Source organism: Cololabis saira, chromosome 4 (genome assembly GCF_033807715.1).
Source record: "Cololabis saira isolate AMF1-May2022 chromosome 4, fColSai1.1, whole genome shotgun sequence".
Lineage (NCBI taxonomy): Eukaryota > Metazoa > Chordata > Actinopteri > Beloniformes > Belonidae > Cololabis > Cololabis saira.
The window spans coordinates 16,735,765-16,879,943 of record NC_084590.1 but is presented as its reverse complement, the minus strand read 5'-3'; the positions used below and the strand labels follow the sequence as shown (position 1 = coordinate 16,879,943).

The window sequence follows — 144,179 nt, the reverse complement described above, 5'->3', positions numbered from 1 at the left end:
GTGTGAATTGTAGCCTCAGTTTCCTGTTCTTGGCTGACAGGAGTGGCACCCAGTGTGGTATTCTGCTACTGAGGCCCATCCGCCTCAAGGTTCGACATGTTGTGCGTTCAGAGATGCTCTTCTGTATACGTCGGTTGTAACGAGTGGTTATTTGAGTATTTAGCATCAACAAGGCATTTGCACCCACAGAACTGCCGCTCACTGGATATTTTCTCTTTTTCGGACCATTCTCTGTAAACCCTAGAGTCACATAGAAACACCCATCAGGTGTAGACAAGTAAGGAGCCCTGAAGTGGATCCTCCCTCTGCAGTTGTACTTGGTGAGTTTGCACCATTTTTATGAGCATACACCGACGTTATGTGTATTTGGTCTGTGTGTGTCTCGTTGAAGAGCAGCTGAGAGTAACAGCCATTAAGTTGACAGGGTTAGTAGTGAGTGTCACTTCACACTTCAGCTCTGAGAAAAACTCTGCTCAGACATTCTGACACCTGCTGCTTCACACACACACACACACACACAACACACACACACACACACACACACACACACACACACACACACACACACACACACACACACACACACACACACACACACACACACACGCACACGCACGCATACACACACAGACACACACACACGCACACAACTTACAAAGATCTGCAGCAGCTACTATAACAAATAGTCCCAAAATGAGAGCTGAGCACAGAAAATTATACATCTTCCAGTTTTCTTGAAGATGATCTAAACTATTGAAAATGAACCCATTTATTGCATTTTGGATCTTACATCACAACACAGAAAAACCCCTTTAGTTTATCAGTAACTTTAAGCTGTTTTGAGTCAGAAGGAAGTGAAGTTTGATTCTTTGAACCTGATTGAAATGTAGAGATAGAGAAGCCTGGGCTAAAACGGAAACACCGCTACAAGTTTATCTCAGCTGGTTACACTCGCTTTCTCTCCCCTGATCACGTGCTCACTGTGCTGATGGCTCCGTTACATGACAGGTCAACCATGAGAAACTGCAATTTGCAAACTGTACCCATGCCGTTAACCTTTTAAAGACAGATATATAAAACAATTATACAAAAAAAGCCTATTCTTGATTTGTTTATTATATAATAAAATAAAAATACCCCAAACCTGTCTTTTACGGTTTCCCAATGATAATTTAGATCACATAAAAATCTACATGGGAATAGCGGAAAAGCAAAGAGATGCAATGGTTTAAGAGCAGACTTGTCTACTAGTGGTGGGAATCTTTAACTATCTCGTGATTTTTGGGGCTGCGATTTGATTCCAAATCGATTTGCTATTCAAAACAGTTTGATTCATAATGACTTCTGCTTTGATCTATGGGTATACTTCAGTCTGCTTTGCATGAGAGAATGACAGTGTCTTTCTCTCATTTATTAGATTTTAAACATTCATCCAGAGTAAGATTTGAATTGTTGCAACTGTTGCATATTGTTTAAGTAACAACGACAAAAATGTTTTTTTATGAAAAACTTTGACATAGCTCTGATGCTGGAAGATTTCTTCATCCATTGTTTTAGTGTCTTCTTTGTTTAGATGCTTTCCACGCATGGGTATGTTCCAGAACCGGCTGCATGGTGATATCTGGGCATCGACATCCCAGGTAGTTACAAAAAGGAAGCAGATAGGAAACGGATTTGTTTTATTTTTTTAAATCAATTTTGATTCCGAATCATAGTAAATGAGAATTGTGATTCTTATGTGAATCGATTTGTTAGCACACCCCTACTGTCCACACAGCCCAACGTTGTAAAGAAGATGGATTCAGTTCTCTTAAGGTTATACAGGTTAAACAAGAAGTGAATAAAGAACATTAGTGCTGCTAACGGTGGTTCTACAAGCTGTTATGAACAACATGCTGTACTTGCTTTCTCAAGTACTGGTTCTGCAGCTTGTGTTTTGTTGTTTTTTTTTAACATTTTTTTATTTGATTTTTTGTTAAATATATATATGGTATCGTATTGTATGTATATTTTTCATGTGGGATTTAGTTCCTTGATTTTCAGATGTGGTTGGGACCAGCTGATGATCTTCATCTAGGCGGCATACCTTGTTCTTCATTTGACTGTTTACTGTTGGAGGCAGTTATTTTGGATACACACTCACTTTTATCATGAAAAGAGGATCACGACTCATCCAAACCATCATAAACAGAAAAACAGAAAAAACCTTACTATACCATAATATTTTACTAATATTATTATCATTTTAGGTTTTATGTATTTATTTATTTGCACAGAATTTGTCTTAACTGCAGAATATCTTTTAATGTGATGTTTTGTTTTATGGTTTTTTTATATATATATATATATATATATATATATATATATATATATATATATATATATATATATATATATATATATATATATATATATATATATATATATATATATTATATACACACCCCTTGTTTACACTGACCATACTTATTAAACACTTACTAAAATGAAACTAAGCAAAAGCCACAGCATCAACATCAACATCATCAAAAAGTTTCCAGATTAATGAGCAAATATCTTTTACTTCATTTTCTGTGAAACTGCACAAAGACATCTATGAGAACATGTTTTCACAGGCTTTCCTCAGTAGCCGTCACTGTCTGATAGAGAGCACAACACACTGGATTCTTTCTCAAATACCGAATAAATCCATATCTCTTACATCAGCCTCTCTTTAGATATTTTACACAGATTAAAGATGCAGATGAAGATTCAATCCAAGTGGAATACAAAGATAATGAAAGAGAGAATGATGCTGCTTTTCCTAATTATATAAAGATAATTTCGAAGCATTGTTTTGTTTTCTTCTCTTTGTTCTATATTTGTGTGGCATATATGAAGGATTTGGGTTTTTGGCAGCTAGCCCCCCCCCCCCTCCCCCTCTCCTCCTCCCCACCTCCATGCCACTACCTCCTTCCACCCAACCCGCCCTGCAGCCTCTCACGAATACCAGCATGGACAGGCTTGTCCTGTCACTGAACCCCGTCCCACCTCCCTAGTGACACACATACACAAGGACAAAAACACACAATTACATGCACCCGCCCTTATCGCCACCATCTTTGTGCAGAAGACTCTGCTTCCTGCTGCGCTCAGACACATATACCGGCCATGCACTTGCAAGCCATACAGTACATGCACACCTTCCACGGCACAGAACCTTCCCATGAACAAGCAGCTTCACAGCATCGGCCTTATCACGTTCGTTCAGATTCAATCACACATTACTCACACACACTCACACACAAACCTCTGACAGAGGCACACACTCACTTGCTCTGTGGTATTCGATGGGGGCGGCGTTTTATGTGTGGGTCCTGTCTTAGATTTGGAGGAAGATGCCTATCTGGACCCTACAGGAAGAGTAAAGCAGACGACTGATGGGGAGAGAGAAAATGAGATAGAAGAACAGTGAGGGGGGGGGGCGTTAGGGGGTGGCAGAGAAGTGTTTTATCTTCCGCTTTCCAAATTTACCTGCTTATCAAGTTGACGTTGTGGCAGTGGCAAACAGAAAACAACACTGAGACCCATAATCTTACAGTTGTATTTGCTGGTGTTGCTGCCCGGCCAACAGAAAGACATTTTTAAACACTCAAATCTGTTTAGGTTATTTTTTTTTTCTTCTTTTTTTTAAGTCCTCCCAGGGTAAAACAGTCTCTGTTTATCAAGTGCAGTTGTACTGCAACGATAACACAGACTAGCGCTTTCACCTCTCACCTCTGGATAGGGTTTCTTCAGTAATCAGATGCCAAAACAATGTGTCTTGCCCCATCTTTGGGTCTGTTCTCTCCTAGAAAACAAAAGCCTCCGTCATATTTGAAACAAACTTAAGAAATCACACATGCTTAACATGTCGCGCGTTGGCAGAGCGTTATCGTTCTGCTGCGGTACAGGTTATGCAGAAGCTCAGTGATTGAGCAATGTCGTTATGGACATGGAACATTTCTGAAACGGGGCTAAAAGGTCACTAGGATGGAGGCTGTTTCTGCCAACTAGTGTTCACGCTGAAACATGGCACAAAAGTTCCACAGAAATGTTTTAAAAGAATGATACTTTCTTTTCAAAATGGCAGCTTCATTATCTTAGCTTTGCAGAAAGAAAAAGTGGGAAAAGGAAGATTTTCTTTTCATGTTAAAAATGCGTTTAACATCAAAACCCAATGCTTTTTAATATTTGAGGGCCACATTCTTATTAATGTGGCCCATGTTCAAAAGTCGCTCAAGAGATCATTTAATTCAAAAATGTAGTCAAGAAAGCTCTTAATGTTCTTTTGCACTTCATATTCTGTGTTGCCATTTGTTCAGCTTAATACTCATATTTTCATGATCATGTGTACAGTAATTTTTTTAAATCTTTTTTTTATTATTTATTTTTTTATTTTTTTATTTTCATTCATGTTCTACATGCAATTTTTATGATTTATTTTTATTTTTATGATTTTATATCCTCATAAGGATTTTGTTAAATGTTATTAGGTGGGGGCTCCTCATAAGCCTACTGGCTTGCTCGCTCCTCCCTGCACAGTTTCTTTTAACTGAACTTACTTGTGTAATGTTCTTTTTTTTATGTTATGTGCTTAATAAACTAAACTAAACTAAAACTAAACTAAATTAAAAGAGTTAGACTGTAAGATGAATACGTCACGTATATCTCTAGCACAGATAATCAAAGCTGAGAGGGTAAAAGGCTGTTACATCACAGTTAGAAGGTGACGGCATCCACTCAAGCTCTTCAGATGTGCATTGAAGTTTATACAATTACGTGACTTAGACCCACTATGAGAAGAAAAAAGTAACTTAATTTGATGTGTTTTCAAAAGCATCATTTATGAGTTACCTCTGAGACATGTATAACGTAAAGAAGTGATATATTTTTAAAAGAAATGCTAGCATTGGTGTGGTTTGCAAATAAGTCAACATGAATTGTGACCCACTCACACACAAACACACACACTACAATTAGCAGTGGCTTTGCCTGGGGGCAGCTAGTCCTGGTAATAAGTGATTGTTGATGTTTTCCAAATTTTCCTAATAGAAAGAACAAACATGGCCTAACCTTTTAATTGAGTGATGACATGACAATGATGGAGAGATTGTTACCCTTGGTGTGGAGCCAAAGAGGAGTGTTCCCTGTTCCTGTCTTTAACTTGACTCCTTCGCCCCTCTGCTTCCATTTACCTAGTTCCTGTTTGTGCTGATTAGTGTTGGTCACAACAGCAGGATGACTCGGCAGCGTTTGTTGTTTTACTTATTCTCCAGTGTGAACAGTTGGTTCCCGCTGTGTCACCATCACCACCGGGCTCCTAGAGGGGGAGTGCATCACCTCACCCTCCTCGGCTCTTCTCTGCTCCCTTATGAAAGCAATAATCATATCTTCCTATCTTTAGCTTATACTTTGCATGATAAATATTTAACATTTTTAAAAAGTCCCATGTTCACTGTATTGCAGCCACTTCTTTTATCCCTGTCTGATATCTTTATTCTTCCCAAAACGACAATTTATAGTTATTAATGTTCGTTTTTGTTAACGTTTTGGTGGAAACATCAGTGTGTGTAATTACTTTGCTCTAATACACAGCTCTTTCACATTATAACTGTGTATGTTAATAGTTGGTTTGCTAAAATTGCTTTGATATGCTCGGTAAACCACAGCAGAGGAAGACCAAGATCTGCAACCAGTGCCGAGAAAAGGCTGAAAATGATTTTAAAGTTGACCACCGGGCACTTTTTTTTCCCCTTTTTCTGTCAGACTGACTGGGAACACAGAGTCAATAAGAAACATGCAGCGTCTCAACTCCCTTGACAAAGAGGAATGCTTTGGTAACGCAGCTGATCTGAGACTTGCTAATCACACAAGAATGGAGGAGGCAGCGCTAACTTTGTTCTCCAGCTCTGCCAGAGGGAATCACCAAACCCGTGGCAGATCTCACAGCTGAGGAACCACGCTCGTGCTCGCTCAGACAAAAACCTGGTTTTCACTTGGTATCTTATGGCACTTTTCCACTAGTACCTACTCGGCTCGACTCAACTCGGCCAAGTTTCTTTTCCATAACAATTCAGCACCTGGAGCAGAAGTAGGCGGGTTGTAGTGAAGCTGCTGTGACGCATTTGATTGTGTGATCTAAACGAAGAAGACAACACTAAAGATGTAAAACATGGAGGAGATGATAGATGTGCTGCTGGGTCTGTGACTAGGGTTGCCACCTTTCAGAAATAGAAATAAGGGACGCCCTGATTTCAGCAGCGCAGGAGCCAAAAAAAAAGCCCCAAAACTTCTAAACTGAATAAAAATGTGTTTATTTTATATGAAAAAACAAAATGCTTTGATTTAAAGTTTAAAGTGCTTTAATAGCATTGAACTTGCATGACTGTACAGACAGCCAACCATATAGCAACTGAACTAGCCTCCTATGCTACGTCCATATCAGCCCAGATGTAATATAGCCTACAGGTGAAGAATATGGTGTAAAAGTTAACTTATTTCAATAATTCAACTAGAATATGGTGTAAAAGTTAATTTATTTCAATAATTCAACTAGAATATGGTGTAAAAGTTAATTTATTTCAATAATTCAACTAGAATATGGTGTAAAAGTTCATTTATTTCAATAATTCAACTAGAATATAGTGTAAAAGTTAACTTATTTCAATAATTCAACTAGAATATGGTGTAAAAGTTAATTTATTTCAATAATTCAACTAGAATATGGTGTAAAAGTTAATTTATTTCAATAATTCAACTAGAATATGGTGTAAAAGTTAATTTATTTCAATAATTCAACTAGAATATAGTGTAAAAGTTAACTTATTTCAATAATTCAACTAGAATATGGTGTAAAAGTTAATTTATTTCAATAATTCAACTAGAATATGGTGTAAAAGTTAATTTAATTCAATAATTCAACTAGAATATGGTGTAAAAGTTAATTTATTTCAATAATTCAACTAGAATATGGTGTAAAAGTTAATGAAAATACGGTACAAATCGTGTCCCGTATTAGTTCAATACGGGATGCAACATTTTGTTCTCAAATAAAGGACAATTCCGTATTTTACGGGACGGGTGGCAACCCTATCTGTGACTTGTGTTCGACATCAAGTAAAAAAAATCAGAGTGAGAGAAATTTCAAGCTTTTTAAATTTGTTTAGCTTGTCTCGGCACTGCTGAAAAGTCAGCTGGAGCCGTGAGCAGCTATGGACTGACAGAGCTCCTGGTAGATCTTGTCGTTCCTTATCGCCCGTCTAGATCCCTTTTTAATTTTCTCCTCAGCCACCAGGTTTATGAACATCTGCACCTCAGAGTTGGATCATGAAACAGACCTTTGCGCTGCCATTGCCTGTTTGATAAAATGAACAAGAAGCCGCCGTCAGAGTTGCTCTTTCGCTGATGTCACATCCTGACTCAGATGTCTGACTCCAACCCCCCGACCAATCGGTGGCCTGTAGTGTGATGACGTCAGATACAGCCGACTCAGCTGCTTAGAACCTCGGCAGAATTGGTACAGAAAAAGTATCTACTCGGCACGTTAGACCCTTAAGGCCTGATATTGGTTTGGGTGTGTAAAAACGTGTGCAAACTTGACAGCACCCGCAAACCAAAGTGCAAGCTGATCTACTAACAGCGTGCAAAGAGGACTGCGCCTCTCAAATGCGCAAAATAGCACACGTTGTTCATTTAGTACTTTTGCCCTGATGAATAATCAATATGGGGCGTACCCGCCAGAAATCGCTAAATACTGGGAGAGGAAGATGCAAATTGGTCCATTTACCACGCGCAATGAGATTTACCAAGCCTGAAAGTTATTGCGGGGATTGTGATTGCGTCTGTATTTAATAAGTTCGAAAGGAAGGTGCTAATCTCCACATGCAAAAGGAGAAATATTTTATTTGAATGTTAAATCGAGTATTATTCAGCAAAAGGTTGCCACAGGAGGCACATTCATTTTTTTATTTGTGATAATAAATAAATCACGTGTTTTCATGGAGAAAAAAGTGTTTCTTATTGTGCGCCTGTTCTGCAGTTGTCATACCCCGGTGTTGTGCAGTATTCAGCACCCCTGCCGTGAAAAGCACCCCCTCGTCTGACAAAAATGATATTCTCATTCCGTGTCATGTTCTGTTAAGCGTCCAGTTTTGTGTTAATGATTCATGTTTAAATGCACTCATGGATTCCACAATAGTCATACTTTCCCACAATCACAGTCACAGATTATAGATGTCATTAATTAATAGCCTGCTTACTGTGTTGTCTTCCATAATATTTGGGTGCTGTTTGCACCTGTTATGAATTGCGCACGCAATCTTAGTTGATCACCCACAAAACACACAACAACAGCACGCGCAAACTTTTTCAGTGCACACGCAATTTAGTACTCTTTATTTAGGATCTTAGTAAATCGGGCCCTTAGTGGGAAAGCACCAAACCGAGGCGAGGCGAGTCGAGCCGGGCTGAGTAGGTACTAGTGGAAAAGTGCCATTAGACCCATCACAAACTTGACATAACTGAAACACCTCTACAGTCAAACTATGAGCACGATAAGTTTAAATCAAGCCAAGGAGCAAGTATTTGTAGGTCCTGCACTTCTGCAGCTGGTACTGTAATGGTAGTACCAACTGAGACTGGTACTAAAAAGTTCCACCTATCTGTATTAAAGATTTGGTTTTTAAACCACTGAATATAAAGTGAATTCAGACAACAGCAGTTAGAGGATGAAACTAATGCTAATTATGTGATTTAAATAAGTGACTATTCACAGCTCTGATGCCAACAGTTTTCTTCTGGGAATAAACACAGTAAGCTGCTTGTTTCTGATCTTCTCTTCTCCTCCTTTCTCATGTTCTCACACTTTTTTTGTCTTTTTTGTCTTTCTTTCTACTTGGCTGCTGGGTTTGGAGAAAACGCCCCCCCCCCCCCTGCCAACGTCACTTTAGTGCCTCAGTGGGTTCCAGCTCTTGGTTCTCCCGATATTCTTTGAGGCAGCTCTTGTTGCTTCTGGCACCATTGATGGAAAATGTGAAAATATGCACGCCATTTGTGAACGTTGCTCTACGACAGCAGACAGACGTGCCCCCACTCTTCTCTGCCTCTGGTGTTGCCCCCAACACATCTATAACACACACTCTTAAGTGCAGTATCCATCTGAGCGTGGGGAAGGTCCGGGCCACCTGGGGAGCCAATAGCAGGTCAGCGTTGTGTGGCCAGGGGAGGGCCGCCGGTCTATTAGAGAGCCGCAGAGGAATTCTGTGTGAAACGGAGACAGTCTAACTGACAGAGACACCACACAGCTGCACTGCTGTCGTGCTGCTGACAAGCTGCGCTCACTGCCTTGTTAAGCCCTGTTGTCTGCATCTGCATGTTCACGTTCCATTATTATCAATCCAAGACTTCTTTCTCTAATTCAGTACACTTACGTCGGTGGTCACTGAGTACGGCGAAGGAAACAACTGCTATGCTTTTGGGCCAAGATAAAAAAATAAAGAGTGAATCAAAAGGGCATAAATACATAATTTCCTGGGAATGACATAATTTGCATCACTCTCAACGCACCCCACTTACGTTGAGTAGCAGAACATCTGGGGACCTGGAATAGAGGGAGGCATTGTACGCGGGATGTAAGTGTCTCACACGCACCTCGTATTTGCCTTGGCCTCAAAGGTGCAGACACAGACCGAGCAAGAAGAGGATGGGAGTGAAGAAACATGCCCTGCAGTGTTTAGATAGTAAACTGTGCATGTGCCCAAGAAAGACTGTGTGAACGTGCGTATTTGTGCATGTGTGTATGTGTGTGGCCGATTGTGAAAGTTGGGATCTTGCAGATTCTCTTTCCAGCGACTAAATGATTTTCATTCTTTCAGCGTGTGAATTGAGACAAGACATTATCGCATGTGCTTCGGAGGCATTTCTCCTCGCTGCAGAAATGCCTCAGAGGAGCTTCTCTGCACCCAGAGGTTAGTTCTCACTTCATTAGATAGGTTTCGCTCGTTTCACCGCCCCTCTGTGACACAGCATCGATTGTTGTATCTGTTATTCTTTGCTTTGAATCACGGATAACTCCCTCCTCACATCTCCAGTGACACATGTTTCACAGGTGTGCTTTCTGTGATGCAGCGGTGGCTTGATTGGCAGGTGGTAGAAAGGAGAGGAAGTGAGCCTGACAGCATTTTCATGTGGTGTTAACTTCTGACTGAAAGGCAGGGAGAGTCAGGTAGCCCTCACTTGATCTGATTGTCTTCAGCTCCTCTAACCCACAGCTTCAATTAGGGCTGTTCGATTAATCGATTTTAAATCGGAATCGCGATTATGTAATTAGAACGATGTTAAAACGTGAAAATCGTAAAATCGATTTTTCACTTTTTCACACGGAGGGGGCGTTGTAACATGCCACCGGGCATCCCTCAAGCCAGATGCGGTAGACCGGCTCGTGTTCCTTGCAAAAAACTTGCAAATGTGAATAGCAAATGTAATGACTGACATTACACACCTCTACCTCCTTCATGGGTTGCATTATTATTTAGCATGCAAAGACCCAGTTTAGTTTAATTAGAAAATGTCTTGTTTTATTTAATTGGAAATATAACTTACTGTATGTAGCAAGTGCTGATTTTCCGGTTTTTTTTTTTTCAGAGATAAAACTTTATATTTTATTATATTTTTTAAAACTTTTTTTCAACTTATTTTACAGAGTTTTGCACTTTATTCATTCATTTTTGGTTTAATAAGAGCAAAGTTTGCACTTAAAGCCCAATGGGGCAAATGTTCAATAAAAAAACAGCATATTTGAAATAATTTCTTTTCCTTTTGTCAATTCACAAAATAATCGTAATCGTAATCGAAAATCGGATTTTGAGAGAAAAAAATCGAGATTTCATTTTTGGGCAAAATCGAACAGCCCTAGTTCGATCCAACATTTGATTTCTTAAGTACAGTAAAATATATTTGATCAACTCTGCAGATAAAGAGAAAGAAACATCAGTTTGCCTCACTGGGCCGTGCCGTGATGGGACCCATGAGCAATGATGCTGTTTCTTTATATTTTTGTAGGTTTACATGTCAATTTCACAGTTTGACATGTCGACCTTTCAGTCGTTGCTCCGCGTCTTTGTTTCAGTCTCACTTTTTTGTCCCCCTAAACTCCAGCTCCGTCTTTTGTTGAGTACTATCTTGCATCTGGTCCCTTCTGTCTTCTCCTGTTTCTCTAGAGTGTTTCTGCTGATCCCTGACTTTCCCTCAAGTTCCCCAGGGCGTGTGTGTGTGTGTGTGTGTGTGTGTGTGTGTGTGTGTGTGTGTGTGTGTGTGTGTGTGTGTGTGTGTGTGTGTGTGTGTGTGTGTGTGTGTGTGTGTGTGTCTGTGTGACTGTGTGAAAAGCCAGGTGTCTGCTCTTTGGGCTGTGTCTGTCAGTGGTGTCGGGGGTTGAAGGGGAGGGGGGTGCAGCGGATGAGGTGAGCGAGTGTGTGTGAGAGTAGGAGCTGCTAGGGCACTGTGACCAGGAGCGTCTGGGAGAAATTCCCTGCATTCCCAGGGATCGGATTGGGATAAAAGCTCTGGAGCACTGCCTTGCACCTGGCTGGGAGAGGGAGACGGAGATATAGACACGACCCAAACCCTGACACACACATGAACAGAAGCACACAAGCACAGGCCTCGTCTCTGCACCAATTAACCTTCAATGAAAATCTATACCATCAAGTACAGAGGTCAAATAGCAAAACCACCAGCAGAACCACAGAAAAAGAACCCCCCCCCCCCCCCCCCCAACGGAATAAGATGAACATTCTGTCTCTTTATTTGGACAGACCTCTGTGACTCAGGAGAACACACAAAGATTTCTATGTAGGTGAAGGATGTTATGTCTTCGCAAATAAACGTCTTTACGTTCATTTATCCAGTTTACAACTGAGGGACACGCTGGAAACGACACAGAGCTCAGCATCCTGGCCAGAGGACACTTCAGTACTTACAGCTGCCAGGGTAGTAGCTTTCACGTTTTCAAAGGTTTTTATTTCGTTTTTCAGTTTGTTTGATTATTTCAGTTTATAGTTTTAGTCAGTTCAACAAGTGCATCGGTAGTTTTAAATTAAGTTGTAAATAATTGGTTAGTATTGGTTTAGTTTTAGTTTTTTGAGGTATTGATTTACAGATATTGATGTTAAAAGAAAGCTAAGATGAAAGAATCTGGTCAACATTGCCGTAAAGTACAAAAATCATGTATTCTTTCCTTTCAGGTGAATATAATTAGGGAGAAAAAAGCCAAAATGAAGCCAAGATAAAGCTAAAATAAAGCCAAAATAAAGCCAAAATAAAGCTAAAATAAAGCCAAAATAAAGCCAAAATAAAGCTAAAATAAAGCCAAAATAAAGCCAAAATAAAGCCAAAATAAAGCCGAAAATAAAGTCAAAATTAAGCCAAAATAAAGCCAAAATAAAGCCAAGATAAAGCTAAAATAAAGCCAAAATAAAGCCAAAATAAAGCTAAAATGAAGCCAAAATAAAGCCAATAATTATTAATAAGAATAACTGACGTGCTTAACATCAGAAAAACAAGGCCCAAAACAAAAATCAAAACAAAGTGCTTAACAACTTGCCCAAACAAACTTGCTTAAATGCAAGGCATCATTTCAGTTAGTTTTGCTTTGTTAATATTAGTTTTTATGTAGTTCAGTTAAAAGGATTATTTTTTCATTGTTAGCCTCAGCTTCAGTCTTAGTTTCCGTATAATATCTGTGAGGGCATCCAATAGAAAGTCCACCAGTTTCCCTCCTGAGCTGCACCCGTCTTCTCTCCTTCAGGTGCACAGATGTGACAGATGTGTATTTAAAAGCTGAGAGCAGCAGTGAAAGTGTGCTGTGTAGCGCTTTCTGGTCTCCTAGTCTCTTGACAGCCTGTCATCCGTCAACAGCAGCCACCAAGAACGCTGAGAAAACAACCAAAGACACGGAGAGGCTCGATGTGGCGAGCGACGGCTGTCAGAGGAGACAAAACTCAATGATTTACGTATTTCATTTGAAGTATCTCCACAATTTGATACTAAATGGGGAAGCAAGGGATCAAACCAGCGACCTTCCAACTGATGGGCAGCTGCTTTACTCAAAAAGCCACCACAAAAACCAAAGTGTTGCCAAGTCTGTATCAACCACGTTACATTTCTGTTTAATTATGCATTCAACTATAAACTGAACATGCTCTTATTAAAGAATATTATTGCTGTTATTGTATAAAAGCAGTACCGTGGGTGCTGTGGTGTTTTTGTGTACCTTCAATCAATGGTGGCCTGTCTGTGTCCGTCTTCACTCGCAGCGCTGCTCTCAGTTTCATCAAACTGCTGTCTTTGAATTTAACAGACGGATGAGAAAGTGCCAATACTTTTCTTTTTCAGCCGCTGGCCAAAACAACTGAAAAGATCTGTTGTGTAAAATGTCAGCCTACTTTAGAAAACATCACAGATAGAGACAATAGTTGTAGAGCTGTAGAGATGCTTTTTTTTTAACTGAAAAAAACCCACAAAGAACAGCATCTCCCAGCTCCTCATCTTCTTCTCACAACAGTCCTTCTAATCACGGCCTCTTCTTCCTTTTATCCAAATATAATTACTGCTACAAAACTCATTCGATATAACAGATGGTTTCGATTTCACCGCAAATTGAAGTGTCTCACAGAAAGAAAAATGAACAAAAACAAGATTTAATTTGATGTAATGTGAGTAAAATCACTGAGTTTCTCTCCTTTAAATGAACACTGGAGTCCACTCATGCAACTATTGAACATTTAAAGGGTATCTCCTCACAAAAGACTCCGCCTGAACTTACTTTTAAGTCCATCCGTCTCTTTGATGGAGGACAAGTAAGTGTTTACTTGTACTTCACTCCCATCATGTTCTTTTGTTTTTCCTCCCTTCCCTTCTGCCCATCTCTCCTCATCCTACTCTCTCTTCTATGTTTGTCTTCATGTCTGTGTGCATATGTGCAGGTGTGTTTTTGTATGCGCGTGTACGCCCGTGTGTGTGTGTGTGTGTGTGTGTTTGAGCCGCTGGAATGTGGCCTATACGGAAAGAGGGTGAAAAACCTTTCAGACATCAAAGAGCAGGTAGCTGACAGGGGAAATAGGGACCGATTATTGCAGTCGGATGACAATAGCGGCCGCCGAACACCTGGACCATATGGAAACGCAGTGACATGGAGAGAACCACGGACGCACATTCACTCGTGTGGTGCACTTGCTGCTCAACGCTTTCAGAGTCAAAGTCACGTCAGTTCTTCACATGTACCAGACATACAAACGTTCCTCATTCACCCGCGACGAAGGCAGTAAAAGTGCACAGGCTCAATTATTAAAATACTAAAGTTCAAAAATGTCCCGTTCATTCCCCCTCTGGAGCTCCAAACACCTACACATCCTCTTAAAAGCCTTCAAGCACTTAGCTTGGTTACACGTAGTTCCGAAACATTCTTGTGCTCCTTTCAGCCTCCATTCAATCCCCCCATACAGACCCCTCGCCCCCACCGCACCCCCGCCCGACTTCTGCACCCACAGGTGTTGGGCCTTTGTCCTTGGACATGTGTGAGCAACCCGGTGTTGTGACAAGCCCTCAGACCCTCAACCGCCTCCTCTCCTCTTCTCTCAGGTGCAGCAAGGTCGCAGGTGAGCTTGTCATGGGGGGGCGGGTTAAAGATTAGCTTCACACCTCAGAAGGGGAAGTATTTACACTGGGCTCAAGATGTTTGTTTGTTTGTTTGTTGACTGAAATGGTTGTTTGGTTTTTTTGGTTGTTGTTGTTTTTTTTTTGATTGCTCAGCATTTTGTTTTTGCAAATGTTGAACTGGTTTCAAACGTAGTTTTTTGAGCTTTTGTCAGAAAAATGGGTGCCATCCAGAATCCACAATAATCAAAACAACAACCAAGTAAATATTATGTGAAAGAATAATAATTTCCCCCTCATTAGTCTTCACACAGTTCTCCATGTTAGCAAAGGCAGAAATTCATATTTGGTTTTATTAATATTATCATTGTTGTTATTATTATTATATGCATAACTGTAATATAATGTAAAACAATAATAATTTGCAAAATCCTTAAAAAAAAATGAGATAAAATGCAGATTACAACCAAATCAAGTTTGGATATTGTAAATGCAAATTATCAATTATTTTCTTTGATTTGATTTGATTTTGATTTGTTTATTTGCACAACATAAAAAAAACGGTACAAAAGTTTAAATGAACATAAAAAGCATGAAAATATGTGCAGGTGAGAAAGGAAGCCCTAAATGGGCTTATTCAAAGTTCTCACCAAGAAAATACATTGTATTGAAATAATAGCAAGAACAAAAAACAAAAAAACAAAAAAAAACAGCGTTCCAAAAAGATGGATATAAACAGACAATTTCTCGGTGTGCACGTGCAGAAGTGAGTCCACATTAAGTGGAAGCACTTCTAGACGCTTGATCAATAAGGCTGGTCTTCAATCTCTGTTTAAAACTATTAATAGACAGTTCTTTGCCATGTGAACCCATCCATACTTACTACATTGTGCCATTTAAGACCCGCATCACAGCCTAACAACAATAATGCAACCAGGGGGCAGTTTGCTTAATTCAAACAGTTAAAAGGGGACTGCAATAATGATTCTCTCCAAAAGTGGCATCCATGACTAATGACTAAGCCATCGGCCCATTTCACACAGGCGTTACACCATATCAGCTCAAGAGAGCTAGCACTGTTTCCCTTTGGTCCCTCACACAGACCATAGAGACAGTGCTGGTGTGTGACCACGAGCAGCTGGCACTACAGAACCATCTGAGGGACAGGAGGGTTGTGTGGGAGGATCTTGAACTTGTTAATGGATGTGACAAACAATTCACTGAAATGTTAAAGACAATATACCTCAAAGAGAGATTGGAAGTGACGTGTAATTTACCCTCCTACAGCACATACTATCATTAAAGGAGCCAAGGAATCTGGAGGAAAATGGCAAGGACAAGGGCGAGGGCGAGGCCAAGGGCAAGGGCTTAAACCTAAGCTGGACTAATATGGTCTCCAATGCTGCATCAAGAACCTTCTTCTGACTCTAAACCATCCAACTGACTGTGTTTATGGTGCATTTGGAATGATAAAGGGGTCAAAAATGTGTTTTTCCTCATCATTTTGAGAGCTGCATTTGTGATGGGGAAAATATCATATTCATCTTACAAAAAAGTCCTGAAACTGCAAATGCAGGAACAGGAAATTTGAAAGCCCCTGAAAACTTTCCATGGACACTCCGGGCCTAAATGTCAAAACACAATATCATGAATGCACAAACCAGATTGTAAGTTTTAAGGGAGGTTAGAGAGGAAGCTATGGAGAGAATAAATTACAAAAAGAGTTTTGTTTTGATTTTTTTTCTTTGTTTTTCCTTTGTTTCTTCTCTTCCAGGTTCCTTTCAGGAGGACAGTCTGGGTTACATTATTCTCAAAGACGTTGATAGGCTTCAATGTCAGAGTTGTAATAAGCATCTTTTTATGAACAATAACTAAAAGTTAATACTTGATTTAAAATAGTGGGTCAAAGCCCAGTTTGCAGAGGATTTTATTTGGACTATACAAACTTTGTAGAAAGTATTTCTCCTCTGTGTGGATGAACAGGTGTTTTGTCTGATTAAACTCCAAGGACTTAGTAGGGAGGAGGAGAGAGATAACGCAGAGAATAGAAAGAATTTGGTTAATAATGACCTTCCCCAGCCTTTCTTGCTATCACTAAATGGTATTGTGGTCTGGGTTGGGATAAAGAGAGGCAAGATGTCACTGAGTTGTGGCCAATGAACACAAGGAAATATATACATCAATAGATTTGTGTCATGACATTGAAAATCTTTTTTTTTTTAAGAAAAGGGCAATCATGTAAAATACAGCATTGCAAAATTCATATGAATTGAAGGTTTACAGTCGCCATGGTTACTGAAAGGAGCGGTCCCATTAACAGAAGAGGGGAAAGGGGCTGGGTTGCAACCAGTCTTTCTTATCTCCCTGCACGCGAACAAGGAGGGGTCCAATCAGACTTACTCCTTACCCCCACTTCCTGTTTTTACTGCCAGGATGTCCCGTCACCTTGGCGACCCAGTGCCACACGCAGATTCTTAGCATCCCCATTCTTCAAAGGAGCCTGGATGTCAGGAAATAGGTTTAAAATTTCTGAGAGGGAATCAGTTCATTTACTAATGGGCTCATTAGACCGGTGGCCGGGAGCCAAGTCCACGAGGCTTTAGCGAGGCATGAGGGTCTTTACATTGTTTGAATCCTTGCTTTTTGAATATCCTTTAACTTGTTACTCACAGAACATCCCGACCACAAAACTGCTCCTTCAGATGTTCACAAGAATGTACTCTGCCAATTTATTTTGATAAATGTATATTTTATTAAAGATAAATACATGAATATGTTGTGTTCTAAAGCAATGAACCCTTTTTGTAGGCAGAATTTTAAGGAGAAGCAGGATAGTGGAGCTATGATGCAGGTTGGAAAGACTGCTGATGCAGTTTATGTCATGAGTGGTCTCAGTTGTGAGCTATTGTGAATTTCTATCTGCAACACTTAGGGCCCGATTTACTAAGATCCTAAATAAAGAGTACTAAATTGCGTGTGCACTGAAAAAGTTTGTGCGTGCTGTTGTTGTGTGTTTTGCGGGTGATCAACTAAGAATGCGTGCGCAATTGATAACAGGTGCAAACCTCAGTATTTAAATGAGGTGTTGCGCGTCTTAAGGTTTGCGGCGCAAACTTTGCGCCATGGAGAGTGGAGGGAAAGCAGGATATAGTCGCAAGCGCAAAATGAAATTTGACGAATATTAGTGGAAGAGGCAATTTTTAAATTAAAATATTAAATACAGACGCAATCACAATCCCCGCAATTACTTTCAGGCTTGGTAAATCTCATTGCGCGTGGTAAATGGACCAATTTGCATCTTCCCCTCCCAGTATTTAGCGATTTCTGGCGGGTACGCCCCATATTGATTATTCATCAGGGCAAAAGTACTAAATGGATTGCGTGTGCTATTTTGCGCATTTGAGAGGCGCAGTCCTCTTTGCACGCTGTTAGTAGATCAGCTGGCACTTTGGTTTGCGGGTGCTATCAAGTTTGCACACGTTTTTACACACGCAAACCTTTAGTAAATCGGGCCCGAGTCAGGGCCCGAATCGAGTCAGTTAAAACGTTTTAGGCAGCTCTTGAGGAATAATTTAACATTGTTTTATATTGTGGCTTTGCATTTTCAATCACCTTTATATTAGTTTTGTTATCCATTAAACCAGAATAGGAATAAAACCTAAGCTTTTGTTAGAAGAGGACATAGCTTTTCCTGAGTACATCTACTAATGCTCACACAGAAATTATGTTTTTTTTTCTATTAGAGTTTTCAACATAACCAACATATTCAACTTTTACTCGACTAAGTACTAATATTAATTAACAAGTTCTGGGGCATAGAAAGATCTAGAAATATCAAGACATTGAAATGCCATCTGTAAATATCTAAAAACATGTTGTCGTGAAGCGCGTGAGTGCAGATTGTCAGAGCGGCGGCTTGTCATCACGTGCTGCAGCCATATGCTCTTTGTCCTGTTGTCGGTAAGAGGTAAGGTGAGATAAGACTGGCTTCTTAGTACACATCTGTCAGTGACTCGGCCCGGTGGAGATCACTGTTGATGTAGCTGCTTAAGCATTAGTCTGAATCACAACGGTCCCGAGGGTTTGTTCAGAACTATGTGGTCAGGTCTTGTGCGTGTGGTGCTTTGAGGTTTCTTCAGGTCCATCAAGTACATCGCTACACATGTGGAAAAGGCCAACGACTGAAAGCCCCAAGTAAAAGATGTAATGGGTGTGCTCACTAGTGCACTGCATGTGTTGTGCTTCGGGTTGTGCTAAAGGTCAGAGACCCATCCAGGCAGACGTTCGCCTCACACTCTTTCACAGCCCTCCACAGATTTCTCCCTTTCATTCATAATAAGGTTAATGAGATCTGTCACCACCTCGCCGGTGTTTGTTATGAATGGGCTCTTTCCTGTGTCAGGTAAAAATAATCCAGCAGTCCCACGGATGCATGCACGCCGGAGTCCTCTGGGGTCCGAGATGGCTGATTTGTTTTTATTGTGCCTCCTCCAGGGAGACTGTGGGATGGATTGTGGGACTAGAGAGGAAGTGACTTCAGATTTTAGCTTTTCTGATGGGAATATTGCTAGCTCCTCCAAATTATTCCCATTTTACCTCTTCCAGACAACTCCTGAAACACTTCTAACATGTTCATCGTTAGCAGTCACCAATCATCCACCCTTCCGCACAATGGCATGCATAATGTACTGTAGATAATGAAACTTTCCACTCTCACTGTATTGCGAAAAAAACCAAACAACAGTAGCAGCGATATGATAAATACCAAAGCTGATTATTTAATGCACCTGTCAGCAAATGTGGACACCCACAAGCATTTTCTCCCACATACACGCATTACACGGGAGCTGATATCCCTACGGGGGTAGAGATGAAGGTCCGTGTAGGCCAATGTCAGTGTTAGGAGAAGCAAAATATTTTGATTGCAAGGGTATCTGTTCGTGTCAACAATCTGATAGAGCGCCGGGTGGAGATAGGTGGTTCCCATGAGGCCTGTGTCCTCAGCCGCCATGGGGAAGCGTGGGAGGGGCATTGCGGGGTGAGGAGGGAGTTGTGGGATTGGTTGTTCCCAGATATCAGGAACACAGTGAGTGTCAACACATCTACAGGGACAGATAGCGTGAGGTCAGGATGTGACAGACAAATGATAGCTGCTGAAGCTCCTGCAAGAGGGAAAAGGGACACTTTCAAATCTCTCCACTTTCATTCCTGTGACATTTCCTTCATTTTGATGGAAGTACTTGTATAACATATCTCCTAAGACCTCTAAAGATGTTTAATTTACAAAATTAGCTGAGCTTTTACAGATAACCTCTGCTGATGCAGCATCTGGCCCCGTGGTTAGTTTTGAATGTGTTTCCCCACCACCTGAGCAGAAGCAGGTTATCAAACATCGATGAAACAAGATGAGAAGCAATTCAATAAAAGACGTTGTTTGATGCATCTGACAATTAAAGTCTTTTGTCAAGAAAAAGGGCCAGGCCTCTTGAGTTTACAGCAGGATACATGTGCAGCCATATTAGTTAGCGTGGCAACCACATGGCAGGATTTTGTTTCATAAGCGCACAAAATGTTTTATTCCTAAAATGGTTTGTGACTTTTCTCACACTTTGTTCTACTGACCTACTGACAGTAGTTACAATATCACAGATGATCTCTTCATGGTGCGTGTCCGTAAAGTTGTCACTAAATATGATGAGGGAAAGCAAGCTTTTAATTATTTTTTGGTGGGAAAAAAGTCGCGAGGGCACTGTGCACTTGAGGCTGTAGCTGGGCCCCCATCCTGCCCCTTTACAGGTTAATCTGGTGAGAAACATCCCCAATGCAGTCCATTCAGAGGAAGGGACTGTAGAATGCAAGTATGCATCAACTTCTGTTTACCTGCTGTTTTGGACAAGCGCTCTCCGTTTATCACATTGTTGGGGTTTGCTTGTCCGCACCTCCGATATGTCTCCTGTGTATTCTGCACCATCTCTCATAGTGCTTCGCTGCCGCTTGCTATTTGTTTATTGTTATTGAGAATCACTATCTTATTTTGTCCTTCACGGTTTGGTGTTTTCTTTCCTCCTCTGCACTCCGACTCCCGTAACAGAGGTGAACTCCCCGCTGCCATGTACATACATAAGAATTAACGTGAGACGTGAAGGACATCGGAGACTAAACAACTGCAAATGTATGCTTTTAAGCTGTGAACGGATTCACTCTTTTCCATCCGTATACATGCAGACATTATATTGGCCATCCCATCTGTAAAGGCTCCAGCTGTAGGGAAACTCTCACCATGCGTGTATCACAGACACATTTCTGTTGATGATGTAACAGCATTTATTTCTGCTCATCTGCCCACATCTCCTGACACACAGTAAATTGATTGGAACTCCCAATTTATCTCCCCTATTCTGTTACTGCTAAAATGTCTTTTAAACACTCAATAGTGCTGTCATAATATTGGTGTTACATCTGTCATAACATGCAGCGGCGCACTCTGCCTACGGTGTTGTTTTTCTTTTTTTTTCCTCTACTTTTTCCTTTTTTTAAAGCACAGATTAACCTAGCGATCACTCCTTCAACATTTCTACATCTGAAAAAACAACGAGCCCTGTTGCTTGCTAAGCCGGGGATTCGAGTCCGAGAAACAATTACGAGCTTTGTAGTTTTTTGTTCTTTTTACTGACTTCTGATTGTCTCTAAAAGGCACGAGATTTGCAGTTATTCTTCGTATTTGACACTTTACACACAGTGTGATGTTTTAGTTTTTTATTTTGACTTAAAGCACTCACCTCTTTTCAGTTTCTAATCATTTTCGGGCCTTTTGAATACTCGGCTCAGTCAGAGCAGACAGCCAGCGCTGCCCTTGAGGAGAATTTGGAGAACTTTCAGTTCCTCTTTGACCTGATGTCTGTGACGATCACGGTCACACCACCGCTGCACCGCCTGTCACAGGAAACACAGACAGGGCTGGAGATGGCCTTCGCCGAGGATTGTTTATCTCAGGAGCAACATCTTGTGAAAATATTTATGCTCCAAGAAATTATTCTGTTCGTCTGTACCTAACAATGGAAGGAAGCCGTGGGCCAGAATACAACATGTTATACATAAGTACGTACGTTGATGGGACTCTCACCAAGGAACTGGGATTTGAATGTTAAGGGGGAAAAAATCAGTGGTTGGATAAACAAACTTGGTGATTTTTCATTTATCCTGTAAGATGTAATATATTAAAAACAACTGTCATTTTGCAAAAATTGAAATTAACTGACTAAAGCTGCTGGAAATAAAGATGTGGATTTTAATTGTATTCACCTAGACCTCAGGCCTTTTCCTGTTCATGGTGAAAAGCTCGGCTAAAGTGATGTTCCACGCAGAGAAAGGAGCAAATCTCTTTAATGGCATCACCTAACTTGGCACCATCTGGTGTCCCCATTGTTTTCTCAGTGTAATTCCGTTTGCTAGCATCTTATATTGTTTCTGGCCGTGTCCAAAATTGGAAAAACCTTGGTCTGGTCATTTTAGTGAGCTATGTTGAGTTTCACCTTAGAACTTGACCCTCTTATCCTCTTGTGGCCTCCCAGCTGACCATGTGTGAAACATGTGAGGCTGTTCAACTCACTGACTTGTGCAGCGAGGAAGAATGTTTTGCTCTTCTGGACTAAAGAAGCTCTTTCAGTGAGAAAGTTGCAACACAATGACACAAGCGTATTCCTCCTGAACATGTCACATTCATTGTTCTGTGAAACCTAATGGACCTATTCTCTCATCTCCCATACTATTAACATTTTATACAGTGGTTGTCTGATGCTGATGTTTGAGACCCCTGAGTTGTACTGTTGTGTTTTGTATGAATACAGCTTCTTAAATTATTATTCATTGATTATTGATGTAGTACAATACAGCACACAAAGGTCTTCAGCAGCCCTTGTCTTGTTGTTTTATCAAAGTTTAATGAAACCTATATTTATTTTCCAGTCAATTTGAGAAACAACCAGGAACCAATACTCTAAATAGATAGGAAACCATAATTGATGTCATTCAAACATCTGTCTGTAACATTCTCCTTAAAAAGGATTAAATCTGTGCTTGGATCTGAGGAATGTTACATTACATACTGACTTTTACTTTTACAGTAATTTTGCTCTCAGCATTGTGTGGTTTTATTTGATGGTCATACTGTGAAACAGTCATTCAAAATAGCCAATAATCAGCCAACAAAATATTTGGTCTGTTATCTGTTATGTAAGGTTATCGCTGTGTTTTTTATTTGTATCTTTATCAAGAGAGTCTAAAATAAATATGGTTGGTAATTTAAGTTTTGACGAAACAAAAAGAGTATGGATAACTACGACTTTTTCACAGTCTTGTAAATGTGTCACAAAGTAAAAGTAAATATAATCAAGTGCTTGTTATTCTTTCATTAAAGTCAACATTGGCCCTTGTTGTTTTCATCAGCCTTGTTATCCAAGAGGAAGCATATGTGGCTCTCACTTCTCAATTAGGTGGGTCATTCAATGGATGTAGCCGCTGATGAATCATCTCAATGGAGGGCTGGACGTCAGCATGTTTAAGATGGTCCATCTCATAAACAGGGAGGATCAGCAGGCTCTTCTGGAGATGAACCTGCCAAAGTGATCCTCATAGTTATAGGAAGTCCTTGCTAGTCTTTCACAAACAACATCAATGCATTTTGTTGTATTGATATTACACTCAGTGGGGTTAGCCCAAACTTCAGACAGTTTTTTTATTTATTTATCTATATCCTTTATTTAACCAAGTGTGAGTCTCATGGATTTTAAAACCAATTTTTCAAGAGAGACGTGGCCAAGAAGGCAGCAGTTAGTTAAAACAACAACCAACAAAAAAAAAAGCAACAAACAATCAACTAAAAAAGTTACACTCATCAAGGGAACTCTTTTCTCCGTCCCGCAAAACTGACTTGAATTCACCCAGAGAAATGAGTTCTGTCAGTTTCATGTCCGTTTGAAAATTGCTCCAGGAGGATGGAGCAGCAGGGGGACTGCCAATGGAAATTAGCCTTTTGACTCCAATTGGGGGCATTTACATTTTTAAAATGTTCATTGTCCCTCTATAACAAATAAATGCAAATCAAATCAAATCAGCATATTTAAAAGCTTTCTTCCCAAGTTATGTGTGAACATTTGGGACCTGCAATTGTACAGTGCTTTGGGAGTGGAGCGCGTGTTGACTTCGCGTTTGGGTCATGTAGTTGCACAAATATGACGGGAGCAGTCCGAGTATTGATTTGTGAAGGAAGGTGAACCAGTGTGAAAGCTTGTGGGTCTGGAGAGATGGGCATCCGGCTGAGGCTATGTAGTCTAACCTTCTTTGTTTTTTGTTTATAGTCTTCGTCTTGTTGTGTTTTTGTTTTTGATTTTTTTGTAATTACTGTTTTACTTCCTAAATTGAAGGGAGGTCCGCTGCATAAGCCTGTTGGCTTTTTGACCTCTCCTGTCGCATTTGTTTTACTATTTTGATTGCAAGTGTTACTTTTATTGTGTGCAAACTAATAAAATAAATAAAAATAAATAAATACAGGGTAGATTGATGGGTGAAATGTAATGAAAAGGAGAGCACAGTGATAAACACAGTCCAACTTCTTCAGTAAATAATCTGAAGAGTTAATGTAGAGTAGATCACCATAATCCAACAATGGAAGGAAAGTTGCTGAAATTAAGTACTTACAGTATGTACCTGATGAGAGAAACAGGATTAGTTTCTAAAGAAGAAACCGAGTCTGAGTTTTAATTTAGTGACAATACTTTCAATGTGCAGATTAAAAGACAGGTTCTGTTCAACAATAACACTTAAATATTTATATGATTGGACTGTTTCAGTTTTAGTACCTTGAGTGCTTGTGATCTTTACATTACCTGTTGGTTTTTTGTTTTTTTAAACAACATAAACTTGGATTTTTCTGCATTGAGCACCAAGATGAAACAGATAGGATTGGATGATATCAAAGGCAGACCGCAGATGCTCCAAGGTTTGTACCAACGAGGGTGATGATATAAAACTGTGTCATCTGCATAAAAGTGAAAACGGCTTCGTTCAAGCTGCTTTGCTAAAGCTTTGTCTTTTCAATGGCTTTTGCTGCATTTAGATTACATTTGGTTGAGTGAGCCTACCCTGTGGAGGTTTTTGCCATGACTGGAAAGCAGAATGTGAAAAGGTTAATGAGCCAATTGTAATCGACTGACCACTCATTGCTCATCCTCATCTGTGGGTGTGTTGCTCATGAGGCCAACAGAAACACACTCACTGTATGTCATTGAAGGTGAGCTGTGGCTTCCAGCTCCTTCAGCCAGCCAGACTTTCCTAATGACTCGACATACTGTTGTTTTTCTAAAATATTGTGTGTTGCCAATGATATAATGAAAAGTCCCATGTACAAAATAAATGTGTAAAGTATCACAGTGCAAAGTATAAACCGTGCTGTGACATCATCTCATGTCTCCGGTGCGTCATGGCGCATATGTGCGACTGGAGAAACCGAGTGACTGCAGAATGGTAAAGTTGATGAGCTATTGATAAGGAAGTGATTACACTTTTGTTTGAGTTCCGAAACATCTTCTCTCTACATAAATCATTGTGTATTAATTCAGCAACTAGATCTCTGGCATCACGTTGCTATGACAACCCATGTCCTGAACGGTGCTTCAGGTGGGAGGAGACAGGTAGAAACTTAGGGTTTCTTTTTGGGGAACCTGCCAGTGAGGAGGGTCACTTCATGAGTCAGTTACCATGGTAACAGACAGGTAAGACTAACTTTGCTTTCTGGAACGGAAAACCCAGTTTCCCCCAACTCAGGCTTACTCAGAGTTCAACATAACCTGCTTTCTGGAAGAGACGAGAGTCAACATCGGACCTTCACTTTCAACAAAATCTGAACAATTCCTGGATCCACCAAATCAAAAAGGGGACCTTAAATTCCTCTCCGAGCTGCTACCTTTTCTACTTACCTCGGTCTGTGTCCCTTGTTAGCAGGTTGCAGTTGTCTCTTCAAAACTCCATTCATTCTCTTTGCCTCGCTTTCCCGCTTGTGGTTTATGTTGCACAAATATGCAGACTAGTCTGCTCTTCCCTTCTCTGCTGCATCTGCACAGCTTATATGTGTCCACTACGTGCATGCTGCACAGCACAATCTGCAGATGTTCACATAATAGCAGATCGCTTACAGCTCACTGGAGCTAGTATTTTCATCTGTCTACTTTATTTGACTTTACAGATCAGTGGAAGATAACCGTCTTCCGTCTGAGGTACTGTTAGGCTTATAACCATGTCCTTCACTGCTGGATGGTTTACTACGGTGTGAGATTGTACCGAGGCACAGATATCATTTTCCGGTGCTATGCCCCAGTAAATGAAGTCTGGCAACGTCTGTGCCTGCAGCCAGTCCAGCCGAAATACCTCCATAGCTGCTGGCAGATGTTTACAGTTGAATATCAAGTTTCACATGTTGATTTGATAGCAAACTCGTAAATTACTGCTTCATTTAGCAAACATTGGCTTAAAACAAAGTAATGATTGCATCTTTAGCCTAGGTAGCATAACAATTAAGGATGAGGAAGGGATAAAGGCTTGTCATTGGCTGAGCTGACTGTCAATCTATCATATTAGAAATAAATCAATTGCTTAATAAAAACTCTCCTGACTTTGTACAAAAGAATGTACCCCCCCCCCCCTCAGTGTTGTCATGGATGTGAAATCTAACAATTAAGACATAAATGTTTTTTGAACCAGGTTGTAAATATGTTTATTTCTGCCCTAAAGTTGGACATTTTAACACGGTCGGTGGAGATTTACTGGCTTTTGGAGCTTCCTGTGGCCAGTCCAGGAACCGAGACAAATCTTAATTCTGCAAGAAACTAAATAAGGAGGTAAGAGGGTTGGTGCTTCATAGGGGACATCAATATTATATATAGTAATACTGGCTCGGGACCAGAAGTATGTGTGGTGACATACTACATTTTTCTCTGTCTGGAACAATCTGACTCTTCTCTGAAGCATTTTGAATGCAATGTGCTGGATGGAGTACGCCTCTTTGTCGAAACCGTTCAGGGTAGAGATGCACCGACTAACCAGCAGGGACTGGAATTTTTCAGTGAGTCCGGCCTGACCAGTATCCAGCAGGATGACATCAAGTATTATGAAAGCTGCTCCGTTTTGCGTAGATGTCATATGAACGTGTTGGATACATTCTGCAGTATTCTGAGTATTTTATTATGAGGGAACCACAGACTTAAACATAATTGGACAGACAATGTCCAAAGTCACCTACAAGTTTCAGAAGAGCGGTTCTGTTCTCATAACACACAGTGGCATGGTGTAAATCTCAAACAGGTCTGGGTATCTGGCTGGAAGTGCGCCCATCTCAGGTCAATCAAAGTTAGCTGTGGCTACCAGCTCCTTCAGCCGATCTTCACTGAAAAAGCTTTTAATCACAACAAAAACATGTTAAACAATAAAAACCTTAATGTAAAAAAACATGTGCACCCTAGAGTATTAAACAAAATTGGATAATAAATTAAAATTATATCGCCAGGTCACACTGAAAAATCAGAAATCTGAATCTGCCATGAAAATTACAATCGGTGCATCTGTAGTTCAGAACTAAATCGAGTCTAGGGTTCAGAGGAGAACCACCAGCCATCCACGTACGCCTGCTGGAAATATCCCTTTGGAGCAGTTTCATGGGTGTTTTATTTAGTGGATTTAACTGTTTTAAGAGACATTGGCAAAGAACGGGTTTGAAGTGTACTTTTAACATGTCACTGATTTTATCCCTTTCAGTTACTATAGTATTGGATTGTTTTATTACCATCTATTAGCTTATTAACTATACTTTGTTGGGTCTGGTCAGTTTCCTTTTGTCACTTCCCAAGTTGAACAGTAAGTGGAAAATGCGAAGCGATAATAATTTATCAGCGCTAATATTGTAAAACTTTGTCTTTTTCTGTTTTGAAGTTGAATTTCATTTTAGACAAGCTCATTCATCTTCCTCGTGACAAAATTGCAATAATGGAACCGGATTTACACAGTGACAGTCATTGTTTTTGGCAGCACCGAGACATTTATACACTTGTAAAGCACTGCCAGCAACGAAGGAAGAAAAAAAGTTGCAGCAAAAATATACCGTTTATATTGTTCATACTGTATGTTATGTTATTGTACAAGATTAAAAAATGAAGTAACATGAGATATGTTACTTTAGAAATGGTGTGCTAAAAACTCTGGTTACAACACCCCTGGTTACTAATGTCTTTGACATTCTTCATCTTTAATGAACCTCAATGACCCAAGGTAACTGCAAAGGTAGGCTGATGCGTGAAAAGGTGCGCTGCATTTTCCCTCTACTGGTTTTCAGAGTCGGATGAATAGGAATTGAAGCAGACGTTCCGTGTCACTGAAGCTGTCGTACACCAAGAAGACCAGTCTAACTACTTCAACAGCCTTTCTCCTTTCAATGAAACCTTTGGATAAAGTTTCAGTGCTGCAGTGAACATGTGCCTCTTGTTTATAAGTGTTCATGGACATGTCTCCATGAGTATATGAATACGTTTGATTTTTAAAGGGTTTACAACTAGACAAGTGAGAGAATGCCATTACATTAGCAGCTCCTGAGCTTGGTGGTTATAAGTCTTGTCTCTTTTGTCCTACTCTACTCTCTATTTTCGTCATACCCTGAGACAGAATACAGAAAGAGGGCTGTAGAAAAAGAAAAGGAAAAAAGAACAAACTGACAAAGAGGCAAAGAAAGAAAGGGTGAAGGGGAGGTTAGCTGGAAGGCACACGAAGGACAGAGGAAGTTCATCCACCTGTACTTGATTTACAGCAGTCGGATATAATCTCCCTGACCAGTGAGAGACACAAGTTTCTTTTTACAGATCACTACATTCGAACGGAGCTACATAGAATGATGCCTGCTCTTAATATCCAACTAAATGTGAAGCAGAGTAAGTGTTGGCTTTGCGCTCTCACAAAAAAAAGTTTTATTCCACCTTTATGGGCAACAACAGTATATATAAAAAAAACAGATGGCAAAATATGAATGAATCAACACTGAAATATGGTTAGGCAGAAATATTGAAGCCACGTTGAAGCCTGACATTTAAATTATGAAAAAAGTACGTTAGTTCAACATTTATGAGTCAGTTTAGCGTGTTAATTAGATCAATTAATTACACTGCTAATTAACAGGTTATGAAAATTAACGCAGTTAATTATGAGTGGCAAAATGCGGGAGCATTTGAAATTTGGCCCATTGAGGGACCCGTAGGTCACTTTGCACTGGCAGGTCACTTCCCACCTGCGTTGCTAGTCAAACAAACAAAGTAGGGTGACAACAGACGTGGACGCGACTCAGGGGAGCGAGGCCAGCAAATCTTTGCAACGGCAAGTTTATGTATAAAAAGAAAGAAGACGGGACTATCAACAAGAACGCACTGATTTGTACATTTTGTAAAAAAGTATTGTCCTATCACCGGAGCTGCTCCAGAAATTTTGAATTTCATTTATGAAACACACTTCACCAATAAAAATGTAGATTTCAAATCTTCTCTTCTTAGTGTATTCAATTGATTAGTCATGCGCTGCAATTTTCCAATGTCCTAGAATTCAAATTCTTTATTTGGGGACCTTTAGCAGATATGTCATTAAAATGCGATTAATTAGATTAACTAATTATAAATCATGTAATTAATTAGATTAATTTTTTTAATCGCCTGACAGCACTAATATATATGTATATATTTATATTAGGGGTCTCAATTTAAATCTAAATCTATTTTTTAATCTCTCACTTTACTTTTTTTCTGAGTAGCGGAGAAGAGAGGTGAAATGAGGAGCGTGTGAAAGTTGTTGGTCCAGTGAATGGGGAATTTACATTTCTAAAACGCCCCGACGGTACCTTTGATAAAGGTAGAGTGATATGTGGTCTTTGTTGAAAGGACTTTGCTAACCACCGAAGCAGCTCAAGTTTAGCCACATAAATGCAAAGCACCCGGTCGCGAGCGCCGCCACAGCTAACGTTAGCAGCAACGATGTTGCCACAGCAACGCTCTTCCCAAAACTAAACTCGAGGAGAGCAGCACGTGCATGTGCACGTCTGCGACCAAGAGGCTAGTGAATGTTCTTGCCCCCGTGGATGTAAATGGAGAGGAATGCATCCGTTCAAGTCTCTAAAATAATAAATAAATGACTTTATAAAGCCACTTTTTTGTTGTTATATATCAATCTTTTAAAGGAAAACACCTCAAGTTGATGGCTTTTCTCAGAAATTTTTAGGTGAGATAAAAAAAAGATTAATTAGATTACAGATCTTAATTAATTAATCGCCAAAAAAATGTTATCGCTTGACAGCACTAATCTATATATATGTACGCACTGAATATGGGTTGGAAGTCTTAAAGTCAAGGTGGTGGGATATACCTCCCCAGGTGGTGGAGAGTGAAAGAGCAAAGATCCTGTGGGACTTCCAGATCCAGGCCGGTGAACTGGATTGGCTAACGAACCGCACGTAGTGGTGGTTGACAAACTCTAAAAGAGAGCGCTGGTGATTGACGGGGCATTGCCAAGCAACAGCAATATCAAGAAGAAGGAGAACCTGGCAAAGGTTGAAGGGGGACATGGAGGAGATCTGGAAGGTGAAGGCAGCAGTTTGGCTGATAGTAGTTGGAACACTGAAGCTCTGTCCTCCAGGCAGATCCCCGGAACAACATCAGAGATATCGATCCAGAGGAGCCTCGTCCTAGGAACAGCAAAGATACTGCGCAGAACCTTTAAGCTTCCAGGCCTCTGGTAGAAGACCTGAGTTTAGAGAGAGCAATCACCCACGAAGGAATGGGCGAGGGAGGAGGTGTTTATTTTAAGCTATATTTTTAATATCTTTTTTTTTTTACTTAGGGGTGAGCATGAAAAATAGTTTTGTGTTGTTTTTTCATTTTTCATTTCTATTTTTTCATTCTGTTGACACAGTTTTCTCATTTCCACATTAAGTTAAAATTGTCCCATGAAAACCCATAAACCAGTCTGTGCATTTGTGAGTGCTTGTTGGTTTGTGTTCATGCACCTTTTTTGCATTTGTGTCCCAGTGTCATGCTCATTTGCAGTACAGACCAAAAGTTTGGACACACTTGTCCAAAGTTTTGGTCTGTACTGTATACTTAGCGACTCAAATACTAGCAGAGACCGTATCTGTACAGTGAACTGGAACAGTTTGAAGAAGGACACAGAGCTACTTTTATTGGTTTCTACTTTGATTCCGAGAGCTTGTGTTTTTTGACCGATGGCTAGAATAAAAGTCAGACCACCATGTCCTATCTATACTTCTACACTGACACGTTACTCCTAAATAGTGGCTGATTCACAAAATAAAATCATATTTAAAACAAAATTTAAGAGAGAACAAATTCCACCAACAAATATTGTACCTCTGTATATTTCTCATATATATCATTTCTCATATATATTTCTATATTTAATTGCGTTAATTTTATATATATATATATATATATATATATATATATATATATATATATATATATATATATATATATATATATGTATATATATTTTTATTATATATTTTCAGTCACAGGTTATTCATTTGCACCACTAAAGTAGCTGTTCCACCAAACATAAATAAAAGGTGAGCTGACATGGATACGGGTAAAGGCTCAGGTCTGCATCTGTGAAATAGTAGTCATCCATTCATAAATTGTACACTCAAAGTCAGCTGTGTAATAAAACAAATATGAAGCAGGATGCAGGAAATGCAGTACTTGCAAATCATTTAAACGCCTGAAAAAGATTAGAGATGGACATTTGAAAGATCATCTGAGTGGGATCCATTTTATTTCTATCTTAAACAGTCCTTAAACTTTAATACATTGAAAACCCTTTTTCCATCGCATTTGCAAGGTTGTTCTACGTCAGCAGATACGCTCCATCACCAGCAGCTATCCTTACACACGGAAGAGGCGGTCAACAATTAGTGATTAGCGTTGTCGTGCCACCGTTACAACCCCGCCACAGGCCCGTTTCCTGGAGGCAGGGGCTCTGCTGACTGACCCCCTCCGGCTCTTTAAGTGTCACAGATCCCTCTGTAAGCGTCTGATGAAGCGAGCGTGTGCCTTTGTTACGTATTCCACACACTCGCAGCCGTCTCTTCCCTCACTCTGTTCTCTAATCACGGTCAAAACAGACTGCAGTCCTCAGAACAAAGGGCGGTGTTTGTTTTTCTGCAGGCCTTTTATTTCAGGCGTGTTCTGTGGTGTGCGTGTGCCGGCCTTTGATGTCGAACACGCCGGCGTTTGCCCACCGAACGATCGGGGGCCCCTGACCAAAGTACGCGGAGAGGAGGAAGACGGGATGAACACAAAGGAGAGAAGTGTTCCTCTTCCGTCTCAATCACTAATAGACTGTTTACAGTTGTATTTTTTAGCCAAGAGCCTTTTCTTTTAGTCCAATTCTGATCTCGCCGCGTAATCAGCTGACGTCACAATGAACTCTTCACCCTCAGCTGAGCGCCACTAATGTGGGCCATTTCTAACTTTAGCTTAAACTCGTTAGACCAGCGATTAGGCTTGGCAGATTTTGTTCTTCGTGTCTGCTGTTTATGGAGCTAGAACAGTCTCATAATTCACAAATGCACACGTCGATCCACAAATGCACAGGACAAAATTCACAAATGCACAGACCGATTCACAAATGCACACACAGATCCGCAAATGCACGGGACAAAATTCACAAATGCACAGGACAAGATTCACAAATGCACTGACCGATTTACACGTGCGTAGGACAAGATACACAAATGTATTTTTGATGCACACACTAATATAACCTGATTTACAAATGTTTTTTTGTCTGTGAGCTGTGCTGGATTTGCGTGTGACTTTTGAGACTCCCCTGACGTGACTCAATCCACAAATATGTTTTTTTTAACACTGAAGGATCTGCAACCAATCAGATGTCTTCCGTTGTTTCATCCAATCTCAAAAGTCACATGCAAATCCAGCGCAGCTCACAGACAAAAAACGTTTGTAAATCAGGTTATATTTGTGTGTGCATCAAAAACACATTTGTGTATATTGTCCTATACGCACGTGTGAATTGTTCTGTGCATTTGTGAATCGGTCTGTGCATTTGTGAATTTTGTCCTGTGCATTTGTGGATCGGCGTGTGTATTTGTGAATTATGAGACTGTTCTAGCCCCATAGCTGTTCGCTGTTGTTATTGACAGGTCGGGGTTACCTTGAAGTCCTTCGGCCCTCGTTTCACTCGAAATACACTTGGCTTTTTTCGTGTTGTACTCGTCTAGACGCCCTATGAATCACAGAAATATCCAGCATCTCTGTCGGAAAACAAATGTACAGCCGTGGCGAGGGGCCGGCCAACCTTGACTGCGATAGCAGGGAGTCCCACTGCAGAGATAAAGAGAGCGACAGACAACTGATGACAAAGAGACAGAAGCCGATAAGGTGCTGTCACATGATGAGTTGCCCCCAAAATGAACACACACATATACACACACTTCTCCATCGTCTGCTGAATATTACGCTTGAGCTCACGGGGAGAATGCTGGTGCCGTGTGTGTGTGTGTGTGTGTGTGTGTGTGTGTGTGTGTGTGTGTGTGTGTGTGTGTGTGTGTGTGTGTGTGTGTGTGTGTGTGTGTGTGTAAAAAAGCAGAGAAGGTGTGAAAAGTCTGACTTCTAATTCACCCCCTCCTGCATAATACGGGTTAATTCTTCCTTTCCATCCGGCTTACTGGACATTTAAGAAAGGGGGATGTCTGAAGTGGCAACAGATGCATCAATGAGCCTGTTTTCAGAGGGAAAACCTCACTCACATCATAATGTCTCTCTGAAGACCTGGCTGTCATCCACCCACAACCTAATGATTTTAGCTCACACCCTGCTTTCTCATGTAAACATAGAGAGGACAGACTTCTCTAAAATAACCCTTTCTCCTCCCAGCTTGTTAAGCTCTCCCTGTTTTTGCAGTCTCTCTGAAGAGGCAGAAGCTGTTGGGACTGAGACATCTGCAAATCAAACAAAACGCACTCTTATCGGGCTTGGGTCATCATCCAGCCTGTCAGACACACTCCATTAAAGGCGTCCAGGAACCGGGTTTTTCCTTGCAGAGGTCCACAAGGGGGCAACGTTTGTAGGCCACACATGTCAGCTGACCATGCGTCAGCCTGCACACTGATCTTAGGCAAATTTGGACCTTATTATTGAAAAGATGACTGAACTACACAGTCAGCATGCTATATGAAAAATGTTTTGGCTCTTGAGTGAATTATCAATCTTGGCGTATTACGCCGAAGAGTTGGAGCCATCTCCAACAACCTACACAAAATGTGCAGATGATGTAGTAAAAATTAAGAAAAATAATCACGGGATCACTGGTACAAGGCTGTCTTATCTACGTGTGAACTAATAACAACACACACACAAAAGAAATATTACTGTGTTGTAAAAATGTCGTAATTCATCAACCTTTCATCAGATGGGTTTGAGGCCATTTTCAGTGGGGTTTTATGCATCTTAACACTAACAAATGCAATAAAACAAACCACCCACTTGAGAATACCAAACCTGCAGGTGCAGTGTTGTTGGCCCACTCGTGTATAATTATGGGATTGAGACGTGTAATAATTCACGCAAATTTAATTCACTCAGCCACTTGCTGGCTAATTTTCTCGCATCTCAAAACCAACTCAGAACGGGCCTATTGTTTAAAGCAGTGGTCCCCAACCCCCGGGCCGCGGCCCGGTACCGGGCCGTGGGTCATTTGGTACCGGGCCGCACAGAGAATTTTTATTTTTTTTTTTTTAATTAAAAAATCATTTCTGTAGAATCCCCGACTGATGATGGATGACTCTCAAACTGATGGTTCACAATGTTTTTATTCCTTGGATGTAAATACACTGCAAACACACCGTAAGAGCTATAAAAGAATAAAATAAAATAGTTAGTCTTTCTACATTCATATAAGTTTAACTTAAATACAGACCCACGCAGCTACTCGCTCGGTTGGCAATAAAGCTACCACAATACATGAGCGACCAAACTCAAGCTGGACATAAATACGGTATAAAATTTGCACAAATCCTCATCAGCAGGTGCTTTTTGTGTCAGTTAGACACACTTTAGCATTCCTGACACTAGTTTAGTCTTTCAGACACACTTTCTACTGCCGTTAAACTTTTACTGCTAAAGTCCGAAGCGCCGGATTTTTACGAATTATTATTATTATTATTATAGCGAAAATACCACAGTTTTTAATGCCGGTCATTTTATTTAGTTTTTATCAACTACACCTTTAGATTGGGCCGTGAAAATATTGTCAGACATTAAACCGGTCCGCGGTACAGAAAAGGTTGGGGACCACTGGTTTAAAGCACTGAGCACTTGTTTCCATTAACTCCCTTTCAACCATGTGGAAGGCTGATAAATGATAAATTAGTCTGTGTAAAGACAATTACATTTAGTTCAAATCAAAATGACACGATAAGCATCAGAAAATAGCATGAAATATATGTTTTCAGATAAACTTTTACATAACTTAGGAAAATAATATATTTGCATATGAATGAATAAATTCTTGCTGATACATAAAATCCGACAGGAAGAAGAAAGGGGGAAAAAATTAATCACAGCCAAATCTTGATCCTATCAACCTTCTGGCGTACTTACAGTCTTTATCCATATTTCTAATTGATCTCTATTTCCAGCCAGATTTGACCACAGATTCCCGCCGCTGGTAGCACGTGTGGTAATACCATACATGCCCTGAGAAGGCTTGTAATTGCCAAGTCCTATTTGATGGCCAAACTGGATTATTTCTTCAAAAGAAACATTAGCTGCCTTTAGGAAGGAGTGTAAGGGATTGGGACCTGCTTCCCCCCCTCCTTAATCTGGCAGGAGGCCCCCAAAGTCACACTCCTCCACCTGGCTCCCATTACCCCCCCACCAATCCTTAATCCCTCCGTTTGTTTTCCCGGATAGAGACCAAAAAGAATGGAAGAGAGAGCAGGAGGAGGAGGAAGAGGAAGGCAGACTTGCCGTTGTGTGTGACGCCGTTGGTAATGGTGCGACAGCTCTTTGCCAGCATTCATTTTGAGTTGTAAAACACTGCGTTAATAAACGTTCCTCACTTTTACATTCAGGGGTGAGAAATATGCATCCTGCGTGTTTTTCTTTCCCTTTTGCATGTATGTGTGTGTGTTCTGGCCTCAGCGCGCTCCTTTCTTTAATAAAAGTATTGTTTGTGTTTCTTCTGATTGGGAACACATTGGGCCTGGGTCGGGCCCTGACGGAGCTGGGGTCCGGGGTCTGGAGGCAGACTAGGGGGTCCTGTTCTCCGGGGGTCTCTCCTCTGGTCCTTCCTCTCCTCTCCTCAGAAGTCCCGTCCGCTCAGGGGGCCGCAAGGGGCGGCGGGGTCGCCCCAGAGAAGTGTCCCGCCGCGGGATGACCCCTCGCTGCCTCTATACGGGGGTAACCTTAGTACCCTCCTAATGCACCCCCGCCCCTCCACCCCTCCCCGCAGGGGTGCAATATACACACACACACACACACACACACACACACACGCACACACGTACAAACCAGTCACCAGACAGCCACACAGGGTGATGAAATGCATGTGCACACACACAAAAATCAGAAACCCAGCCATTGTTCTCTACATGGCAGACTGAAACACACACATACACCCTCACAACCTTTTCCTCACCCAGCTCCTCACCTGAGCTCTCCTACACATTACCAAAGAGGCTCCTATGCTGGTCGAGCCCGGCTCTGCCTGTGTGGTACAGACGTTGTTGTCTTGGCGACGCACTGTGTTTGAGATCTCCCCTTCTGATAGCGTTAACGTGATCAAATTCAAGCTGTTACAGCCACAACTAATGGAGACACCGAGGCAAAGGGAGCAAAACAGAAGAAAAAAAAATATCAAAAATAAATGATGCGGCGGGAAAAAAGGAAATCGCTGGATGAGAATATGATACAACACTGAGATGCAGTGGAAAAAAAATGGTCCACCACACCTCCACACAGCATGAATAATGAACACATGGACTCTATATTAGATCATGGGGTTAACAGGCAGCAGCAGCGCTCTGACATGAGCTCATGTGTTTGGACAGATCTCTTGAAGGTTTAAGACCAGTGCCGGAGCCTTATCTGATCCAGAGATAAAGTCTCACACTGAGAATGAGAGGAAAACACATGTACAGAGGCAGCAAGTGTGGATGGATGGTCAGAGGAGAGCAAGAGGAGAAGGAGAAATGAGTCTTAGCAGAGGGAAAGAGAAGAACTGAGGGTCGCCCCGACTGTGGATGGAGCCTCAAAGAGCATAAGTGCATCCTGGGAGACCATCGGCCTCAGAGTCCACACTGGGTGTGTGTTAGTGATGATGTCAGAGAGAATTAGTTAAGTGTGGACAGACATAGGAACACAAGTCACAATACACTTTAGTGTGTGTGTGTGTGTGTGTGTGTATGTTGGAGCATTTGTTTTTCTTCCCAGCCCAAACCAACCACCACTGCCAAGTTCTATGATCAATTGTTATATGCGACCAAAACTGGGTGGTGCTTGCACTGCAATAAACACGTGGCCCACAGGTTGTAGTCTTTCCCGCTGCATCATCAATTCTAAACAATAACTTGAATGATTTTAATCTCTTGTTCAAATGAAATCATTATTATTGGCTGCTTGTGCGCTGGCACTTCCACTGCTTTTATCACTCGTATCTTGATGATTAACTAGTGATCCCAGACGGACTGTTTGAGCATGAGCGTGCTCCGTGTAAGGCAGCGATAAACTGATAACCTGCCTCTTGTCCAGTGGCAGCTGGATTCTGCTGCCTTTCACCGTAACACTTAATAATACCTCTGCTCTATTCAGTGCTTTCACCGACACGTGAACGTGTTTCTGAACTTCCATTTCTGCTGTCAGTTCAACTTTGTCAGTATTACATGCTATAAGATACAAATACAAGATTGTGTTCACAGGGAAATGTGTCAGATTTATATGACAAAATATAATCTGCCAGATTAAAATAAACAAAAAAAAACTAGTTTTTCCCAGTTTTTCAGATTCTCACGTCATTTGCTTTGACGTTTTGCACATCTGTCGGGATCCATTATTGTTTCATTACATGTGTGGACAGCAGGCATCAGTACCAGATCTTCATACTCAGAGCCCGCCGAGTCTTTGGTGCCCAGCATGATGTTGCTTCCTGCAGGAAGAGGGAGAGCTGAGGAAAAGCAAAACAGGACATCTTCAGATCTGTCAGGGGAGCAGCCCCTCTCCTCCTGTCTGCCCTCGGGGGAAAATGCACTAAAGGAAGCGCACTCTCCCTCCTTTTATCCCCCCTGCTCTCCCCTGGCCCTGCTTGGCTCTCTCTGGGGCATGCTCTCCGTCTCTTATCCTCCTCTTTCCCCCCATCACTCTGAATCAAGCAGTGATGGATGTCACCTTGCATGACCGGAAAATCTGACAACCACCTCATCCCTTATATGGAAAAGTTGTAATTCCAGATTAAAGACGGCTATTTACTTAAAGACTTAAATTAGTTGGTGATTTTCATTGTCAATCTATAAAATATCATTTAAAAAAAGGTGAATTTCTATAACAAATTAATTATTATAAATAAGTTTCCTTATTATTAATTTTCTCTTCTCTTCTTGAATAGAATTGAATTGAATTGAATTGAATTGAATTGAATTGAATTGAATTGAATTGAATTGAATTGAATTGAATTGAATTGAATTGAATTGAATTGAATTGAATTGAATTGAATTGAATTGAATTGAATTGAAAAAATATGTTAATTATAGATCCTCTTTTTTCCACACTGCATTTCACTTTTACTTGAAAATGTTACTTATGGTTTGTTTTATCTCTCACTCCACCTGGTAAAATTACAATTTCGTATTAGCGTTGAAATAATCATGAAATAAACATGTACTGACATTTTTTTAAATTTGCAATAAAAATGATTAAGTTAAGTTAAAGATGATTGGATTTTATTATTCTAGAAATTATATTTGCAGCTGTAATTAGCTGAGTGTGGAGGTCCAGTAGGAGCCAGAGAGAAATCTGCTGTTCTGCAGAAACAGTAACATAAAGCTACCAGCGAGCCCTCTGTTGTCAAGCTCACCACACCCACGGTACTTTTTTTTTCTTACTTTTTTGTAAATCCAAGTGATCTGGTCTCGTTGTGCCTGTGTGTCCCATCGCTTGGTTTTCCTGTTTGTTATTGTGGTCAGAACGGAGGCTGGGGAGCTGGAACTGGAGAGGTTTCTGTGGTACGCTGCATGCGAGCAAATCCTGCAGAAAGTGACGCTCAGCAGAGCTTTGTTTCTCTTTAGTGGTGCGCATGGTTTCTAGGCCTCATTTTCAGACTTTTTTTTTTCTTTTTTACTCTTTCTATGTAAAACCAGTATTGGTGGCTTTAAAGATCCGTATTTGACATATCACTAAATGTGGAGAAAATATGTCCAAACACACTTATGAGTGTTTTTTGTCTTAGAGGACTTTTGCTGTTGCATCATCAAAGCATCACGTTTAATTTGCATGAATTGTATATATACAAAAATTTTAGATCCAAAAGATATGCCCAAGATATATCTTTCTACTTGCAGTTTCTGTTCTCTTTTTCTGTGCATGTGTACATTCATCTGCTCCCGTCTCACACAACGGCATCTCTTTCACCAAACTGTCATTAGCAAAGTATCTTTGCATGGACCCCAAGCTATAGCTATATTGCAGGAATAATTGGGAGATGAGGGGATAAAGAAGAACAATGGCAACACAAAACGGTGATGAGAGCGATAGAGAAAACAGGTAGTAAGGCCTTAACTGACAGCTGGTGCTCAGTGGAGATGGCCTGGCTTCCCACTGCCTCAGGAGATTAGATAACATCTCTTATTCACTGTTACCCACATAGACTGTGCTCCACACACACAGGGAGGCTGGCATGTTGAGGAAAGCAAGAATAACCTTGCCCGGTTGCCTTGGCAACACTGCGGTTCAAATAGAGGCTTCAAGGGCAGAGAGAGGGACAGACGGAGAAGCAGCGTTGAATGATGAGGTTCCACTTTAAAAGCCATGACAACTTCTGAACAGTATTCATGAAAGACGTGTTGCATTTTGGTCAGGAATAATGTTTAAACGTAGCAGGATTCCAGACAGTGAAGCCACAGTGAGAAGAACGAGGCATCAAAGTGCCTGAAATAACAGAGAATCCCACTGACAGGTAACACATCTAGCATGTCCACCCCACTAACGCAGAGACCACCAAAGCAGAGCACCCTCCCTGCATCTGCATGTACAGCACACCTCTGCTGTTCTGCACCGTTGGCGCAGCACAATCCTCACACGCAGCGCAACTGTACAGGTCACTCCGATCACCTCTGAACCCTCGGCGGCTTTCATCTGCAGAATCAGGGTGAGGAGGATTCAAATCAACATGTTCTTGCAGCCAGTCGTTCATGTGGAGGAGAAGGCGAGGGAGCGTGTGAGTGGTTAACAAGCCCCAGTCTGAATGCTCTCGCCCCGCTGCTTGTCAGGCCCGGGCTTTGATCTGTCTGCAGGGTGTCAGCCGGCAGCCATGTTTGTTTGCCCAGTGAGGTAGGCTACCTGTGTAATTACCTCTAACGAAGTGACTTGTTTTGATTTGGGCCTGAAATCTAATCCTCGGGTTGGGATAAAGATGGGGAGAAGGGCTTGAGGTTACTCTGGGATGGTAATGTGGGAGTGTGACTGTGTTGAGCTGTGAAAGAGGTTTCACTGGTGAGTTTTTAGCTCATTTTGACTGCGAAGAGGTAAATTATGACCTATGTCCATAAAGCTACAGTTGTTGCTTGGGTTTTTTGTTGTTTGTTCGTCTTGTTTTGGGTTCTTTTAACCCAACTCATATCTGAGCTTCCATCTTCAAAGTTGCTACCCGGCTTCCAGCATTTTATCGTTGGTCTCCACCCATCTCACCTTTTTACCAGCTCCACTCCTGCGCAGGTCCAGGGATCCATACATGTTGACTCAGACGTTCTCGGCTTGAATACGCACCACTCTACAGTACGTGCACATTTCTGCTCCTGTGAATCATTTCGCCGCTGGCAGCAGTTCAAGAAAATCTCAAAGAGAACCTTGTTGGCGGGAGACTGCAGCACTTCACCTCACAGTGGAGGTTAGAGAGAACACAGGGAGGCTCTCCCTGCTCTGCTCTGTCCTCCTCGCCTCCCTCTCCGCTTTAGCTTCCCTGTGCATCCACTCGGCCTCCTCTTCCTCCACTTCTGTCTTGCAAAGCCACGTTCATGTGCCTTTCTGATTCAGGGTTGTTGCAGAAAATGTGATGACTGACCATTACTGCTTTCTTTATTTAAACAACTATTAAATCCCTCCAGTGGCCAAATCAGCTGAGTTGTTTTGTTTTGTTTCTTCATTTGTTTGTTTTCTTTTGTTTTGGGGGTTATTGGGGCTTTTTTTGTTGTTTTTTTGTATCTTTATGTTAAAATCTTTTGCAAGTTTCAGGAATTTTCTGGTGCTTTTTTTTGTTCTGGTTTATCTTCGGAGGAGCCGTTGGAGCGATCTTTGACAGCGTCAGTCAGGCACAGATATTTCATTACTATCCCTCCTTTTGGATAAAACTAATTCAGAGCTTCTTTGCTTGTTTTCTTGGATTATGTCTGATGGGGTAGTCGCTGAGCTTCTTAGAGCCTTCCTGGAGCCGATAAGAAGTGTAAGCATACTGGACCACTTAAAACCCAAACACACACACACACACACAGACGCACGCACGCATGCACACACACATACACACACATTTTAGCAAACTTAATAAAGGGAATAGAAAGGATATGGGAGAGGATTGGATGGCTTGTACTCTTTATAAGGACATGTCCCATACTTACATCTAAGACTATGTGCACATATACGCAGAAATGGACATGCCCCCTTCACATCTCTCCCAGAACCTTCAGCCATGCTGGTGGGGATGTAAAGGAGATCTGGTGGTCAGTGTTTATTTGCTCTGTCTCACTTTTGTATTTCTGAGAGGAACCAGAGCCATGTTTGGGACACTGCATGAGGGCTGAGGGCACATCCTTCTTCCGCTTCACCTCCTCCCTGCACCCTCCACCACACCTCTCTCATCTCTTTCGAGCGCCTCATAAGGACACCATTTAGGACCCACGATTTGATGTTTCATCTCGTCATGCCAGATGCAAATGAGCCAGAAGCCAGCCCAGTGAGCTCGAACTGGGTCAAACGCTAAAAGATGTCTTTCTCCAAAGCCTATGCTGGACAGATGCACTGGTCTGCTGCAGGGGGGTTAAACACAAGTAAACAAATATTGTTTTTTCTTCTTCTCCCCATTATGTGTATACAGTACCTGATAAGGAGGAAGATGCATCCATCAACATTCATCTGTGAATTTTTCCAGCCATAACTCCTTAAATGAAGAATCCAACTTGTAGCACCCCACTGTTGATTACTCCACTGATAACGGTGAACTGGTACAATTCTTTGCAGTATTTTGCACCAATATTGTATATATATATATGTATTTGTATATTTTCACATTAAGATTTTTTTGTTTTTTTTTCATCAAATATGTATTACATTTTATTAGAGAGTCCTTAGAGGACAGAATCACAAAAAAACACACAATACATTTAAGATTATTGGATTGTGTTGTTTTTCAAATATCAAATAACCATATTCATTCGCATATATAATAATTAATAATAATAATAATAATAATAATAATAATAATAATAATAATAATAATAATAATAATAATAATAATAATAATAATAATAATAATAATAATAATAATAATAATAATAATAATAATAATAATAATAATAATGAGCTCTCTCTTTATTCGTCTCTAACCTGCTGCCAGGCCGGCGGGTGTGTGCAGTCGGAGTGGGTGTTCTCTGGTTCTCTGGTCCCGGTCTGACCCGGCGGTTCCGTTAGGCGCATTCCACCCGCACGCGCTATCATAAACATCCTAGTGGGACCTGCGAGGGCAGGAAGTTCACCAGAACAGGAATTCCACTCTTTCAAATTACATTATTGGCGGCTGCAGTGACGGCTCCTCCACTCATCGCGGGTCTAGGCCTCTCCCACATGTCCACTCCGTGAATAACGCGCCTGTCAAACAGCCAGGACGTTATCTGCTATAAATAGATCATCCGTGGATTCAGTAAAAGTAGCCGCATGTTGAGAAAACTACTTCAGCAGAATGTTTCAGTCAGAAGACATTCAGACAAACACAGGTCTCGCAGATGATGAAGTTTTTATTCAAAATAAACATAAAGACTTTTCATGTTATTACTGGCACCTGTGTTGATTATGCGTCAAAATGGCCCTTGTGAAATAAGTTGGTGTGTAACTAAATTCAAAACCAATACAGTGCTCTTTATTTCTAAGCTCTTGACACAAAAGTACACATTTATTTTCGATGGAGAGAATTTAAAAATATCCTAAAATGTAAACTCCTGACGGTGTAAGTGATTGTTTGCTTATGTGTTTCAGTCAGTCGCTCCGACTGGCCGTGCAGCGCGAGGAACTGCGAGACGGATCTTTTTATTGAAACGTTTATTCAACAGGATCAAGCGATAACTTGAGAAGACTTTCAGAGGATGTATATTTATCTAAGAAGAAAACATGGACCCTTCTCTGTCTGTGATAGCCTTCTCCGTCGCTGACTGCATGCCACTGTCTCCTCCAAGCAAATTCACCAGAAGAAAAAACACTGGCTTGCAGGCCTGTTTCACTCCAGTTAACTGAAAAATGATGGCAAATCTACTACTATGTTGACAGCTGCAGCTGTCTTTTTTGACAGAGATCTCTGTCACTTTTCCTTTTCTTGAGCAGAACAAGAGCCGTTTAAACGTATAGGCCCATAGCATCACTGGGGGAAAAAATGATGATAATAATAATAATAATAATCAGAGACCAGCCACTGCCCACGCTTATTTATTATTTTCAGGGCTAATTAAGGTAATTTAGGGCCAATTCGGTTTTATTGTCTATCAGAGGTGCCTAACAAAACAAGCTGTAGCCCACTTTCAGATTAACATTCCTGCGCCTCACTGAAGCCCATACAAGCAGTTCAAGTTTCAGGGCCCTTGTTTTGTTTACAGATTGTGACAGGCTGGTTTACAACTTTGTTGTGACGTGATGCGCGTGCAAGTGGCTGCTCAGGCCCGGGAAGGTTGCAGGTAAGCCGGCAGATCATCGGCTTCCCCTAGTAACAACTTTAACTGCAACTAAATCAGCCGGAAAGTTAAAAAAAAAAAAAAAAAAAAAAAAAAAACGTGTTGGCCTGATGGGTGCAGATTATTTAAATGCAAATGTTGGGGTCATTAGTAACTTAACTCTCTTAGAAATTCTTCACAACATATAAGTTAACACGAGCTATTTTACAGCCATTTTTTGAAAAGAAATAAAAGGATATAAAGGTTATCCTGTGGAATAACTCACAAGCCCGGCTATTTCCAAATACTGTCATATCCGTTCTGAAAGAAAGCTTTGTCTTTATCTACTATAACACGCAAGGCCTGTGCCAGTGTTCAGGGGTATAAGGGGGTCGCCTCAGTTCTGAGGGAAGGGAGTCTTTGAATAAGACGTTGTACAGTTGAAGAAAAACAATAATGGGCTTGAGATAATTAATGCCGTCTAATAAATTAAACTATCTGTATACAGCTGTCTGGTGCTAGGTTTTTATTGGCGCCTTTTAATTGGCAAATATAGACTGTATTTAATCAAGTTTTGTTCATAATAAATGTAAGTGTGGAAAAAGGCTGGAAACCAATATGACAACTTTCAATGTTATTTTGTTTTTCTCCTTGTGACTTTGTTGGTTTGCTCATACTTTTTTTTAAACTTGCCTGGAAAAACACCTAAAACCAACAGCCTGTAGCTACACCGCATAGCCTGCTTTCTCTGAAACCTGGAGGTAAACCCAAACACACATGTCAGCGGTTTAAAAGATCGCCTGGCCTCTTTTTTATTTTTACAAATCTACTTGACATACATCTGCTGACGTATGACGTTTAAATATCTGATATTATGCTAAAAATGTGTAATTATAATATCCAGAGCTGGTAAATGTTAATATTAAATTATAACATTAAATGGTAATGTTAAAACCTCTGTTACTTGTGTTCTTTTTTTGTTATTAACAATTAATTATTTTATTTATGTATTTACACACGCTTTGACCTACAGACGGATTAACATAAAATTGTAGCACTTCGAACATTTGACCTCATGGCTGTTTCCCTGCGTTATTAGCCCGTAATTAATAATAATCATCATCATCATCATCATCATCGACATTAACATTATATATATATATATATATATATATATATATATATATATATATATATATATATATATATATATATATATATATATATATATTAGCTTCGGAAATAATAATTATTTCACTTTTCTGCAGTTTGACAGGTGGATCTATATCTCGTGTTATTTGATAGATGTATTAATTAGAATAACACATTGAATGATGTCATGTTCTAACCAACCCAAATGCTTACAAAACACAGGCATAACGACGGTGTTGAGATGTCCGGGAAACCCTCTCCGTCGCAAACATGTGGAAAAGACACCAGGATTTGAAAAAGCACCGCGCCGCGACGCTTGAAGCTGTGAGTCTGCGGTAATTGCACGATGAGAGATGGTTGGCTCTCAGCGCGGTTCAGCTGCCGCAGCCTGGCTGCAGGCGGGGTGCAGGGTGATGACACATATGCCAGTGCTGTTCCACCTGCACAGGCTCCCACAGCACGGAAATACACTCGCAGAGAGAGCCCAGGGGGACCCTCATGGGTGGTCAGAGAAATGGATCCCGCTCCACGCACTCCTCTCTCCAGTGTGAGCTAATTAAGCGCAACTTGCCATTTTGCAGATTTTCTGGGAGCTGTGAACACGCCACAGTTTACAAATGTTGCGTGGATCTGGTCGGCTGAATCCACCTCATGGCAGAGCTAAATTAATTGTCATCAAATGAAATAAACACCGCATGTAAGTAAGGCATTTCAGAGAAAAGAGTATAAATAAAAATACATATTATTGTGCAGTCTCTTTATTAATGCATAAAAGGAAAGTGCTATTAAATCAAAATATTTTGAAGGAGATTGCCTCATAGACATTTGTAACCATATTAATCAAGACTCCATCATATTCAGAATTAACAGAGCAGGGTCCTGTATTTTTGATTGTGAAAAGAGTTTGGCAAATTAACCAGGACGTCATTAAAACTGTTAAAACAACGTGACTCCAGGTGACTAATTATGCACATGCACGTACTGCGCATTTCTTTAAAAAAAAAAGCCTATGAATTTAAAAAAGAAGACTTTGCTGAAAATATGGATTTAGGTCTAATTTTTGCGTAAACCTATATCTTAATTCCAACAACAGCTATTAAAGTGTTTGTCCGGGGTGCTCCACGATTTGGATCTATTTTCTATCTCATTTTGGATGTAACTATAATTTTAACGACAATGCCCAAAGTTAACGGTTAAACACAATTTTAACGTGCAGGGAAAGCTGATTTTATTTTCATTGACTGTGAAAATTCGGAGGCGGGAACTCCAGTTTGCACAAATCACAAGGCTCTACGTCGCTGCGCGGAGAGCGGTGCAGCAGAGCAGCCTGTCAAACTCTCCAAAAGAAAAAAAGAAAAAGAAAAAAAGGGCTGGGCTTTCTGACTCGATCCACAACTTTGGTTGCACCTTCAGAAACCAGTTTAGAAAAATTCCAGCTGCAGGAAGGAGGTCTGGTACCGACATCTGCTGAGCTGCTGCAAAAGCTGAGATCCGTGTGCGCGCTTCCAGCCCGGCGACGCGCGTCCCGGCGGTCTGCGACAGCAAGGTTTTACGCGCAGGAAAAAAAAAAAAACAACAGACTTTTGCTCCCCAAGTTTTGGACTGGTTTTGGTTTGGCGTGCGACATGATGGCCACTTACCAAAGCCCGGAAGATGACCCGATGGCCTTGATGATCCATGACACCAACACCACGAAGGAGAAGGAGCGAGCCAAGGAGGAGCCGGTGCAGGAGAAAGGCGCGGAGAAGCCGGACCCGTCCCAGAAACCCCCGTACTCGTACGTGGCCCTCATCGCCATGGCCATCCGGGAGAGCACGGAGAAGCGCCTCACTCTGTCCGGTATCTACCAGTACATCATCAGCAAATTCCCCTTCTACGAGAAGAATAAAAAGGGCTGGCAGAACAGCATCAGGCACAACTTGAGTCTCAACGAATGCTTCATCAAGGTGCCGCGGGAGGGCGGCGGGGAGAGGAAAGGGAATTACTGGACACTCGACCCGGCCTGCGAGGACATGTTCGAGAAAGGGAACTACAGGAGACGGCGCAGGATGAAGCGGCCTTTCAGACCCCCGCCGACGCACTTCCAGCCGGGGAAGGCCCTGTTCGGGGGGGACGGCTACGGCTACCTCTCTCCGCCCAAGTACCTGCAGTCCAGCTTCATGAACAACTCGTGGTCGCTGGGCCAGCCGCCGGCGCCCATGTCCTACACGTCCTGCCAGATGAGCGGCGGCAACGTGAGTCCGGTGAACGTGAAGGGGCTGACGGCCCCGTCCTCCTACAACCCTTACTCCCGGGTGCAGAGCATGGCGCTGCCCAGCATGGTGAACTCTTACAACGGCATGGGCCACCACCACCACCCGGCGCACCCGCACCACGCGCAGCAGCTGAGCCCGGCCGCCGCGGCGCCGCCGCCGGTCTCCTCCAGCGGCGGCCCCGGCCTGCAGTTCGCCTGCTCCCGCCAGCCCGCGGAGCTCTCCATGATGCACTGCTCCTACTGGGAGCACGAGAGCAAACACTCGGCGTTACACACGAGGATAGATATTTAAAAAAAAAAACCTTCAACAAGCGCTTCGTGTAAACAAAAAAAAAATACAAAATGAAGACTGAGAAGCGAGAGCTAAATCCTGTGATTTCAAAACAGAACCAGCAGTATTTTTTTTTATTTTTTTAAAGGACCAATCTGACCAAGCTGTATGGGTCCAACTGACATCCCAAAAAAAAAAAAACAGACGGGGAGACGTGCGCCAATTGGTGATGAAAAAAAAAACAGTTTTACAAAAAGAAAGCAATTGGGGGCCATTTCGTGCGCCTGTATTACACTTGGACTGATGGCCAGCCAATTACGAGATGAAAACCTTTTTCACTGAGTGGATTGCGCACATTGTTGACATTGCTCCAGCTGTATTTTTGGTATGCGTAAGGATTGCTCTCGTCTTTACGCACAATTGTCCAACATGTTCCCTTTTGAAATGAGGACATCAGATCTCCCTATTAAGTCAGTGCTTTAATGTGTAATTGAATCAGATTTGTCCCCACACCCCTCCCCTCTTTTATTTTTTTATTTGACCTGAAGTTACACCCGTAGTCTGCTCGGGGACGTTGTCGGTTTTAAAAGATGTGGGTAGAGATTCACCACACTGCCAAAAATACAATTCAGGGCTTTTCAAATTTCTCGATGTATGTAAGATGTAAATTCTAGTATGTCAGTCAGTGCCAGGTTTTCTTAATTTTTTTTTATTAATATTTTTTTTTAAATAAATGTGATTAGTTATGTCTCATTCATGTCGGGGCCATGTTTTATTTTAATTAGCACTTTGCCCTCTTTTCTAGGTTTGTGAATTTCTTAATAAACTTGTATTTCTTAAAATATTACAGTGGTCCTGAAGCAATCTGTTTTCCACTTTGATAAGTAGGCCTACTGACAAACGAGCGTAAAAGAGAAGTTGACGTCACTGAAGAAGACTGCGATAATCTTAGAAAAAAAGGGGTTTCTTTTTTTTAAATAGCGTTGGCTTTTAAGACGTGAGTAGGGGTGCAATAATAAGATAAGATGAAAAATAAAGCATTAATAACCATAATAATAATAATTATTATTATAAATAATATGAATAATAATAATAGGAACATTTATATCGTCATTGCTCATTTTTGTCCCATAACGAGGTATTCAAATTACCACTGTTTTAAGAAAAACATTATGCTTTTCGTATGTATTGCAATATTAAACAGTATGCATAATTCTTATCTAATTTATTTGTTGATCAAAATATGAGGAACATTTTTCACATTTTATTTCTTGAACCATCCCGGTAAAACTGCTTCAACCGGAGGCAGAGAGAGTTCTCATGTTTACTGTGATATACGATCACTTCAATTATACGTGTGAAAAGTGTAATTTTCCCACATCCAGTGGATGTGTGAAAATTAATAAGAATACGCTAAATAAAGTAAAAGTATTTTCTTAGTAATTCTTTAATGATAAGAGCAACAATACTACAAATGTTACGACTAATAATAATAATAATAATAACGAAGTGTCATGCAGAAGTGTCTCTTTCTTTTATGATTCGGTATTTTCTTCCTTTCACTGCAGATTGGGGGGCATAGCCAAGAAAGACAATAACACGCCAACAGATGCACTTATCATATCCAAAGATCCATGTAGGAAGTAAGTCAACAAAGGGAGGAAGTGTTATAAAAAATGTAAAAACCTTATAATGTAAAGTGAAATCTTCTAATGAGTATAGATGTAATAACCTTTTATCATCTGGAGAAAAACAAAACGAAGTGCTTTTTTTTCTTATGTTTGCTTGTTTGTTTGTTTTCCCTTTCTTTTCCAAAGCCTTCAAAAACGTCGGCATGTTCCGGATAATGAAAAGCTGAGACTGGAAGCTCCTTCTCCTTGCTTTTAATAAAAGCTGTTTTTGGTAAACTGCTTGTTCAGTCGTAGTCGTCCCCTGTAGAATCATGTTGTCACCGGTGTCCTCTCCGTACATTCAAGGCGCATTTTACCCCCATACATGTGACTCGTCCTAGCACGAGCTCAGATGTCGTACTTTAAAACTTAAACCAGTGACACCCAAAATGAGATTGTAAACTACCTTATCCCTTGAAGATGACAACCCCCCCTCCCCCCTCGTCTTCGGCCTCAAACTAAAGCGCATCGCCCAAGCAACAATACAACAAACCAGAAAGATCCACGCTCTGAGACGGGTTTATGGTGCGAGGGTCGTCAGTGCCTGAGTTTTATTGTGCCTCATTTTCACCGTTTTTATTCCCGTAAACGCCGGATGTCTTATGTAACGTTACTCAACCCACCCTAAACTGTGTGAGCAGAACATCGTTTGAGGATGAATGGACCTGCTCGCTTGTCGGATATACGTTTGTTTTATATGCAGGCAGAGGTGTGTGTGTGTGTGTGTGTGTGTGTGTGTGTGTGTGTGTGTGTGTGTGTGTGTGTGTGTGTGTGTGTGTGTGTGTGTGTGTGTGTGTGTGTGTGTGTGTGTGTGTGTGACAGAGAGAGAGTGCATGCGTGCTTTTACGCATGCGCGTTACCGTGTGCAAACTATACCAGATATATCATATTCTGTCATTTCAATTGATTAACAGACAACTTTAAACTTATAGGCTTATTATACAATACAAAAAATGTAAAATGCTTGTAAAAAGTCTACATTAAAATACTTTTTATTTATGTTTTTTATATGCAGTTTATTAAAGTCATCTGTACGTCGTACACGCAGATGAACCCTACGCCTCTGCTTGCACCGACTTGTTTTTGAGATTTATTATCTGCAAGTTTAATTACAAAACACACACTGAGCAGAAATCAGGTCACAGTTGTGCGTAAATCCATCGTCACCCGGGAAAGAAGAAGAGCGCTAATTGGCTGGAGTCGAGCTTCCAGTCAACAGGACGGCACCTTCCTCTCCTCTGGTCCACAAACTGCTGGCCTCGGCCGACTCCAGGGGAATGGCGGAGAAGGAAAAGTCCCCTCTCGACACTTCTTCATCCCCTTGTGTTGGAGGAGAGCGTCGTGGCGTGAAACATGGCCGTGGACGCTCACGGCTTCCTCGCATTAATGTTTTGTAAACAACGAGGAGATAAGGGCGCGTTTGAAAGGCAAGTGTACTCCAAACATGCTTCTAAAAATAATAAATACTTCACAACAAATAATGTCCCAACGAGCGTCATCTTAACAACCTACACACAGGCAGAGACTGACATGTGGATTTTTAGTTTTTGGTTTAAAGGCAAACGTTAGAGGCAGAATATTAGATTTTCCATTGATTTATTGATTTGATCATGCTGATCAAATGGCCCATCCAGTACTGTGGGGCATGTGCAGGCTTGCTTTGACGCACGCTTGTTGGAGAAGCTGAACTGTGCATGGAGGCAACAAATGAACACTCCAACAATATAGTGTGCGTGCGCAATTGGCACAGACAAACACGACACGCCTCTAAGAGCGTCTCTTAATGGCTATAAATACGGAGCTTATACACGGACTACAGACCTAACGTGCGTGGCAGGTGCGCATTTGTGCAGAGAGGTCTAGGGCTCAGCTCTGGCCGGGAACAATGGGCCTGCATGCAGGATGTCGGAGGGACGGAGACAGATAAGGCCATGCAGAGGTGGATGGCGACGCAGGCCACCCTCATACGCTCTCATTTTATCATTTTATCCCCATGATCCTCTATATTAACAAATAACTAAATATATCAGGCTTATGGAATTAACCTGCAGTACATGTGGTATTTTCTCCCTTACATACCGTGCAAAAGTCTTAGACACCCATAGTTTTCTCACTAAAGTAAGAAAAATAATTACCCATGCAGATTAAACTCATTTTATGTTTACAAAGAGAGAGGGGTTCCTGTATTTTCTGTTTGTGTCTTAAAGAGAAGAATAACAAAATAAGAGCTGCTGTAAACGTTTAGTTGCATTAATGCATCGAATTAACCTAGGGTTTAGAAAGAGCTCTTTTAAACGTACTGGATATTCAAACAGGTCTACCTTGTTCAATCCTGTCTTGGCACTAAGGTTGTGTGCCGTATATTTACTTTACAGAAGAATTTACATTATTTAATATAATAATTGTGAGTTTTATATTTATAAAGCCGAAGAGTTGATCATAAAAACAAATAAAATGTTGGGTTTATTTTGTATTATTATTTTTATTAAATTTGTTGTTATTTTTTTCTTTTAAAAAAATAATCAGGATCTGGTTTATAATTAACAATAAAGTGGGATCAAATTGTATTCAAAAATAATAGCTAATTTTTATTTTTTTATCAGTTAATGGAAAAATGTAATTGAGCAATAATGAATCGATAATTAATTGATATAAGCAATGAAGTAATACAGGACTATTCTTTACTCAGATGCTCTTAAACGGTAAGTAAATAATAAATAATAAAGGAATTGTTACTAATTGTTTCGATTTGTTAGAATTAATCTAAACCATCATCAACATGTTTACTAACTTTATTATTTTCCACAGGGATCATTCTTTAATACTTACTGCGGAGGCGACTTCCTGATATATGAATGATTGATTATTAACTAATCATTATCGATCATGAGGGTTTATACAATTTCATCATGCGTTTATTTTAGGTTTATATTTATTTAGCGACGAATGTCCGATTGATGCCTCATGAGTCTCCATGTAAATCTGAGCACATTTATGACCCTAGTCGTTGTAAAGGGTTACCTATCCGTCTCTCAATCCTCAAATATTTCTCCGCAAGGTGAAAAGGTTTGCCGCGAGGTGCTGTTTGTTTTCGTGCGTCTTTTCCGCAGAGTTCTCTGAATAACCATGATTGCATCCTTTGTTGTGCTCCGCGAGATGACGGATTATAATCAACGAGATAAATGAGGTCAACTCGTTGTAGATGCAACGCATCTGACCTTCTCCCCCCGCCACAAAGACGCAGAAACACACGCATCCATCCATCCATCCGCGTCCCCGCGCGTCTACCTGGACCCGGTCCGGGTGTGACAGACAGCGGGCACGCTCGACAGGACACCGGCGATGCGACCCGGCCGGTCAAGTCACACGCAGGTTGCACGTTTCCCAATGCCTGCACACAATTGAATTCCTGGCATTCTGGCTAATGTTTGAGATCGAGGAGCAACAGTTTCCACTTGGAAGCCGCGCACATCACCCCGAACCCATTGAAAAGGAGAGTGGGGGTCACCACTGTTTGGTATACATCTGCTCCAAACAGGAAAATATGCAGAGATTTGATTCGCAGAAAATCCGGCAATTGTTCAAAACAGCGTGAGTTTTTCTCTCTCTCTTTTTTTTTTCTGGTTGAAGAAACACTAGAGGTTTAAGTGCTGCAAAATCTATCCTGTAGACTACTCTGCCGAGTTTAGAGATGTTTATTTTCTGAGCGCTTCCTTTGGTGAATCTCCAACTTGCCACGGTGATCTACGTGATGTTTTCACTGACTACTGATTCCGATCTTAATGACAACCTCGCGAAACAATGGAATACATGTAATAATTCTTTAATAACCCACAATAATAGCGATGCTGGAGGTTCATACGCCGCCGCAGTGTATAAATAGGAACAAGTGGGTTTGTTCACCCGACCTCTGGTCAACAAAGGTTCATCAAATAGCCAGAAAAGCTGTGGCTATAAATACAGCAGAGTGTCATCTATTCAAGGAACAGATGCACTGTCATCCACTCAAAGGGAAAACCATCAAGCAATGACCTCTGTGTACCATGGGGCCACTCCAGTGTCACGTGGTCTCGCCTCTGTCATTGGCTTTCACAGGAAGATGAATGCCCATAAAGTTAACTTATTTGAAAAATGTAATAATAATAAAAACAAATCTTGCAATCCTGCGTCAGTAACACGTTGCAGCGTTGGGCTGAATTCATCCCTGCCTTCCCGGCGGAGCTTATACTGTAAAGGGAAATGCGATAAAATGCTTCCGCTCTCTTGATTATGAGCTGCAAATTGCTTTGTCGGGCTTTAAATGGCAGGTCTTTTCCCATCCAGCACTGATGGGGTCTATTTTTAAAGCCCTTTCCTCTCTCTCAGCCCTCTAAAAACTTCCGCTGAGCTGGCAACAAGGAGCTATTAGGATAACTTTTCTCCTGTTAACATTCCAATTAATCAAAGATGAAACCAAATTCCCACTGGGATCATTAAGGAGCAGCACCTGTTCTCATGATAGTGTTGGCTGTGTAATAAACCAGTACGACCTCGTAGTCAGACTTCATCCGACTTCTGGGGATGCTGTCAGATATGTGGGCTAATCACTGAAAGCCAATTGCACACCTGGACTTTATTTATAAGATAAAACAATTTCATTCAGATATGGATGGAAAACATTTTCACCAAAACATTTCTTTTCAATTGCAAACTCTGGGGATTTCCTTCAATTTCACAACAGGGCTGCAGAGCGCTCACCGCATGAAATATGATTCTAAAACCTAATGACATATTCTTCGGACAGCCAAAGTTGATGATGCAGTCAGTTATTTACCTGTTCAGATGTCACATTTTAACTCTGAAATTGCTTTAAATAATAAAATCTGTGAAGTAACTTGCCATATTGGCCACAGTAGAGATATGCAAAACAGGAAGTTGGCCTTAGGCCTGACCCCAGTCTTGCCTTTATGTGCGTGCCAAACCCACTCCCAGGTCAGATCTCAGACACTGCAATCCAATTTCAGTCATATTTCTTTCAAACGATTACATACCTCTTGGCAAGGCCTCATAATTAAACAAATTATTATATTTTGATATCCATAATTATACGCATTCACATAGGGTATCCTTTCAAGTTGAATATGCTTTTTATTACATGCTTATCATGTGATGAGATTACGCCCAGTGTGGGTTTGGACTGAGTTAGGGTACATTTAATCGAATAAGAGGAGCAGTAATAGAAGCATGCTGGATGCAAAACTACTCTGCACAAACGGATCCCTTTGAGCCCGTCTTATGTTTAGCAAATTTTCGACAATGAGAACATTATGAGGGGAACTTTGTGGGGAGAGCCGTTAACCTTGCTCACCTCGGGTCAGACAGATATCACATGACTAACTCCTATGTTTCCGATGAGGTCCACCAAGCACAGCTCCACTTGTAAAGAACATATCCTGACAAAAGTAACTCTGATTTGTTTATGGTTCCGCTCTTGGTTTGGTCTGGTCCTTTTGAAGAACATCCTCAAACCAACTGCAGGGCCATGGTTATATAGCAATACCAAAACCATCATTTGAACCATAATTTAACTCTTTCAAAGCAGTAAAAGTTGGACTAAATATTTTTTTGTCAAGCATAAGTCACCCAAAACGCTTGCTTGCTCTGTGCGTCTAAGTGGATGGAAAGGTGCTGCCCCCGTGTGGCTGAAGTGCTGCTATTGCATCACAAGACCCTTGTTCTTTCTTTTTTTCAATCGTGTGTTATGAAACAGCCAAAGTGGCAAAAATAACCTTATGAAGCCTTTGCAAACAAATGATTTTCTGCATTCATTTGCTATCAAATGTGATCTGGCCTTCTTCTAAGTCACTATAATAGATAATCAGAGAGTGCTTGACCTGAAACACACAAAGAATTTGACAGCATTGACAAGTCCAAAGCAAGTCTTCTCAGTAGCTCTGCAGACTGTTCATAAGCAATTATTGACCAAAGAGTCTTTCCTCATTATTCTTATAAACATCAAATGAGAGATCTTTAGATGTCTTTTATAACTCAGAATAGTTCCTAACCATTCCTCAAATCTCATATATTAGCTGAAATCCAGGTGTGAAAAGTACCAACTCCAGTTAGCTTTTGATTAACTAACTAATCTCTGGGTTCAGTTACTTTTTTCCCAACAATGCTGTAGCTGTTTGGTCTGTTCAAAACGATACAAGATACAAGTAATTATAACTGACTATTATCAACTTCAGAACATTGTTTTTCTTTAACTGGGACTTAGATGACGATCAAGGCACGTTTTGTGTAAGAGCCATTTGTGTTGGGTTTGAATGATTATCGTTTGGATATGTTTTGTTTTGGGTTAGCCTCCTACCACTTGGGGGAATGGTGACACCCTCAATTTTTGTGAAGGTCAAAGGATATATAATTAAGGTGATGAATGAACTCAGGTGTTGCTGAGTAGGAAGCAAACAGTTTTTTGGCCGTGTATTGTTAATGAAAAGGAAAGATGTGTATGTTTTTTGGAGTTAAGAATTGAAACGCAGAACTGGACAACATGGACACATTTTGCTCAATTGGAAACAAAGTGTGAGTAGAATAAAATTACTCAATGGAAACAGTTTTGGACATTTGCGTAAAACCAGCAACCAGTGATGACTTTTTTTTGGTGAGCAAAAGGGACACTACATTTTGTGTAGATTAATGAAGAAAAAACAATTAGTATCAAGGAGTGCACATAGGCTGCTTTAAAAATAGGAAAAGAAATATGATTATGACCTCACAAAAGTTCACACAAGTATGGCAAACAGCTGTAGTAGATAGTAATCAGTTAGTTAGATAAAAAAGAAAGTGTTTTGAAATGTAGATCATTTGCATTTTTACAGTCAGAGCACATTTTTGTATATTTTATATTTTGTACAGTGTCATTTATTTTTAAGTCAATTTCTTTAATAACACACGTGTTGCCTGCTTAGAGAACCAAGTCAGTGTTGTTTTACTTAAAATAAAGTAGTACATCACGGATGTTTTGGATATAAATTCAGAGAGTCCAGACTGAGATGGTTTGGACAAGTACGGTGGAGGGGTAATGAATTTATTTGGGAAAAGAATGCAAAGCTGAGAACTCCCAGGCGGGAGGCCTAGAGGAAGACCAAAGAGGAAATACTGTATGTGGATGTAGATTTTGTTTTACTGGTAAAAATCAAGTGTCAATGTTTGCAATGGTTTCAGGGATATTAAGAGATTTCCTCAGTCATGGAAACACATTCAAATATAAAAATGGCCCTGTCGTTAGCTAAATAATTAGGATAATAGTCAGTTGGACCACTAGATGGCAGTAAAGGTCACAGTTGAAACAGCCTATTGATGTCTGTCCGATGAGGTCATTACTGGATAAAGTTGTTTCACGGCTTCACGTGGTGATTAGGCACTAGCTCGAAATGACGAACAGCTAACATGCCCTGGCTTTTCATGAGTCAATCAAGTTTTGAATTGTTTTCCAACAGTCAGCCTTTTCTTAACGGAGTTTAAACATACTGTATCCCCTGTTATTTTATTTCCCATAAAGTTTTAAATAGCAGTAAAGTGATCTGGCAATCGGATGAAGAAATCCGGCTCTCTGTGAAAACTTAAAGAGACAACTGCGTGGAAAGAATAAAAAAAAAAAAAAATCCACAAGAAAACAAGCAGTGCCTTTCACAATAAAAGCCTCACACAATATGAACTAAGATTTTAACGGACTTGATGTGTTTTGTATCTAAACGGTGATGATTGCACGTTTTCTTCAGTTTAAATGTGTTGTAGATCTGTTTTTATAACCTGGTGTGTGTGTGTGTGTGTGTGTGTGTGTGTGTGTGTGTGTGTGTGTGTGTGTGTGTGTGTGTGTGTGTGTGTGTGTGTGTGTGTGTGTGTGTGTGTGTATACCCCCTTTGGATAGAATGTAATCTGGTGCTCCCTGAGTAAATAAATAAAATAAACTATCTCTAGAAAACCAAGAATTGAGTGGGATTTTTTTCTTTTACACTTGTAGACACGTAGCCTGTTCAGATTTTGATATAATCATCTTGATATTTGAGGTGTTTGGCGCTCAGGTAACACAAATAGGTCTTGATGCAACAATTTGTGCAGTATTTTCCAAATGATCCTGAAGATAAACAGTTCTCAGACCTCCAGACAGGACTGTTCAAACATGGACTCGTGTGTTCGGCTTAAAAAAAGGGGCTGAGAGCTTGGAAACATATGACCAGTACACTAAATTCATCCAGAAATGTCAAAAGGATTAAGTAGACTCTTGTAAACACTGCATTGATTTGTATGCTGTCTTAGTTGTGCATGGCTCAAATCTACAGGCCCTACTGGAAGTATTATTAAATTAAAAATCCTTAATACTGAAATTGAAAGGGTTTGGGAGACCAAATTCCTCAGTGTTGTGATCGATCATAAACTTAACTGGAAAAAACATGTTGAATATGTAAAAGGGAAAATCTCAAAATCAATAGCAATCATGTACAAAACCAAAGACATGCTAAATCATAAAAGTTTATACTTAATTTACTGTCCACTGATACATTCTTATTTAACTTACTGTGTGGAACTATGGGGATCTACGTTTAAAACCATAACTGATAAAATTGTTTTACTACAAAAACGAGCTATACGCATCATAAATAAAGTGGGATATTATGATCATACTAATCCATTATTTTTAAATTCTCATATTCTGAAGTTTAGAGACTTGGTTTATTTTAAAACAATGCAAATCATGTTTAAAGCGAAAAATAAAACACTACCAGACAGTTTGAAGAAGTTTTTCATAGCGTCTGAGAGTAAATATGAGTTAAGAGAGATGGATGCAGATTTTTGTTACCAAAAGCAATAAAAGAAGTTAAAAGAAGATGTATGTCTTTTAAAGGGGTCCAGCTGTGGAATAGTGTTGATCTCAAACTTAAGCAATGTACTTCTTTTGTTATGTTCAAAAAATCATTATGTGTATTTATATTTGGGAGTTATGGCTGTAATTGAAAAAAAGGGGAAATAGATATATATGTGTATGTATATGCATCTATGTGTGTACATGTATGTATGCAAGTGTATGTACAGTAGGCTATATGTATACAGGACTGTCTCAGAAAATTAGAATATTGTGATTTTCTGTAATGCAATTACAAAAACAAAAATGTCATACATTCTGGATTCATTACAAATCAACTGAAATATTGCAAGCCTTTTATTATTTTAATATTGCTGATCATGGTTTACAGCTTAAGAAAACTCAAATATCCTATCTAAAAAAATTAGAATATTCTGGGAATCTTAATCTTAAACTGTAAGCCATAATCAGCAATATTAAAATAATAAAAGGCTTGCAATATTTCAGTTGATTTGTAATGAATCCAGAATGTATGACATTTTTGTTTTTTTAATTGCATTACAGAAAATAAAGAACTTTATCAGAATATTCTCATTTTCTGAGACAGTCCTGTATATTATATGTTTTTTGTTCTTTTTTTCCACACTTGACAACATTTTTGTGTAGTTTAAGTTGTGTAGTAGGCGGGCATTAATAAGCTCTGCTTCTGCCTGAGCCTTTTTCAGTCAAATTGTAAAATATGTCTCTTCCTTGTTGCCTTGAAAGGTGTATATGACTGAAATAAACTTAAACTAAACTAACTAACTAAAACTACTTTATTTGAACCACTACTATATAAAAGTGGGCTGGGGATGTGTTTTCCAGCCACAGGAGCTTTATTCTTAAAGGTCTGTCCGGATGTCCGGCGGGGCTGCGTGTGCTGCGTGTGCTGCGTTGGGCGGGCAGGCGGGGGCTCTAGCCGTACAGACTGCAGAGCTGTGCGGGCGGAGGGACACGCAGGGAGACGGGGGGAGACGCGGCCGCGGCGGCGCTACCTCCACACGCACCAGCGAGACACTCCGCCGCTGCTGCTGCTGCTGCTGCTGCTGCTCACCTGCCCGACCGAGAGCCAGGACCGGGGCAGACCCGCGGACCGACCCGCGGAACCCAGCCCCGCTCCGGGGACCCGTCCCGGGTCCGGGCTGTCCCGCCTCCCGCTGCCCACGACCTGTCACCGCGGACTGGATGAAGGTGAGACTTGAACCGGGGGGTTATTCCGAGCCGAGGAGGCGCCGAAAACAGTTTTATCAGTCTGTACAAGTATCTTTCTCTCGCTGGCACTCAGATAAACATTGACTTTCTGCCAAACACTTAAAAAACTAAACCACAACAAAACAAAAAGCGACCTGAGCCAGCTGAGCTCGACACGCAGCGCTTTATTCTTACAGCTTTATTCTTACACAGTGGCGTCAATTCAGTGGAAGCTAAGGTATGGCAAGGTTACGAGTCACAGAACTTAACTAGAGTATCAATCAACACGTCCAGCAAATACTAATCACAGAAGTCTGATATGTAGCTTATCTGTGTGGTCAAGAAAATTTGAACTTTTCCAAATGCAGTCTCGCTCACTGCAAAAACTCAAAATCTTACCAGGAATATTTGTCTTATTTCTAGTTAAAATGTCTCATTTTTAGTAAAAAAAATCTCATTACACCTAAAACAAGAGTCATTACCAGAAAAATAACTTGTTATTTGACCATTTTCACCTGTTTCAAGTAAATTTTCACTTGAAATAAGTAGAAAAATCTGCCAGTGGAACAAAATTTATCTTCTCATTACAAGCAAAACAATCTTGTTCCATTGGCAGATTTTTCTACTTATTTTAAGTGAAAATCTACTTGAAACGGGTGAAAATGGTTGTTTTTGAGTCTTGTCTTAAATGTAATGAGATTTAAAAAAAAAAAGAAAAAGAATTTTTGCAGTGTATAATTACTAGTGAAATCGATCATGTTGTTCTTATTTGCATTTGTAGTAATTCCATAAATGTATTTAAAAAAACAAACATTTACATTTAACCCTTGAAGCAAAGGTGTGGCGGCTGCCATACCTTGCCATACCCAATTGACGCCCCTGTTCTTACAGCTTTATTCTTACAGCTTTATTCTTACAGCTTTATTCTTACAGCTCCACCAGAACTTGATCAGCCCAAAAGAAAGAAACAGGTTTCTGAGTGAATGTGAGGCACAAGTGACAACAGCTGTTCTCCTATGATGTTGTCATCTGTAATTGGGGATATACGTGTTCTGGTAATATTGTAAGCCGCTTTAACATTTAATGGCTAAGTTTGACTATCCGGAATTAACATTGCAGATATCTACAACTGCATTTTGACTAGTCGTAATTAGGCAAGGCAAGGCAAGTTTATTCATATAGCAGAACTCAACACAAGGTAATTCAAAGTGCTTTACATCAACATTAAAAGCGGCAAGACATAATTAGACAGTAAATAACAAATAAAATGAAATAAAATTATGAGAAAAGAAGGTAAAATAATAAAAAGCACAAGTTATTAAAAAGTAAGGGCAGTAGAATACAGCAGGTAAGTGTTTAATTTAAGAGTACGCTTCAGTAAACAGTAATGTTTTTATCCTGATTTAAAGGATCTACAGTTGGAGCAGACCTCAGGTCTACAGGAAGTTTGTTCCACCGGTGAGGAGCAGAATAACTGAACGCTGCCTCACCTTGCCTGGTTCTGGTTCTTGGGACACACAACAAACCAGATCCAGATGAACCTCAGGGGTCAACTTACATTGTGACTATAGTCAGAATTGTCATTCAAGATATCTATAATGTAATTTCGCCTAGTCAGAACTCTAATTCAAGATATCTGTAATTACATTTTGACTAGGCAGAATGGAAGTTAAAGATATCTCCAATTTGAGATATCTCTGATTAAAATTCATCTCAAGATATCTATAACTTGATTATAGATATCTACAGTTAAATTATGACTATCCGTAATTCCAGTTCAAGATATCTACAACTTGGTTCTGACTAGTCAAAACTTAATTCAAGATATCTAAAAAGAACGTTGCAGATATCTTGAATTGAGGGGAATTAAAGATATCTTGAACTGGAATTATGACTAGTCAGAATTAAATTGTAGATATCTGAAACTGGAATTACAGCATTCACATTGCGGATATCTGCAACTGAATTGTTTATCTGTAATTAGAAACCCCACACACATGACTGGCAAAAGTGACGTCATTTGTCCTAGGCAGAATGACGTGGTGGATATCTGAAATGACAATTGTGGATAGGAAGAATGTAATTGTAGATATCTGAAATGCTATTTTTGACTAGGAAGAATTGAATTGGGGATATCTGCAACACATATCTGGTCTAGCTGTTAAATATTAAAACTTCTTGCCATAGTTCTGGTTCCGTTAACCCGAACCTGTGAGAAGGTCCACAACAACTGAGTTGGGCTCCTTCACATGGGAGAAGTACTGAAGTACTTACTTTAACTTCTACTAAGACTGTTTTGTTTATCGCTGTGTTTTGTAGATTACTTTCTCTCTCTCTCCATTCAGTTAGCTGGGTTTGTTTGGAGGGAGATAAAAGTGGCAGAAACCCTTTACTGGAAAGGCTGTTACTCTTTTACAATAAACTGCGTCTCACTCAGCTGCAGACGGTTTGTAAGCTTTATTATTGAGAAATGGACAGAGTGTGGCGAATGAAGAGGATGTGAAACTATAAAAAGTCAAATTTCCTGTCATGCTATAATGCTCCCATCCTTTGCTTTTTTTAGATATGAACACTTGGAATATTTTTATAAAGCGAGGCTCAAACACCTTGCACATCTTTCAAATAAGATCTAGACATAATCTATCTGGTTAGTCTACTTGAGATGTCGTAGGTGAATGTAAATCGGGCAGAGCTATGTCTCTGTGAGATGAATGTGCTGCATTTATGTTTGGACATAGACATGGTTTCATAATTTCGCTCTTTTCATGCATAATGGATTAGAAACAAAGCGTTATGTGTAGACTTTAAGCAGAAATCAAAGGGGTTTAACAAATTATTTGGGAAATTGGCGTATGCTCAAATACATCATCCTTTTCATAGTCTCACAAGTACTTGTACAGAGCATCTTAATAATAAATGTGATAAACAGGAACCTAAGGACAACGCAGACTGCCCCCTTTGCTCTTTTCTTGCTTGTTTGTGTCTTTCTTAGGTTTTGTGCACTGTGAATGAAAAACATGCTCATTCGGCCTGAGTGCAGGCCACTTAGTTGAGGAGCATTAGGTTTCTTAGCCTTTGAAAGCTCTTGTGTTTGCCTTTTGAGGTATGGTTTTGGTAATTGTCTTTCTGTACTGTAAAGCACCATTAAGTTCGACTTAAAGCCTTTGACCGACAGATAAGAATATGTAGCAGTCTGTACACGCTTGAGATTTAGTCCACCAGCAGTCACGTCGTCATTAAACACACAGGTGACCCACTTCCATGGACAGATAAGCGTGCTTATGTCATAACACTGCCTCCACCATATTTGACACACTATCTGCTTGGGATGTTGTATGCCTTCGTTTACTTCTTCATACTCTTCCCATCCTTGTTGTACAACTTCACCCTGGTTTCATCTGTCCTTTCAAAACAAGATTTAGTTTTAGATATTTTCTGGCTTCAGGCCTAGTCTGGCCTTTTTCTTCTGTTCATTGTTGCTTGTTTGTGGTTTGCACCTTCTGGTAAACTTTTAATCGAGGTCATCTTCTCGTAAACTTTGACAATGAACACCTTGAGTTCCCCTCATATGTGTTATAGTTTAGATTTGCGTTTGGCATATCAATTAAACCTGTTATCTTCTCTCCTGGGAAACTTGCAGGACCTTTTATGGGGAAATTGGCTGGTGTTGTGTGCGAGTGCATGTCACAGTTACAAATACCAGTAACGTAACACACTGATAAACTATCCGAGGTGCATGTGCTCAGTGGGAATTGTAGGAAAATGTCACAGCATTGGAAGTGCTCTTTGATGTAGGTCATGGTTGTTGAGTATGACTTTGCAGCGTAAGCATCTAAGAATCACACGGCATATTACAAAACACAAAAGAAATGTCCCAAATTTATAATCAGCACAAAAGTTTTTGTGCTGGAAAACATTGTTGCCCACTCCGTGCATATGATTTTTATTTCAGTCAGGCAGCGGTCTTGGCAGCACGGTGTAAAGCAGGGTCTGCTGTCAGGTCCCCTCTGAGGTTAGGTTGAAAAACCTTGATAAGGCTAACTGATGTCACTCTGCAGACATCAGCCAACAATGCAGCTCTTTTCTTCAGGCCAGATTCAGTCCCAAAGCAGGCCTCTCTGAGAAACTGGGCCCAAATTAAAGCAGAATTTTAACCAAGTGATTCACAACAAGAAGAACTGGTAACATGCAGCTTTTGTATCACTTGCTTTAAGGGAGCAAATCTGTAAATATTGCTTTTCTGATTGCAATGTGGTCTAGGGGAAGTTGTCTGGATAATATGGGATAAAAAACACAGAGATGCATGAATTGCATAATCACAAAGTGGGCAGAACATGGTAGGAAAAGGGTGGTACTGGTCTTGAACAGTAATACACTTTGAGTTTTTAACTATCTAGCCTCTTAAAGCAAATGTCGAGATTTCAGAAATCAGCTAAGTCTATGACAAGATCCAGAGGGTGACATGGGTTTACCAAACTTTGGTCCATCATCATGTATGACTTACAGATAATCTGGATTGTTGGTAGTGTCTGAATTGTAGGGTACAATTTAGTGACTTTTCTCCATGTGTCTGGTATGTTTGTGATAACCGCTTCTCCTCATGAAACTTAACACGATTTTCTTTAGCATCCAGAACACAGGGCATGACACGATATTTGCATGTGTAACCTTCATCCATCCCATTCAGAATTATTGATTTGCATTTTGGTATTGGCATCTGTGCTGCATTGATCGATCCAATTTAGCTGCGTTCTGAATTGACTGGTTAGTCAACATGGTTGTAGAGCACTCAGTCAGTATGTTTACACGCACTAACAGAAAGAGAAATTATTGTCTTAGTCCGACTGATATCAGAGTTTTAAAAGCCATGTATACACCTCAGTCAGGCTGTAGCAGACCCGAACTAGAGTTTATGAAATTGAGCTATTACAGCCAGATAATGTGGTTCTGAATCAAGCTATTCCAGCATGTTTACACAAACCCCGTTAGCCGAGCTATTGACTGCCCTGGGACTCCCCCTTCTGGAAGTGACAAGGCTGCATAAATGGGAGTAATAACAGTCACGGCATCACAACCACACAGTAGCAGAAGAGGGAGAGTTTGCATATATCTTACCTGCAGCATAATTAATAATAGGGTTCAGTCTGTACGAAATGTACACAGCTCCTGCATCGTTGGCGTCCACATCTTCGTGTGTTGTTGTGCTCCTCCTACATCTGCTTCCAATCTACCGCGTTTGTTTACCAATTGTTCCAACTAACCGGAAGAATACCAACGTGAAAGGGCGTGTAGCGCCACTAAGCGTCGAGGAGTTGACCGCACCTCTCTCAATAATTCGATTCTCTTCCCGTGCATGTATACTGGGATTTCTCAGAAACTTAGTGTATGTAACTGCACTGACTATGAGATGGTCAGACTGATCCCAGAGTTTTGTCCCAGGCTGTTGTTGGAAACCAGGCCATCTAGATGTTTGGCTATCAAGATTAAAGCAGAGCTTTTGTTATAGCAGCCCCAATGTGATTGTAAAGCACCTTTTTTTGGGGGGGGGTGTCTAGAATAGGAGATTTAGGCCCCGTTTACACGGAGCAAAAACTGAGGCGTTTTCATGCGTTTTGGCCGTTCGTTTACACAAAAACGGAGCTCAAAGCCCCCAAAAACGATCATTTCTGAAAACTCCAGCCAAAGTGGAGATTTTCAAAAACTCTGTTTTCACGTTTGCGTCTAAACAGAGGAAAACTGAGGAAAACGGAGATTTAGGCTTCAGAACGTCACATTATGCAACAGAAACGTCACCAGCGTCATGTGTGCGACCTGTGTTTACAATTTGTTTGGCCACCGTCAATATTTTCTTTTATTTTACCTGTTTTAAATTCTAAAGTCACACTTAAAAGTAACTCCACTTCTCTGTCACTCCAAACGAAAGACTCTCTTTCCATCTTGGAAGTAACTGGCAGTCAAGGCTGATTTATGGTTCCACGTTACACCAACGCAGAGCCTACGGCGTAGGGTACGCGGCGACGCGCACCCTACGTAGGCTACGCCGTCGATTTAACGTGGAACCATATTATTCAGTCTTCACACGTGTTGATGTGTTGATGTTTTTTTCCAGGATTCCGATTGGCTTGCATGACTTTACGCTTCTCGTTACACTGCCCCCTGCAGGTTTGGCTGCTCATAGCACCTTAACAGCGTTTTCATGCGGGTCCGTGTAAACGAGGATATTTTTGAAAACGTAGAGGGGAAAATATCCGTTTTTGTAAATACCCGGCTATGTGTAAACGTGGCCTTAACACAAGTTAGCAGAGGTGGGTTTGCTAATTTTTTTTGTGGGTTGGCTGTTGTCTTGTGGGTAGAGCCGGTTGTCCTCTTACTTGATAGACGCCACATCATTTTTCAGCCTCCTGCCATGCCAAAATGTCCCAGGCCAGGACCTTGAACCCCATATTGCCCCCATTGCCCCAGCCACCTACAGTGCCCAGATAAATGGGGAGTGTTGTATTAGGATGGGCATTTAAAAAAAGAAAAATCCCGTAATGCCAATTCAGTATGCAGAACACAATGTTCTGCTGTGTTCAACAAACGAGGGAAAGCAAAAAGATCTGATCTGCTGTGGAAAATAACTAGTAGTACCTGTGTTTGTTTTGTATTATCAACAGGCCATGTGTATAGTGAGCTAACAGTCCTTGACCCACTGGATTTTACCTAGCAGGTACAGTACCTGCATCTCTGCTGCCTTTGAATGCTTTTTTAAAAAGAAATTCTGCACCTCTAGAAAGCTACCCTGAAATTTAATCAGATAAAATACCATATTCCACCTAATTTGCGAGAATAACCAACCTGCGTGAAACACCTGCATATTTTTACAGACTCATATTTCACTCCGAATTGCTACCTCTGTTGTCAGTGTCTCTGTGTGAAATGAAACACCTCTGTGTTGCAATTGCCGTGTCTATTGTCTTCCTTTTTCTCCTATCGCCCCGTGTTTCACTCCACCCTGTCACTCTGTTACTCACACTTCCTGCTGTTATACTTTTAAAGTAATCACCCCTCGTTACAGTTCAAGCCTTGCATAACATCCTCTCAAAGAACAGCATGTATGGGAGACAGTAAAGGTCTTTTGTGTGTGATAGTAGGAGCGTCGGTGTGTGAGCTGATTAAAGCCGCATTATGTGGAGCTCTGTTTTATCTACTGCCAGCGTCGATCGAGGTCAGAGAATGGTGAATATATACAGATGGAAACTGCCACAGCGAGGAATATGAATGACTGGGAGGCGAAAGTGGCCTGTTGGAAATTTCATCTTTGCTGCACAGCAGGTCGAGACCTGCCAAGGAATGCAAGGAAGACGGCAGGAGAGGGAGAAGAAGGGAGAAATGCCAGAGAAGGTGTACAGCTGTAAAATGTACAGCAGTATTAGAGAGAAAATTCAAAGGAACCAAAATACATTCATTCACATAAGAATGCATCCATAATTAATGTAGGGGGCGAATGCTTTTAACCATTTCAGAGCTTTACAAACTGTCTCCTACTGTCTGATTTAGGCAACAACATTTGACTCATTTCTGGTCTGGCCAGTTGGGACCAAAATCTGTTAGCAAATTATTGCTCAGTGAAAGATCACAGTGTCCATCATTCAATCCATCATTCTGGGAGGAAGTGCAGCAAGGATCTTCTTCAGCCTGCTCTGTGTGATGCTGGCTCTTGGTGCTATAGAGCATGTTGCAATGTTGGCGTGAAGGTGTGGCTTCGCTGATGTGATGATTGACAGAATGATTTTCACTCCACATCTCTTCAGTCAGAAAAAACAGTTGTTAGAATTTTGCATGCAAATGTAGTAAAGATCATCATCATCATCATCTTCTTCCGCTTATCCGTTCCCGGGTCGCGGGGGCAGCAGCCTCAGCAGAGATGCCCAGACTTCCTTCACCCCAGACACTTCCTCCAGCTCTTCCGGGGGGAGTCCGAGGCGTTCCCAGGCCAGCCGAGAGACATAGTAGTAAAGATGTTAATAGATATTAATTTGTAGGGGTGGGTATTGGGAAGGACCTCACGATACGATACGCATCACGATACTTGAGCCACGATACGATACACATTGCGATATACCGATTATGCGATATCCCGATTATTATATTCTACATAGTTCACCGAAAAATTTAAAAATGCATTACACATCTTAAAATCCAAGTTGTATATATGTACATCAGATGATAGTGATGGATCTTAAAATCCGAGTTGCACGTTCATCAGATTATAGTGACAATTCATGGGACAAACTGAGTCAAAACAATGTTTTATTATAACTATACAAGCTAAAGTTACAACTTATTTGTATGTGTTTTTCATATTATTTACATCATATAAATTAACATTAAATTTAGTATGACATTGCTTTAATTATGTGGCAAATGATAATAAACACAAGAAAGATGGTACTAAAACCAAGGACAGGCACAGTGATCAGTCAGTATAGATATAAATCCATAAATAAATAAACCTCTGTCCATTATTTTTCATTTTTTAAGGACAGGCAATTGTGTTATATAAAAAATAAATTATAAAATGAAATAAAACGTGAAATAAAACCTGAGCTCAGTGCAGGGCCCTCCCAGGATTGGTAGAGAGTGGCAATGCCCAGGACTGTCACTTAGGTAGGAGCACTGGGTGATATAATGGGAAAAAGATCGGGGATAAAAAATATTTAAAAAAAGAAAAAAAAAAAGAAAAATAGATATTCAAATTTTGAATATCGATATTGAATCGGCTGGAAAAGTATCGCGATATATTGCCATATCGATATTTTTGCCCACCCCTATTAATTTGTGTCATTGTGCTTGAGTGATCCATAAATATCAAATATCAGAGAATCATGTTATATATCAGAAGACATTGTACAAAAACCCAGCAGAAATCCATGGATCAGAAGATCTGTCATCTGTTGACGTGCCACTTAGATAGATGGTACTCAAAAACTAGAACTGATTCATTTAAAAAAAAAAAAAAAAAAAAAATCATTATGTTGTAAGTGTTCTGTTTTCATATGCAGCATGAAAACATGGTAAGCTGATGAACGTGCAAAGTGAACCACCAGTAATCTGTACAGAAGATATGCCTGTTGGAAAACGTTGCTGTGTCCCAGTTGTCATTTGGCTAAATTTCAAGGTTAACATTTTCAAGACAGATCTGGCAATAGAACTCATGCTATTCGTTTTTTCTTTTTGATTATATGGGAATGGGGGCTTGGCATCTCTGTATAAACGGTGGACAAAGCTTTAGGTCATGTGATGCGTTGGTTTCTGAAGCCCATTTTTCGACTCTCAATCGATCATATTAGAAAAAAATGTATTTCTTCATATTAACTCTCCTGGTGGACCAAACTATTAAAGAAAAATACCCACTGTTGCCATGGGTGTGAAATACAACGATTGACACCAAAATGTTTTTTTGAATCAGACTGTATGTTTGTTTCTCCTCCAAAGTGGGACATTTTAAGATGGGAGTCAGTGGAGACTGACTCACTTGTTCAGCTGGTATCTAGCAGCCAGTCGAGGAACTGCAATGAATCTTGGTTCCACATGAGCCTCAACCCAGAAGTTAGATGGTTGGTGCTGGAGCCTCTGCCAGTCACAGGAAACAATGAAATAAGCCTTTGACAATGGACATTTTGTGGAAGCCAGTGCCATCACAACTCAAGAGGGCACCCAGGAAATAATCAAAGCTTCACTTAGTGCATGAAAGACGAGAGGAAAAATCAAAAATATCTGTTATCATATCTTAGTTGGGTTTGGTATATAAAGTGTCAACTTGTAGGGCTACTTAAAATGATAGTGATATCAAAACAAATATGTATTAAAATATTAAATAAATATAATTACTACTAGGGCTGTTCGATTAATCGATTTTAAATCGTAATCGCGATTATGTAATTAGAACGATGTTAAAACGTGAAACTCGTAAAATCGATTTTTCACTTTTTTTTTTTTTTTTTTTTTTACCTCTACCTTTACACCCCTACCTCCTTCATGGGTTGCATTATTATTTAGCATGCAAAGACCCAGTTTAGTTTAATTAGAAAATGTCTTGTTTTATTTAATTGGAAATATAACTTACTGTATGTTTGCAAGTTCTGATTTGCTGATTTTTTTTTTTTCAGAGATAAAACTTTATTTTATTATATTTTTTTCAAAACTTTTTTTCAACTTATTTTACAGAGTTTTGCACTTTATTCATTCATTTTTAGTTTAATAAGAGCAAAGTTTGCACTTAAAGCCCAATGGGGCAAATGTTCAATAAAAAAAACAGCATATTTGAAATCATTTCTTTGCCTTTTGTCAATTCACAAAATAATCGTAATCGAAAATCGGATTTTGAGAGAAAAAAATCCAGATTTTATTTTTGGGCAAAATCGACCAGCCCTAATTACTACCAGTATTGTCAAAGGCAGTTAAATGATGTCTTCATGAGAGAGGAGTGTGGTTGTTATGATTTTTATGGCGTCAAGAGAAGGCAACACAGAGGTCAGGACTGAGCAATCAGAGAGTGGCAAAACGTTTATTGATCATTTCACTGTTATAAAATATGAAGTCCTTTCGTCTTAAGAATAATAAAAACATAAAAACTGCTGACCTGGCACCACATCAGTATACGAGGTCACTGCTAACAGACGTCGCAGAATTAGAGGAGGGACAGGAGTGTTGTTGGTCATCTAGCATGGTGGCGCTAGCTTACCCTTCCACATACACACTGATTTGATGCTGTTACTAACTCTCAAGATGCCCCTCCCTTCTCCGTCTTGGTTGTTCATATGCAAAACATGGTGCAATAGTGAGTCAACGGCCCATCCTTAACAGCACTGTCTTTTAGGGGCTTTGAAATGACGGTACAATAAATAAGGAGGGTGGTAACCCTTTTGCCAACAAAGGTGTCCCTCGCAACATTTGCTCGTCAAATCTTTCTCTTAACTGACCCAGACCCCAACAGGGATTCTCACTCCCGCTGGCATTCAGGAGCATTAGCATAATTAACCTGATTTACACGTCTTTGAGAACGTGGGAGGAAGTTCTGTTTCAGGTTGAATATACAAATGGGAAAGACCCCAGCCGACCAGGAGGTTGGAGTCCAGCACTTTCTAGTTGTGGTTAGGCAGTGGTGGAAAGTAATACATGTGATAATAGAATTGGGCATCAAATGAGAAGCTCTTCAATCTAGTGAGCTGGAGTGTCTGTAATCACATTTCACATTTCTGTCTCTAGTGGAGCCACCGATGTAACACGGATTTGTCTGGGACTTCTTTCATGTGTGCAAGGATGAAATGTTGCTTTTTCAATATTTGAATCATGTACGGGGAAAATCACAATATAGCTTTCAACACAACACTGAATTACTTTACCTTCTTGCAGCAATAATAAGAGCGTTTTTACATCAGCTGAGGAAATGCTGATGTAGAGAGAGGAGCAGTGTGGGGTTTGCTGGTTTACTGTAGGTTTTCACACGCATCATAATTCTTCATTTCTCTCTGGTTGGTTGAGTGATGTGCTATCATAGATTGATTGGTCTCTGTCAAAGTGAGGCTCTCATGACCATTCCTGAAGAACAGCAAACTTTTTTTAGCCCAGACAGTAGTAGTTGTTGGTTTCTTGATTTCATTGTAGAGCTTCAGAAATAAGGCTCCAGAAGAAATATTGTCGTTGATGCAGCTGCTAATGATATAAGAACATGCTGTCCCACAGCTGTGGACATGGCACACATAAAAAAAAGTGAGACTTAAAAGAAAAAATGTTGCAGAGATGCAGCGATAGAAGTAATTCTTCCTAAAGTGGAGCCAGGAAAAGAACCTTTTATTTCACTTTGTAAGTATGTGGATGCAAAAATAAAACAACATTTCTCTGCATCTACAAAGATGCACTATGTTAAGGCTATGTCAAGAATCAAACCCCATCTGATACTACTTTTACATTATGAGTTAAAACGTTATTTTTATGTGGCAGCTGGGAAATGTATTAGTTTTAACACGTTTTAAGAATTAATAAGTAGGAATACAATTTATAGTGCAATTTCCTCCAAGACCATGGACCAGAGTAGGTTTTGTTCGGATCTAACATTTACATGAACGCTGAAACAGTACATTTCACTCTGCGAACAGTTACGCACAAATTCATCCTACTCGCGTTCTATGAATGAGGTCCACTGTGTGGGCAAGTGTTGAACCTTGTGACATGGATGCTTAAGGTTGAACATACCAACAGGTGCCTTTCACGTGCTCCCAGCAACAGTCTCTCACCCGTCGAACCATACTTAACATGCTTGCACGGGGGAAACACTAGTAAGATTTTTAAACCACACGCCTCGAGATGTGTTTAATTCACAAGGCATGTTTGTTCACCCTGCGGGTCATCAGCTTCCTGCAATTCTCATTATCTCAGTGCATCCATATGTCCTCAAGTCTGAACACGGGGTTTCTTCGTCTGGGTTTTTACATATGACTGGAGAGGTTCAGGAGGCTGCAGATAATGTAGGTTCAGCTTTTTCCATAGTTCCTGTTCACACAAGCACTCGGCAGATGGAGATTTCTAATAGTCGCACGTAGGGCTGGGTGATTTTGGACAAAAATAAAATCCCCATTTTTTTTTCTCTGAAAACCCGATTTTCGATTTCGATTTTTTTGGTAAAACTACAAAAGACAATGGAATAAATTGTTTCAAATATTTTATCTTTATTTATTTATTTATTTTTTTCTACCTTGTTTGCACACATATTAATGATTGATACCATGACGGTAGAAACCAAAAGTAAATATATGTGCATTATTACTATATTTAATATATATACATATATATACGCATACATTATCTTTATTTTTAAAGAAAAATAGCAAAAAAAATTCCCTATTGGGAATGAAGTGCAATTGAAAGATACTGTAAATCCTCCTTGAGTTTAGTAAAGTGACAACACTTTTACAATTTTCTTGACCAAACAAAGATGACTAGACGAGCTCTGTCTGTAATGCAGCCAGCTGCAAAAAAGGAAAATCGATTTTCCGATTTTCCTTTTTTAACATCGATTTCGATTAATAAATCCGATTTAGATTTAAAATCGATTAATCGCACAGCCCTAGTCGCACGCTCACAGCCAGAGATGCCAGTGAGGGATGCAGGGGAACATCTGATGATGGCTCAAAAGAGGCTGCACAAGATGGAAAAAGTATAGTGTAGAAATTAAGACTGGTAGATGAAGTTTATACATCATGTTTTGTATATATCTGAAAATATTCACAATAGCAAAAAGAGAGTAGACGGCAACACAACAGAAAAGAGCAAGAAGCAGCTGTTCTCACCAGCAGACTTTTGGTTTCTCACATGCCACCCTCGAAAATATCTAGAACATTTCAGGAACGTGGTGGTTGTGTGAAAATGACTTCTGTCTCTTTCTCAGTTTGGGTTTCTGGTGTCTTTGTCCAGCTAACCTACACGTTGGTTTGATCTCCCCCAAGTCAGCTACACCACTGTGATTTGTCTTGGGTTGTGCTAGTATGTGTATTTTTGTTTTCTGAGCAGTCCGTCAGCATATCCCCGTTGATGTAGACCTTTGCTCAGCAGGCAGCCCAAAGGTAACTTATTTACAGCGTCTGAGAGAGACGTTAGAGTGTGTATATATATATCTATAGACGCGTACAAATTTGCACTCCCCCCTCCTCAGGGGAGTCTCACAGGAGCCACTATAAATAGACTGAAGCAAATGGGTACAGGGAAAGAGGTGTGTAAACGCCATGGATGCAGACATTTATTGAATGAAGACCTACATATTAAATATTTACTCTGTTTACTGTAAAGCCCATTGTTGTCTGTATTTTTCATGATTTTCTGAGATGTACGGCCGTAAACATCCCACAGTGCTAATGAGTGGGTGTGTATTGTTTTTAGGAGTGGACAGACAGTGGCCTTTTGTTTACAGTAAGGCAGTGTTTGACGCACAGTCAAATGTAATGGCAACACGGGTCACACTTGATTTGGGGTGAATGTCATGCATCTAGTAGCAGGTCCTTTTTTTGCATTTTCAGGGTTTCCGCTGGGTTTTAAAAAGTATTAAAAAGTGATAAATGAAAATTGCCAAATTTAAGGCCATTAAAAGTGTTAAATTCACTGTCAGAGGTATTATTTTTTTTAAATTGGTATTATTTTTTACCTTTTACATTTTAATCAGTCTATTTTATTGTCATTCACAAAGTGAAATAAATATGAAACATCTGGTCAACATCAATGAGTCTATAAATCTGTTCTGTATAGTGTTCTATAGGTCAAAATCTGTATTAATGTTAAGAGGTCCGTGATTAACACTTAATGTTGTGACAGTTTTTAAAAAAAATGAAGGTAGTGAAAAAGGTATTAAATTGGTATTAAATTTAACATAAGGATTGCTGTATAAACCCTGATTTTATAACTCATTAAGACATTTCTTTCTTTCTGGACCTTATTTCATAACTGTCTCCATTTATTTTAAAAAAAGGGTTGTTCAGGCTTCCTTCATAGTAAATATACAATATTTTTCTGTTTTTTTTTTTTAGCAGTTTATTGACATCCCCAACCGTGTTTGTGTATTCCCTGTTGTTGTCATTGCACGGTACAGATCACAAGACTGTTTTTACTTATTATGTAACCTTCAGGGCCCAAGAAAAACACAGTTACCTGTCTGCAAAAGTAGCACTCTATGGCCTGTTTATAGCTTGAGGTTTGTAAGGGTATTTGTAGGGAATGTTGGTCCATATGGTCCATGCTGGATGAAAGAGAGCATATTAATTGATTGTGTCTGTGTTGGTCTGGAAGTACCCTAAGGTAAGGAGGAGTGAGAAGCCCCCAGTCATTTCAGGATTGTGCATTCCTTAGATTCCTCTACCAGGGGCAGGGTGGAGGAAGGGAAGGGTGTGCATGGTCATAAGGAGGGAGAGAAAGTCGTTTCAGAGTAAGAATCTCACTGGGAGGTGAAACTGTGGTGTTTTGAGTAATGATAATGATGACAACAATCTTCAGGGAGGCCTGAAGCTAAGAACATCTTGTGCGTGTTTCGCCCAACAAACTCTCCAGACAGAGAAGAGTGGATAACCTGGAGCCCTGCTCCTTTTACGCAAAAGATCGCCCTAGATACGCATAACACTTCAGCCTCACGTCACGAGCCACTGCTATGTGCACTCTGTTGGAAATTGTTGTTCTAGTGCCGTTAACCCACAGAAAGAGCCTCTGATCACTAGAAATTCTTCTCAGTCTGAAGCCACGTTCAAACTTCACATTCCTCAGCGTCGTCTGATTTACTTTTTTTTTTTTTACACTTCTTCACATACATTGCAAGATTTTTCACCAGATTCAACCTTGAATTTAGCCATCACAGTTGGAATGAAAGCCTTGTCCAGACAAGTGTCTACCTTGTCAATAAGGTTAAACCATGATGCAAGTAAAATCTGGTGAATTTGACCACCGTGTTGTTGAAAAGAGCTGGCCGCTTCTCCCCACGTCTTTCTGCTCTCGTACATTTCTTATCTTGCATGCTGGAAGCATAAAAGAAGAAGAGGTGTTCTATCCGAAGTCCAAGCAGGCAATACTCTTGTTTGTTGTCTTCTGTCATGTCCTCTCATCCTAGTTGCACTCAATAGCCCCTTTCACACAGCCAGTTCGAGGCGGGAACGTTGCGCCTTTAAGCCGCCTCGCTGTTCTGTGTGAAAGTCACGGAGGCGGAATGGGGGGGCCAAGTGGCCCCACCAATAAGCCGGCAGCGGAGGTAGTCACAGAGCCGTCACAGAGACGAAACGGGGTCTGTGTGAATGACACAGCCGGCATGCCGGGGCCAGCCGGGGCCAGCGCTGACGCTCGTCACGCCTCTGATTGCGGAACGCCGGCATGCTGTGTGAATTTACAGACGGGAGCGGCGTTATGCCGGCGTTGTATGGTTCTGTGTGAACCAACAAAGGCGGCGTATTGGCAGGACTTCTTTACACCAATATTGCGGAATCTCTGTGTGAAAGGGGCTAATGACTGTGGCACCCAGTGACCGTTCACTCAATAACCAGCAACTCTCTTTAAAATGCCAGGCATGCTAGATATTTGTTTGGAATCTGAAACATATCTACCAGCTTCACAATCGTGCCTTTGACACATTCAATCACAGCTGTTGGTGGCTGCTGATTGAACAGGGATTTGCTTCAGATCGGGAGCAACTTTCAGCAACCTCCAAAATTTCGCTGCTGCAAGTAATGCAAGCTTAACATCTTAAGTTTAATAGTAGTGCAAGAGGCAGAGGCCGGCTGAATTAACTGAATTACAAACTTTGCATTGAGGCACGAGCCATTAGTCGCGTTTCCATGACACTTTTTTTTCACAAAAAAAAAAAAAGCTGATAATGGAACCGCTGTGAGGGGCCGGTGTTTCAAATGAACAATATTTTTTCTCTTTATGGCTACAACTCTCCCACTTCTCTCTGCATATATAACTGTATCTTGTCCGGCAAGACTTCTCAAATTTAAAGAAGGTTGACAAAAACATCTTTAGTCTTTGAAAGATTATTGCGATTGCCGCTACTGCTTTTACACAAAATAGTCGGTAGAGGATGAAAGCAGCGGAGGCAAAGCCCTTAAGGAATGCATAATGATTAAGACGTGTTAAAGCACAACCATATTGTGTTAATGAAGCCGAAATCAGCTGGAAACTAGATTTTGATGACTTTAGATTGATCAGCGACGTCGAATCCAGCGCTGCCAGAGAAGTGCAAACATGTAAAAAGCATTTCCATTACTCTTTTTGGATGAACTGGATTATTGACACATTTGAAAAACTGGTTTTTCAAAAAGGTTTTTGCGATAATTTGTCAGGTTTTTCAAATTAGAGGTGTTTTCTTTTGCAGGTTTTTCTTTTTGGTATTTAGGTTTTGTGCATATCCAGGGGTAATGGAAGCGTCATTAATGTTGCCTCGCTTACAAACTTGGGATCATCCTCTACTACAGCAGCAAACGCTGCATTTACTAGAGATGGCAAAAATAAGGCAAGCGCTGGTGACTGGTTATTCCAGTGAGATACAGTTGGAAACTTTAACTTGAGTTGGTGTCATTCAGTGTTGATTGAACAGAACACGTCAGTAGCTATAGATATTAGTGACTTTTTTGCTGGCAGAGGGAATTTAAGATTGCAGAATGCCATAATACTTTTATGAAAGCACACATTGGGAGTGAAATGTTGCATCTTTGTGAAATCATTAACTGAGGAGTGGAGGCAGACTAAAGAAGGGATCTCTGCTGCATCTATTACAGAATGATCTCTGTGTTTCCGTGTTTGATTAGTGACACATTTTTTTGTTTGTCTAGGAAGCAGTTTGGGGGGTTTTATTTCAAGCTTTTGTTTAACGGAGGGAAAAGACAGTTTTGAGTGCAGTGGTGTTAACTATATATTTTTATTTTTAGTCAGTGGGACATTGACAAACTCCAATGTGCTTTCCAAAGTAGTAAGACTTCTTTTGGGTCTAAAACGTAGTTATTGTTTGGACCTGTCATCGTCCATTAGCACTTTATTTTTGGTACGAGTTTAAAAACAACTTTGACTATATTGAAGTTGCTTCCTGGGAAAACCAGCAGCGCTAAGTTTGGATTGGCCTCAGGCAAAAACGTCATCTCTGAGCCTCTCCATAGTCAACCCTCTGTCTGTCTTACGCTAAAATGTTCTTCTGAAGTTACTGTAACTGTCTCTCTCTCACATACATACACACACTTGCAGTGGATCATGTGATGCTGAGAGTTGAATAAAGTCACGGAGTTAAACATTGACCGTCTCTTACTTTGACTGTGGCCTGAGATTTTTATCATTGCTAAATAGCACATTTCCTGGAACTCGGCGCTCTTGTGTATTTCTGCTGTAGCTGTGTTTCTCAAATCATTTTCATAGCGATTTTCTAGGTAAACTTACACCTTTTTTCAAATTTGTCCTCTACCCTGAGGGAAATATACACTTGGATTTGTCCATAAAACATGTTTAACTTGCACAGTTCCCCTACAGTTATGTTTGTGAACCTCTCAGTGTTACACCCTGATAAACAAGATAGAGCATCGTAACCACTTGGGAAAAACAGGAAGTTGACTGGCCTCAGTGTGTGTGCATTGCGTGTCATCAGCTTGTATGTCTGCAGTATATTTGTCTTCCATATCGCCTGGTTCACATCTCGGTTTTGGTAAAAGCAGCTCTTTGAACTCGAGACGTATTGCGGTAATGGAAAGACTTTTGGCTCACCTTGATTTGTCTGTACACGGCACAAGTAGGTTACGTCCTTCTTTTCCTGTTCACCCTGACCTTTATGTGAGTTTACATTTAGATCTAATGTTCACAAAAATAGGTGTTGAAGGGAGATAAAATGTGACTATGAACTCAAGAACATTGACAAAAAAATAACCTTGTCACTTTGTTTTGGTCCAGCTGATGCCCTATTCACATGGGGTTAGTTGACACCTCCGCATACAGCAAAGTCTGTGTTTTATTGTGGTTTACAGTAGTGGGCGACCGATAATCGGCCGTGGCCGATTATCGAATTCGATATTCATAATTTTATTAATAATCGGTATTGGCCCCCCCCAAAAAAAATTGAAAATCATTTCGATTTTTTTTTATTTTTTTTTTTTAAAGAAAGATTAAGAAATTTACTGAAATTCTGCATTTTCTTTTTGTATTAAGAATGTTCAACATGCTCAAACTTAAGTAAACTTAAGTAAATATTTGCACTTAAAAAACAACCTGTGTAGCCATTTTCACAACCTGTACTGTTTGGTTGTTTGTCATGTGTACTAGTTAGCTTACTGTTACTACCTCCAAGTAGGCACTTGCTGTGGTTTGGGTCTGGGAATTGGGAGTATTGTGCCTGATTGTTCTAAAATTGAGGCTGTTATTCCTCTTAATTTGTTATTTTTTATAGGCAGCTTTTTTATTTTATGTAAAGAGAAAATTCACTTAATGTTATTTGTAATTACTGAAATGCTTCTTGTTTTGTTTGATGTTCCATAATTTGCACTTTTGATGTGTGAGCCGTGCGAAGTGAATATTGCTGTCCTTCCTAGTTAAAGCAATAATTTGCTCACCATTTATTTAAATGAATTCTTGTATTGAAATTTGTTTTCTCCCAAAAAGGTAAAAAAGGGTAATAATCGTATCGGCTGATATCGGCTATCGGTCTTTTTGATTTCCCCCTAATCGGTGATCGAAATAATCGAAAAAAAGGCTGATCGGTCGGACACTAGTTTACAGACATGCATTCCCAGATGTGTTGTCAAGGCCTTTTTTTGTTTAAAAAAAAAAAAAAAAGTCAATTTAATGAACATAAACTATGAATCCTGATGGGAATCCATGGCTGGTTTGTGCACAGTTGTGGGTCAATATGAATTGGAAGCACCTGATCATACTCTCTGAAGTTGAACTTCAGTGGTAACACGTCCCGTTTTGACAAATCCCCAAAATGATGCATGTTGCTGATTTTACTTGAGTGCTGTCAGACAAGCATTTGAGCTTGGTGAAAAAAAAAAAAAAAAATCCCACTGCACAAGCTGGTTAAGCTTTAAGCATACTTCGGTCTCGGTAATAAGATTTGTGAGATTATTTTTTGTATGATGTTGACAGTGAAAATTTGCACAGATGAATGTTCATACTTGTAGTCATTTATGACTAATTGTTGTAGCCCATGTCTCCTTTAAGTTGTCAGCAACCACACGACCCATCACATTATACACGTTTGATATGGTTAAGCACTAATTTAAGCTTTCAGGAGGCCCTTGTTTTTATTGACTAAGTGAATTCCAGTCAGTATTTTGTTGTACACGCACATGCTCAAACCCCAATGTCTTGGAAGATTTACTTACATCAGAACTTTTTGTTTTAATTCCCAAAACCAACCCACGGTCCTTCCAGGAATCGGAGGACTGCTGATCCTGATCTAAGCTTCCCTTTGTTGTTGGTCACGTTCCAGATGTACATATTTTTAATGTTTATGTGTATTTATACTGGAGTCACGAGGGTTGGGAGCAATTTATTTCACTCTGTTTTACAAATGCAAAAGAAAGCCTTTCCCTTCCCCGTTTGTTAATATGTGCACCATCAGTTGATCTACTCACCTTCTCTCCTTGCATCTTGCCCACGTGACACGTGAGCCAAAGGTAAACAGTGAGACCCGTTTGCTTAGGAACCATTAGATATGTTTCACAGAACAGCTACATCTTTTTCCTGTTAGTCTGTTATACCCTTTTGCTGTTTTCTGTTTTCTTTTGTCACATTAGCACAACAGTTCTCATGACAATTTACATATTTCTTTTAAATTCCATTGGTTTTGTGGCATAATGTGTCAAGCCTCTCAAAAGAGGGGAAAAAAATCCTGGGTGCCAGAAAGATTTCTCTGAAGGATGCAGCGTTACGTCCTCATAGCTCGCATAGCTATAAACTCACATTTTTTTTTCTTCATTCCCGTCTCTTTGCGAGGCACATTGTTGGACATTTTTTAAGATGCTACTTTGTAGTGAATTTATTACCAACACAAGCATGAAGAAGCAATTAAACACATGACAGTACAAATGAGAGAAATAATTCATTGAACTACACTTCAGCGAGAATAAACCTTATATCCGTTTGACTTTACTCTTAACAGATCTTAAGTTTTTCCCATAGAATTACTTTATGGGCTGTTTACCAAAAGAAATGAGTGAGTGTTGATTGATTTCACACTGCAGTGTGTAATACATGAAGTAAATCATCTGCAACGGCATGGTTTCCTAGATTTCAGTATTGGTTCCATGGTTCTCTGTCAGACTTTCACTTTGACTGCTGAAAGAATTCAACACCTTCTCCATATATGGCTCACACTTTCTTCTCAGTTGCAAAAGTCACTTTCATTACAAAACACTAGGCTGCTTTAGTTTTTCAGTCCCAGAATTCAGAAATGCCTCCCAGTTAAAAACAAATATCCTTGCCATCTCAGGTGTTTTTCTTCTAAAGGTGGGATCTCCCTGATCTTGAAAGAGGAGAATGATTATGTCAGTGGGGGGCAGTGGGAATAGATGGGAAGAACAGAGGGGTCGGAGCACTCAGCACATTTTGTTGTCTTATCTTGAACGGAGAAGCAGCCGAGGCCGTTGAGCTAATCAGGTGTGCATAGTTCTGTTCAGGGTGTAGAGTGTGTGTTTGTTTGTGTGGGTTTTCCTCCTCCCCTAACACTCAGTTTGGTTTGTCCTCTCCCCGTCAGATGCAGCGTCCCAGAAGTTTTCTCAAACTCCCCAGTGAGGAGCAGAGGCACAGGAAATAGGAGGCCTTAGGAAAACAGCAGGTAAAACCTCCGTGTGTATGCATGCTGTGTCTTGTAGTAGTCGTGACCCGTTTTACCTGTGATGCTGCTCCGAGCGTGTATGCGTGTGCTTTCCTGTGTGAATGTGGGAGGGAAGTCATTCAGCTTAGCTGGAATCTGGGAGAGCAGCTCTACTCCTGACAGGCGGAAAGTGCAGGGGCGATGGTTAAACTGCCTTCATTTAGACATTTTCTTCTGATAACATGACAGTCAACACTCATCACGTGAGCGTTGTTGGATCATTTCTTTGTCATTGCTGTAATTACTTCTGGAAGGCACAAGAAAAACAAGTCCTGTGTTGTTTACTTATTTCCAGTTCACTACAACTCAGGGATTTCTGACGATTGTAAACATTCCCATTTTAAATCATTCATTTATAATATACCTTCAGGGACTAATAAAGTTTTTTTTTTGTATTAAATCCTCTTGACACACAAGTAATGAATTTTGTAGGCTACATGTTCTACCAGACTTAAATGTTTGTATAACAGAGGCCATGCAAGCAGACGAGCCGGTGAGCCGACTGTTTCATGGAACATTTGATAAAGTATGAAAGGACAACAAACATTAAATCACTGTTAGCATAATTGTTCAATCTGTCGTTTAATCGATTAGTTCATAGTTATCTTAACTGCTACTAATTTTTTAGGATAAGCGTTTAATTAGATGATTTAATTTCTCTTCTATTTTCTGGAGGTATTGTGATGATAATTTTTAGGCTTATTAATAAAGTAATAAGTAAATATAGTTATCAGAACCATCAATATCAACATAATCGTAGCTCTTTTGCATACATATGTTGATAATAGAGTGGACTCAGATTTACAGTTTTTTTTTTTTCTTTCTGTTCTTTATTTGAGACCTAGCTGCATGTGTTTGCAGAGGAAACACCTGGTAAACATTTAAATGTTATAAATGTGGTAGTGCAGGAGGAGCTTTGACATTTACTGGTATAATAACCACATTTCATGCAGTTGGCCAGTAAGCACCAATAATCAGTGCAGATGCCTCCCACCTGTGCTCTGTTTTTCTCCCCCTTCCTTCTCTCCCACTCAAATGTGGAAATATAGCTCCCTCAAATTACTCATGCTGTCTTCTGTCTCAGCTGATCTTTCCTCCAACTCTGCTGCGTTACTGCCATGGAGCAAAGGCAATATAAGTAGACCATCACATAGCTTTTCATAAGAAGCCGAAGGGTTTAATTTTTTGCTTTTTTTCCCCCCATAAAAGTGCCCTTTAGTGTTCTTGTTCTTGCTGACATTAACATCAGGCAGTGTGTCATGGCCCTTTCAGTAACACAATCTTAGGAAACCCTGCCCTTGGCCTCAATCTTGAGAGTGTTTGGTCGGCATTCTCCTTGTGGCACTGACCTCACTACCTGAGGTATTATTGCATATAATTAAACTAGACTGTTTTCAGCAGCTGGACAATAGAACAAATACTGGTTTAGTTACCTAAATATAGCTGGAGGGTAAATAAGGGCCGTTTTCAGTACATGATTGCTGCGACAGATGTACTTTTGTCTGGCTCTTTTGATAGACAAATGATTGTGGGAACGAGTTTGTGTTCTGTGTTTATGAGTTTTAGTAGAAAGTGGTAGAGCGGTGCGCCCAGGCAGATGGATTGATGTAAAAAAAAAAAAACAACTAAAAGGCTGGACATCGGTGTTTCATTCAATGCACCTTAAGATTCCCTGCAGCCCATTCATCTTCCAAGCAAAATGATAGCTAGGGCAAAGACACTTCTTGCATTTCCAGGCGCGTGTGCGTGCTTGTGTATCTGTGTCATTCAGTGCCAATCTTTGGCTCTTTGTTTACGCAGCAGATAAATGGTAGCTTGGCAAGATGCTGGGAAAGCAGTGCAGAAAATCTGCAGTGTGTGTGGGAGCCATCTCTGCTACATTCAAAGCTGCTCGCTGTTATTTTTGACAATTTACTCATCGTTCTTTCCACTGTTTCTTAATTTAATCAGAGACTGTGTGATGAGCTGGGATTTTTGTTATAGATCTATTTTCACACTTCCCGTTTTGTTCTCAGTTGTTTCTTTGACAGGGGCCTTAAACAATCTCTTACTGTTTTGTTTTAACTGAACCTGTTGTAGTTCTCCCTGACTGCTCTGTCGAGCTTGTAATTGGCAGTGCTGCTCTGTTGGTCAAAATGGCTGTTGCTGCTCACATTTAACCAATTTGAACAGTCAGGTATCAGCTGAACTGCAAACTGCCATCTGTGTCAAAAAAATCTATTTAATTTCTAAGGGTTTAAAAGACAAGATTTAAAAAAATATATAATGTTTCTCTGATACTGAAAAAAAAATTCTCAAAAAACTAAATGTTTCCCATCATATAACTTCCCTGCTACGGGGCAATGATGCACTACTATCCTAACTTCAGAGACACTGGACAAAGTTAGCAAAGTGCAGATTTATTTATTTATTTTTAAATAAATAAACTTTGTTGGAGACAGTTAACGATGGGTTTTCATCTACCTGTGGCCCTGCAACCTGTCCAGGCAGGGTGTATTGTTGCCTTTTTTTTTGTCTGAAGAGAGCCGGGATAGGCTCCAGTAGACACTTATGTTCCTGAATAGGAATAAGTGACTCTGGATAATGGATGAATGGATGGACCTTTAGGCGTTTTCTTCAGACAGCCATGAAGGAAACTTATCTGTTTCACGTAGTTTTTTAGCTGGAGACGAAATGTGTGCTGGATTTACACAGCATGCATGACTGTTTTCAAATTTATATTGTAATGATTGAAACTGATTTTATTATTATTATGTTTTATGCTACCATCTTTTCCATGAGGGACATATTGTATCTCAATGGTAACTTCCTGGCTAAATCAAAGATAAAACCCTCACCTGCCTGGTTGCATCAGTGGTTTCTTACATGATGTTTAAAACTTTAGAATTTGCTTAAAACACGTTTTATAAAAGCAAAATGAAATCTCTTAACACGGCAAGGCCATGTGTTTTTAGGTTGGAATGAGGCAAGGCGAGTTTATTTGTATAGGACATTTCAGCAACAAGGCAATTCAAGCTGCTTTCCATGTTGAAAAGCAAAGAAAAAAAAGATTGAGTTACAGTGTAAAGGCATAATAAAGAATAGTTAGACTTAAACTAGAGTTACAGTGTATTACTGAAATTAACATTGTTAAAATCTAAATTCAGAATAGTTTAAATATTTCAGTCAAAGGCGTCTGTAAACAAATGAGTTTTCAACTTTGATTTAAAGGAACTGAAGGTTTTCTGAAGTTTGTTCCAGATCTGTGGAGCATAGAAGCTGAATGCTGCTTCTCCATGTTGTTCTGATTCTGAGCAGACCTGAACCAGAAGACCTGAGAGGTCTGGATGGTTGCTATGGCAGCAACAAGTCTCTGAAGTATTTTGGTCCTGAACCATTCAGTGATTTATAAAGTAACAGAAGTATTTTAAAGTTTATTCTCTGAGGTTCAGGGAGCCAGTGTAGATATTTTAGAACCGGAGTGATCTGGTCCCCTTTCTTAGTTCTGGGGAGAACCCGGGCAGCAGCATTCTGGATCAGCTGCAGCTGTATGATTTACTTTTTAGACACCTGTGAAGACACTGTTGCAGTAATCAATACGACTGAAGATAAAAGAGTGGATGAGTTTTCAAGATCCTGCTGAGACATCAGTCCTTTGATCCTGGAGATGTTCTTCAGGTGACAGAAGGCTTTGTAATTGTTTTAATGTGTCTCTGAAGATTCAGCTCTGAGTCCATGACTACACCCAGATTTCGGGCCTCATCCATAGTTTGTAGCTGTAATAGCTAAAGCTGTGTGCTGACTCTTAAATGCTCTTCTCTTGGCCCAAATACAACTATTTCAGTTTTTTTAGTTCAACTGAAGAAAATGATGGCATATCCACTCATTGATTTGTTTTATGCATCGACTCAATACTTGTATGGGCTCATTGTCACCTGGTGACATTGTAATAATGGATTTGATTTATATCACGCGTTTTTTGGACACTCAAAGCGCTCACAGTGGTTCCAATTATTCATTTATTGTATTATCCAATTATTATTTTCTCCCTCATATTGACATGTGAACAAACTGCATTTAACCTTGAATTTAACTAAGTCATTTAGAAAGTAATAGCTAGATGAATCCGAGGGATAAAGTATTTCTAGAATGCCATGTGAGACCTAAGATTTTGACAATAATGACAGGTAGGGAAAAAACATATTTGTACCTACTGTAAGCACATGTGCTCAAGAGATCATTACAACCTCCCTAGAAAATTATTGGCCTCAAGAGGAAGAAAATGTGCCCACGTGTTAATTTTCCAGTGATAGCTGTTCATTGTTTCCTCTTAGTCAGTGTTTCCGATTGGGGAAAAAAAATGCCATCATTTTCAGAAGAGGAGCTGTAGTGTCAAATGGAACAAAGGCTAATCCTTATGTCACCCTCGTATGTGGGTATATAATCCAATTTAGCATCAAAACAGGAAGAAGTATTTCAGCCACTTCCCGTCCGTATATCATCTGTCACATCGGGAAGCTGATAAGGGGATGGTGAAGCTTGGGCCTAAGCTCTCCAGTTATTCAAATCATCCTTTTTAAAAAGAGAAAATGGGGAAGTGTCCTATTTTCTCATTCAAAATAAGTATGTTGTTGTTGTTTTTGCAATTGGTGGGGGAGTAACCCTAACCCTGCCTAGGTATTTCTCAAAATCCTCTAGGAACTCTCCCGATCCTTTAATTTCCTCAAGAAACAATTCAAAGAACCTGTTCCAATAAAGTGTGTGCACATGCTGGGTTTTTTTATTTTTGTTTTTTTGTGTCCCTTTTCAAAGAAGCAGTTGGCATGCCCAACTTTACATATTTATCTGGTATCCTTACAGGCTTCCTTTTACTTCCCTTTAATGAGTGCTTGCTTTGAATAATCCCGTATCATTACGATAAGAGTTTGCATACTATTGCTCTTTAGTACAGTAAACATCACTTAAGTTTGTTTTTAACCCTGAAGGAAAGCGTTGGAGTAATTTTTTTCTTTTTTTTTTGTAGTATTAAGTTTAATATGTACTGTAGTTCTTAGACTAAGAAAGCAACTTCCGCTGTGTGATGAGGCACTGACCATGGTGGATGTGCAGAGAAGGTGTGAGTATGCTGCCTGAAGCTACCGATCCCACAAAGCAAAACATGACCAGCACCATGTGACTGTGTTGCTCCCTCCCAACCACTGTGTGCTTTTATTTTTTGTTTTTTTTTGCTCCTCTGTCTATGCGCATGTTGGTCTGTGAGGCCAAGCTGGCAGGGCAAGGGCAACACAAGGGCCGGGTTTGTGCAGGGCACGGGACTGTCCTTGGTGGCACGCACACACACACACAAGCATGCTCACACAAGCATGCACACACATTTGCCAAAAACAGAGGCTTATTGTGGACGCCCTGCCCAGTTGGGTCCTCCCACTACAGTCACACACTGTATCACATTTTCGATTTAAATTTCTTTCTGATCACTCTTTTTTTCTATTAACTTCTATTAACACTTAACTCATATTTTCTCCTTGTCCTTTAGTCAGCATAGCTTTCATTCATTCCTCATGAATCATCCTCCCATCCCCTGTTTTTGCAACCATTCCAAAAGGAGGTGTCAAAAATCTGATAGTGAAGTAATGGAGAGATCCATGTTGACACTCGTATTTCTGAGTGAGCTGTCACTGCCTCCCCTCACTTCTCATGTGCCCGCGAAGTGAATCAGGCTGTAAGGAACGTCACACTTGCAGATCTCATTTGCTTGTTTACCAAAGTCTCAAGATGAAAGCTAAAAAGATGCGCTGGTAATCTGTTATTATGAATACCATAACAACTCATGTACTCGTCACATTAAATTACACTGGAATTAAAATTGGTATGAAAATAGCTCTACGGTGCAGGTCAGTCAGAATGTTTACGTGCACCTACAGAAAGGGAAATTATTGTCTTAGTCCGACTGAGTTTTAAAAGCCTTGTATACACCTTAGTCAGGCTGTAGTCGACCTGAACTGGAGTTCTTGAAATCGAGCTATAGAGCCAGATCAATCTATTCCAGCATGTACAGTATAAGCAACCCACGGTTAGCCGAGCTATTGACTGCCCTGGGAGTCTCCCTTCTGCAGGAGACGAGACCGCGGAAGTGTTCTCGTCACACACAGTGGCAGAAGAAGAAGAGGAAGACTTTGAGTGCATCTTACGTGCAACAAGATCAGGCTTAATATATACGAAATGTATAGAGTTGCTGCATCGTTGGCATCCACATCTTCATGTGTTGTTGTCCTCCTTCTGCATCTACTTCAAATCTGCCGTGCTTGTTTACTGATTGTTCCAATTAACTGGAAGAATGACGATGCGAAATGGCGTGTAGCGCCACCTAGCGTCGAGGAGTTGAACGCACCTCACTCATTAATTCGATTCTCTTCCCGCGCATGTATACTCGGATATCTCGGAAACTCCAGTTTAATCCTTAGCTAGATTATTTCCAATAGCTCGATTTAGACGTGCATGTAACCATACTGACTGTTAAACACAGCAGAGCTTTTCCTTGATACACAACTGGAGTTCTGGGAGTTCTGGTTCCGTTATACATGACCTTCACTCGTGACAGACACTAATCAAGTGCCTCTTGTTTTGCCGGCCCTTTTCAAAACCCACTTCCCAGAAGGTTCAGTGACAAACCATATTGCATATCTGGTCACAAATGTTTGTATTTTTGAAAAATTTGAATGTAATATGTCTTAGTGTGCTGATTTTAAAAACAGGTAACCGCATTAAAGTTTGTGTAATCCTAGTAAGCACACTTGTACCTGCAAGTTCACATTCTAAATGTTCATTGTAAATAATAGAACAGACAACAATATCCGTTTGCTGATGCTGTTGCTGCATGGAGGGGGAGACGACTATGTAGGATCAGGTCATGAGCCTACATAGTCATGAGTAGTTTTGGAAAATGTTGTTCCAGTGTTTTAACCTTTAGTTGCTGTTGTAAATGCGATGGACAAACAACACTGAATTATGATCAATGTAAACAATGACGGGCTGCAAAGAGGAGCTGACAAACACTTCAACATTTAAAAGAAATAGAAAGATCAAAACAAGGCCAAAGCATCTTTAGCACTGCAATGTTTCTGAAGCCCAGACAGTTTTGGAAGAACAGAAGAAAAGGCAGTCCCTGCCTGTTGTGTCCTCTTGAATCGAGACATGTGCAGCACTTGTACCGCTGGTGTCAATCTTATATTTGAATAGTGCAGCAAATGACGTGGTGGCAAGAACTAGTGGGCTGCTTAAAAAATCTTTTCATAGCTTTCAAAGTTTGCTCACAACTTGGATTTCCAGAGAAACTCCTTAAAGCAGAGATGCAATGGCAGCAAAGTTGCGACAGGATGCTCCATAATGACCAGCTAAATAAAAAAATAAAAAAGAAAGAAATGAAAAAGTCTTTCTTGATGTTTGATGGTGGGAGCTTGATAATTTATAATAATGATCATCTTGGCTTAGAGGAGACTAATCAGTCGTCGATTGCCCTCTTAGTGATTGTTGCTGTTTGGGAGCTGCATATTCTGTGACTGTATCTGTCATTTCTGCCTGTTTTTCCATCTTAAGTCAGTAAAGCTTTTTTTCTGTGTCTCTTTCAATTTTGCTCATTTTGTTCCACTTTTGACTGTTTTTTTGTTTAAACACTGTATTGCCAAAAGTATTCGCTCACGTACCTTGACTCGCATATGACTTTAAGTGACATCCCATTCCTAATCCATAGGGTTCAATACGTCGGTCCAGCCTTTGCAGCTATAACAGCCTCAACTCTTCTGGGAAGGCTGTCCACAAGGTTTAGGAGTGTGGTTATGGGAACTTTTGATCATTCTTCCAGAGGAGCATTTGTGAGGTCACACACTGTTGTCGGATGAGAAGGCCTGGCTCTCAGTCTCCGCTCTAATTCATCCCAAAGGTGTTGTATCGGGTTGCGGTCAGGACTCTGTGCAAGCCAGTCAAGTTCATCCACACCAGACTCTGTCATCCATGTATTTATGGACCTTGATTTGTGCACTGGTTTGCAGTCATGTTAGAGGAGGAAGGGGCCGCCTCTAAACTGTTCCCACAAAGTTGGGATTATGGAATTGTCTGAACTGTCTTGGTATGCTGAAGCATTCAGAGTTCCTTTCACTGGAACTAAGGGGCCAAGCCCAGCTCCTGAAAAACAACCCTGCATCGTAACCCCCCACCAAACCAAAAGTACCGTTCTCCTGGGAACTGCTAAATCCAGACTCGTCTATCAGATTGCCAGATGGAGAAGCGTGATTCATCACTCCAGAGAACGCCACTCTGCTGCTCCAGGGTCCAATGGCGGCGTGCTTTACACTAGGAATGGGCGATATTTTACCGTTCACGATATACCGTCAAAAAAATTCCCCAGGATAAGAATTTGTATCTCACGGTAAAAACGATAAATTCCCGTTGATGACGTTTTTGTGTAAATCAGATTTATGGTTCTGCGAAGGAAGGAAGGAAGGAAGGAAGGAAGGAAGGAAGGAAGGAAGGAAGGAAGGAAGGAAGGAAGGAAGGAAGGAAGGAAGGAAGGAAGGAAGGAAGGAAGGAAGGAAGGAAGGAAGGAAGGAAGGAAGGAAGGAAGGAAGGAAGGAAGGAAGGAAGGAAGGAAGGAAGGAAGGAAGGAAGGAAGGAAGGAAGGAAGGAAGGAAGGAAGGAAGGAAGGAAGGAAGGAAGGAAGGAAGGAAGGAAGGAAGGAAGGAAGGAAGGAAGGAAGGAAGGAAGGAAGGAAGGAAGGAAGGAAGGAAGGAAGGAAGGAAGGAAGGAAGGAAGGAAGGAAGGAAGGAAGGAAGGAAGGAAGGAAGGAAGGAAGGAAGGAAGGAAGGAAGGAAGGAAGGAAGGAAGGAAGGAAGGAAGGAAGGAAGGAAGGAAGGAAGGAAGGAAGGAAGGAAGGAAGGAAGGAAGGAAGGAAGGAAGGAAGGAAGGAAGGAAGGAAGGAAGGAAGGAAGGAAGGAAGGAAGGAAGGAAGGAAGGAAGGAAGGAAGGAAGGAAGGAAGGAAGGAAGGAAGGAAGGAAGGAAGGAAGGAAGGAAGGAAGGAAGGAAGGAAGGAAGGAAGGAAGGAAGGAAGGAAGGAAGGAAGGAAGGAAGGAAGGAAGGAAGGAAGGAAGGAAGGAAGGAAGGAAGGAAGGAAGGAAGGAAGGAAGGAAGGAAGGAAGGAAGGAAGGAAGGAAGGAAGGAAGGAAGGAAGGAAGGAAGGAAGGAAGGAAGGAAGGAAGGAAGGAAGGAAGGAAGGAAGGAAGGAAGGAAGGAAGGAAGGCGTTTTTGTGTTACAAACATGGCGGATCTGAGAGCAAGATAGATGGAGTTGAATTGGTATTTTTTTTAATCGGGATAAATGCCAGAAATGATCGTGATACATTTTTTAGTCCATACCGCCCATCCCTACTTTACACCACTGCATCCAACCTCCTATGCACCTCAGCATTCACAGACCCCGCTCCGTCAGTTTACGTGGCCTACGACTTCGTGGCTGAGTTGCTGTCGTTCCCAAACACTTCCATGTTATCATAATACAACTGACAGTTGACTGTGCAATATCAGGGAGCGAGGAAATTTCACGACTGGATTTGTTGCACAGGTGGCATCCTGTCACAGTTCCACGCTGGAATTCACTGAGCTCCTGAGAGCGACCCATTCTTTCACAAATAGTTGTAAACAGTCTGCATGCCTAGGTGCTTGATTTTATACACCTGTGGCCGTAGAAGTGATTGGAACACCTGATTCCAATCATTCGGAGGGGTGAGCGAATACTTTTGGCAATATAGTTGCTCATTTTGTTACATTTTTTACTGTTTTCTGTTTTTATATACCGTATATTATATAGTGTTTGAACGTACCTATTTCCACATGACTAAATCATGAAAGCCTAAAATGTCTTATATGGACCATTAATGTGTTTATTAGAACTACTTTTTGGCTGACCAAGTGTTTTGAGTTTCACCCATTCATGAAATTACCTTTTTAAATGAAAATAAACAAAAAAAATAAATAAAGAAACATTGCTAGTGGGGAAAAAAAAAAAAAAAAGGTATCCAACCTGGAACTTGTCCAAATTCCAGATGGACCGACCGTTAAGAGCGGTAGCACAGCTTTTTCATAGATACAATCGAGGAGACTTCCAGTGAAAAAGATGGGGAACTACTGCTGCCTGTGGTGTAACTTTTCCACACGACCTGCTGCAGACGGCCTGTAAGTGGAACTTGTGAGGCAACACTTTTGACACGGAGAGCTTAGTTGTAATATATGGACTGTTAGGTGATTTCACTGGAGACATGCGGTTGCTAGGAAACTGGTTTCCTCGTTCTTGTCCTTGTTCTGACAGACACTAAAATATGTCATTGCAGGGACTGCCACACGTTCACATGACATCAGCCAGTGATGTCACTCCAGGTGTTTTCATTTAGTTAGTGAGTGCGTGCGTGTGTGCGTGTGTGTGTGATCTTTAAAAAGGCACTTTGAAGCCACGGTGTAGCCGTGGACCATCGGAGCAGTGCATCGATCCATGTTTTGTACATGTAACAAAGAGCTCCTTCGTTACCATAAGGTGTGTGGTAACAAGGTATGGGAGACTATAAAGTGCACTTGTAGCACTTTTATTTGGCACTTGAGAACAGGCATAGAGCTGCACAGAAACATTTGTGCAGGTTTTTGTAGATTGGTGTTTGTTGGGTATTGTATTGGTTGACAGGTTGTATTCCTGAAAGTGCGCGGCTGGTTGGGTGAGCCGACAGCTGGCTGTAAGAAACAAATGTTAGTGTTTGGTTTAGCTAGGAGTGTCATTTACTTACCTGTCATTCTCCAGGGTGCGCAGGCAAAATGTGTCCCCCACGGCCTGAATGTTATTTAAGGTTCCGGGAGAAAGCAAGCGATGAGAAGCATGAGGGGAACTAGGTGGTGCTACAGGTGGCTTTGTCAGGGTATTTTTAATGAATATTGTAAATATAATTTGGTAATTTAGGGTTTTGTTAATGGCTTCAGGGGTTTTATATGTGTGTTTTTAAAGGTAATGGAAGATGAACATCCCTCCATTAGGAAATGGTTCCGGCAGATCAATACGTGGCAGGTATAAAGCCAGCTGTGATCTGAGAGTGGGGTGTGGGTCTCAGGTGCTGTTGTGGCATGATTTGGCTTTGAGGTATGTGCAATAAAGACAGAAATGAGTGGATCCCTCCTCTGTTTGAGTCATTCTCTTCTGCGCTCCAGCCGCTCAGTCCAGCTGGTGACGGTACAGGAATAAAAAGTTCAAATTATGTACACTGAGAGCTTTGTCATTCTATTTTGGGGGCCTGCTAGATTTTGTCTTGTCTTTCATGGTTCAGTTATACAAAATGTTACTTGTTTTCATGCAGATGTACCTTTTGTCTTATCCACTCATAGATGGGACACAGAAATACAGTTATTCATCGGTAATTATGTCCATTAGTGGAGTATAGTTGGAGGGATCATAAATGCTGCCATGTACAAGGAAGAGGGGGCTGATGTCACTGCTCTCCCTCTAAACAAATATTCTCCATCTGTCTTGCTTCACTCCTTCTTTTTGCTTACTTGACGGCCTGGTCATCCTGATGTCTATAAATAAGGAAAGAAGCATGTAAGACCTATTACTGTCCTTCAGAGTCGATATAGTCCTGATGTAACCTTTCACGGTCAGATGTTTCTGGCAGGTTGGCTCATGATGAAGTCTCAGAAGGAGGTACATTGATGTGCTGGTCCACAGTTGTCCCAAGAGATTTTCAAACAAAGCTATTTCAGGAGATGTAGGTTTCCTTGCTAAGTCTCTTATAGTTCTGCTACAGCTGGGTGATGGGTCACAGTGCATTATTGGCCAGGGAGGAATGGTTTCTTTTGAGTTTGAACCATTTTCACTGCACTACAGAAGGAAGTTTGGTGTTGCTCAGCACAAAATGCTCGCTGTATTAATGTCACAATAATTCTGCATGCAAGATGGCCATGATAGTGTGTTGCAATGTCACATGTGTCAACACATTTAAGTCTCTCCACTTACTCTACTTTTTGTATCCTCTGTCTAATTTCACACTATTAGACACATTTCAGAAACAAAGCAGTCTCGGTGAACAGTTGAGGCCAAGTCTGCATTTGCCTGCGTGCGCATCTCTGATTTCACGATGCACAAGCTGCAGAATTCACCTAAGTATCACTTTGGATACACTTTTGTGATGCTTTTAAAAGTTCCTAACAAATTATGTTGCAATACCCCCTCCCCCCTTTTTTTTAAACCAGAAAAATATATTTGTAGTGTGTGCTATAAAAGTGTTTTAACGCTGTGTGTGTGCAATATACCAACTATTTTGTATACAAGGTTTGCAGGTGTATTTTATATTTCTGCAGCGCTGCTGATAAGATTATGTTGGTTTAACTACTTCAAAGTAAATGTTGTGTGGGGCGGAGGGGAAAAAGAAATATAAATAACTGCCGGGCCTTTGATTCAGTGCTCATCAACTTTTTATGAATGACCAGTCTGGACTTTTTTTCTCTGGTGACTGTTTGTCACTCGCTTCCTGACAGATCATTGCTTCCTGTCTGAGAAGTAGGCGTTGTTCTTATGTGCTGAGGTTGCTGCCCAAATATGATTTGTCCGTGTACAAAAGCCTTGCGAAACCTGACATGAGGACATTTAAACTCCCACTCACACACCCACTCATTCACTTCATTCACATCTCTTTTTGGTTGCAGAATCCGTCATTTAGAAACGCAGGGAAAATCTTTATAAAATCTTTAATCTTGGTTTTTAACCACTTCTACATTTTCATTTATGATAATGATGCATTTTTTTCAAGTAATCTTATATATGAAGAGTTGTCTTTAAAACATCAACTGAAAATGATCCAAATGGGGGATTTACAGCACTGTAGCAATTATACACTTGTAGGATGCAACAAAGATCAAAATTTAAGCATCAAATGTCTTCCTTTTCAAAATAAAGGCTCCAGCAGAAGGGAGGTCTTATTTTCCACGCTTGAATATTGTACAAATGCTAATTCATATGTGAATAAGTACTGGCAGAGCCACTGGGTGAGAGTTCATATTGATCATTACAGCTGTGTGTTTATGGTCCACAGCTGCCACCTACATCCATTCCTCAAAACAGTCAGCGGTAACGCTGTACAGGTGACTCGCATCCACGCCGCTTCCCCCCACCACCCCAGCTGACACACTGGCTCTACATATTCATACCTGTGAGATTAACAGACTTTCTTTTGAACAACATTTTAGCAAAGTAAGGGTCTGCATGTCCAAGCACCTTGACAGGTTACACATTAAACATTTAAAGTTGCACAAAAGTCCATACCTTTTTTATTTGCCTTTTGACACTGCTTGCTATCACATATCACCATTTCATTACATGTAAAGAAGCGGTGAGGTTGTTTTTTCTTCTTCTTTTGTTCCTCCGCCTTTGTGGCTAGTGGCTGAAACTGAAAGATTAGTCGTTATGGTGGTGCGGAATTGCTAAAGTAAGTATATAAAGTGTGAGAATAAAACATCCCAAGTGATGATGCAGGATAAATGTTTGTGTAGCTGATGATTTAAATTTTAATTTATTTTTAAGTATTTAACATTTGATCTGATTCTCTTCATGAAAAATTCCCTTTAAATCTTCAAAACCGTTTTGTCTCTTAGTAGTACCCAACAAAGAGCAAAGCAAACTTTTTTTTAAATACCTTTAAAGGCCCACTCAATTGACAGGTTGGAAATTGGCCAATTTGTTCAGGTTTGAGAATCAATAACTACTTTTGTTCTGACCTTTTTGTTCTTTTTATTTGTTGAATGAAGAAGTTCGTGGAACCCTTACTGCTTTTATTTGTATTTAATTTTCTTTAAACTGTCCTTAATCTTACAAATACAATCACACACTGCTTCCTCAGAAGTGGAAATGCTGGCTCAGAGGCTCATTGTTTGGTCTTTACGTATATTTCCACGCTTGTTAACAGGAGTATAGTGGTTGTAGTCGAGAGGTGAAGAGCTCTTAGAAACTCTTTGTCAGCTTTATTTTTAGCACAGCGGGGAAGAAAATGTGTCACAGGACCCTTAATCACCAGGCATAACCTTTTACAAACACACACCATTTGTTTAAGCACTTTTTTTCTTTTTTTTCAATCACTCACACACAGACGTGCGGACACACTCGGCCCATTGTCGGGAGCCTCACAGGCCTCTTACTGTCATACAGAGGGCTTTAGAAAGAGAGTGCTGAGTAACACCAGTGTTACTGATAAATGCATTTGGTCCTGAAAGCCATCACAACATGTCACTGGTTCAGAGGAAGCAAAGATTCACTTTGTTTTTATTATCTATAGTGTTAGTGCAACGTGCACTGTATGTCAGAGGTTATATGAATCAGGGTTGTGTCTTTTACACAGCTAAACCAGTTTGTTGTCAGGTTTACTTTGACTGACTGTCACACGTGTCGACCACGCAGATACTTGATCAGAAGGTGTGATGATTTAGAAAATATGGAAATGTGACCGGAGCACGCTGACACCTGGCAGATTTTTGTTTTTCAGGTGTGTAAAGGGCGAGTCATTTATAGGCATGGGGCGATATACGATATTATCGTATATCGCGATAAAAAACGGCCGCAATAACGTTATCGTGGGGTACTGTAATTATCGCCAATTTTTTTTTTTTTTTTTTTTTTTTTTGTCACACAAGGCTACCAGCCAGGTAGAAGCCAGTGTTATTTTTTTTCATGTATTTTATTAATATTATTTATTATTATTATTTATTTAATATGTTTTCAGAGAGTAGTACAATCCGTGTGCATTTGACTATTGTGGCACTTTATTTTCACTCAATCTTTGTGTTGGCCATGCAGCTTTTGTTTTGTATACTACAGAGCAGTGCCTTTATTTTATTATTTTTCCAGAGAGCCGCACTAAGTAGCAGGCAGCCAGCCACTGTTAAAGTTTCAGAGAGTAATACAATCAGTGTGCATTTGGCTCTACTTTGTCACTTTATTTCTATTTGTCACTTATTTCTTTCGACTCTCAGGGAAGTATTTTCTTACAAAAAAAGAAAGTTCAAATAAGTACCGGTACCGGTACTATAGTTTACACTTTGTAATGCATAACATTTACAGTACACTATTTGTTCTCTACCTCAAGTGTCACTGTGTTGAGAATGATTTGAGAATAAATGTTCTGAAGGAACCAGTGGATCCACGGTTAGTGTTTTTCCTTGCATTTTAAGAATTTTATAAGCGACACGCTAATATCGTGATAATATCGTAATCGTGATATTTTTGTCCACTAATATCGTGATATGAAATTTTCATATCGTCCCATGCCTAGTCATTTATCACAATGATAATTCTTGAGCTCAAAAAAATTATACTGTGCCTTAAACTAATCAGCTTCGTAAATGCTATCTAACCTCAATGTTCCTTAGTCTGCACAGAAAGCCAAGTAAGCACATAAGTGGGATCGTATTTCTTCATCTTCAAAATATAGACGTGTTTAGTGTATGCCTGGGGATGCCACAGGGTGCTACATTGTTTATGGGCTGTATTGCTTCGGGCTCCTCTGTTTGTCGCCACATGAAACTCACTCCTTTCTTCCTGACCATCCGAAACCCACTTGTTCCTGTCTGATCATCCCGCTGAAACCTGACCTGGCACCAGACCTCTGGCTGTCTGCCACCACATCCTTAATAATTCTGCTCACCTGTGCATGCGTCGTTGCGATGCGGAGAACGAGGAAGAAAGAAGCTGAGTGTGTTGGCCTCACAGCAGTTCTCAAGCTGTGAAAACGTCACTCCTGAAACCTTTAATTATAGAGATCAGTTTATATGCAGACATGCCAGCACAAGCACTTGCTCATCCTTCTCTAAAACCACAGTACTGTACTTTCAGACAAATGCGCAGTCAAATTAGCTCATGTTTTTAACCTTTATGCCTTTTGTGACATCGCAAATGGCTACTTGTGCTGTGTTTGCTTATTGCCACCTCAAAGCCTGTGTGTGCATGTTTGAATTTGTAAAACATTACCCTGTTTTCTGTATCGTACACTCGTGGTTCCATTTTAAAAGATTACTACTGTGTCATCCATTATCACATTCGATAGCTGCAAAGCCCTTTTTAAGTGCGACGTTCTTACAGCAATCTACTGCTGGAGCAGAACACAGACACACTCACAGGACCACGTCCATTTGCATGGTTGATAATGGTACAGTAAGTAGCTGAGAGTGTGGCTCCAAATGCACCAGAGATGTTGTCATTCTGCAGCCCATCTGCAAGTTGCTTGAGCACTTAACTTGGATTGGAGAATAGCATTAAAGGCCATCAGGGCCGTCATGTTTAATGGACGGATGAGGCAGAATGTAGATTGACCTGTGGGCTCACAGTAGACTTGATGTGCAAAGCCACTTGAGCATAAGGTCTGGAGAAAGTTGCAGGTGGATGTAGTTTGACAGCACAGCTGTGTTTTGAGATGGAGCTGACATGGAGACCAGGCTGTGAAGTGTCTTTACACCAGCAGCTAGTCGTCGTGCCATTACCAATCTCAATTTCGCAAAGGGAAAAGCCTGAAATGGAAATATCTAGAATCGGGGGGGAGAAAAATAAGCCAAATAGCAACAAAACCTTTTTACATTTTCATGAGGTGGTTTTCAAACGTGGTGATGGTCCGGTTTGGAAAAAAGTGTCATGGATACACTTTCTTCTAACTTGTATGTCTCTGAATGTGACATAGTCAAACAAAAGCCATCAACATCTAGTTGTTTTTTTACTTCATTTATGATATATATATTTTTTATCCCCGATTTTTTTTCCCATTATATCACCCAGTGCTCCTACCTAAGTGACAGTCCTGGGCATTGCCACTCTCTACCAACCCTGGGAGGGCCCTGCACTGAGCTCAGGTTTTATTTCAGGTTTTATTTCATTTTATAATTATATAACACAATTGCCTGTCCTTAAAAAATTAAAAATAATGGACAGAGGTTTATTTATTTATGGATTTATATCTATACTGACTGATCACTGTGCCTGTCCTTGGTTTTAGTACCCATCTTTCTTGTGTTTATTATCATTTGCCACATAATTAAAGCAACCTCATACTAAATTTAATGTTAATTTCATATGATGTAAATAATATGAAAAACATATACAAATATGTTGTAACTTTAGCTTGTATAGTTATAATAAAACATTGTTTTGACTCAGTTTGTCCCATGAATTGTCACTATAATCTGATGAACGTCCAACTCGGATTTTAAGATCCATCACTATCATCTGATGTACATATATACAACTTGGATTTTAGGATGTGTAATGCATTTTTAAATTTTTCAGTGAACTATGTAGAATATAATAATCGGGATATCGCATAATCGGGATATCGCAATGTGTATCGTATCGTGGCTCAAGTATCGTGATGCGTATCTTATCGTGAGGTCCTTCCCAATACCCACCCCTAATAGTTATGCTATAACACTGCTTTTATCATTATGCATTATATAAGGGTCCTGCCTTTGAATTATCATCTGCTGCCTTCGTCTTCTGTTGACTATCTTGACAACAGTGGTAGCAACAGCAGTTGCAATAATTTGCCCAAGACTAAAGATGTTTCTCAATTTTCTCTCCATCTCATTGTATGTTTGTGTGTGTTTTTTGCTTTTAACCCATCAGTAGTTAGACTAGTTGTTGTGCTTCAATTTTTCTGGCGCCCGTGGAGCAGCTAGGATAAGGCGTTGCTCAGGGGCCCAAAGTGTTTCACTGTGGTTCACTTTGGTTGCCATTATATTATCCCGGGGGGGGGCTTGAACCCGGGTCCCAAGCCCACCTCTGTAACCGCTACACTAGACTACCACCCCCCACTTCAGCCTCTTTGAAGTTGAGATCTGGTTGTTTTTTGTTTGATCGTAGGAGAGTTAGAGTTACACCGGACCCCCGCAGCAGTGCTTCATCGCAATTTCAGAACTGCTGCTTTGGTTTTGTGAAAAAGTGTAATGTAACAATTTTCCCACCTCGAGTGCTCTTAAAGGTTTTTTGATTTGATCTTTATTCATCTTGAACAAAACAATTTAAAACACATACATCAACAATAATAATAAAGCACAACCAGTTTTGTTCAAGAAGGGACAGGAAGAAGCAAATGCTTATCTAGTCCGGCCCCTTCTTGCAATATAAGAGTATCCGATATATAAAAGAATAATAGTAGCAATAATAATAATAATAATAATAATAATAATAATAATAATACATATATACAGTGTATACCCTTCTTCTTGACATATAAAAGTATGTCAATATAAAAGTAATTAAAAGACATGTGAATCAATAATAAAAGTAGCTAAAACGAAAGGCATCAAGCACAGTAGAGAAGGAAAAAAAGTCAATGAAAAAAACAAAAACAATCACCATAATAAAAGTAGCTAAAAAAGAAGGAAAAGCATCATGCACAGAAGAAAAAAAAGACAATGAAAAAATAATTTCAGGGTCTGATCTGCTGCTTCTGACTTTCTTTCTAAGAATTATAAGAAACTGCATAAAGTAACAAATGGCAAAAGGACAATAAGAGGCAGCTGACTTTGTGGTCTAATTGCTTTATTTTAAGTCTTCTATTTTTCTGTCTTTATGACATTGAGCATGCTCAGCAGGGTGTTTTATGTATTGGAAGAAGCCCTCCCCCCTCAGTTTTTTTTTTTTATTGGAATTTTATACTCACATCCCATCATCTGGTGAATCTGTAGTTAAATGGGTTTTGTGTTTGTAATTGGCAGACTCAAATTGCCTTATCAGCTAATGTTTTTGAAAGCACTTAGAGGAAATGTAGCTGGAAACCTTCGCTCTTCTTCCACCTCAGTAGCAGCGAGTCTGTTAAGAGAAAGCGTGCAGTGTCCAGCTCATAAGTGGGAGTGTTTTCACTGTATGTGTGTTCTGTTGCGGGGGGACCAGATTGTCAGAGGAGGGCAGGGCAGGCTGAACTTTTTGTTCTGTTTGCTTAGTGGGCATTCCTCTGAGCACTGGCCCTCATCCATATTAAATCCAGCAGCCTCCCAGTGGATTCAGCACAGTGCTGCCCTCGCAGGGACACGGGGGCATCACGTTGTTTTTGTCTGTCACTTTCTTAATAAATAATTCAAACCAATACCATCGTGATGGCACAAATGGCTGAAATGCTAATGACTAAATTAGTTAGTAGAGCGTGTCACTATTATTTGAAATAACAGCATATGTCCAGTATGTGCACCTGTAGTTGGTATAACCTGTCTGGGTGGTAGTGTGCAGGGGAGGGCATATTAGGCACATTGCCCCCCCTGCATCATCCCTCCATGTTTGAAAGAGCTCAGCTGGCCTAGCTGGAGTACGCAGGGATCTAAGGTCAAACAAGGACGTGTGCAGAGTCAAATCTCACCCTGGAGTTTTTCTTTTGCTTCTTTGTTTTGCATTATTTTCGTTTGTCGCGCATCTACTCACAGACGCACGTCATTCTGCAGATTCCTTTCCAGCAAACACCCACCCACTCGATATAAAATCCAAAGCTTCATAACAGCGAAACCTTGATTCTGCACAGTAAATATTTGGACTATTTGCAGGTTGAAATAAAATGTGCAAAAGCACATATTCTCAACCCCATCATCATTTTATGCATTCGTGCCTTTAATTTGACTTTACTGTACATTAAGTTAGTTACTTATTTTAATATTTATTATAATGTAGAGACCAATTTGACTGCATAAATAAATATAGCTGGGCAATGGTTAGGGCTGGGCGATATATCGAGATTTTAATATATATCGATATATTTTCAAACACGATATGGTACGAGACAATATCGTTTATATCGATTTAAAATATTTTTTTTTTTTTAAATTTTTTTTTTTTGTGATTTTGATATAGCTTATTTTGTGACAAATTGATTTGAATGTTTTATTTGAGATTTGCACAAATGTTTTGTTATTTGCACAACTGTCAACCTCAGTGGAAAAGTCTGCCTGTTACTGTCTACATTGTATTAATTGCACAGTGTATTTTAATTTAATTGTTATGCAGGAAAGGGATATTTGTTTTATTTTATTCAAGAAGCATTTTTATTCTATATATGCAGGCAGTTTATTTTTATTTAATTTGTTTTATACATTTTGATATTGTGCAGACCTCTGTTAATAAATGAACCTGTGTGACATTTGGCACGAGGCTTTGTATTAAAACTGACTGTTTTTTTAAGGGTTTGCCTCAGAAAAAAATGAAGCTAACAGAGATGCTATGCTATAATGCTTTGGGGGAAACCCCAATTATGGCACAGAAAAAATATCGAGATATATATCGAGTATCGCCATTTAGCTAGAAAATATCGAGATATGACTTTTGGTCCATATCGCCCAGCCCTAGCAATGGTAAATTGTCTTTCATTAATTGCTTTGTTTTTTGCAATAAATGTATTGAAATCCTAATCCTCATGGTAGATTTGACCTCTCCTTTACCCCTCCAGGTCCTTATGGTTGAGGTGGTGCCAGGTGCCCTATGCCATGCCTCCTGCCATGACAGACCTCCTGGACATATGGGCAGCCCACTCGCCCCTGGCCGGACACGCTCCGGACCAGATCACTGTGGACTTTCTTCTGCCCACCGGTATCTACATTCAGATGGATGTTCCACGCGAGGCTACAATTCAACATATCAAGCTGGTGAGTGGCACCGAGTTGGTCCCAGCATGAAGGAATACCAGACTTCTCAACATCAGTTTCACTTACAGCTGAACGTTTACAGTGTGTTGTTAGGACACTTCAATAATAATAACTTATTTTTTCTTTGTTTGATGAGTTTAAATTCATTTCTCTTGTTTTTAATTATCATCTTTAAATGCTCATAGACTTGTTGTTGTAGCCCAAAAAAGGTGTCTTGAGTGTTGCATCCCACACTCAGTCAGAATTAGACGGTTGGCGACGCAGTCAGACATGATCTAATGCTGTTTTTCTTAGAAGCGATTGCTGCGGTAGGTTTGGTGTTTTTTGTTTGTGTGAGGCTTTTCTAGTGGTCAGCGTGCCTGTAGATGATGATGTGTTTTTATAAAGATAGGCTCTTAAGAGCTTTTATTTTGTGTGTTGCTTTACTCACTTACACCTGTGTAAGATTTAGGACTAGATGAAAAAAAAGAAATGTGTATAAATAAATAACAAGTTTCTCGATGAGTAATCATCTTAATCCAATCAGCACTCCAAGGAGGAAGAATAACACATTCTTCCTGCAGCTTTCCAGATGTTTCTGCTGTTCCCATGTCTGTTAATTTGAAGCTACGCTGCATGATGATTTTACTGTGGGTGTGAATATTGGGAATTTAATAATAAAGACATCTCAACTGATTGATGCCAACCTTTATCACCGAAGACATAACCAGATCGCACATCTTTCATCAGGACTACATGACTATATGCAAACATAGACAAACTGAATCTATTTTAAGTTTTACAAAGGACACATGGTTTCATTATTGTAAAAGCATTGTCATTGCAACACCTTTCTTCTATTATTAAGCATGCAAGTAGTAATTCCTGCACTTTTAAGCAAACCAGTTTATACAGAGAACTGTTAAATAAACCTGCAGAAGTTATTTTACTCTGCAAATGAACCAGTGTTGTGCACTGTATGTTTGTATGTGTACATTATATCTCACAACTGAAGTGTTTTCTGAAAAACACTATTCCGACATAAACAGATATATAGACGCATTTCAATTTGTCTTGCATTGCCAAATTAGCCGCTAACGTGTTCCCTTCTCCATTGGCTGGTATGGATGTGCACGCATCAAAGATGTCTGACAAGACACGTCTGAGATCTTCTTTCTCTGAACTGGATATGTGCTGAGGCAGCAGAAACCAAGGAGACTCAAGTGTCTCTGTTACTTTTCTTATAAATTTCAAAAGGGGAGCTGGTGGGGATTTGCTTTAGCTGAGGGCTGGATTAGTTCTTTGATCAATGATTAAATGATCAAATTCTATTTGCCTGTGAAGGTCAAGCAGCCCAGACTGAGTCTTGTTCGTTCATAGGCCTGCATTCATTCTGACCAGATCCCATTACCTAGAAATCTGACTTTTTGAAAACATTTCTTGCTTACTCACGTGTACAATATGAAAGAAGCTCAGTGACAAATAATGGCATGAAAAAAGAAATTGTGACAACATTGCAAGGCTAAATGAATGAATCCTCTGTGCCTTTTTGCATGTGGTTTGCAGAGAAATGTGAACAATATGAAACCAAGAGGGCCCCTGGCCAACATTTGACCAGCTTCTGCGTCTCATTGAAGCGTCCACCCTCAGATGGGGATGCAGTGCTTGACACTCAACCCAGCGATCATGCTGTGGGGACACAGGCGCACGAATCCCGGCATCGCCGGCCGCTAGATTCAGTATTCACACATTCTGGATGATTAAAGTTGTCTGTTTCCGTGACTCATGAGTGTTCTGGATCATAAAACACACAGTACATGCTGACAATTATTATAAAAGTATCACTTGAAGACAGAAAAAACAAAACACAAATAGCCTGCTGCAATGATTTAACCCAGTGTTCCAGCTGCGTGGTGTTTGTCCCCTGCATGGTTTCTGTTTCTCAGGTGCAGCACACTTGATTCAAATGACTGTATCACCACCAGCTTATCAAGGTTTACACAAACCTGTCAATGATCCATCATTTTAATCAGGTGTGTTGGAGCAGGGAACCGTCTAAAACATGCCGGAGAGTGGCCCTCAAGGGCCTGGATTGGGGTAGCACTGATTTAATTCCTTTTGAACTGCGGGACGGCTCTCTGTGAGCTTTCCAGAATTGGATTATCCCATATCGAGCCAAAAACAAGGATGCTGTTTATTCCACTTGCACACATTCTAAATAGGATTTATTTAATTTGATCTCATCTAGAAACAATAAATCCTTTCTGCGGTTTTATGGACCCCAGGGAAACTATTTTTTTCTGCTCTTTTCCAGCTCTTATGGAAGCAGGCTCAGAACTTCCCTCTGTTTCCCTCCCTCGGGGAAATGGAGAGCCACATGTTCGAGTGTGTCAACCAGGCAGCCGTACACGAAGAGCTGGAGGACGAAACCCGCCGCTTATGCGACGTTCGCCCCTTCCTGCCGGTCCTTAGGCTGGTGACGCGCAACTGCGGACGAGCAGAGCGCCTGCTGGACTCCAAAATAGGTGTACTCATCGGCAAGGGTGAGACGGCATCACAGATAAGACTCACTCCTGTTTCCAGTCGTAGATAATTATTTGACCTGCTACAGTTTCTCAGTGGTTAATCAGGTGGCTCTGTTTGACATTTCCAATAAAGGAAAGCACTTAGCTTTGGTCAGTAGGACAGTACTGTTGTGTGTGTGTGTTTTGCCTCAAACATCTTCTTCAGCGTTGTACAGTAAGAGCTATTCGTGAAAAACACCTTGCACATTATGTTCCCACGTTTTCAGGTACGTTTGTACATCAAAGTAAACAGACAACTTAACAGACAAAATAAAAAGGTAATTTAAAAGCTCAACATCCTGGAAACTATAATGGAAGGTAATGAAAGTAATCATACTGATGCCGACCCACAACTACAGTACAATGTGGCAAATTGTTTTTAAAAATACATGTTCTTCTTTAGATATTGTTATATAATTAACTACATATACACTGAAAGAACCTATTATTATTATTATTATTATCATTATTATTAGATTCATTCATTTATTTTTTATTGTTATACCAACACATATTTAACCTTCTTAAAACTCGTGTGTTCTTATTATAGGATGAGCAGCGTAAGGAAGGGACGGTCCTCTGACTGTAGGAAAATATTGATGTTCTTCCGCTGTGGCTCCGTTTAGGACTAACATGATCCTTTGAAGGCTTTTCAGAGTGAAGTAGAACCCCACAGACATGCTTGAATAGCCATTCTGACACATTTTAGGGCCTTTTGCAGCGCACAGCAACAAACTCAAGCGGCTCACTGTGTTTTTATTTTTTCCTCCAGACACACAAACAGCTCCACTTTCACAGTCAATGACGAGCAGAGTTCTTCCTTTTCTATGCTTAGGGTCATATGAATGATGAAAGGCTCTAAATGTCAACATTTTATTCTCAAGGGATTATTGTGCAGCAACCTTTCAATAGAAATTCTTGGCATGAAATGGACCGATTAGTGTGATCACTCAAGCAGTTAATTTACGTTGGACTTTTATTAAACAACTGTTTCTTGCAATGATGTCCTTTACTTTGTGCCTGTAGGTCTCCATGAACTGGACGCCATAAACGACCAGGAAGTTAAGGACTTCCGCAATAAGATGCTTCGAATTAGTGAGGAGAAGATGCTAAGCGTGCAACTGATGACGTTCACCGAGTGGCTGCAGGCCTGCTTTTCCCCACAGCTGGAGTCCGTACCAGGGACGGCCATCACAGACGGAGTCAATGAGCTGCCAGCCGACATGAAAGTCAATATCCACTTCGACCAGTCTCAGGTGAGGGTCCTGAACCCAGATCTGAAAATGCTGCAGATACCCCACCGTTTACACATTGTTGTCTAGGCACTTTTAAAATAAAGACCACTAGAGCCACACAAATAAAAAATAAAGTACTCAGAGAGGAGATGAATGGCATCAATTTTACACAAGCTTGCACCAATACAATCTATAATAATCCTGGTCAGGTTCTGATGCCCCGGTATAATATTAATTGTTAAAGGCATTGTTGCATTAGGTTGCTGTGAGAGACAGAACTCAATCAATAAATAAGTTGTGACTGGATTCTGTTTAATTGTATTTAGGGCTCAATTTGAAGAACCTTGTGTGGCACATTAAGGATGTTGTCATAAGAACTTCTATGTGAATATTATAATCTAGTGTAGGGCTGTTCGATTAATCGATTTTAAATCGTAATCGCGATTATGTAATTTGAACGATGTTAAAACGTGAAAATCGTAAAATCGATTTTTCACTTTTTTTTTTTTTTTAACCTTGTCTGCACACATATTAATGATTGATGGAAATACCTCTCAATACCTGCGACAAGTGCCCCATCGGAGAGGCTCTTTAGTGTAGGAGGGGGCGTTGTAACATGCCACCGGGCATCCCTAAAGCCAGATGCGGTAGACCGGCTCGTGTTCCTTGCAAAAAACTTGCAAATGTGAATAGCAAATGTAATGACTGACATTACACACCTCTACCTCCTTCATGGGTTGCATTATTATTTAGCATGCAAAGACCCAGTTTAGTTTAATTAGAAAATGTCTTGTTTTATTTAATTGGAAATATAACTTACTGTGCTTATTTGCTGATTTTTTTTTTCAGAGATAAAACTTATATTTTATTATATTTTTTAAAACTTTTTTTCAACTTATTTTACAGAGTTTTGCACTTTATTCATTCATTTTTGGTTTAATAAGAGCAAAGTTTGCACTTAAAGCCCAATGGGGCAAATGTTCAATAAAAAAACAGCATATTTGAAATAATTTCTTTGCCTTTTGTCAATTCACAAAATAATCGTAATCGAAAATTGGATTTTGAGAGAAAAAAATCGAGATTTTATTTTTGGGCAAAATCGAACAGCCCTAGACGGGGGATTGTATTGAAGAAAAGTTTTGATGCAATCTGTTGGTTTCCTCAGTAAAGTAATAATTGTTGTTTTATTGGTTTTATATTAATTTGACTACTTGGAACGAGTTGAGCTGTATTGTTAAAGTGCCTTGAGATGCCATTTGTCATGATTTGAATTAAATTGAAATTTTTGGTTTATTTTTTTTTCCAAAATTAGTATTTAAAATGTTGCATTTTCCGTTACAGATAATTAGTTGATCATTCTTTGTGACCCAGATCAGAGCAGTTCAAGTTCATATCCACCCAGTCAGAGCACGTTGAAGGTTCTGTACCACAGAGTTCCCACAAAGGAGGACACATTTTGAAAACATTTAATCGTGTTTGAGAGCATATATTTGGGAATCTGAATGTTTCTAAAGCCTCAGAAATTCCACTGTTACACAACCTTGTTACTTTGTTTTGTCAGCCTCATTCTGAATGTGTCATCCAGTGGGTCGTTCAGATTTGAAGGCTACTGTGGCATCACAGGCCGAAATCAGACTCCAGTTCTGCAGCTTCCCCATCTGTTATTCTGCCCAACTTCCCATCATGCTGCACGCACTGTACCCCGATTTTAGTTGTACAGTTGTGCAGTAATACTGATTCTGACCTTTAACATGTTAAGGTCAGAGCTGAAAAGATGTAGTTGAAAATGCTGCTCTTGTTTCACTGGGCTATTTTAACCGAAGGGTATCAGAGGCGTGTCGTTGATACATGAGGAAAGGATGTCACCTTGCAAAGTAAAAAGGTCACGGTGTGTCTCCTCCAGTAGGTCCATGTATTCTTTAATTATGTTTCATCCTATACAACATGATGCATAGATTACATTATGCTGGGAGAAGAACCTGTTCTGTAATTTTGCCTAATTTGCTAAAAAAAGGTGAGGGATAAAAATGAAACAATAACAAACCTTTTAGCAAGATCTGCTGGATGTTACACAGTGAACACAGGAAGATGAAACCAGCTTGTCTGACGAAGAAGAGCAGCTGTGTGTTTCCACCAGCTCGAGCTCTTGTAGAGTACTGACTTTTTTTATTTTTTTTGCTCACACTCAGCAGCTTCCCTAAATTCATGTGATTGAGCCCAACTAGTAAGACATGTGACAGCACTAAGTGGGTCAAAACCATCAGTGAAATTATGCCATTCTCTCAAACACTCAACACATATTAGCTTCACAGCTCAAGGGACCAAAACTCTGATTATAATAAACCTATCCTCTCCGTCTCTCTGCCCGTCTGCACGTGTCAACGTCCTTCCATCTGTCTCATTACCAGTCTTTTAAAAAAAGTGATATCGTCTATTAAGAACACAGATGGTCGTGTCCCTCCAGACTCCTGTGTATCAGCTTTGATCAACGTCACAGACACACATGTGCACACATACAAAGACGGGCCATCTGTGCCGCTGTGTTCAGGTGGACCTTAGCAGGAAGTCTTATTTAAGAGGTTAGACCCAATGAGGTGTGATGGTGCGTTTTATTGTTCAATACAGATTATTATTATGGTCTAGGTTGAACGTTCCTACAACAAAATCATCAGAACTTATTGAGTTAGCCTCCAGTTTTTAATTGCATTAGAATCATTATCCCATATTTATTTTAGGATTAAAATAAGTTTTCCCTGGTTCAGAGATGTTAGTTTTCTTGTACGAGTGCTTTAAATGTCGTCGTTCCCCAATACTGCAGCCGCAGTAATAGTTAATTATTAATGGATGACATTTTTATTAAACCTCCAGGAAATTACAATTCCATCTCTGGTATCAGGTCAGGAGCTATAAACGGCATGAGCCTCAAAGCAGATGAGACCGTCAGAGATGAGGTGTGGATAACGCGCTTTGGAACAGAGCATGTGTTTGTTTACTCAAGCCCTCTCTCCTCATGTTCATCGATCTCTCCTTCAGACGGAGAATCAGAATTGTCCAAGTTTGTTCACGTGTAAAAGGAAATTAGTCTCAGGTTTATTGCAGCTCTCGATGTACTTTGCAGTTCTCGCTGCGAGGTTCAGGCGCCGGCAGCAGACATGTTTCTTATATTCTCATCTGAACAGAAGATCAGGTTTTCTGTGTGATCACCAAAGTCCCTCTGCATGAAATCATGATTCAGCAGCACTAGGGCTGGGCGATATATCGAGATTTTAATATATATTGATATATTTTCAAACGCGATATGGTACGAGACAATATCGTTTATATCGATTTTAAAAAAATATATGATTTTGATATAGCTTATTTTGTGACAAATTGACTTGAATTTTTTATTTGAGATTTGCACAAATGTTTTGTTATTTGCACAATTATCAACCTCAGTAGAAAAGTCTGCCTGTTACTGTCTACATTGTATTAATTGCACAGTGTATTTTAATGTAATTGTTATGCAGGAAAGGGATATTTGTTTTATTTTATTCAAAAAGCATTTTATTCTATATATGCAGGCAGTTTATTTTTATTTCATTTGTTTTATACATTTTGATATTGTGCAGACCTCTGTTAATAAAGGTACCTGTGTGACATTTGGCACGACATTGTATTAAAACTGACTGTTTTTTTAAGGGTTTGCCTCAGAAAAAAATGAAGCTAACAGAGATGCTAACAGAGATGCTATGCTATAATGCTTCGGGGGAAACCCCAATTATGGCACAGAAAAAATATCGATATATATCGAGTATCACCATTCAGCTAGAAAATATCGAGATATGACTTTTGGGCCATATCGCCCAGCCCTAAGCAGCACCACAGGTTACAAGTCCAGAGTGTCTCTTGTTATACCGCCATGTTGCATTTACAGTATTTCTTTTGATTAGACAACATGAAAAAAATAGAAGGTACTTTTCTCCTTCGCCGTTTTCCACAAGGGTTACAGTCCAAGCTCTGATTATCACGTGACTTAATCTTCTGTCTGTGGTTTCCATTGGTGTGGTGTAGGACTCAACCAGCATGAAGGTGCTGTTGTCTTGCACCCCCGCCGAACTTATGGAGATGGCTGTGGGGAAATGGCTGACCACCCACGCCCCTGAAGAGGAGGTGTGGAAGGGCCAGTACGTTCTGAGAGTGAGTCAGTGCCTGGAGTTCCTGTGTGGAGATCATCCTTTGATTCAGTACAAGGTCAGTGGCAGCAGATCAGACTTCATCCATGATCCATCATCACATGTGTCGACTTACATGTCTCCTCTTGTGTGTATCTTATGTCCAGAACCAGATATCAGAAAACTGTCTAATTCTGCATCAGAGAATTAAATGTTTAAAAATATTCTGGTTTATTTTTATTTTTTTTAATATACTTTATTTTCAAAACCGCCTTCATCAACTTATGTTAATTAAAAGTTTTGACCTGCAGGTGTTAACAGTTTAGATATCACACGAAACAGCATCAAACATTTAAATGATATGGTTTTTCTCAGAAATAATTTGATTGATGGTGAAAACAGGTGGTATATTATCATGTTATCTCACGGCTCTCTTTAAGTAGGGAAAAGGTTATATGACATATGCGCAGTTTAAAATCAGTGTACAAAGAAAATACATGTAGTGTCTCCATGTATCTATATACTACGACGGAGTATTAGGGCCAAACAAAAAAACAAAAAAAGGAAATAACGAGAATAAGGTCATAATGTAATGAGAATAAAGTCGTAAAATTACGAGAATAAAGTCATAATATTACGAGAATAAAGTCATAATATTACGAGAATAAAGTCGTAAAATTACGAGAATAAAGTCATAATATTACGAGAATAAAGTCGTAATATATTATAAATATATAAATATAACTTCACAAGATGCTCAATATTCCTCATTTTAACACAGGGAGAAGAAGCTCTTCCTGTTAGAGTTCTCATAAATTATATTCTCATAATATTACGACTTTATTCTCGCAACATTACGACTTTATTCTCATAATGTTACGACTTTATTCTCGTAATTTTACGACTTTATTCTCGTAATATTACAACTTTATTCTCATAATATTACGACTTTATTCTATTACGACTTTATTCTCGCAACATTACGACTTTATTCTCATTATATTATGACTTTATTCTCGTAATTTCCAATTTTTTTTGTCTTAGTTTGGCCCTAATACTCCGTCGTAATATACAGTATGGCAAATGTGTTTTCTTTTTTAATCAGTGAAAGTTTCTTGCATAAAAACATTCCTCTGTTTAGTATTTTGCCCATCATCAGCTCAAATCAGCTGCCTTACTAGTTAAAACACAGTTAAATGAATCACTAAAACTGAAACATTAATAGTCCCATGAGATTTATCAGCGATGACTCAGAAATTCTCCGAAGTCCAAGGAGGGTCCGCTGAACATTCACATCAGCTGACGGTGAAAATTCACCCGCCAAGTTGTTCCAAACCACCGTGCGAATTAGAGGGATGAAAACACTCCTTAGTCATTGAATCAGTGAGTTATTAGTTGTCACCAGAGGGCATTCAGCCAGCAATATCACACATCACCCGACTGCACACAAGACACCAAAAGTATTATGAGTGGGGAAAGAAGCGGTAAATCATCAGTACTGTGACTCGCCTGAAAACCATGTCTGGCGGTAGTGGTAGTAACTTAACTTAACTACAGCCGGGTGTATTACCCAGCTGCTCGCTGGCTTTCACTGTTAGGACCAACTGCAGTGATGGACAGAGTGAAACTGAAGTGACTCCCAACATTTAGATCATTTAGAGAGCTGTTTTTCTGGAGCCCAGGTCAATTTAGACACTTGTTATAAGTAATCTAATATCCTCAGTGCAAGTGCATTTATCGTGTGTAAGTCTTCTTAAACAGGCATTTGGGTAAACATTCATTTAATTTCATTTCATTCATTTATTTATTTATTCAAACAGGTTAAAACAAAACAAAATAATCAGAATACATAAAATGTATATACCGAAAAAAAAAAAAAAACAAAGAACAAAGAAAACCATTAGCAAAACAAAGCAAATTAAAGAGACAAATCTATATGTAAATAAATATTTCCTGTTTGAAAGGGTGTAGGATGAAGTTTCAAAAAACTTTTCTAGTCCTACCCCTTCTAATGTTCTGTTTTTACCGTTTCTTCATTTCACACAACTTCAAAAGAAAAGAAGGCATAGCATAAAAGCATAAAAGAAAAGAAAAAGTGTTCATTAAAACTCATCAGTACAGTTTTGACCTGCACATGTTAACAACTTCAAAAGAAAAGCATAAAAGAAAAGAAAAAGTGGTTCAGCTGAGCAAGGCACTTTGGTCATTGGCTGTCAGTTCATGTGTCCATTTTCGTTTTGTATCCATACAGAGTAGTGTTTTTAAAGATTTGTTTAAACTTACTTAGTGATTTGCATGATTTCATTTCATCTTTACAGTTGTTCCACAATTTGACTCCCTTCACTGATACACAATGGGTTTTGATGTTTGTTCGTACATGTTGTTTTTTAAAATAACATATTCCCCTGAGATTGTGTTTATTTTCTTTTATTTGAAACAACTTATGGATGTCTTGTGGCAACTGATGATGATTTGCTTTGTGCATGATTTGTAAAGTTTTGAAGTCGACCAGATCCTTGAATTTGAGTGTTCTCAGTTTGATGAAGAGTGGGTTTGTTGATTCTCTAAAGGCCGCATTATTTACAAATTCAACAGATTGTTGATTAAAAATGCATTTGTGATTAATTGTCATTTAGGCTTATATGGAGCCCATAAATTAATCGCAGTTCAAATTTGTAACCACTGAACGACTCAACTGAATTGTTTTGCTGGTTTATATAATGTGCTGAAGTACCAAGTCCTTCTTTAGCTGGGCCGACTTTACTTTTACTCCTCCAGAAATGGCTTCAGTGTGCTCATACCTCATACCTACTCCTGTCCTGTCTTGTGCACAGTACATCCGCACATGCCTTCAAGCCAAGGAGTCTCCACGCCTAACCCTCGTCCACACCAGCAAGGTGAAGGCCATGTTCGACAAGGAAATGTCTACCATTGGAGCCGTGGTTAGCCGCAAGTCCTCCAATCCGCCGTTGCCGTTGCCTCCGAAGCGGAGACCGCCCACGGTCAGTCCAGTAGCATTTATTTGATGTGTTTTCTCTTCAACACCTGCTGGGCTTCAGTGCAACCGTGCTCAACATTTACCTGGAGGTCAAGCAAACGTCACGTAGTACTAACGGAAATTAATTTCACAGATATCGTTAAGAAATGTAAGTCAATTAAATGACCTTGTTGATGCACAAACTGTTCTTATGTACATTAGATAACACTTAATATCCTCCAGCGGCTGCCTTGTTGCACCAGAATAGCAGCGGCACCTGATTTACCTGCACAGAGCAACGCAGGTGCGCATGTGTGGCGAGTAAACATGAACTTGGCAGCTGCCGCCTGTGTTTTATGAGGCCGTGTCCAGTGTGTCAGAGCGAGCCCACAGTACCTGCCAGCGTTTGCCACGTCGTCAGAAGGCATTGGCAGCTCCGCGCCGCGGCTTCCAGGTGCAAAGTAACATCACTGTTCAGTGCGTGCGCCTTTCAAAATGTCAGGCTCGATTTAATTGGCCTCCACGAGCGCGTCTCTTGGTGTTTTCGTTGCATGATGCTGTGCAGGCTTTTTATGTCACTTTGATCTGTGGTTTGGAAGGATGATAAATACTGAATGACAGGTGTGGCTCATGGCGTTACATTTTATATAAAATTTGTTATAATTACCGTTCAAACCTTTACTCATTTCTGTGTTCTTACTGTTCATATGTTTTTAACTTTTTTGATTAAGTTAATTTGGTAATTTGGTGAGTTAGTGTGTATGTTTTCTTATTTTTTTGTTTTGTTTTTTCATTATTTCTTTTTTTTTGGTATTATATAAGTAGTGATTGTTGAACAGACGGACAGACCATCTTCATATGAATTGTTTTATTTTTTTGAGAAAGGGGCTTGGTATATAAGGCTTTCTTCTTCTTGCCCCTTTTCCATCATGGAATATATGTGAACTATTTCCATGATATGGAATAAATAAAAATGAAATGAAATTAAAATGTTATTGTTAATTAGTAGGATGTAGCAGGCTTAAGTTATTTTGACTTTATTTATGATAAATTCAAGTATTTTTTCAGTTGATAATTTAAATGCTTCCCTAGATTCTTCGTTCCATCTCTTAAAATACCAGTTATATTTGCTGTTATTGATTAAGTTCATGGACTTTCTGTTTCACCACCAGTTCCACCAGTTATCTTGTCTTGATTTATTCAGTAGAGAAATATTTTAGACTGATATGACGAATAATGTTTCCTGGTAATATACTTGAAAAGTTATTTCTTTCAAGGTCACTTTCTGAGAGGCCACACAGAGATAAATGAGTTTCATTGTGTAACCTAAGGACACCAGGGCAATAAATATGTTTGTTGGGGGGGGTTATCTTGTTTTACAGCAGCTTCTTTGTAATTGACGGTGGTGATTTGGTCATTTACAGATTATTTGATTTCTCTCGTGCTGTGAGCACTGGTTCAGTAGCTTTCTGAGAAGTACTTTTCACATAAAGTAGTAAAATAAAGGAAGTAGACACAAACTGATGCTCACCAGACAGCAAAAGGCGTACTGTAAGGCTATCTGTGACAGGAAGTGAACTTTACTTACATGAAAGGAACTTTGATGCCTTTTTGACTGATAATTGGTGACAAGGTGGCAAAGACAACACTAGGATGGGCTCGTGGTTTTGATTTCTTTTTCTTTTAAAATTGATTTCACTATGATACAATTTTTAATACATGGAGTTCTAGTTTCTGCTCGCAGTTGTCGATAGCCTAAAATATAATCACATGTCTGATAAGGGACTGTAAATAAATGACATATGACACCTTTTAAAGACTTGCACAGAGAGAGAGGCAGCAAACGGCAGCAAGTGTGCTGGTTAGTCATGTTCATAGTTTCTCGATGTCATGTGATGTTGTTTGTTCTGCTGACTGCTGACCCTTGCAAATCCACTTGGCTTGACATCAGTGACCTGCCTGACCTTCCTCATTGTTTGTGTGTCTATGCAGGGAACTGGTGGGTGTGAAGAAGCAGAGTTTTGAGCATATTTTTTACGTTGTGCCCAATGCTAATCCTGCTCACTCATAGCAGCTCTCTCCCTACTCTCACTTTCTCTCTTCAGCAAGTGCAGACATGTGTGTGGGACGTGCCCATCCCATTCAAAATAATCCTTGTAAAAGCCAGCAAGGTGAACGCTGAGGAGACTGCCAAGGTAAACTGATTTGTCCACATCTGTGAAACAGCATTTTTGCCCCTGTTAGCATTTCCACTGCATTTATAAAACCTGCGACCACTGCTCTGCCATGTCTAACATGTAGTCTTTGTAGGCTGCTTATAAAAAAAACAATCCTGTATTTGAGCACATAAGAAATAAAGCCATGCCTGCACACACAGGTCCAGGTGAGGGCGGGGCTCTTTCACGGGACGGAGTTGTTGTGCAAGCCGGCGGTGAGCAGCGAGAGTAGCGGACGCTCCGACCACAGCTGGAGAGACACCACGCTGGAGTTTGACATCTCTGTCTGTGATCTGCCGCGGATGACCCGCCTCTGCTTCGCTATTTACGCCATCATGGACAAGGCCAAAAAGCAGAAGTCCACCAAAAATGCTCACATAAACAAGTACCAGACCATCCGCAAGGCAGGGAAAGTAGTAAGTGTGCCCCGTGCTATTTACAGAAGGTCAAAGAAGGGCCTGAAGTTTTCCTCCATGTCTGCTATTCACACTGTCTAACAGTGAGTTGTGTGATGCAGCACTACCCCATAGCTTGGGTCAACACCATGGTGTTCGACTACAAAGGGCAGCTGAAGACTGAAGACATCACCCTGCACTGTTGGTCTTCCTTTCCTGGTGCGTACACACACACACACACACACACACACACACACACACACACACACACACACACACACACACACACACACACACACACACACACACACACACACACACAGGTGGACAGAGTACTCGACCCCAGTACTTGAGTAAGAGTACAAATACTACTGGTCAAAATTTACTCCGTTACAAGTAAAAGTAGCTCAGTCAAAATATTACTCGAGTAAGAGTAGAAAAGTACTTGCTTTTAAAGGTATTTAAGTATCCAAAAGTAAATGCTTTTAAATGTACTTTAAGTAAAAGTAAGAGTAAGAGTAAATTTCGGCTCTGTCTTGACTTGTTGCGGCTCTGTCTTGACAAACGCAGGCTACTTTGGCCGTATCGTTTTGAGGAGGCTTGACGTATTTCTGCTTTACGTACATCCCAGTGGAGAGCGTGCACTGTGATAGGTCTCCTCCTTTGACAAAAACAGCTTGTGTCCAATAGGATTTTAGGGAAGAAGAAAAAAGAGCAGACCTGAAAGTAACGAGTACTTTTCAGCCTTCCTAGAAATTTACTCGAGTAAAAGTAAAATATTTGTCTTGGAAATGTATTCAAGTAAGAGTAATAAGTACCAAAGAAATCTAATACTCAAGTAAAGTACAAATCCTCTGGATATGTACTTAAGTACAGTACTCAAGTAAATTTACTCCGTTACTGTCCACCACTACACACACACACACACACACACACACACACACACACACACACACACACACACACACACACACGCACGCTTAATCCAATTGTGTTTAATAATTAAACTATGAGCTTAAACAACAGCACTTTTATGTGACCAAAGTTTGTGTGTCTCACCCAGATGAACTTGAAGAGATGCTGAACCCAATAGGAACCGTTCAGACCAACCCCTACACTGAAAACGCTACAGCACTGCACATCTACTTCCCAGAGTACTCCCCACACCCCATCGTCTTTCCTCCTTTTGACAAGGTCAGACGCCGTACATCATCGTATGCACTTCATCTCATACAAGCATACTTGTCTGATTTGTTTTTATTTTTTGTGCCAGCCAGAAAGCTTAGAATTGTTTAACATTTGAACAAATGACTTCTGCACACATGCCAATGATCCATACTCAGAGCTCACTTGAATATGGAGCTGGTGGGACCAGGGTGGCCTTTTTCAAAGACCTGAGTGGCTGAGTGCTTTTCATAATAGCACCTAGTGATTGGGTTGAAGTAGCTATTAGCATGAGAGGATCAGCACGTGCATCTCTTCCTGAATGCACTCTAGCTGGAAGTGATGTATCAGTGTGGGTTCTTTCTTACAACATGCCCTGACTTTTCTTTTTTTCCCCTTTTTTTTTTTTTTTTACAGATACTGGAAAAAGCTGCAGAGATCGCCAGAGCAACTGACGGCGTACCCATGGTGAGTTATCATACAATGAGCCGTAATTTTGTGAGCATGCTTAAATGATAGCATTCATTCAACGTACACAAAGCATTTGAAAATAAACTGTCATGATTACAGATTCAACCAGTCTGTCCCTGCTGTTCAAACATGCAGCACAAACAGAACAGTCGCCTACCACTCGTTTTCTTTGAAACCAATTGTAATCATTTGGCCCTCTAAAAGTAAAAGACTCTAATCAGATTACTTGTCCGTGTTCCTGTCTCAACGCCCCTCAACTAAAAACTCACTCTTGGGTGTGTTGCAGCCGGTTATGCAATGCGGTGCTACACAGAGGGCATGTCTGCACAGAGCCCTTTTACTATGACTTCTATCCGTGTGAAGCTATGGATTCCCACTGTCTAAGAGCGAGGGTTTATTTTTCTGGCATGCCTTGTTTTCTTAGGCCTTAACGTAGATCTCTGTGTAACTCAACACTGTCATTGTTCATCTGTGAAGCAATTGTGCATATAGAGGCCCAATGTACATTTACACTCCTTAATTAAGGATTAAGTCTATCCTTGTTGAATTACACATCAAACAAACGTTTTTTTTTTTTTCTTGTTTGTTTTAGATTTAATGTAATATTAGTTATTCGTACCTGGCTTGAATTCAAGGCAGCTTGTAGGGATGTGAAGATAGTTTGACGCACTGCTGCCCTCATGTGGTTGTTTACAGTCATTGACGCTACTTGTCTTAACGTTCTCATGTTCTTCCCGTTGTGACTTGTCTTTCAATTTCTCTCCATCCCCACTTCTTCCTCCTGTCACCACGCATCTCCCCCACGCATAATCCTCATCCTCACTCCAAACACCTGCTCTTCTTTCCTCAACCTCGCTCTCAGGGCCGTGGTGGTAAGAAGTTCCACATAGAGCTGAAAGAGATCATGGAGCGTGATCCGCTCTCTCAGCTGTGTGAAAACGAGAAGGATTTGATCTGGACACTACGCTGTGACTGCTTGGACAATTTCCCTCAGTCGCTACCCAAGCTGCTACTCTCAGTCAAGTGGAGCAAACACGAGGACATGGCCCAGGTTAGGAGTCCTGCACACGTGCTGCTTCACGGGGCCAGTGTCTCTCTAGATCAGGGGTCGGCAACCCGCGGCTCTAGAGCCGCATGCGGCTCTTTAGTGCCGCCCTAGTGGCTCCTGGAGCTTTTTCAAAAATGTTTCACCTTTTTTTTCCTTTTTTTCCCCTTTTTCTTCTTTTTTGCTTCTTTTTTTTCTTCCTTTTTTTCTCTTTCTTTCTCTTTCTTTTCTCTTTTTCTCTTTTTTTCCTTTTTTTCTTTCTTTTCTTGTTTTTTTTGCTTTTTTCTTCTTTTTTCCTTTTTTTCCCTTTTTTCTTTTTTTTCTTCCTTTTTTTCTCTTTCTTTGTCTTTATTTTCTCTTTTTTCTCTTTTTTTCCTTTTTTTTCTTTCTTTTCTTGTTTTTTTTTCTTTTTTCTTCTTTCTTTCCTTTTTTCCACTTTTTTTTCTTCCTTTTTCCTTTCCTTTTTTAATCTCGACATTTCGACTTTTTTCTCAACATTTCGACTTTTTTCTCGACATTTCCACTTTTTTCTCGACATTTTGACTTTTTTTCGACATTTCTCCTTTCACCATTTGTCTTCATTCTAAGGCTGATACAAGACCTTTCATTTTTTACGGCTCCAGACATATTCGTTTTTTGTGTTTTTGGTCCAATATGGCTCTTTCAACATTTTGGGTTGCCGACCCCTGCTCTAGATGGATTTAACGTCCTCTGAATGTCAGTCAGTAATGTTGTTGAAGCTGGAGAAAAGCAGGCAAAAAATGCTAGACAGACAGACAGACAGCCCTCAACCATGGTGTTTGAGGCCGATCAGGACTGGTCTTTAAGTCGCCAGCAAGTCCTGACCGCTGGTTTAAGCAAATTGGACCAAGACAATGTCTTGTCGCAACAGTCTTCCAGACGATAGACGAGCAAAACCCACTGGATCTAGAACGGGTTGTCCCCACTTTTCAGCAGCTTTGTTTCTGCGTGTGTGGAAGAGGAAGACGAAGGTCCCTCTGTTCAGTTTGCTCCAAATTACAGTTGAAACCTGTAGATGCCCTTACGACCAACTGCCCACTCGCTGGATCGTGTTTTTACATTGTGACACACTTTTAAGTATGTAAACAAAATGTTGACACGTACATGATCGTATTTAACATTTTGTCATATATTTGTCCTTTTTATGATGATTTCATCTAAATGAATTACAGATTTAATAAATATTAAATATATATAAATATAAAATAAAAGTTTATGTGAACACCTTTTGTAAACTTCAGGATACTGTTATTTTGTTCAACATTAATATTTTTTAAATGCATCAGAGTATGAGAAGGGAAATTATGTACCTTTTAATTTCCCGACCTCAACATCATTGGCCTTCACACAGTTATAGATATTGTTTGGACATGAATTAAACATCTTTTGTTGAATCAACACTCCTTTCCTACACGGAGGACCATGAAAATGCTCCATGAAAATGGTTGGAAGACATTTTCATAATCATTTATTAATTGGGAAATAAAAATACATGTATATTTCTAAATTGGATTGCAAATTGGTTAATAATAAATAGATACATAAATATTTAAATATAATTTATTATTTTAAAATAATTTATAAAGTGTTTTCTATTATTATTATTATTAATGATTACATTTTTAAATAATGTAATTTTACAATCTTTTTGAAAATGCAATTTCAAAAATAGAAATAATTTGAAAATTAATTTGGGAATACGTTTCCTATTAAGGCATTTAAAAAGATAAAAAGAAGTTGTTTTCCATCATAAGTGCATTCCCAAGGGAATGTTCAAACTCAGTTGTTTCTCAGAAAATTCTTCTTAAAAAAGATTTTAAAATTACATTATTAGATGATAACTTTATTATTTATAACAGAACTTTTATTGAAAGGTCATTTGGATATTTAATAAGAAAATGTTTTAGAAATTAAACTGTTCATATATTATTAGCTAATTTGCAATTCAATTTAGTAATATATTTATTTCTCACTTCTCAAATGATTTTGAAAATGTCTTGTCGTTTTCCTGGCCACTCCCTCCTCCATATTCTTAAGCTAAGTACAGCAAAACTTTGACTCATCAGTTCCAGTCTGTTATCTGCGGCGAGACGCTGCCAACGGCTGCGTCTATGAGTTTTGAGTGTAGAGGAGAGTACATTACATAAAGACCTGTGATGGACAAGTTGCACAAAGCACACTTAAGTGCACCTCAGCAAATTCCCACTAAGTAACTTTATTATCAGCACTCAGCTATGCACATATACTGTATCTCTGTTGCTTGGTTCCTGAGTAACTGTGTGTGTCTCAGCTCCAGGCACTGCTTCAGATTTGGCCCAAACTGAGTCCCAGAGACGCTCTGGAGCTTCTTGACTTCAATTACCCCGACCAGTATGTCAGAGAGTATGCTGTGCGCTGCCTGTGTGATATGAGGTGAAATACATGCATTCACACACAGATATGTGTAATGATTTAAACCTTGCACACCATTTCCTCTGTTTCTGTCTAGTATGCTTGCTAGTTGATACTACCGTCTGTTGGCTTCTTTTCCTCCTGTGAAACACATCATTATGAAATTACTCCTAAGAGAAGACTTGTCACAAATGTCCTCTTTACGCTTCCATGTCTCTGTTCCTGTTTCCATCAGTGATGAGGAACTGTCGCAGTACCTGCTGCAGTTGGTGCAGGTGTTGCGTTATGAGCCTTACTATGACTGCGCTCTCACCCACTTTCTGCTGGAACGTGCTCAAGCGAATCGGAAGATTGGACACTTCCTCTTCTGGCACCTACGGTGTGTGAGTCCGTGTACATGTCAGCATGTGCACCGAACAGCTGCACGTTGGACAGAAATGGAGAGACTGAATGCTGGACTAACAACTGCGACATTTGAGAGTTGTTTTATTGCTGTGTCTCTCTGCTGCTCTTCACAGGTCAGAGATCCACATGCCAGCAGTGTCGGTGCAGTTTGCTCTCATCCTGGAAGCCTATTGTCGAGGCTGCATCCCTCATATTGAGGTCCTAAAGAAACAGGCAAGATGCAAACATGTCTTCTTTCCAGTTTTATTCATTAGCAGCTTGTTCTACAAGCTGTAAAAAACATTTCAGTTTTTTTCTTTTAAAATATCCCTTGCATTTTTCCAACTTCAGAGTTAGGAGCCTTGAAAAGTCTTGAAATGTTTCCGCTAAATTTAAATAAGTGTCTTGACTACGAAGAATTTCATTGCAGTTAATTTGTGATAAAATAAATAAAATATGAAACATTCATAAATAGTACAGACTTTTTGTAAACTCTTCACCAGGTTCCGTTTTTGGTCTTCATTGCCCATCATTGTGTCACCATTTCTGGCCTCTGACCTTTGCCCTCTGCACTGTTGGTTGTGACAGTCATAGACATATACGTAGACGCCCCATCGAGCTGCTGCGATACGTCAACGTCGCCGCCATATTGGATGTGGCAAGACTGCGCTGTAAACTAACACAAGTGTAGTGAAAGAAAATGTGTGTTATATCAGCTATAGAGAACAAGGTAGTGCCGAAAAACAATATATATCCCCCCTCACAAAAATAGAGACATATTTGTTCATCACAAAACAAATTTAAAATTTTTCAAATAACAAAATAACATATTTGAACCATTTTTCAGACAATAAAATAACTGAAAAAATCTGTTAAATCATCAAATCATCAACAAATATGCTTTGTGGATGAGAAAATATGTTTCTCTATTTTTCTTATTTTTGTGAGGGTGATATATATTGTTTTTCGGCACTACCTTGTTCTCTATAGCTGATATAACATGAATTACTCCTATGTGGGATCAATAAAGTTCTTATTTTTGCCATCTGAGAAAATTAAATATATTATATTTGGTGCCTAAACTGTTTCCCAAGTATATTAGTGCGTGTGTGAATGAATAAATGAGACGTAAAACGTAAATTTCTTTGTATAAAGGCGCTTTATGAAAATAAGTAAATTTACTTGTGTTAGTTTACAGCGCAGTCTTGCCACATCCAATATGGCGTTGACGTATCGCAGCAGCGGGCAAGAACACTCGATGGGGCGTCTACGTATATATGTCTATGGTGACAGTCGCTCCTTAGGACACATCCTGGCACTTCCTTATGATTTATCAGGCCATCTTCCTGTGGAGAGCGTAAGCGAGTGTGTTCAGGCTGTCAGCGACAGTCATGCTTCATTTGTGGTGTTAAAAAGGTGCTATCAAATAAATAGTGAAATGTTTCTGCAACATTGCCACAGTTTGATCTTCTTTGTTCTCTTTATCAGGTTGAAGCCCTGAGTAAGCTAAAGTCAGTCAATGAGCTAATCAAGCTGGGAACCATTAAGAACGCTCGGAGTAAAACCAAGGAAGCCATGTTGACCAAGGAGGCCATGATGACGTGTTTAAGACAGAGCGGCTACGCGGAGACTCTGTCAGACCTGCACTCCCCTCTGAACCCCAACGTGCTGCTGTCCGACATCAAGTAAGACAACACTTCTCTCCTCGTAGCACCTCTCCTCTTGACAGGAAGCAGATGGGTCCAACTGTTGTATCATGAACCTTTTCTTCTCTCATCCTTCCATCAGTGTGGACAAGTGTCGGTACATGGACTCAAAGATGAAGCCGCTCTGGATTGTTTACAACAACAAGCTGATGGGCGGAGACACGCAGGGAATCATCTTCAAAAACGGAGACGGTAGGAGTCAGCAGGAGGAAGGGTGGGAGTATGAATGAAATAAGGGCAGCCTCATATCTTCCAAGTGTGTTGTGGTTGAGATTTCTGTGGTGTTTTGAGTAGGCCTGGGGATCGATTTAATGTCAAGAATCGATTCGATTCCGATTGTTCAGATTCAGAATCAATTATCAAGATTTGATTCGATCCGATTCGAGATTCAACAGCAAGTATTGGCAGCTAATGATTGAATGAATTCCGCTTTCGTTCGTTTTCGGTTTTTAATTTTTGAGAAATTGGTTTTTAGCATTTTATGCAAATGTAACCCCAAGACAGTATATAAAGTAATAAAATATAGACAATTTATGCAATTATAACTGAAAACTTTAATGTTTTCATACCTTTAAACATATTTAAAGGCAAAAACATGACAGCAGTTATTCTCGTGTCCAACCAAACATTCCTTATTTGGGCATAAACAAAAAAATACCAAAAGTTGTAATGTAATGATGAAAAAAAAATCGATCTTTAGACATACAAATTGATTATTAGAAATGAATGAGAATTGATTTAGAATCGGAAAATTGATTTTTTTTTTCTTTTTTTTTTTTTTCTTCTCAACACAGGCCTGGTTTTGAGTGTAATTTGTTTTTTGTTTTATTTGGTTCTTCAGTTTTGATCTGTTTGTGACCTGCTTTGTTATAAAAGTTTGGTTCCTTTTGGGCTGCATCTTGTCTGACTTTCCTGGTTCCAACATTCCCTGATTGTTGGCACCTGCATCTCATCAACCGTCTCTATGTATGATCTCGTCTTTCCCTTCCTTCCTGCTGATCCGTCTGTGTTTTTTGTCCTGGTTCTGCGGTTCCTCCAAGTCTGTGCTTCTGGTGTTTGTATGCACTCCTGCATTTGGGTTCTACAACCAGGACTCATGACAAAGTAAATGTATATTTTCTTATCAAATGGAGGCATCCTCTCAGCTTTTCATCTTCACTTTCCTTTTTCTAGACCTGAGGCAAGACATGTTGACCCTTCAGATTCTGAGGCTGATGGATCTTTTATGGAAGGAGGCGAATCTGGACCTCAGGTGAGCATATCTGTCCGTCTGTCTGCAGGCCTGTTTGTTTCAGCTCTGAGAGACTAGAGGAAGCTTTAGTAGGAAACACTGGAGCAGGAGATGCTCAGTTACCCCATGCTAGTTTGATCCTCAGCCATCCATGCACACCGCAACAGTCAAACAGTGTCTGAGTTAGATCGTAATGATGTCCGTAGCTGTTACTGTTACAAACCCTGTTCCTGCCACTATGCTAGACCCCCGTATCTGCAGCGGAGCAGAGGAGGGGCTTGTTGTGACAGCTGAGCTTGTTGACACTGCTTCAGATTACACTGGCATGAGTTCAAAGTTCAAACCTAATGATGGGGATAAATGCAGGGATAATCTCATCTATTCTCCACACTTCTTTCCCTCTCAGCTTTCCTTTTTTCTCATTCACTTAAACTTGGCACCCATTTAGTTGAGTAAAAGTGCTCTTTAGCTATTTGATTGCAGTTAAGCCCCTGCTACATGGCAAATGGTATTTAGAAATGTTCTGGTCATGGCCGTTGGTGTGCGAGGCTGGGAGGCACCATATCAGTACATAATAACAGAAACGGATGTAAATCTCCAAACGGTTCTACGTCCCACAAAATGGACCTAATGACATCTTGTGGGGGAAAGAATAAGTTAAAGTAATCTAGGAAGAAAATGCATGAATTTATCACTGTGCCTTCCTCTTCCATCTGTGTGGTGTCGATTCGCTGTTAAAATGTACGATATTCTACGGTCAGAAAAGTGGACCCCGAGAGTTTTATCTAAATTGATTTCCCTTATTAAACCACTCCTTAGGTTAATGTTAAAAGCCCAGAGGGGCCTGAACATTTGTCAAAGCTTTGAATTTCTACCCATTTTCATAGATCTGTTGAATTCAGATTATTTAAATCCCAGGTGCTAAAGTGTTACAATAACCTGATCAAACAAATGAGACAAACTATTATACTTGATCCTCATGTCATGGAAATCTGTTGACGTTACAGCTTCTTCAGTGTTTGGGAGTAACTGTTAAAAATGGCAAATTCGAAGCACAGTGCTTCAAGACAGCACTTCACAACCCAGTGAGCGACGTTATGCGTGCTACAGCCGCTTCTTATAGACTGAACACGGGCCCGTCACTTCTCCGGCCAAGAAAAAACCCAGACTTAACATTCCCCAGCATCCCACCCTTCCCAGTCAAAGAAATTATGCCCAATCACACATCAAATGCCAATCACAGAGCCCAAGCTGTCTCTGCTCGACACAATCACTCCAACTCTGCAGAGTTGTCAAAAACAAACGCATTCAGAGCGAGGAAAGAGGAGGGAAAAACGTTCAGGACAAATATGACCAATTAATCAGGATGAGATGCTCAAAAAACGCATTGCCCCAGCAGAGACTGAAAAGGGTTTAAAATGCACATCATTCAAAATGTTTTGGTTTTTTTATTCAAAAATTGTAAATTTAACTTTGGGTATAGTTGTTATAGTTGTGACCTTAATCCAACATGGGTTGTACAAGGAGCTGAAGCGACATATTGAAGCGAGGAAACCCACCAACATCCTGGACTTAAATCTGGTCTTTCAAGAGGAGCGGGTCAGAGGTCAAACAGGCTGCTCTGCATAGTCATTTAGCAGTTATTGGAAATGTTAGATTGCACCAATAGTTGCTCAGGATGCTGGCGGTAATTACTGGAGGCAAAGAATCATCTGTGAGTGTTGCCACTCACAGATGTGCAGCGTTGTGTCATTGATAACATCTGAATGAAAGATGAAGACACGTGTTTGATCATCACTTTGTACGTGACTGTAACTAGATCTGCTGCAGGATGCACAAAACCAGTTACTGTACATAATCTTGTCAAATTAATAAAAATGTTCATAATAAACACTTAGGAAGATTAAGAACTTAGCTTAAAAATATTTTTTTAAAGGGACAGAATGCCCCAGGATGCTTGTTAACAAATTAAATCGTTTTCTTTTTTTGTTTTTCTTCACGTACAGGATTGTACCCTATGGTTGCCTAGCAACAGGTGACAGGGCAGGGCTGATAGAGGTAGTGTCATCAGCAGACACGATCGCAAACATCCAGCTGACGAGCAGCAACGTTGCAGCAGCTGCAGCGTTCAACAAGGATGCTTTGCTCAACTGGCTCAAAGAGAAAAACTCTGGGTAAGATGCTGGAAACATTCTTCCTCTACGACTACCTTATAAGGTTCACTTGGTAAATCTAATAGTTCTGTTCTGTGTGTGTTGCTTAACAGTGATGCTCTTGATAAAGCCATTGAAGAGTTCACTCTGTCGTGTGCGGGCTACTGTGTAGCAACTTACGTCCTGGGCATCGGAGACCGCCACAGCGACAACATCATGGTCCGCAGCACTGGACAGGTAGGACGTCTAAAAGAGATGAAGAGCCGTCAGGAACCGGCCTTCATCTTTATTTTTCCGTTAACCGCGCGCACCTACTGATGGCCTTGTTGTGTGTCAGCTTTTCCACATAGATTTTGGTCACATCCTGGGCAACTTCAAGTCCAAGTTTGGCATCAAGAGGGAGCGTGTCCCTTTCATCCTCACACACGACTTCATCCACGTTATTCAGCAGGGCAAGACGGGATACACTGAAAAATTTGGCAGGTTTGTGTCAAATATTTTGTTGTTTTGGGTTTTTTTTTCCCCCCCGTTTTCAGGATCACTGTAGATATTGAACCGAATTATTTAAAAGTACAGTCAGATTTAAACCCTTTCCTTATTTTGTCACATAAGTTAGGTTTTTACAGCCTTTTTTTTTCATTAATTTGACTCATGTAATTGTTTTGCTATTTGATTACTGATTGATTCGTATAATTAGTGCGTTGTTCACGCCACAATTTATTGGATTGTGGGTGCATTACCGTTTCCCACCAGCAGTCGGCAGTAGAGATTCATGCGCAGGGAGAAGTCCATGGACAAGTCTGGTTGCTGCTGTTTGTGGCGGGCTCAGTCATTGTAATTGAATAAAAATATATGAAAATTCAAGCAGGAAAAAATATGGATTTATATTCTCTTACTCTTGTGAGACGAATCAAAACCTGAACATAAATCCATAACTACTACAATGCTTCATTGTCATAACAGTCTACTCTGTTTGACAACGTATATTTTTAATTTGTGCTTTCTCAAACAAGCTGACCCTTTGTAAGCGCCAGTTTTTTCACACTGGCGCTGTTTAGGTCAGCCCAAAAGACATGAATGTGGGTCACTTGGGTCAGTGTGAACACAACAAACACACTCTTGTGCTCACCAGAACCGCTGTTTTGAGATCTCTTCAAAAAGGTGATTTGGTAACCCAGTTGTCACCATGCTTTTCGTTTGAGGATGGTTGTCATGGAAACATGATGCTCCACCAAGACTGATATTGATCAGTGAGAGCCCCGACTGTAACGTAGCTTATGGTGCAGCCCTGAGTGAAAACACTTGTGAACATGAACTAAACTACCGTATTTTCGCGACCATAAGGCGCAACTTTTTTTCTTTTTTTTTTTTTTTTAAATGTGCCGGGCGCCTTAAGAAACGGTGCGCCGTGTCTATTACCTGAATTACGGTAATGTAAGGCCGGCCGCCATGTGAATGGTAAAAAGAGAAGGGGGCGGGTGAAACCCCCGTGAGTTGCGACGTGAATGAGACCATCCACTGAGCTGTTTAATGCGGAAACAGATGATGAAAACTTTTAAGGATTTGCTTGATGTGTAAAGTGAAACAAAATACAATCAAACTAAGTTTTGCTCCCGCTCTATTTAAATAAGCACACTTGTGTGTGCGTGTTCTGCAGCGCGCGTGTGTTTTGCATGTCGGGAACCGAGGAAGCACCTGCCGTGGGTTTGCGGGTCCGATCGCCGCATCCCCGCTGCAGATCCGGCTGAAATGCCGGTGCTCTTTCCCCGGGAGCCCCTACTACAAGTCCATGTGGGTTCCTGCGGTCCCGGCCGGTCAGAACCGGTGACTTTCCCCGGTTAAAGCCGCGGTGATGGGCGCTGCTGCAGCCGACTTCCTGGTTCCCAAAGCGGTCCGATCGACCTGGTTCCTGGCCGCTTTGAGAGCAGAGATTTCTGGGGTCTGTCTCAGGTCAGATCAGCTTCACCCTCCGAAATTTGCAGCCAAATCTGTCGGTTACAAACCCGGTACCGGACCCCGACGTGCGCGGGTGTTTTTCGCGGCGCGACACACACTTACTGGTTTATGTGGCGCTGGCCTGGCGCAGCTGATGGACAGAAACTGTATGGTGATTTTTAAAAGAAAAACTTTGCATAAGACGTTTCCAGCCGGAGTCATTATAAGGGTGAATGAAAAGAGGGGGCTGGATGAAGGGATGATGATGATCAAGAAGCTGAGACAGGTCTGGAAATTCGGACTGGCGCAGCTGAATTAGCGGTGTCTCATACAACCCGGTACCGGCTCCCCGACAGCGCGTGTGTGAGCGGGTCCAGTGCGAGGGTCCCGGGACGCGGGACCCGGGACCCGGGACCGCCGCGGGACCAGCGCGGGGGGGGGCGGACCGGGACCCGGGACCCAGGACCCGGGACCCGGTCCAGCGCAAGGGAGCAGACGGGGAGCGGGACCCGGCACCGCCGCGGTCGGGATTTTTAAAAGAAAAGCGTTCCCTAAAGAGACTTTTCCAGCCAGAGTGAAATGAAAAGGGCTGGATGGATGAGGAGATGATCAGTGGCTGAGACAGGTTTGTGCAGCAACCCGGTGGTTTTTTTAAATTCTTTAATGCAGAAACAGAATATGAACCTTTGAAGGGTTTGATTGATGTGAAAAGTGAAATAAAATATCAAACTAAGTTTTGCTTCCGCTGTATTTTTAGCGCGTGTGTGTTTTGCAGCGCGTGTGTGTGCAGCTCCGTCTCCGTAGACGGCGCCTTTTGGGTCGGTGCGCCGTATGTGTGTTTTAAAACCAAAAATGACACACAAAACTGAGGGTGCGCCTTTCCACACAGTGCGCCATATGGTCGCGAAAATACGGTAACTGAAAAATGAGTGTCATCTGCTGTACACCGTTTCCAATCATTACGTGTGTGGTTTCTAACATGACCATGAGTGCAAACATCAGCAGTGTGCATATCGGGATGTTGACACTATGTTTGAGCAGCGCTGCATGTGCAAGGGTCACATGCAGCACTGCCAGGATGTCGTCTACACATCTGTGATGGGCAAATTTGTCATTTTGTGAAAGTGGAAAAACCCTGTGGTACTGTACTGGCCTAGATGCATATCTGTATTAATCCTTACATCAAAAGAGAGCAAAGTTTCATAAACAAGTGAAACATCAGGTGTTTGTGTTGCCAGAGGTGAGAATAATACATCTAAATACCTCACTGTGCTGAGATGTGTGACACTTGTTGTACCCACCAGCCTGTGGTTGTGAACGATAACATTGTTATTGAACTATTCAAGTTATTTCATGTATGTTTGTATTCACTAAATGGCTTAATGTAAAATACTAATTGTGCTCAGGTGACGTTTAAACAGCCAGCTCGACGGCAACGCTTCATAGCAAGGTGCTAGCAGCTTATTAGTGTCAACTCAAAAATCAATTTAATATTCCTAAGAGCATATCTGTAAAAACAAAAAAGGGAAGTACAGTAGTAAGTTGTTGCTGCGTCAGCTCAAGCGGTTTGTGTGCGTTTCTTATAGTACACTGTGTACCAGGTCAGATTGGGCATGTACACAAATGATTTAGTGAAAGCAGGCATGAGCAAAAAGTGTTTTCAGGACCAGGTGCCATGCATTCAAAGCCAAACCACAGTAGAGGGTAATACAGTGTGTGTATTAATGAATGTGTCGATTTTAGTATGTTTTAAGTGGACATTATTACCTGTATATCAATCGGGCGTGTCCAGTGCAAAGGCCACACAACCATTCACACTCACAATCACTAGTCGACCTGATATCCATGTTTTTGAACTGTGAGAGGAAGTCTGAGTGCTTGGAGCAAACCTGTGCAGGCACCAAGAAAACAAGGGTGCAAATACCACACCAAACGGCCCCAGCCAGGATTCAAACCAGGACCCTCTAGCTAGGAAGTGACGGAGGAGTTTTCAAACTGTAAAGTTGGTGGGTTGTTCAAGCAATTTAGTTTTTTTTAGTTTAGTTTAGTTTAGTTTAGTTTATTTTTGGTCATGACACAAAAAAAATAAATAAAAAACCAAGAATAAAACTGACAACAAGAAAACGTTCAACTGTTCAAGGAAAACATTACAAATAAGTTTCCAGTATACAAATAAACAAATAACATCTAGACCGAAAAAGGGATAGGTTGAAGCAAAGCTTATTATTTGCCTACCCTCAAAAAGATTAATTAAATTAATGAAATAAAAGCAAAAAGTAAGAGAAAGACTGCCGGTAAACAAATTGCCTCTGTGGGGATAACAAACATTCCTCAAAAAATAAAAAAGATTTTTAAAATAAAGGTCTAGTCTACATGTTACCTTCTTCCTTAAAAAATCTAAGCAAATCACCAATTTAAAATTTAATGCCACCGGAGGAAAACGGTGAAGGTCTGCTCGAGCATTGGAGTGATTTTTCTTCTGCACTTAGCTTCAGGGTGCTCTGCTGCGCTGCTGGGTGGCTGGTTTTATACAAAACAATGGTGTGTGTTGGTTATTGTGAGTTTGCGTGCAGTTGTATTTCTCAGTCTGGATAAACTGACTGTAAACAAACTGTAAAAACAAAACTATTAACATGTGCTGAGACCAACTTCCTGAATGTTTATTTTTTTGTCATTTAATGCATAAAATTCTCTCAACCAATGTACGGTAGGTCTCCAATAATGAAAATCCGACTTTGAATTCAAATGGGCGCAGCTGATTTCTGGCAGCTATCAATCTGTGATTTGAAAACTGAGTGGATAAACAATGTGTCCACAATGATTCCTTATCAGACGTTTGGGTCCGGGCTTCAGGAGGCACAGATCAGTGTAAAAAATAAACCCACATTTACAGTGAACACTGACATCGAATATACATTTGTTTACATGCTGGAGAACCTTTGTTGTAAATAACTACTGTCAACATTGTATTTGATGAAAACATGTGTCTGTCTCTTGTAGTTTCCGCCAGTACTGTGAGGATGCCTATCTGATCCTGAGGAAGAACGGCAACCTCTTCATCACCCTGTTTGCCCTCATGCTGACTGCTGGATTACCTGAGCTCACCTCAGTCAAAGACATCCAGTACCTAAAGGTATTACTACTGCGATCCATCCATCCATTATCCATACTGCTTATAGCTACTTAGGCTCACAGGGACCTGCTGGAGCAGCTCTGCAGGTACAAGGGGTGCAACGTATTAACATGTGGACAAACAAGCACACACACCTCTGGGGGCAATTTAGACTCACCAGTTACACCAATCACCTTGTACTAGGGCTGGGCGATATGGACCAAAAGTCATATCTCAATATTTTCTAGCTAAATGGCGATACTCGATATATATCTCGATATTTTTTCTGTGCCTTAATTGGGGTTTCCCCCAAAGCATTATAGCATAGCATCTCTGTTAGCTTCATTTTTTCTGAGGCAAACCCTTAAAAAAACAGTCAGTTTTAATACAAAGCCTCGTGCCAAATGTCACACAGGTTCCTTTATTAACAGAGGTCTGCACAATATCAAAATGTATAAAACAAATGAAATAAAAGTAAACTGCCTGCATATATAGAATAAAAATGCTTCTTGAATAAAATAAAACAAATATCCCTTTCCTGCATAACAATTAAATTAAAATACACTGTGCAATTAATACAATGTAGACAGTAACAGGCAGACTTTTCCACTGAGGTTGACAGTTGTGCAAATAACAAAACATTTGTGCAAATCTCAAATAAAACATTCAAGTCAATTTGTCACAAAATAAGCTATATCAAAATCATTAAAAAAAAAATGTAAAAAAAAAAAAAAAAAAATTTTAATCGATATAAACGATATTGTTTCGTACCATATCGTGTTTGAAAATATATCGATATATATTAAAATCTCGATATATCGCCCAGTCCTACCTTGTACTGTATATCCTTGATGCTTTTTGTATTATTATCACTTTTAATTTAGTTAGAAGTTAAACTGCTGTTTGATGCAAGTAAAAAGTGTGGCAGAGTTTAATGAGCAGGGATTCGTGGACAGGAATCGTGGAAACGTGACCCCCAGCAGGCCACGCCAACTTTCAGTTTTTGAGGAGTCTTTTTAATCTGAATGAGATGACTGTTTGTTTTTCCTCTGACTCATTAAGAGGCTGAGCGTTCCTATGATGCGATGTGGTGTTATGTAACAGACCGGCGCTGGTTGTGACCGCAGCGAGTACACCCACAGTAGCCGCTGTGAGGGCACAAGTCTGCATCGCTGCACCCGGGAAGGAGACCAGAAGAGCTGGTTGAGCAGTTCTGTCGCTGCCCACTGCCGTCGACCAGAGCACTGATCACGACCGTAGCCTCGATGTGACGCCGCTGGGCCTGTAGCCACGACTGTAGCCACGACCAGAGGTGTCAAGTAACGAAGTACAAATACTTCGTTACCTTACTTAAAGCGACACTACGTAACTTTTCCACCTTAATATCATATTTCCAGAGTCATTGTGATGGTACATCAACTTCCAACAGGTTTAATGACACCTCTTTCATGATCTGAGGGGTCTGTATCGCCTTCACTGGCACTATGTAACTTTGAGGAGCATGGTAGGAACCCTGCCACACTAAAAAACTACAAATTTTACGGCTTTGACTGCTTTACGGCACATACGTCACTTCCTCCTCCTTCCCGATTCGCTGTCGAGACGAAAATGGGCGGGGCTTGGAGCGCAGAGCTCCGCAGAAGCTGGTAACCCGTTGCTGCTGCAGCAGCAGCAGCAGCTCCACATATAACAGACCAGGGAAAAGATCCTAATGGTTTCACTTTTCAACGGTTTCCTGCTCGGAGGCAGAACCACGCAGGCCAAGTATCTGATATAACGGAGTAAAAGAGTGAAAGAGTCGTCGGCTCGCTTTGGATCGCGGCTGTAACGACCAAACACACAGTAAAGCCTGGATTATGGTTCTGCGTTAAATCGACGCACACCTACGGCGTAGGGTACGTGGCGACGCGCAACGTACGGTGCATGTCGCCGCGTACCCTACGCCGTAGGCTCTGCGTCGATTTAACGCAGAACCATAAACAGCCTTAAACCACAAACACTCACACAGACGGGCGTCGGATCAAAACACGGGTTTTATTCCCCACTTCTCCAGCTAAACGCAGTTGCTGGCCAGCTCTCTGCGGTGCAATTAACCCCAATCTTCAGATAAAACTAGTTTGTTGAGGAAAAAATATTAACTCTTATTTGTAGCTGCAGAGGAAAAAAATAATCTCACGAGGAGCCTCTTCAGCATAATACAGCGGTCAAAAAAAAAAAATACAGAGAAGTAAGAGGGATACAAAACATGTACTGTATGTTGTATTATACAAATTTATTGAAACATATGGCTCTTCAGTAGAGATTTCATATGGATCCAGACCGTTAATAATCATTATTTTCTCCATATACTGCTCCCTGGCTTCCTTGTTTAAGGTATCCCGGTAAATTCCAGTTCCTTTCCAGCAGTTTAACATCTTTTTTTTTGCGTTTCGTCTGTTCACTTGGTGAAACAGAAAAGTGTCCCGTCTCCTCTCATCAAAACAAATGCAGCGACGGGACAGGAGTTTTCCGGCAGTACGCGCTGGTGCTCATGGGAAACGTAGTGTTCTTTCTGGTAAAACACTACCGCTTTTGTCCAAAAGATGCCGCCAAACTCAGAAAAGCTGAAAGTTACGTTGTGCTGCTTTAAGTAGAAATTTTGGTTATCTATACTTCACTGGAGTAATTATTTTTCAGACGACTTTTTACTTTTACTCCTTACATTTTCACGCAATTATCTGTACTTTTTACTCCTTACATTTTAAAAACAGCCTCGTTACTATATTTCATTTCGGCCTTTAAAAAAAAACTATCCAGTTAAATTGCTCCATCCGGATAGAGTGAATTTGGTTGTGGTTGTTTCAGATGTTCTTGTCCAGTTTTGTTCTTACATCCGTTCCCTCAGATTCCTGCAACTAAACTTGGATGTACATTCCAATAAAGGTTAGGATAAATTATAACATGCCTCTGAAGTTTGACTTTTTGCACCATTACAATACTTATAGGCAACTAGTCATCATATCTCCTGCTCTCTGAAACACATGTTAATGTCAATAGTACACATATTTAATATATTTGCATTATACTAATATGCATTCATTTTCAATGGCTTTTGTCCTTAATGGCTTTTTCCCCCTTACATTACTTTTACTTTTATACTTTAAGTAGTTTTGAAACCAGTACTTTTATACTTTTACTTGAGTAAAAAACTTGAGTTGATACTTCAACTTCTACAGGAGTATTTTTAAACTCTAGTATCTATACTTCTACCTGAGTAATGAATGTGAATACTTTTGACAGCTCTGGCCACGACTGCTGCTGAGCTAATACAGTTCCAGTTGGACCGTTTTGATTTTAACTGCTTCATCACTGATTACATGCGGCAGTTGTACGCCCGCAGTTATGGTTTCCGTGGCAGAGCATCGTATTGACGTCACTGAAATCTTGTGGTCTGTCACAAAGCTCAACAACAGCCTGAGTATGAACAACAACTGTCCAACAGCAGCTTCTCTATCAGAACAGATGATCAGATGAGATGTAGCTGTGCTGCCGTTAGTGTTGTCTCCAGGACCAGGGGGGGGGAGAGCATACGCACATACATCACACCCTTGGAAGGAGCCAGTTGCTAAGCAGCCAAATGGCTTCACAGGAAGTGGTTATCAACTTTTTTTTTTCTCAAATGTGGATTTGGAGGCACAATCTGTCTTTCTAGCTATCAGCCAAAAGCTCTATCTTTAGTTGTAGTGAAGAGGAGGATGAGCTGTAAGAATAGACAAGAGGGGGTGAGTCCGAGAGAGAGAGTTGAGGAACTTCCAGGAGCTGCTGCTGTAGTGACCAGTGTGATGAAAAAGTTAATGGGATTGTTCACTCAAACCAAACACATGTACCATGAAAATTAAGATTAAAAAAAAAAAATCATGTTTCTTCCACTTTTTTTAATAAGTGAATGAATTCTTTCCACAACAAAATGTTCAACCTTATGTCTTTATTTATTTAGTTGTTCCTTTGTTCCAGCTGTCTGCTTATATATGGTGGGTTAATGCCAAGAACCTTTTTTTTTTTTCTTTTTTTAATGCAATTTAACCCGTCAACAGATGTGAGTCGTCTTGTAAACATGTGAGTGAGGGTTAGGTGTGTGTCCTTCACCGGCACTCTTGAAATCTGATCCAACATACTTTACTGGCACCTGGACCTGATTCTGTCAGAGACGAACACAATCACTGACAGTGATGTGTGTGTGATTGTGCACGATCCAGTCTGTCTTCAGGCTTGTAATGTACATCTGTGGAAGTGGACACCTGCAGAAAGTCAGGTCCTCTGTGGTGACGCCTCAATTCATCTCACTGCAGAGAGCCATGCTGGAATTGATTTATTTTCTTTAGATACGGCAGTCGTTTCCTTGCACAGTGCTCAGCTCAGCACACGGCCAACAGGGTCTGGATGAAGGGAATGGGTTTCATAGCAGAGTGTAGCCCCCCCCACATGCAGAGTGTTCAGAGGAATTCAGCAGATTATGGTGGTTAATAACTGCAGCCTGTCTAGGTTTTGCTCCCCCCTGCTTTCACCTGTAGCCTTATGTCACATGAGCCAGCTGAAATGAACACTCCTGTCTACAGTCAGAGTTTGAGCTGCAAATGAAATGTCCACTATGTGTAAGACAGGATCGCATCATCTCCAGTTCCTTCTGTACACCCATGTTTTAGCACCATGCAGCTTGCTTGACATCAATTCTTATAGTAAAAAGTAATTTTATGAGAAAACTCTGATGAGAAAAGCCCTGTAATAACTTCCCGTGTTTTGGGTGGTGAAAGGTCTATTTCAGGGGCAACCCAAAATGTTGAAAGAGCCATATTGGACCAAAAAGACAAAAAACTAATATGTCTGGAGCCGCAAAAAATTTAAGTCTTGTATAAGCCTTAGAATGAAGACAACACATGCTACATGTACTGTATCTATATTAGTTATAACTGGGGGAATTTTTTTTTTTCATTATGCACTTCGAGAAAAAAGTCGAATGTCGAGAAAAAAGTCAAAATGTTGAGAAAAAGTCTAAATTTCGAGAAAAAAGTCTAAATGTGGAGATTAATGTTGAAGTACAATCTCGAGAAAAAAGTCGAAATGTCAAGAAAAAAGTTGAAATGTCGAGAAAAAAGTCGAAATGTCTAGAAAAAAGTCAAAATTTCGAGGAAAAAAGTCGAAATGTCAAGGAAAAAGTTGAAATGTCGAGAAAAAAGTCGAAATGTCTAGAAAAAAGTCAAAATTTCGAGGAAAATTCGAGATTAAAAAGGAAAGGAAAAAGGAAGAAAAAAAGAGAAAAAGGAAAAAAAAAGAAAAAGAGAAGGAAAAAAAAAGATTAAAAAAGAAGAAAAAAAAGGTCGAACATTTTTGAAAAAGCTCCAGGGAGCCACTAGGGCGGCGCTAAAGAGCCACATGCAGCTCTAGAGCCGCGGGTTGCCGACCCCTGGTCTATTTGATTAAACTCTCAATAGTATGCTGCCGTCTGTTCAAGAGCATCAACATGTAAAAGAGTGACTGTCTTCTGCCACTGATTATACTTGTTACAGTAATGAATATGACAGAACTGAAACTTTGAAAGACCAATGGTGTTATACCCCACTTGATGTACTGCCATGTCCTATGTGAATAGAAAATGAATGCATCAAAGCTATTAATAGCTGCATTTTAATGGTAGGAACTGATAGGATCAGGGAGGTCGTTTATTCAGTCACATTTAAATCCCAGGGATTGGGGTATAAACAGAAATGGGGCAGATCTCGCCACCTTTTAAAGTTACCATGTATTCATTGTTCTGTGTTTGTCGTACCAAACTCTCTCCTCTTTCTCCACAACCTCCTCAGGACTCTCTGGCTTTGGGTAAGACGGAAGAAGAGGCCCTGAAGCAGTTCCGGCAGAAGTTCGATGAAGCCTTGAGAGAAAGCTGGACAACCAAGGTGAACTGGATGGCCCACAATGTGGCAAAAGACAACCGTTCCTAGAGCCGATCTCACAACCACGTCAAAGGCCAGGGACCAAGAGATGAACAGGTGGAAGGGATGAGACGTGCCAAGGAGACAGGGTGACGGATACCCTGATTCAAAGAAGGGAATCTAGCTGAAATCTGAATCGGGAGCATGCTCAACCCCACTCCCCGTTTGCTGGTCACAGACTAAAGCTATGCTATGAAACAGTTTGGTTACCCTGCAACCCTTACTTACAGGATCCCTCCTCATCTGGCACCTCCCTGGCACGGTGTCCCACAAACACCGCGGAGGCACGGTGGGTGATGTCATTGCACGCTTTGCACAGGCACAACAGCTGGTGCAGGACACAGCCAAAAGAAGGGAACTGAAGCACCCACCTCATCCACACTAAATCCTCCCAGATGACCTGTCCACGCAAGTCGGAAGGATCCCACAGGGAAGGAAAGTTGCTAAGTGGACTTGAGACTCTGAACGAGAGGGGCACGGAGTGTGCCCTCCCCCGCCGGGAGTGTTTCCGACCGGACAGAGACGGATGGGTGTGGAAAGGCCAGAGCAGAAAAGACACAAACATGTGACCCTCATGTCTTAAAACAATGCACACCATGACTGCAGGAAGTGCACTTTTATACTCGCTCCCAACTGTCCTAATGTGTGCCTCAAACTGCAGGAAGATTGTATTGTTCGTGAGCTTTTTCTTTTCTTTTTTTTTTTTTTTTTTCTTTTCTTTTGCAGTTCAGGAATTAGTCATGTGATGTTGACGTGCCAGACTACTTTACTAGTCCACACAGATAACTTGTGAGGGAAATGACAATACAGAGATGGACTCCTAAGATGAAAAGATGCTCTGAGCCTTCTGGTCCACCGCTTGATTCTTAGTTTATTTGGACCTTTGAACACTGGAATGTTTTAGAGAGGCGTATATGAATATTTAAAAAAGCAAAAAAAAAAAAACTTTTAATAAACTAAACACCTTTTAGTTTCTTTTTTTTTTTTAATTGTTACTTTTAATGTTATGAAATCAAAAGCATTACTATCACTACCCCATGTGTTGTCTTTTAAAGGGCCTCCAACTCCATCTAGATGCGTTTGACTCAATGCAATTGATGCTTTTAACATATTAAGACCAAAACAAAAAAGTTTTATAATTATATGGTTTCGTATTGTTTTTATTGATCTGTTTCCAGATTGAATGTGCAAATATGTGCCACTCTGTTTAGTGTATTTGTTTTTTATCCAAGCAGATGTGGGTGGAGTCTTGGTCCTATGTGGGCTGTATTTATCAGTGAGGAACATGACACGGTGATACAACGCAACTACAACTGTTTCGACATACGGTGCTCTACCAGCATCTGCATCTGTGTTTGATTTTTGTGCAATATCCAAGTATACGACCCCTTTTTATCATACAAAACCTTGGGCCCGGGCCTAAGCCTATAATCGTTTTGTCTGCTGGTTTAATTGTGATGCAGCTGTATTTTGCACCAGTAGCCTTCAGAAGTCTCAGACACTGGGAATTGTCAAATGTACAGGCTTTTATTGTTTTGCTGGCTTTTGTTTTAATAGGAGTTTTATTAAAGTTATTTTCCACTGTGCTGCATTTCCGCCTGCGGTTCTTTGTTTGGCTCTGCTTGTGGGTGGTGTGGCTGCCTGCACCCACTCAGGGCAGCACCGGGGCGTTTGTTTCTCCTTTAAGATCTACGGCTACTTATTGATTTTTCAAAAACGAATGTAGTCTGAACTATTTTTGTGTTTAGAAAAGAAGCCTTCGTGCCAAATGGAAGTTGGCAAAATCAGAAGAGTAGCTTTTTTTTTAATTCAAAAATAAACTCAGTTTTTAATCAGTTGTTGTCAAGTCAAACTTGTAGGATATTAATCTGGTCAGTTAAGTATCAGAGTTAATCAGCTTGAGCCGCTACAGTTTAAATTAGATTAACAGGAGCGCTAGAGCGACAACAATGACCTGACCCCAAAACAGGAATGGTTTTATAGGTGGCCACTGACATTTTTTTTCCTCATCTTTTAGTTTTTGCATTTAATTAGGGATAGTGTCACTACTGGTAGTATTAGGTGACAACTGGACCCTACAGAGATCAGTCTTTTTATTTTTTTAACCTTTATTTAACCAGGTAAGTCAATTGAGAACAGTTTCTCATTTACAATGACGACCTGGGCAAGAGGCAGCACAAAGAGTCAAAACACATACAATCACAGTGAAACAAACAAACACGATATATAAAAAACACACAACACATAAAAAATATTAATTAGAAAAGTTAGCGCTGGTCCAGAACAGTTACAAACATGTGCAATGATCACAGATGAATTGGTGAAGTTTGTTTGCTGCAGATGATTCTAATCACTAGCAGCAGCGAACTGAAATGAATTATGGCCAAAGGAGGTGCAAGCTTTTGGAATGACCAGGTTAATGTAATTGCTTGAACGTAGGTTCCGATTACTGATGTTGATATTAAGTAGTGAGCCAAGATATGAGATATTTGGAGGTGACCTATATATCACCGTAATCTAATATTGGGAGAATTGTCGTTTTAACCAGAGCGGGCTTTGCAGAGTGGATGAAAGATGCTTTATTGCGGAACAAAAAAAAACTATTCTAGATCTGACTTTAGAAAGTAATGTATTAATGTGGACGTCAAACGAGAGTGAACTGTCGAGCCAGATAGAGATATTTTTAGGAATTGACAAATTGGAGTACTGAGTCCAGGTTAAGCAGCTCCCTGTGTACTTCAGTCTCCTGTACTGGCTGGAAGGAGAAGTGAAAAGTACTATCAGGGGTAAGGTGAGCGCTATACGATGAGGTTGTCGGTATCAGTAGACGTTGCAGCTACATAGGTATGGACAAAATGTCTGTTAAAGTAATCTACCAGTCTGCCTTTACCAGTAACCACAGTGCCATCAGATTTGATTGACAGACTGCCAATCTGCTGTAGTTTTGGAAGCCTTTAGTTTAGTTTATTGTTTTGCACAGTTTTAAAAATATACAGGAAATAAAAAATACTATAGGTGCAGGAAGAAGCAAAAAAAAACCCAATGGGCTCATTTGAAGCCTCCACCAAAGTTATTAAAATTTAATGTGTTATAAAGAACACAAGATTAACATACAAAAAGTATAACTACACAAAAGTGATGGCAAACTAATAATGCAATATATAAATAAGAATAAAGACAAAAAAATAAGTGTGTGTGAGTGTGCATGGGATATTGTTTTTACAACTTATATTACTTATATTGACTCCTGAGCAAATAAGACGGTACATGTCACTGAGTGAAACACAAAAAAAAAATAAAAAAAGAACATGGATACATGTACAACAATACATTGGGGAAACAGTTACTAAACAGCAGTCAAGTGGTCCTTCAAACATCTTTGGTAACATTTCAAAGAGGAAGAGCTCTTTGACAAGTGGGAAAAATCATTCCACAATTTAGTGCCCCTAAATCTCAGTGAAGTTGACCTCTGCAAGTGAGAAATTTAGGAGGATGAAGATCTGAGGATTGTCGAATAAGAATGAACCTGTGAATTTAATTTAAAGTAAGTCTTGAACTGTCCAGGAATAAGCCTTTGCACCAAGGCAGATGTTTTTGTTGGATCAACTCAGACAACTCTGGGCTCAGTCAGTTCCTCCTCAATATGTACTATTAACAAAAGGTCTGCTGCATGATCATCTCCAACACAACCTCAGGAGAATGGAGGAGATTCCAGGAGACAAGTAGTTACGCCAGTAAAGCTGCAGAGGGCTGTAGACGATCTGTAACCCAACAGCAGGAGCAGTACCTGCTCCTTTTGTGCAAAGATGAATGGGACGAGCACTGCCAGAACCCTGCACAATGATCTGGAGCCGGCCACTGGTGTAACTGTCTCTGGGTATTGTGGGTTCCTCCTGGTGCACCACAATGTTTGCTCTCATGTGACATGAGCACGCAGACAATTTGGGGTGGATGAAAGGATTGATCCCATTGATAGGTCAGGTGAGCATGGAGGCCAAAGTCCAATAGAGCTCGTTTGGGACTATGTTTCGATCCATTCAGAGCTGCCAGGTTGCACCTCCGACCGTCTGAGTTTAGGGATGATTTGGTCCAGAACCAGAGGGGGGTTCCCCAGGACACCATCTATTGTCTCATTAGGAGCCCTGACATCGTCAGACATACAAACACGTAGGCCATAAAAGTAGTTGCTCCAGTGACATTTAAGTAAAATATACCAGCCTGCCACATCAGTTTATCACTTTGATTTTCAGGGTTTATTGAATTCAGCCCTCTGGAGATTTATAGTTTTCATTTCCATTAAATTAGGTATTAGGTATTTTTTCATCCCCAAAATGTATTCCAGTCTATATCCTCAAAATGTTCCTTTCATTTCTTTATGCAAACGTGAAACTCAAATAATTTGTTTATCTGGAGAGTCTGAGAGCTGGTCAGAACTGTGGCAACAAGAGACCCGTCTTTTCTTTTCACTTAACCGATGGTTGCTGGGCAGATGTATCCGACTGTGGCAAACAAAAAACCTCTCCAAAGGTTTGACAAAACTGTACTTAAGGGCAGGATTACACGGTGACTAAATAGATTGGTCCTCCTTGTTCCTTCCTTTATTCTGTGAGTTTTCATTAAAGTGCAACATGACTTAGATCAGCCTTTCTCAACAGGGGTGTCGCGGCACCCTGGGGTGTCCTCTGACTGCTTTAGGGGTGTCCCCAAAAAATTACCTATTCTGACATTTCATATATAAATATATGAATGCATACATAAATACATTGTTTTTGCCTATGAATGAATAAATAAATGAATAAGATACCGTATTTTGACGACCATTAGGCGCAGACAAACGTCTTTTTTTAAAATGTGCTGCGCGCCCAATGACGCAATGCGCCCATTGTATTATTGTAAGGCGGACGTAATTGAGGCCACCACGAGAAGTTAAAGGCGGAAGGGGGCGCGTGAATCACCCATGATTTGCGGACGTGTTAGAGACCATCATCATTAGAGACCAGCTGACTTTCGACATCCCGGTGAATCACACGGTGGAGAGGAAGGGGACCAGCACGGTGACGATGAGAAGTCATCGTTCACTGATGTGCTTGCCTGCACGCTGATGGACAGAAACTATGGTGATTTTTAAAAGAAAGACTTTGCCTAAAGAGACTTTTCCAGCCGGAGTCATTATAAAGGCGAATGAAAAGGGCTGGATGGATGAAGGGATGATGATGAGTGGTTGAGCCAGGTCTATGTAAGGTAACCTGGTGGTTTTTTCCACACATCACCATCGCTGCTGATCTGGGACTCTATGCGCGCCCGTCTCACAGACAATGTAAAAAAAGAAGTGAAAAATATGAACGCTGTGCTTGCTGTTATTCCGGGAGGTCTGACGAAGGAATTCCAACCGCTGGACGTTGGTGTGAACCGGCCATTCAATGTGAAGCCTGAATTATGGTTCCGCGTTAAATCGACGCAGAGCCTACGGCATAGGGTACGGCATAGGGTACGCCGTAGGCTACGCGGCACCGCACACCGTACGTGCGCGTCATATGCATTTACAGCGATGCAGTGTGGTTTTTAATTATATTTTACTCTGGGGTGTCGTGAGATTTTATTCACTTTTGAAAGGTGTCATGACTGAAAAAAGGTTGAGAAAGGCTGACTTAGATAATGGAGACTTTTCACTCTCTAAGAAATGTCAAGGGGGTCTTTACCCTCAGCAAACCCTTTATTTATTTATAGTCACACAATGCTACAATCGATACTCAGTGTGAACCAGGTGTTTATCTTCACTGAACTTACATAATACTGTAACCAGGAGGAAAGTTTCTCCGCATGCATATATGGGGACAGATATCCCATTTACAGAATAAAAACTGAATTATTCAACTAAAATAATCTAAGAGAAAGTGTAGTATTAATTTAAGGTGGCTAATTCCATATCAACTCAATCAGGAATCCTCGCCTGTGGTTAAAGGTGAATCTGTAAGTCTCAGAGTCATATGCAGATAATTTAAGGGTCCTGCAAGGCTGCATAATGTACAACAGTTAAATTCTATATATTATTTATACTTAAACGAGGAGAAGGGCACAAACAGCCCTTTGACATTTACCATAATGCTAAGGTCGCTGAGGGTGAAAAAGAGTCTGACATCCCTGTTTTAGATGTTTCCCTGCGCCAACTCACCAGATTTAAATAAACGGATCCCAATCAGCTCGTACAAAATAATCAAGGACCCATTCATTTGAGCCGGGTGTGTTGAAGCAAGGACACGTCTCAAACATGTCATAAGGACCTGGACTGAAGACCGCTTTAGAGTGAAAATATCTATTTCTGTGTGTTTAAAATAAAGAGATAAATACAACATTACATGTAGGACGAAATGTTAATTATTATTCATTAAGAAGGTCATATGGTGTAGAACTGGTGTAAAAAACCTACATACATTTTCTGTTTCATTAATATATATCACAGATGTGCAGTTTAAACAGCCTCCTCCCTTTTTGTACACTGAAATTCCACCAGATTCCTTAAATTGTTAAATGATAATGTACACTTTAAGAAGAGAAATATGCAAATCCTTTCTAAGCTGTCTGAAAGTCACTGTTTTTGAACATCTTAGTTTCTATACACAATGACCATCCTCTGCCCATTTTAGCCACTCAAAGATTCAGCCTTTCGTGTTATTGCAATCACCTGTTGGCAGAACCCTTTGAAAAAACGTTTTTAGCCCTCTATTAAGCACTAAATTGCCTCCCAAACCAATTTCTTTTTGCTATGTGTTTTATGTTGTAAATGCAAACACATAGGTAGGTTTATATTAACAAATAAAATTAAGTTGGTCAGAAATATGTTATGTCATCAGGTTCACAATGAGTGAATATTAGTTGTGTACAAAATAATACTTATTCTCAAAGATAATGTTGAAAGAACCTAAAATATTTGAGTTTGTTTTTAGGCGTGCTTTTTATGTGGTCAATGGTTGTTATGTCCATGTGTACAGTTTGATGTTTTATGCGAGACAGAAAAATCAAAGCAGTGGGCTTCCGTTCCCCGGTCTGTGGCGAACTAGGAAAGGACTACATTTCCCATGATGCAACAAGTGAGCGTCACTCCCATGGAGCCCTATCAGCATGAGAGTCACACTTTTATAACGCAACTAGGGTTGCCAACTCCCCTGAAGGGAGATAAGGGACATGTCACCTGCAGGGCCAGCCAACCCTTCCTGACGTGGTGAATTTTTTTAGCCCCTTTTTTTGTGAGTGAAACGATTTTTTAACTATTTGACTCTAACCTGAATTGAATTAGATGCATATTTTTGAATGACATGAAGACATGGAAAACACATTTTTATCCAGCAATTCACTTTAATACAAAAAAAACCCAAAATGAACTGAATAAAATAAGTATCTTTCTTAAACAGAACCCTGTCCTGCTTAAATTAAAATTGTATTAAATTAATATAAAACAATAGAAAGAAAGCAGAATATTTATTCTGTAATAGTGCACATTTTTAGTGCAATAACAAAAGTGCAAACAAAGTCTGTAGAAAATTTGTAAACATATTTGTGCCTCAAAGGCAATGACTGTAGACTACAGTTGTAGTAAAACAGAAAAAAATAACTTATGAACTAAACAGCTCAATGCCATTTTCCATTGGCATTTTATGACTCTCACAGTAATACGGGACAAAGTGCGTCCCTTTTCAGCTCAATACGGGACGATTCCGTTTTTTCAATACATTTTTTC

The 144,179-nt window shown here is 40.3% G+C and overlaps 2 protein-coding genes across 3 annotated transcripts; both read left to right on the top strand.

The window, feature by feature from the left end:
• Nucleotides 1–46,464: 46,464 nt before the first annotated feature.
• Nucleotides 46,465–48,421, top strand: foxl2a (forkhead box L2a). Its single transcript, XM_061719017.1, has one exon. The coding sequence runs from the start codon at nt 46,678–46,680 to the stop codon at nt 47,596–47,598; it is 921 nt and encodes a 306-aa protein (XP_061575001.1). The 5' UTR covers nt 46,465–46,677; the 3' UTR covers nt 47,599–48,421.
• A 10,641-nt stretch (nt 48,422–59,062) lies between these two features.
• Nucleotides 59,063–138,030, top strand: pik3cb (phosphatidylinositol-4,5-bisphosphate 3-kinase, catalytic subunit beta). 2 transcript variants are annotated; one of them, XM_061719015.1, is made up of 24 exons: nt 59,063–59,322; nt 80,564–80,644; nt 101,150–101,345; nt 103,639–103,867; nt 104,915–105,144; nt 109,177–109,356; nt 112,112–112,279; nt 114,360–114,449; nt 114,632–114,886; nt 114,988–115,084; nt 115,929–116,059; nt 116,447–116,497; nt 117,363–117,551; nt 119,857–119,978; nt 120,193–120,336; nt 120,476–120,575; nt 121,830–122,026; nt 122,130–122,239; nt 123,221–123,299; nt 125,285–125,452; nt 125,545–125,668; nt 125,769–125,914; nt 130,367–130,499; nt 136,316–138,030. In XM_061719015.1, the coding sequence occupies exons 3-24, from the start codon at nt 101,187–101,189 to the stop codon at nt 136,451–136,453; spliced, it is 3,240 nt and encodes a 1,079-aa protein (XP_061574999.1). In that variant the 5' UTR covers nt 59,063–59,322; nt 80,564–80,644; nt 101,150–101,186; the 3' UTR covers nt 136,454–138,030. The 2 variants fall into 2 exon arrangements, with proteins under 2 accessions (XP_061574999.1, XP_061575000.1); XM_061719016.1 differs by lacking the exon at nt 80,564–80,644.
• Nucleotides 138,031–144,179: the final 6,149 nt, after the last annotated feature.

Excerpts from the sequence above, each read along its gene's own strand:
- foxl2a (XM_061719017.1), top strand. The coding sequence starts at position 46,678 with ATGATGGCCACTTACCAAAGCCCGGAAGATGACCCGATGGCCTTGATG.
- pik3cb (XM_061719016.1), top strand. The coding sequence starts at position 101,187 with ATGCCTCCTGCCATGACAGACCTCCTGGACATATGGGCAGCCCACTCG. Across the intron at positions 112,280-114,359 it reads CGAAGCGGAGACCGCCCACG|CAAGTGCAGACATGTGTGTG; the intron begins GTCAGTCCAGTA and ends TTCTCTCTTCAG. Across the intron at positions 122,027-122,129 it reads GTGCTGCTGTCCGACATCAA|TGTGGACAAGTGTCGGTACA; the intron begins GTAAGACAACAC and ends TCCTTCCATCAG.